General features: G+C 44.0%; 1 protein-coding gene across 2 annotated transcripts; it reads right to left on the bottom strand.

The window, feature by feature from the left end:
* Positions 1 to 3,518: 3,518 nt before the first annotated feature.
* PTGFRN (prostaglandin F2 receptor inhibitor) lies at positions 3,519 to 104,052 on the bottom strand. 2 transcript variants are annotated; one of them, XM_073304627.1, is made up of 9 exons: positions 103,886 to 104,052; positions 61,333 to 61,698; positions 59,799 to 60,218; positions 52,712 to 53,095; positions 47,469 to 47,894; positions 34,632 to 35,051; positions 22,883 to 22,990; positions 14,443 to 14,748; positions 3,519 to 8,521 (listed from the first exon to the last, which is right to left on the bottom strand). In XM_073304627.1, the coding sequence occupies exons 1-9, from the start codon at positions 103,929 to 103,931 to the stop codon at positions 8,355 to 8,357; spliced, it is 2,643 nt and encodes an 880-aa protein (XP_073160728.1). In that variant the 5' UTR covers positions 103,932 to 104,052; the 3' UTR covers positions 3,519 to 8,354. The 2 variants fall into 2 exon arrangements, with proteins under 2 accessions (XP_073160728.1, XP_073160738.1); XM_073304637.1 differs by lacking the exon at positions 22,883 to 22,990.
* Positions 104,053 to 144,179: the final 40,127 nt, after the last annotated feature.

Below are 144,179 nucleotides of genomic sequence, written 5' to 3' on the forward strand. Positions count from 1 at the left end.
CACTCAGAGCTCCCTAGGCAGCTACTTCCTGTAGGAGGAATGGCAGTTTCATTTCCCTTGCTTGGTACCTTCCCCCCGCCACATCAAGTTAGGGGCAGATGGCTTCCCTAAGGCTGGCTGGCTCAGTGGCATTCGCTGCACAAGCCTTTATCCACTGAAATCTGACTTGACTCCATTAAAACAGCAGGAAAGAGCTTAAGCGACTACAGGCCAGCCGCTCTATTGAAGTTAATGGGGAGTTTGGGCCACGCAAGGACTGGAGGATTCAGATCTTTGCGCTCCAGAGTGAGCTTTCAGCACACGAATACATGCACGTGGGAGTGTAGCTGATCTGGCCGGCCTTAGGGCAGTCAGCCAGTCAGCTCGCTCTCTGTAATTAGAACTAACTGGCAGGCTTTGAAGTCTGCGATCAGGGCTGAGAAAACCTGACAGCAGACTTCAAAGTCTGCTGCGCCAGCTCGCCTGATTATCTGAAGGCTGCTGGTGTCCCCCAAGACTCTGAGATAATCATGGTAGCGCTGCATTTTTCCCCTCCTCCCCTCCCAAATTGCTAGGATTTGAACTCAGGATTATATTTCCTCTGCTCCTCTTGGTGTGTGAGAGCTGAATCCTCCCAGAGGAAACATGTGGGTTCTGCTGAAACATTTCAGTGAAAGGCTCGAGGAAGCGGGAAGTCTTGGAGTGAATTCACCACTAATTTTTGCTGCAGGTGCCGAAAGCCAGACAGGCCAACTGCAATCACAGCATGGAGTGCTGGGCCTTATTGTGCTGTGAGTGACTTAGCTGACACCAGTTACTGGGATAAATGTTGACTCAAACCACACATTTTCAAACTTGGCTGCCTAAAAGTGGGCTCTTGCTCTCTACTGCCAGCCTAGTCACCCAAAGCCCTGAGCTTTGTTGTCAAGAGAGCCCGGCTTGTAACCACAAAAGGTGGCTTGTTAGCAGGCACTGGCTGAGCAGCTCTGACACTGGGTGAGGAGCAATCATGCTGCAGGGCTAAGCAACCAGGCTGCAGGGAGACAGCTGCTGGGCCACTGTATTTATAAAGCGCCCTGGCTCCGTGGAGGGATTGGGGTGCTGTACAGACATGCTGAAATGGACTGCAATGAAAACACCCTGCTAAGAACCAAGGGTTCAGCACTGGACTATCAGGGGATTGCACTTCCTCACCCAGAGGTACTGGCAGAGCTCTGGAGAGCTCACAGCTCCTGAACCCCCAGCTGGGTCTGACACTACCCAGTCCTGTAGCGCCTCACTCTTGTCACCATAACACGTACAACATACCCACCAGCAATGTCTTTGGGCATGGCCAGTGACACTCCACTCTAAACAGAAACCGATTCTCTCTCTCCTCCCCCTCCCCCACCCTTGAAATTGTGTATGTCAGACAGGCAGCATCCACAGAAGCTGCTCAGATTTCACAAGGTCCATTAACAGAGTCAAAGTGGGTCCAGCTGAAAGCCTGGAGCTGCAAACTCTAGCTTACCGCAGGCTCCTAAAGCTTCCAACCTGCTTCATAGTGATTTATAGCTCCTCTGAAATGAATATAATCTGCAAACTCGGGATCATGCATGGCTCAGCAGAGCGTGGGGTGGGGGCAGAACCTTTCACTTCCAGTTTAAATACAGCACTGTTTGGCAGTAACTGAAGAGATACCAACTGATGGCTATTCTGCGGGCAGGGCGCAGGTGGTCTCTGCTCACCTGCTAGCAGACAGCTCTTCATATCAATACAATTGCTGCCCTCCCAGCCCTTTGACAGTCTCAGCAAAACAGCCACAGACTAAACAGGCTACTATGTAGGCTGACCTGTTCTCCCCTGAAGAGCTGGTCCCAGGAGATCAGATTGCAGGACAAGGGTAGGTAACACCTGTCCGGCTGCCGCCAATGCTCTGGCGAGAGGCTGCTCCAGCATCTTTCACCGTTACTACATTTACTTGAAAAGAAACCCTCGTTATGCCAAGTCAGACTTTGTTTCTTAAAAGCAGGTGGGGCTAAGTAAAGGGACCTTCTTAGACATGCCGTTTTTGTGACACAGATACATTCGTGCGGGTGCTGGATAAACCATATTCTACCTCGCCTCTCCTGTCGCACAGAGGAAGCAGTCGCCCCTTTGTTATTCCAAGGGGTGCAAATGGTTCTAGAAGAAGAAATGATTTGAAAAGTACCTTGATAAATGAGCCATCAGGACCAGCACTACAACATGGTGAGACCGATCCTACATTGACACAGCACCTTTCATCCAAAGGACCCCAAGCACTACGCCTATTGTACATACCCAAGGGAAACACCTTCCCCTAGGGAAATGCAGCTCCCATTTGAGTGGTGACAGTTTAACAGGACAGGACAGCACTTCTCAACCTCACTGCGCTCAGACACTACTAACATTTATTTCAAAAGAGACCCTGCCCCCAAAGATCTCATAACTTGGAATCTGGGAAATCATGAAAACGCCATACTGATTGTCATGATCTTTTCTTTCAGTCATGGCTGCCAGACCTGAGCTGGGGAGGGAAAGAAACCAAGGCACACACTTCAGTGGGAGCTGCCACACAAGCCACCACTCAGCAGTTCTACATGCTACCGTGAGGTGGCTTTGGTATTGCGATCAAGCAGGATAGCATGAGTGACCTGAAAGACTGACCTTGCCAAAGAACGAGTACAGGAGTTCCCAGAGGCTTTTGCACCAGCAGACTTAAATACCTCCAGGAGGACAAATTACCACCCTTCCCGCATCAGAGCAGGGAGGTGCATTCTTTACCCTGCTGTAGGGGTTGGTGATGTTACCAGCTGTGACAGGAAGAAAAAAAAAATCCCAGTCTGGGGGCACGTCTTCACTGGCAGGGCTTTAACATGGCTTGAGTGGTCGTGGCAGAGCACTGGGAAAGAGCTCTTCCAGCGCTGTAAAAAATCACCTCCACAAGAGGCGTGGCTCTGGGGCACGGTCTACACTGGTGCTTTATAGCGCTGAAACTTGCTGTGCTCAGAAGGGTGTTTTTTCACACCCCTGAGCGAGAAAGTTGCAGGGCTGTAAATTGCCAGTGTGGACAAGCCCTCAGACGCCGGCAGATACAGTAGGCGAAACACACAGATTTTCCGCTCCAGCACCACTGACTTTCCTGATGGCTGTTTGGCAGAGTCAGGAGAGCCAGCCAGTAGGCCTGATGCACTGGTTTCAGAGGATACAATAGGCATTAACTCATGGCCCTTGTGCAACCAACAGACTGGGTCAGGGTGGGCAGGAGGAGAAAGTTGCTGCTATCAAGAGTGCCTGTTGTATAGCGGGCAGAGCCTGGAATCAAAGTTTAGACCTACCTCTGACAAGGATACACCATATAACCATAGTCCAGTCATTTAACCTTTCCATAAAACCAGGAGAATACTTACTGAATTGGAGGGGGGGGGAAGAGAAAAGAGGGCTGGAGGCTCAAATCTGATGTCTGTTTGAGAGGAGCTCTGAGTGCCAAGTCGATGGGAAGTGCCGCCTGCAGTGTGAACATTCTGACCAGAGAACGGTTACCAAAAGACTTGCTCTTTATTTTGAACATAAAAAGAAACATTACATAGCATCATTAGAACCGTTCAATTCCGGCATTCCAGAATTGTGCCAAACACCAATTCCTGTCTATTTCCTAAAGTCATTTTCAAGCAATGCCTGGTTCAGAGTCCAAGTAGAGAGGAATTTCCCAGCTGTAACCGAGTAGAAATCACATGGCAAAGTGAACAGAGTAAGATCAACAGGAGCCCTTAGCATACTTGGCTATTGGTTTCAATCCCAGGAGTTGCAGTTTAGATGGTACTGAACCCTTGCATCGCACCTCATGCAGCTTAATCCTTAATCTCCTCAGATACCAACCACTCCTAACACACACAAGTGGGCACAGGGAGTAAAAAAAAAATCATGGGAAAAGGAGTGACTAAGAGACACAGGTTCTTTAGTTAGAGACGAGATTCCCATTGTATAAAAAGAGGATAATACAAAATTGGCACACTTGGAAGACCTGCTGGGGAACTACTGCCCCAAGAATTTCAGCCTTTGAAAATACAGCAACACCAGGGAGTAAGGGGGAGGGAGCACCATCTCCCAAAGGGCTAGCAGCTGTGCGATGTAGTGGCCATCTCCTTTCATTTGGAACAGGAAGGAGATGTGTTATGGGCTATGATGGAAGAAGTGGTTACTCACCCTCTGCAGTAACTGTGGTTCTTTGAGATTTGTGCCCTTACAGGTGCTCCACCAAGGTGCACGTGTGCCCCAGAGGCCCTTGGAGATTTTCAGGAGCAATGTCCGTTCAGCCCTTGCATGCATCATGGTTATCCTTGTGCCCGGCGCCAAGGCTGTATCAGGCTACATGGGTGAACTGTCCCCCCAGTGCCTTCTGCACCACTGAGTCTCAGAGGAAACTGAAACAGAGGGGAAGGAGCGTGGGTAACGGAGCACCTACAGGGACACACATCTTGAAGAACCACACAGTTACTACACAGGGTAAGTAACCTCTTCTTCTTCAAGTAGTGTCTGTATGGGTACTCCACTCTTGGAGACTCCTGAGCACTATCCCCCCATACGAGCAGGGAGCTTAGGATTGGAGTCCATCACAGAAGACAGAACTGCATTGCCATCAGCCGCATCTGTGCCTAGAGAAGCTATGTATTGAAGATTATGTGACAGCTCTGCAGATTTCTGGAAAGGGAACATTAAGGAGAGCCACAGATGTAGATTGTGATCTAGCTGAGTGCACCAAAACACTGATGGTGGTGGAATGTCAACAGCCTAGTAGCAGGCTATAAAATACCCGGACACGCATTTATAGCGTGTCTCTAGGTAGAAATGGCAGAACTCTGTTTCAGTTGCAGACAGGTCAAAAACGTTCTAGTGGATTTATAAAATGGCTTAGCTCTGTCCAGATGAAAAGAGAATGCCCTCCTGACATCCAGAGCATGGAGAGCAGTCCCCAGGTTAGAAGAATGTGGCTTCGGAAAGAAAACTGGTCGGTATATGCTCTGATTCAGGTGAAATTCGTATGCTACTTTAGGAGAAACCGGAGACGTAGCCGTAAGGGCACCTTATCCTTGTGGAATGTTGTGAAAGGAGGGTCAGCCATTAAGACCCTGATCTCTCTGACTCTGCAGGCTGAGGCAATAGTAATAAAGTCAATAAGGAGCAGGTCGCCATTGGTTCAAAAGGGAGCTTTGTGAGGCTTTTGGGAACTAGGTTCAGGTCCTACACAATGACCTGTAGGAAGGTCTTTGTATGGGAGAAGAGGGTCCCCAGGCCTTTCATGAATCACATGGGTGTGGGGTGAGCAAACAGAAAAGTCTTTGATCTAAGACTGGACTCCACCCTCTATAATAAAAAAAATGCTTTTTCTTTTAAACAAATACTAATCTAACTACTAACAACTAAACTAAACTAGCTAACTAGGAGAAACTCTGTAACTACCGAGGTAGGCAAGAGGCGGACATGCTAACTCCATTGTGCCGATGCAGCCTGATATAGCCTCGGCCGGGGCACAAGGATACCAACGGCGCAAGTGTGGGTTGAACAGACATTGCTAATGAAAATCTCCGATTGAGGGCATGTGGGGCGCACACGCACCCAGAGGGACACTACTCGAAAAATAAGGTTGATGTTAGCTAAGGGCATGGGGACCCTTCACTAATGGGTAAGGAACCCCCACAGCCAAAATATCCCTGAGTTTCTTTCTGCAGGGAGAAAATGCCAGCATGCAGTGTGTGCTTAGGAAGAGCTGCCATTCCATGCTTGTTCATTCCATATTACTGCATTCCAAGCTTGGTTCTGTTTCCCCCAAACGTAACGGACAGCAACAGAGATGAGGGTTAAACCTGCAAGGAAAGCGAGTGACTTGTGCTTTGGATAACTAATCCCCACCCCACCCAACAGAGAGACATGCTAGGAACATTTTTAAAAGAACATCAATGATGTGAGGAAAGCAAATATTAAAGCAGGAAAGAGAAGAGTCGTTTAGCTGTGTGTGGGAAAGAGGACATCAATACAAACTCAGTGCCCCGCAAGACCAGCAAGCGAGTGCCTCAGTGTGGTAAGGCAGCGCAGGAGAGGACAACAAACATTCTGTGCTGGTTCTGGAAGAGGATGACATCCTGCTCTAGCAAATCAACTCCTATGCTTTCCTCTTTTTGGAGAGTATATAGATGCAAGTTCTTTCATTTTAACACAGGGAACTCAGGTGTGCCATGATGGCTATGCATTCCTCCCCCACCAGCTTCTTGCTGTGTCCACATGCAGATTCAGGAAGGGCACTGAAACACGAGGCTCGGCTTCAGAAAAAGCTAGCAATAGGGGGAGGCTGCCGAGAAGACGCAGGTCAAGATTTTCCAGCTGTGACGAGTGATTTTGGGTGCCTCCATTTCTGGATGGCCCACATGAGACACCTTAAAGGGGCCAAAGTACAAAAAATGATGCTGAGCACCCCCTCTGAAAAATCAGGCTGCTTTTGAAATGCACACATCCAAAATAGTCACGCGAAAAATCTTAGCCCCAGTTCCCTTTCAGGGACAAAGTCTTGTGCCAGTGCTGGGGAAAATATCAGGACAAAAGTAACTGAACACTGAGCATCTCAAATAAATGCCGTCTGTAGCGGTTACAATACAATGGCGTTAAAGACTTCACTCAGCTGTGAAATGAAGTCATGTTAATAAAAGGAGGTTAGATCCTGCAGTACCCCGGAGGGTACGTGCGAATGGACTACTAGTCACAGAGAAGGCCTAGAATGTAATGAAAGTCTCGAGACAGTTAACAATACAGCAGGGCCTCTAACTTTTGCAGATGGTCTCATCTGTCATTGGTCCTTTATTCCTAAAGCATAATGGAGAAGGATGGACCATTGGTGGTAACTCAATTTCCTATCTTTGTTGATTTTAGCCAAACCCAACATGCGATATCAGTGTACTTCTTTTGTACACAATGTCTGACTTTTATTGCTTAAAAACACCAGCTGTGCTAGAAGACAGAGCTGCCCGGATAACTGAGAGCAGCTCCTTAGGAGCCATGCCAAGGGAGTGTGGAAGACCAGAGCCGGGCTTTCATACGATAGCACCTATGAATATGCCTCAAACCCCCTGGAGAGATCTGCCCATGTAGTGTCCAGCAATGGAGAGGACCCCTTGAAAAGACAGGGGTCACTGCAGGTACAAAGAGACAGAGACCTGCTTTAAAAAAAAAATATCAAAAATCAAACTCCCTTCTATGATGGCCTGATTTTGCACCCACACAGCCACAATTTGGCTGCTGTTGATTGTGGACACACTGCTGCCAAATTAGAGATTGCAGAGATGTGTGTTAGGTGGCTGCAAGGAAACAAAATGGAAATTACTTTAGAACCTGCTCTGTGTATAGGTAATAGCTGGTTCCCACACCATTTCCAGCCAACGGCCAGTTGACCATATACCTGAAAAGAGCTGGTGGTCTCCATCCTCTTCCTAAAAGGACGGGTGTTCCTCTGACGAACACATCACCACCGCCATGACTGGTAACTGGCGCCTTGCTGGTGGTCTCAGCAGAGAGGCCAGGGAGACACTCTCCACTCAGGAAGAGTAGCACCCCCTGTGGGTCAGGGTAGAGGCACAGTGGGAGGGGCTATGGTGGGAAGGAAGGCCTGCACTGTGAAGTACTTGGTCTGAGCATTCAGCCTCTAGGGTTGCCAAGGTAGCACTTGTCACCAGAACAAAGACCAACTTTAAAAAAAATATATTTAAGAAAATTGTCACAGACACGTCCATACATGCTGTATTGTGGAGTGAACTCCAAACCCCTGAAAATAGGGGAAGAGAGGGCACCCTGACAACCATAAACCCACCTTGACCATTGCATCTTTACCAAACAAGTACTAGAGCACCTCATACGGCTGCTTCCTTCCCAGCACTGGAGATAGGAACAAAACCCGGGGGGGGGGAGGGGAGGTAAAAGAGAGAGAGAACAGGTCAGCTAATTTTATAAAAGGCAAAATGTTTCTCCCAAGCCCTGCCCACCACAATAACCCTCCCTCCCGCCCAACGATGTTCACACACAAAGAGAGATCCTAAAAACAAGACAAAAGGATTTAACAGTGAATCTTGTCTGAAGGCTGCTGAACAGTTTGCGTGTCAGAAGAAAATATCCCCACAGTAAGTGTCCCTGGAAGAAGAGCTCTGTGCTGGTACACATGGCCTGCGCTCTCAGTACTTAGCATGTGGAGAGGAGAAGCTCTAGGTCCTGGCTTAGATCAGAGAGAAAGATACTGTCCATTGGGCATTTGTGTGTCTCGCACACACACACATCTCAGTCTCGGGCCAACTGCCCAAATCTCTCCCAAAACGTGCATAGTCTCATTCCCACACTCAGTCCATCTCCATTGACATTAGCCGGCGTCGCTCCCGTCTGGTTTCTTGTACTTCCTTCTTGCAACACCAGCGGGAACTGCAGTAGCCAATGAGGCAGGATAAGAGTCCGATGATGGTGGCTAGACCAATGCCTATCAACAGTGGATATTTCAAAGCGTTCAGCACTAGGAAGGGGGAGAAAAAAAAAGCAAAAGCAAAATGATTAAATACAGCGTATAGAGAAATGCCAAACTTGCTCACTCTGTCTAAGAAAGGGAAAATACACATCAGCCAGGGACAGATGAAACCATTCAGAAAGAAATTCTAGTTCCCCCTCCCCATTTCGAAGGTTCTGAAAAAATTCAGCTCTCACTCCCCTCTGTTTTGCTTCCATAATTCTCAAGCCCATATAGAAACAAGAAGGACAGGATGCAAAATCTCATAAGAAAATGTCTCATTGTGAGATTCCCAGCTCCAATCTGACAGACTCCAAAGGTTAAGCTAGTCCTGAGGAGCATCCACATTTTGGGTTCTTATCCAAACCAGATTAATCCACCAACAATTTAAACAAAGATGGATGGAAACCCATTCCTTTTACAACACAGCTTCCAAGTGACGAGTCAAGGGCTCTGACTTTTTGAAGGACTGTATACGTAGATTTAGAGCTCGTTAGGAAGCAAATTCATTCTAGCCACCTAGCAGTTTCCAGTCAAGTCCATATTTAGGTGCCCAAAGAAGTGGCCTGCTTTTCAGAAGTGCTGAACATCCTGCAGTTCAGTGAAATGGAGGGTCTGGAATGAGGACCCATTCAGGGGATTAGGTAAATCAACTCAAGAGGCACACTGCTCCAGGAGGCTCATGCAGAGTTTGAATCAACTGCAGCTCTCTCTATGACTGGTATGGACAAGCAATATTAATTGTAGGATTAGCTCCACCAGGGATGGGAGCAGAGCATTAGAAAATTAGGGACATTTCGTCCCTGAGGTAACTCACTAGCTGCACAGAAAGCAGAACAAAGACTTATGTTTCATTTCATCTTCTTTGGGGCTCCCAGTGAGGCCATTCCTTGAATTTCTGGGAAGTACTTTGGTAAGTACTTGGCCTGACATGCCCCCTAGATTATCACTAAATCACAGTTTTAACTATCTGCTGGATGTATACAACTAATGTTAAGTACATGCAGCAGTTATGAAAATTAGTTTCTTATACTGCAGGAGATTTAAGGGTTGCGTGTAACATGCAGAAAGGGCTGAAACATAGGTCAAGAACCATGAGCACAGGGAGCAGTGTATTCATTGTGTTTACAACAGGGGATTAGGAGTCAGACTCCTGGGTTCTGTTATCGATTGAGATACTAATTGCACCACAATTCACCATGCCTCAAGTCCCCTGTCTGAGAAATGCAGCTAAGGCCTGGTCTACACTACGAAGTTAAGACGACTTATGTCAACCTTTGTTGACAGTGATGCCACCTCTCCTAGTGGCGTTGCACCATGGTCTACACACCGAGGTCAGTGCGTGTGCAGACACTGTGACCTGTATCAATCCTAACAATCCTCCAGTAGCTGTCCCACAATGCTAGACAGTGACTCCACTGCTCAGACGCTGGAAGCCACCCACTTCCCTTTAAAACCCACACATACTTTTGGAATGTCTTTTCCCGATTGTTCAGCTTTGACAAGTGCACCCAACAGCTCTTCACTGTTGCGTAAAACTGCCCAACCAACCATGGCAGCTACATACTATAGACATGCTCCTGCCTGGAGCAGACAGGAGGTATTGGATCTCCTGGGCATCTGGGGAGAAGAGGCTGTGCAGACACAGCTATGGACCAGTCATAGAAACATGGACATCTATGAAAAGATTGCACAGGGGATGTGGGTGAAGGGGTATGACAGGGATCAGCAGCAGTGCCGCATGAAAGTGAAGGAACTATGGTAGGCATATCAGGAGGCCAGGGAGGCCAACCATCTACCTGGTGCTGAGCTGCAGACCTGCTACTTTTACAATGAGCTGCAGGCCATACTTGGACCCTGCACATCACCATGGATACCCAGACAGAGACTCTTGCCTGGAGCAATGAGGAGGAGGGATATGCAGCAGGAGGTCAAGCTAGGCCACAAGCCGGGAACTTGGAGACTCCATAACCATCTAGCCAGTTCCGCCAGCCAAGCACAAATGAGCCCGATCCAGTAGAAGGAACCTCAGGGTAAACGTGGGCATGCATTCTCCCTTCACGTGTTTAGATGTGGAGATGGCGCCTGGCCCAACCACAAGTTAGCAGGACACCGGTATCTACGCTTCACTGTTTTACTCAACAAGAAGAGGTAAAGGTACCACACACACACACACAGGTAGTGTTTTCTGCATTTCAGTCTCCTGTAGATTTAGGCAGTGGGGGGCACGCATGATGTGGAGCACTTAGTTTATGTACACAGAGACATCCCTTGTATTGTCCTGAGAGATCTTGATGAAATGCCCATGGAGGTACTCTTCAATCCTCTTCCGAAGGTTTTTAGGAATGGCTGCCTTATTTCTGCTTCCATGGTTGGACACTTTCCCCACGTCACTCCATGATGACTTTGGCAGGCACCGTTGCAGTAAACAGGCTAATGGCATATGGGCCCAGATGGCTTCAGGATGCCAGAAGTCACTGTGTTCTCTGGGCCTTCGTGACCCTCAAGAGCAAGGTATCAGCTAAAATCATTTGTGCCCGTGGTAAATAGTGCCAGTACTCAGTGCCATTGTCCTGTCCTCATGCCCACGGAAATAAGTGCTGAAATTTTATTGTTTTACGCAACCAAACAATTCCCTCCTGATTCCCCACCTTGCCCCTAGTGGCCATAGTGACTGTGGCTGCTGCTGAAGAGCGGTGCTGTGGAGAGGCACTCCAGAGGGTCAACAAGCAGGTCTTGTTTAAAACTTGTAGGGGAATAAGGGAAGGGAATCCTAAGATCTTCTGCTTTCTGTCTTGACTGTAAATAGGATACATCTGTCTGTTTTATCTGTGGCTGCTGCCACTGCAGTCTTGAGGGGTGCCCCCTCCACACCCATCCCCTGATGAGGAAGAGAAAGAGGACATGTTCATCGAGATAATGAAAGTCAGTGGCGCATCAGACCATGAACAGAGGGCCAGGAGGGTGAACACAGCAGACAGCCTGGAGAAGGAAGGAACGGGCAGGAGAAAGACACAGGAGTCCCAGCAGGAAAAGGAGAGGAAGATGCACCAGGACAATGGGGTTTCCCAGGCAGCAAATACAAATGCTGCAGACTCTTGTAGACCTACAGCTCCAACAGTCACGGGCTCACCTCCCCTTACAGTCAACCAAGACTTCCACTTCAGCAGCTTCTTACATCTTGCATCAGGGGCCACATCCCTATCCCCCCACAGCAACGGACAGTGAGAAAAACCACAGCTTCACATACACTGACCTGTGAGAGCCAGCATTGGTGCATGTTTGGCAGAAATGGACTGGCATGGACATGAATGTTTTCCACCATTCTAATTTTAAAGTTCTGTTCTGTTAATTTACAATTAAAATTTTGCACTATCTTGGTTTTTCTTTGCACATTAATGTTTGGCACTGGTTTAGGTATGCAATACATTTTTATTTTTTGGACAAATTCATCTTTATTACTTCATTACATTCTGCGGTATGTCTGTGCTTCGAGTGCCACTAGATTATTCATAAGAGACCAGAGATACAGAATTCATAGGTTGAGTGAAAAACCCAGTGTAATAATTATAAATGTACAATAAGCACTGCACAATTCATTGGTTCATTAAAAGACGAACATAAATGTACACCAAGCACTACACGATTCTTGACAGTCACCCAAAGGTCAGGGCCAGGTAGAGTACAGCCTACCACACCACACTGCTGTGGCTGATGGTTAAAATGATCTTTCAAGGTGTCCCTCAGCTGCACAGCTCCACACTGAGCTCTTCTAATGGTGCTCGTGTCAATGTCAGCCAACAGCTGTTCCACCTCCATCCTACCCCTCAGCAACTTTTCCTTCTTTGCCTCATAGATATTATGCGGTACACAGCAGGAAACTATAACCATTGAGATGTTTTTCTCACAGAGATCTAATCTAGTGAGTAAACACTGCCGAAATCCCTTCCATCTGCCGAAAGCACATTCAGCTGCCATTCTGCACCTGCTGAGCCGGTAATTGAATCTTTCCTTGGAGCTGTCAAAGTGGACAGTGTACAGCTTCATAAACCAGGGGAGCAAAGGATAGGTGTGGTCACCCAAGATCACTTGGCATTTCAGCATTGCCAAATAGTAATCCACCTGTCTAGAACAAGTGTCCCTGATGCAGATTTCTGAACAGCCCTGTGTTCTTAAAGATGGAAGCACAATGTATGTTCCCGGACCAGCCCACATTGATCTCAGTGAAGCATCTCCAGTGATCCACCAACTCTTGCATAACCATAGAAAAGTAGCCCTTTCTGTTCATGTGCCAAGAAGGGCTGGCGCCAAAATAGGGATATGCGTGCCACAGTTCTGGAAACCCACAGCTGAAAATCCATCCATATCGTCCTGCACATTGCCTAGAGTCACAGTCCTGTGTACCAGGATACAGTTAATGGTCCTACACACTCGCATGAAAGCAGCCCCCTACTGTGGATTTTCCAATTCCAAAATTATTTTCCACTAACCGGCAGCAACCTGGCATTGCAAGTTTCCATGGTGCTATCATCACTCACTTCTCAACCATCAATGCAGCTCTCATTCTGGTGTCCCTGCACTGGATTGCGGGTGCCAGCTTGGCACACAGATCCAGGAACGTAGTCTTTCCCACCCAAAAGTTCTGCAGCCACCGCTCATCATCCCAAACCTTCGTTATGATGTGATCCCACTAGTCAGTGCTCAGCTTTCAGGCCCAGAAGGGGCACTCCACCGTCTGCAGCTGCTCTGTGAACACCAACAACCTTGCATTTTTTTAATTTTTATTTTTTTCCCCACTGTGTTCCCTAGTAATCTGTCCTCAAAGAAATCATCATGTCCCCCGTTGTTGCGGTACTTCCTGCAGCTCTGCAAATACCGGAGCACCATTCTCCCTGAGTTTGTAATGTTCATGACAACAGTACACAGCTGTGCAGGCTCCATGCTTCTGTCAGAGATGGCAGACACTAACAAGTGTGGGTTTGTAGGGTTTTTAAAAAAGACACAAAAACGTGATAGGATAGAGATAGCATTATGGGATGAGAAAATTGCCTGGTGGGAACATGACCCCTTGCTCCCCCTTCCCCGTGACTCGTGTGTGTGCAAGCACGTTCCAAAAATTTCCCAAAAGGTATTGCACCAGAGGGCAGCGCATGACGCACTGAGATACCTACCTATGGTGCACCGCATTTTACATTGACACAAGCTCTGCTGGTGTGTACATGCAGCACCAACACAAGCAGTCATGTACGCACAAGTGATGCAGTAACTGCTGTGGCTTTACACCGATAGAACTTACATTTACCAGAGTTTGTAATGTAGACATGGCTTAATACTTCCCTTGTGTGGTCAGCATCAGGGTTACTTTACAATGTATATCATGTGGAGAGTCTTGGTTAAAAGATGCTATAGGTGTGAGAAGTATCAGGCCACTCAACGGGTTGGGAAAGGGGAAAGCTTTGCTTTTGTAAGCACGATACATTGCTGGGCACATTGTATGATCAGGAATTAAAAGTTTAACATGCAAGAGAAAATGCAAAGTTTAACTGCAGATAGAACTAGCACTTTTCATATTTAGAGGCAGTTGCAGAGTACTTAAAAAGCTTTTCTAGTTCTACGACAGCACACATTAGACCCATAGCATTACACGTGTTCTTATCATCAACATGGGGTAAAGTGTCATCACTGGTATTCCTGAGCCTTAGCATCCCCACTGGCAGAATACAGCAGGTGTACAGATGGGCTATGAAGTACCCTGTGCAGTCACCTTCGGAAGAAAGGAGGCAGCTACAATGCAGGGGCCTCTAAAAGTGGGGGTGGGCTGGAGGGAGGGGCGCGTGCAGAATGGGGAATAGTTGGTACCTGAGGGCTCCAACAGGGGTGTGGCAAGTACATTCCCCAGCCTCAACAAGAAAAGTATCTAAAACCCTTACCATCCATTTTCACAGATATGAATATGGGCTTGGATTTGATCTCCGGTTCCCGCTGCCAGACACCCGTGGCTGATCGCACCCAAGGGGTTATTGAGCAGTAATGGTTGCCGAAATCCTGGCCCTCACAGCCATGCACCCGCAGCCGGAACTCCATGGGGCTGATCCTCTCCAGGCTGACATCGCTGCTCCAGTTCCTCCTGGCCTGGGTCACGATCCCTTTCCGATCCAAGGAAGCTAGCAAGACAGGGGCTCTGTCCAGTGCAAAGGAATGCACAGCAAACCAGGAGACGTCGAAGGACATATCATCTGAGTTTGAAGGCAAACAGAATTTGGCAAGGACAGTGAGCTCTGAAGGATATTTACAGTGTCACTTAGTCAGCAAATGGGCAGAGTCTGGTGTCTCGGAACATACAGGAGCATTATAACCAAATGACTGAAAATACAGCATAGATTTAAAAACAAAAAACAAAACAAACCAAAAACACCCTGTTCTTTGACAACTCAGCTTTCCAGCACAAACCAGGTAAATCACAGAAGGATTACAATGCAGGTGGTATCATGAAAATATGAACTCTTAGGCAGTTAACCTCATTTCTGAATTGACCAGACACACAAAGAAGATTATGACTGCAGGAAACTAAGTAGGCTGGATCAGTATTTGGCATTAACCCTTGGAATGCTACCTAATTATGACAGAGATGTTGGGAGTCGTGGGCACTTGCTAAAGCAGAGGAAGCAGAAAGGGAAGAGTCAGGGCTAGGACACTTAGTGGGGTGGTTGGGTCTTTTTTTCAGGGATGGTAGCAAGGGATTTTTAGCACCTGGGAAGGGCTGTCAGTGGGAGCATAGGAAGGGTAGTGAGCAGAGGTGAAAGTAAGCCGGTGCGCCGTACCGGGGTGACCTGGCTTTCGCAGGTGGCAATTTAAAGGGCCTGGGGCTCCCAGCAGCGGCTGGAGCCCCAGGCCCTTTAAATTGCCGCCAGAGCCCCACTGCTGGAGCCCTTGTAGAGGGCAGCACATAAGTGTTTAGCAGCTGAAGAGGAATGGGATTAAGATCTTGTCAAAACACAGGTTTAGCAACTAGGGGACAGTGGGTAAATCGTGCAGGTACTTGTTGGGAGGGTAAGTGTGTCATGAAGTTGGGCTGGGGTACAACAGTAGGAAGGCTATGGATAGTTGGGAGAGGGACAGGGTTTCCTACTGGGGACAGCAGAAGATCTTCTATTGTGTCTTTTTCCTACTATTTTAGACTGAAATCTCAAATTTAATTTCATAGGTGAGTCTTTGCTAAGCAAGCCTAGAAGCTGGGTAAGACTGTTGTAATTCCCACATGATTAAACTAAAGCGCAAGGCATGAGGAGCAGAATGCTAGAAGTTTGCTAGCGGGCAACAGTTTCCAAACAACATCCTTGACCTTGTCTAGTCTCTCATGCTTTCAGAGAAGTCTCTCCTTTAAAAAGACAGCCTCCCAGCTGTAGTTAGCGTGCTGTGTTCTCAACATAAAAAGGCAGGCCCCCAGGTAGTACAGCGATGAACATGCTAGAATTGCTCATAAAACACCACACACATAATGATATCACTAAATATTTGCCTTCACATCCTGCCCATGAAACAGCCTACCTTTCTGCCATAGTTTTTCTTTAATTATGTGTCAGAAGGAACTATGCCTCACACACATTGCACTTGCAAGGAGATAATCTACCAAGTGCCTTTGTAGTGACTTCCACCTCTAACACCAGTTGACAGATAGTCAGAGTCCATCAGTACTACCGTCCCTTTCCGTGCTCATACAAGATCATATTGATCCATTTAGCAGATCTGCACTTTTAACCCTATTAGGCTGGCAGCTGAGGATGCAGTTTAATCACTGCAACATCCTCTGTGTTAATACCCCAATTCACCGCACAGCGGGTTAGAAAACCAACATGGATGCTATTATATATGAGTAATATACAGAAAGCTGCTAAAGAAGTCATTGTTTTTTATGGTCTCTTTAACAAACTTGTCTAAACTCCAGCTGAAGATGGATTCCATCTGAGAGCAATAATGAAATATTCTCATAATCTGTGTGTAGGGATGATAGGGGTGGGATGGACCATTCTCAATCTGACCTATCCACAATGTCAGGAAGCTAAGCAGGAGGGACCTAACACTATCTCCTTGATCACCAGAGCTGGGGACTTTATCCTGAGGTGTGCTAGACTGACCACACTGTAGTCAATGGGCTCTAATAATACACAGCACACATATAATACTGTTCTTAACTAAATAATCAGTGGCCCACACTGTCCAAGGAAAACTGTGTTGAGCTCTTCTTACCACACAAGTGCCTCAGATGTAGTAGGGGCTAGCATGGCTTTGAGTGTAATGAGGACACAGCCTTAGACAATTCTGCTGCTTCTATACATTATCTGCATCTCTGATTCCCCTACACATTAAGCACACAGATGGGCCACAACTGACGCTCACATCCTTATGAATTTTGGATACAGATTGGTGTTGGCGGGGAGTGAGGGGGGAGGGAGGATAGGATACTGAATATGAATTAGTTGAGTTCCCATATCCAAGCCAGCCTCTACAATTTTGGATCCACATCAGATCTAAAACTGGAAAGGGTTTATGTTTTCCAGTTCTGAGTAAGGTCCAACCAAAATAACACTAACATTTTGCAGGATATCAGCACTGCCAGTCCTGAATTGAGCTTCAAACTCAGTAGCTAGCCCTACCCTACACTTGCAGGGGGTATCTCCTCGGCTTATCTGTAGTTAGCAGGTGCCACATCTACGTACGTATGCTGAGCTGTAGCCGTGATGGTTCCAGGAGATTAGAAAGGCAAGGTGGATGCGATAATATCTTTTACTGGACCAAATTCTGCTGATGAGAGAGAGAAGTGATCGAGCTACACAGAGCTCTTCATGTTTCAGGAAGGACCTGAAGAAAAACTCTGTCTAAAATGAAAGATATTACCTCACCTACCTTGTCTCTCTAATAGCTATGTATTGCATTTCAAATTCTGTTACTTATTCCCCTACTGGAGGGGATAATTCTGTTTGTAATATCATTAATTGACCTGGAAGTACCCATAAACAGGATTGAAATACGTAGCAGGAGCAGATAAACGCTATGGGATAAAATGTCCTATTTTCATGTACGTCTTCTGTAATGAAAAGAGGGAAAGACAGCAGATAGGGGCACACTATATAGCAACAGAGACACTGGCATCTCCAAATAGTCCATTCACCCAGAAAGTTCACTATCCTGACTGCAACAATGGCCAGTACCAGAAGATGCCACAGAACCTCCATAAAAGTACCTGGTGTATTTTGCAGTTCTGGAGAAGGGAAACATTACCCAACCCCACCTGGGGATCAGTTAATGCCCTGAAGCACATTTGTTGACAGATAGTCCTTGTAGATCATTCCTACTGCCTGTAACTGCAGAGGCTACTTTTAGTTACTCAGGGTGACATCCTGGCCCCCCTAAAGTCAAGGGAAAAATTCCCATTTGTTTCAACACAGCCAGAATTTCACCCTCTATCTTGCCTGCTCCCTTCACCACCAGTGTCCCTCATTCTGCACCTGGACCAACCACTTCTAGGGGAAGAGTTCCATCTCCATAGCCCAGTCAGTTCTTGACTTCTGTGGAGACTGCTAAAAAGGTGGCCTGTTATGTGGTAGCGGACACCAGTCCACAAGAAGCCAGATTGAAAACCACCCACTCATTTCAAAGATCATTAAGACAGCCATTAGCTTTTTTGTCTCCACCAAGCTGGGTTGAGTTTGAAACCGTGACCCGAGGTAACAGGTCCACACACCCTGGCTACACCCAATCTCTGAAGACATACATTGCCCATAAATTCCTCTTACTTCCGCATATTCTACTTCAGACAAGCTCGATCCAGTTATAGTAAGAACACTTGGACATTCTCCAGGATAAATGACATCAATGATGACACAGCTCTGACCCATTGCCTCCCCCAAATCCCCAGTCACACACAGTTACACTTGCAGAATAAAATTTTAACAAACAAGTCCTTTTAACGTCTCAGGCAAATTCATACCTTTGAAGAATTGTTTTCTGTTTAAAATTATACTGTTAATTTGAGGTTCTCTTTTTCCTTCATACAGCGATAATGAGTTGAAAGTTATAAGATCTTGCTGTCATTTTGAGAATGCCAAATCTATCTTTTGTAATTACACCATGGCATAATAGTATTATGCCAACATATCTTATTAATCAGTATACACAGTGCGCAATTAGTGACTCAGTACCGACACACAGAGAATCAGAGGGAGATTTTGTCTGCCTGAAAGATTTCCTCGTTATTATATCCCTTGAAGGGGCTGTGTGCCAAAGTCATTTGCTTTATTCCTGAGTTTTGTGTGATTTTTCACATTACAAAATATTAGAAATTTAGCAACAGCAGGACATGAATTTGGTGCTCTATAAAGATTAGTAGCAAATACGTCCAGCTGCTCCCAGAATCTGATCAATTAAAAACAGCATATTTAAATATTTGGTTATCCACTGGTATCCCCAAAAGCAAGAAAAAAAAATCTTTCCTCCATCCCCGTTGTTCATACTAAGTATCAATTTTAATTAGGGAACAAAAATAAAGTCTCCATTTTTGGATCACTGGAACAGATCATTGTCACCACAAATTCATTGCTATTCTTCCCTGCCCCTACCATACAGTCTTATATTAGTCAATATCAGGCACCAGGAAAAGAGAGGCTAAATGCTCCCTGGGATATTATGAGGGAGAAATATAACATCCCAGTGACAAATCCAGGGGGTTGCTGATCCCTTTGGGTGATGAAACTCTCAGGTCCTCTCTACATGCAGACTAACGTGGTGGTGTCCTGCTTTCTCCCTCCAGGCTGGCTAGAATCATCAACATGTAAGGCACATCTTTATGCATATTCCAATTTGACACACAGGACTAAGCTGTCTGGGTTTTAGCTACTTTCCTGGCTACTCAGTCCTCAAGATAGTGAATTCTATTCCCAGCCCACCTACTAGACACCATGCACTTCCACTCAACAGAATGGAGCTCTTTTAGCATCTTGTGATTGTGCTGAATCACAATTTTGAAACCCCTTTTTGTTTGCTAAATTGATATGAGGTTGAACAGGGCTTCCTAGAGAGCTGAGAGTACCACTCTTCAAGACAGTGTAAAGAAGCTGGCTTTGTTAATTTTCCAGGGCACTCACTGGGTCTGTCTGGAGCACATAAAACTACTTTTTCAGAGAGAGACACTGTAATACTCTCAAGGACCTGAGAATACAGGCCTATGAAGGGGTCATTTGGGAGACATTGTTATCTGTTCGAAGAAGAATTTTTACAGAACTAATAGAAGAGACTCTGCCCTTGAGGCAATGGAGACACTACCTTACTCAAAGAATTAAAAAAATTTCATTTGAATTCAGCACACTAATCACAGCTGTAAAACTAACAGACTGGCTCTCCCAGATGAAGAATCTATAAGGGACAGATGTTCCAGTGTCCCAACCCTCCATAACGCACACTCCATTCGGGGCTCAGAGCAGCAACGGCACTCCTTTGCATAGTGTTGCGGCCAGAGCAGAGCACTGCGGGAGACATCCAAAAGTGCCTTCAGTGATGGATAAATGTACAGCTAGCTAAGACAAGTTACTTTGCCCCACCTAAGTCTGACCTAGAACCAGTACTATTATAAGTACTCTAAATTGATTCTGGGTGTAACAGAAGGAGGATAAGCTGACTGATAAAGAGAAAGACATTGTCTTCTCTCAAGCACAGCAAATATTTCAAAATCTTCCTATAAGTACTTTGCACAGATGGTTATGAAAATTAAGGAGCGTGTAAACAGATCACCCCAGATGTTTCCCTACCTTACTCCATGAAATATAAACATCTATTAGAATTGCACACTTGTGAAGGAGAGCTGCAAAGCTTAGATGAAAATAGTTCAGCACAAATCTGGGCTTAATGCCCTCAGCAACACGTCTGCGGACTTTAAAATAAAAGATCCTCTCAAATCCACTGGCTCGTCTGTGTTCATGAGAGATAACCTAGAATGAACAATTCTGGAACATCAGAGACCAAAACAGCAAGGATTTAATATGGAGACTTGACTTCTATGATATTCCAGAAGATGCAAGTGGGCCAGGGGTGGTGCTACCTCTCTGTGCAAGTTAAGCAGACAGTTGGCAGAGCAGTGATGTCTGCTCTGCCTTCACTTAACTTCCCACATCCCGGGGGCAGACGGAGACCAGCACTACATTGCTCAGTCAACCCAGAAAGTACATCAACTCTTGCTGTATGTATACAGTTGGTGCAAGCTTTCCCCAGTATTGGGTGTCAGTTCCAATTTGGGGGGAGTTCCCATGGTCTGTTCATTTCCTTGGCGTCTCTGCTAAGTTTGGGTTATTAATTCCAGTTGTGAATTAAGTTTTGCAATATGGAGAGATGTCTCACTAAAAACAGGCCAAGCCACCAACAGGAGAGAAAGATATCAGACTCCCATCCACAGGGGTCCAACAGAGGGCTGGAGACGTGCCAGTTTCTCTGGCATGCCTGAAGGGCCCAGATGCAGCTTCTCCATGAGGACACAGATGGGGCTGGTTTGAATCTCAAATCTTGTTAAACAATGTTTGCACAGACCACTGACTAAGTTACTTGGACACCTGTCACAATTCCACACTTAGTCATTCCCTGCTGCGCACGTCCACTGTACAAGCTGAACACGGGTCTGTTTGCCCAGCTGTTACAGACTTAAGGAACTGTGGGAGCAGAGCTCTGCCAAACACAATGAGACAATTCCCAGAAGCAGAATCGATTACAAAAATCTTCAGTGCTATGATAATGGAAACTCTGCACTGATTGCTCTGGGTGACAAGGACATTTCTAATTCTCAGCAGTATCAATGCTTTCAATAAGCATCTCAACCCCAGTGAGACTGCACTATTCACACCTTGGCCATAGGGATTGGCAGTTTTCTGGAGAGGTCACCGTTCCAGTGTAAAACTCTGTTCTCTATCATCCTTCCACCCCTTGTCTGAATACCTCCAATCTCTTGTTCTCCGCATACCCCCCAGAACAGTCATATAATAAACCTCACTACAATGTACACTGAGTGGCCTCCTTGTTGGAAATCTCAGAGGCATCAAGAGCTGAAAATGGGCCACGGAGACTAAATTGTCTGATGATTTCTAAAGGGCTCTTGTGCAAAGCACACTAAGGGCAGATTGGGGCACAAAGAACACAATTATATTGCTGCAGATCATGCCCATTCTCCAGGGTTATGAATCTTGTCAACATTAAAGATTCCTCAACTTTCTCCCCACCTACCAATTCAAATAAGACACTCAAACCAGGTTTTCACCATTCTTACTACAGTCTTCACTCATATTTTCACAGACAGCACAGAGCAGTAATTTAGCAGACTACTTCCCTACTGCATTTGCCTCTGCAGCACAAACTGCTTGACTAACTCTTGGTATGTCATGTTATACGCTTCTATAATAAAAGATGTAATCTTTTTTGGAGAAGCATCATGCTTACAGAGGTCATAAGTGCCACATGTACTAATTTACATAACAAATAGGGACAAATTAAAGAGAATATAAACCAAACTAAACCTTCATCCAAAACTCATATCAAGCCTAGGGTTTTTTTTGTTTGTTTTTGAGTTCTCAAAGCATAAATATATCATTTAAAGCTATTTCATGGTTTTTTTACCCCAAGTCAGGATCAGCCAAGCTAGTGTCAAGCAGGCATCTGAACTTTTGGTGCGTCTCTGAACCTCATAACCTTTTAAGGTTTGCATTCAGTGTGCATCCTACCATGTTAGCAATGAACAGAATGCAACATTTCTTCTTGGTATTTCATACAAAAGCTCCTGAATCTAGAAACAGGCTCATTACTAAAGAGATCAGCAATGAGAAAGGACTGTTGGCATCTTGGCTAAATTTTAAAATTGTAAAAACAAGATATAAAGTAAGTTTAGTGTTGGACAAACAGTGCTAAGCTGACACGTGGAGATTTAATGACTATCCACAGAAGATACACAGCTTTTCCCCCGCACTGCCCTGACAATGAATCTCATTCCTAACTAAGGGTGACTGGGCCCACAGCGCATTCAATCTTTGGCTCTTTGCTCAGACTGCCAGCAATGGGGACTGTTAGTGTGAACAGTAATGGAGGTTTGTGATGAGAACACCTCTTCACTAGGATATGAAATGAGAACCTACCAGTTTGTTTTATATATACACATATAACCTTTTGGCCTATATTTTCCTATATTCTCCATTGCTTTGACTAGTATTATGGGGCTTTGTGGTGGTTCTTGATTTCTAGACCTATTCAAATAGTGTCCCAGTTGCCCGTGTTGTACAGTACAGTGAAGGTAACGGAGTTATTTCCAAAAAACAAAAAATGAAATAAAGTTCAGTGGAGTACCTGGCTCAAGTACCACTCTGTCGATGGTGACAATGCAGAGCAGATCTGCCAGCTCGCCCTGGTAAACCGTCGGGTTGTCCGAATGCACTGAGACATTAAACACGGGACCTAAAAGATAGCAATTTAATCCCATTATTCATTCAAGGTTCCTTCTTTGTGTTACCCAAAAGCTTTTAACCAGTGCTTAAAACAATCTAGGTTAGTTTGTGAAGCACTTTGATGTCAGATGACTAATATATTGCCTCTGCTCTCAAAGTGAAGATTTATGGAACCACCTGCATATTCTTTAAGACACTAAATTTCATGCTGGTGGAAAGTACCAATCACCAGCTCTGAAGTCCTCTACTGATTCATAGAACAGGCACAGTATGGCAGGAGGAGTTTACCACACACTGTCCTCTGCCAATATGCCATCCACTTGCCCTGGAGGAGGCCCCTATGGGTGTCTTTCACCAGTTCAGTCTTGGGAACCCCCCCACTTTGATTGCGGAGCCACTGATGTGTGTGATGTGGACATTTCTATTAGGAGCTGAACAAAGACCAACTCACCTCTTAGAACATGTAACCTTTATTATATGGCCACAATTCCATATGGTTTTCATATGGGTCCTGGCTCTACCCCATACAACTTCTTCTATGATCCTAGGCAAGTCAAAATATCTGTGTCTGAATTCCTCCACCTATACAATGGTTATAATATGGATATACCCTCACAGGGGTGTGGTGAGGTGCTCAGCTACTATGGTGATGTGCATCACAGAAAAGCCTTTAGATCAAGACACCCACTTTTGACCAGTACCAAATCCATGGTGCAAAATTAATGACAGAGTGATGGTACTTCACATAGGTTTACATGGCTAGAACTGTACCTCTTTTGTAGGCAGAAGACTGAAGGACAGATATCTGAATATCCCATAATCTGAGTCCTCCACTAAAATAAGGATTCACCTACCAGAGAGGTGAGAAACAAGACAGCACTGTTTATGGTTGTCTCCATCATTCTGAGGTCTAGGCCCTACTTTAAATCCAAGAATCTTCATAACTCTTGCAGAGTCCCACCAGGCTTTTGACGGGAAACCTCCAAGGAAAATCCAGGTTTCTGTAGGAAGCTGTACTAGTGACTGAGTAGATTGTACTTTTTCTTCAAGTCACTACTGAACCAATGTTCTGGAATGGAATTAGGGTATTGTGCCACTAGTTGTAACTTACTGGTTGAGATATTGAAGACCGCAGGGGGATGACTATTTGTGGTCCACGGAGATTACAGAGCACTTTTTACAAGAGCCAAAATTCCAATTAAGAGGAAGCAATTACTTTGTGGCTTCCTAAATTCGTATGATGATTTCAAATGGGCATAATTTTCTTTACTTTCTGTTAAACTGTAGTGCAACATTCTTGTTGCAGTTAAATCTTCCATTCCCCCCCCCCCACACTCCCCCATGGCTGCATTTTGGCAGTGATGAAGCAAGGTCTACCTATGTAAGTTTATAAAATCACTGTCACATGAAAGGCATTATATAAAAGTGTAAGATGTCCCTGAAAACATGGAGATAAATGAATACCAAAGATGCCTTAGAAGTTGTATGAACTATTGGTTTAGACTTGAAGAGTCTGCTAGAACATATTTACGGAAATAAGAGACCTAGAATATTATGAAGTTCAGATGCTATGGTGATGGGTGTCTTATAAATGCATTAAAATTGGCACACATTTAAAAGTTGAGCCCTCCCCCTCGGTCCCCTGCAAGCAAAGGGGAAGGAATATTAGCATGACCACTTCCTCAGACTCTGTCCAAGATCTTCCTATGAACATTCAATTTGTTTCCAAAGATAGCCAGCAACCTCACTTTCATTAGAGGTGTTGTTATAAAGTTTATCCTTCAAATAAAACAAATTAAGCTCTTCCTGTGAGTCTTCAGTGAGTTGTGCAGCTAGAAATTAAAGATGCTAACACACTTGTTACAAAGTCAATGTTAACCATCACGTTCAGGCCAGCATCCCTTCATTTGATTTTATTTAGATTTATAAAACATCAGTCTCAATGCATGAGATTGTCATGTTTGCTTGCAGTGCCACTGCCCTCCCAGAGTCTAATGTGTTGCAGTGTAGACTGAATGTGAATGGCACCGTCATCACTGACTCCTGTTTTACATGCACCCCATTTTACCGTAAGTAACTGCAGCGTTTCAGAATCAATGAGTGAACTCTCACATCAGGTGAGGAGAGAATCACTGCATTCCCACAGATCCTGCCACTATACTGGTAGGGAGAAGAGAATCAAGCTTGCGTTCCTGTACATACCTCCCTAGAGGCCATGGACAGACAGAGTGAGAGAAGAATTGTCTGATCCTTGTCAATGTCACTTTGCCCTGCTGAGTGTTTCAGAAGCACAGCCTGGATACTGTGTGTGTGTGGGGGGGGGGGGGGGGGAAGAAGAAGGAGAAGGAGGAGAGGGGAGAGTTATCAATGCAGAACATTGCACACTGTGACCTGTAGTTTCTACAGGTCATGTCTCTATATTAAAGATGAGGTCATCTGTGATTTACTCCATTTTATAGACATTGATTGTAGCCATCAAGGCCCCAGCAAGTTGCCAGTGTAGCTTCTCATCTGGGCAGAATCTGAGCACCCTTTACCATAAAAGACCTTAAAAGCAGAAGTCAATGTGCTTCGGTTATTATCAGATCAAATTTCTTCATCTCTTATAAAAGAGAATTTCTGCTTTCAGACCATCAGCTGCATCTCCCGGCTTGTCATCAGCATGCCCAAGTTTCTAGGGCAATACTGATGCAACAACTAGAGCAGCTGCTTCCCTATGTCCATCATTTAATGATCACACTTCCCCTGGGTAAACCACAGTAACCAGCGGAAAATCATTAGTTCCCTTCCAGAGTACACAACTCCTGCAAATCATCTCCACGCTGGGGAAAAGTGTCCCTGAAGCACAAAGAAAGTTAGAAGGAGAGAAGAATACCATCATCCTACGTCAGAAGTGCTGGACTTCAACAGAAAGCCCTGAAACATTTCCGGGGTCACCATCCTCTCCCTTCATCCAACAGACTAAAAATCTTGGGCTTCCTCTTTTAAACAATGTTTTAAACAAAGCTTTGTTCTAGTAAACGCTGCTAGGCTGACAATCTGGGAAACTCTATCCACACAATTATGGCTTCGAGGAGAGCAGTTTCCCAGTGAGGCACCATTCCACTTCTCACACCAAAGTGCCTCACCCCGGCCTGAAGACACCATCTTCAGAGATAAGCTCATGGCTCATTCAATTCTTTGTCCCTCTGCAGAAGTTGCAAGTACCTGAGGACAATCAATACTCATGGTTATGATTGTTTGTGATGTGGGCACTTAACCAGGAACTGGACTGTATTTCACACACGCCACTGAAACGCAACCAAAAAGTAACAAGTTTTGATCACTTGCCACCTGGGCAGGATTTGTACTAGTGACCTAGCTGTGAAGTGCTCCATAACTCACTAAAAGCCCCTGCAGCCACCAACTCCCCATTCCTTTAAAAAAAAAAAAAAAAGGCAGGTGAAAGTAATCTTTATTTCATTCAGAGTGCTATTTGCCTTGATTTAGATCTCCCTGTTTAAACCAGGTTTCAGAGTAACAGCCGTGTTAGTCTGTATCCGCAAAAAGAAAAGGAGTACTTGTGGCACCTTCGAGACTAACCAATTTATTTGAGCATAAGCTTTCGTGAGCTACAGCTACAGCTCACGAAAGTTTATGCTCAAATAAATTGGTTAGTCTCTAAGGTGCCACAAGTACTCCTTTTCTTTCTGTTTAAACCAGTTGCCCTGACTTCAGCTAAAGCTAATAGGAAGAGATGAGCAGGAATGAGCAGTGAACCATTACCACAGAAAAACAACATTGTGATCTGTCAGCGAAAGCATACATAGCAAAAAACCTGCTAGCTAGGCATTTTATTTCTGAGGGCTCTAAGAAAAGCATCTTGGCAAGCACTGGTATCAGTGCAATAGCATGCAGCTTTCAGGCATGCCTCTTAGCACAGGGCACCCAAATTAAATGAGCAACAGTAAAGACTTCTGGGACATTTATGCAAATCAGGTTGGTTTTCCCTCACGCTCATAGCTCCATCTTAATCCAGGTCCCTGTACTTAATACTTCAAAATATGGACAGTCACTATTATAAACTACAAAAAGAAATTTCAGTTACAGTACTGACAAATCACATGACTTGTTTTACAGATCTCATTGAGACCTAAATCAAGCCAAGTTTGAAAATATTATTCAGTAGGTTTAAAATCTGGAACATTTAAAGCTGAATGACCTCGAGTTTGGCTTAGACCTTGATTTTTTCCAATGTAGCTTTGACTCAAGCTAAGAAATCCAATGAAAAAGCTTGAACATAAACTTTACAGACAAGCATTATTAAAGGAAAACTGATTTCCTAGTTTTGAAATTAAGTTGACATTTTGTAAATCTCATTGAAACTTAAAAATCAAACCAAGATCGAAGTCAGACAGTAAGCTGTCATACGTACACAGGTAATAAGAAATACCTGTTTTTATTCTACTATATTATGCATCCAATGAAGTGAGCTGTAGCTCATGAAAGCTTATGCTCAAATAAACTGGTTAGTCTCTAAGGTGCCACAAGTCCTCCTTTTCTTTCTGCGAACACAGACTAACACGGCTACTACTCTGAAACCTGTATTATGGTTGTAAAGGTTAAAAAGTTGTTATATTAAAAAGCTATAAACATAATAATGGCAAAGGTAAAATAGATCTTTCAACCACAGCTCTTCATCTCTTCATTTTTGAAAGACTGATTACTCAAGTCCAACATTACACCACCTTGATTTTGGGAGTGGGGGGTTAGGGAGGAATGAGGTTAAGCACAATTTTAAAAACAACCAAGAGTAAAAGTTGCTAAATGGGAATTTGTAAATTCCAGAACCAGGATTTACTGGTTTAATTCCTTCTGAATGCAGCTATTGGTTAACTCTCCAGGCCCAAATTCTGGGCCAGAGTTTAGTTCCATCCAAAAAATAGAGTACAACTCAGTGCCTAGCAGTTTGAAGTAACTTAGCTTTAGATTTTAAAAAAAAAAGTTACAGCAATTTCTTCTGTGGATACACTGAAAAAAGCTAATGGTTCAAACAACATCAAGCTTGATTTATTCCTTATACCTCAGACATCTACACAAGAAGCCAGGCTTGAACAAAATTGGCTTGGTTGATAGAGGTTTTGTGCAAGTATAACTCAGAGTTTAAGGATTGTTTTCCTTTTATTTTTAAAGACTCATACAGAGAATTTAAAATAAAAACAGCTGAATTGATAGCAATCAATCTTTCTAGATCACTGGATCAAGACCAAGTAAGGCGCGGAAAATTTCATTCCCAAAATAAACATTTCAGAAAGTTAGAATTAATGGGGAAAAGGATTTATAATGGAAGATGGCAACCTTAACTTCTGGCCTCCATTACTGCATTTTAGACTGTGTTCTCAAAGCACTATACAAAAATCAAATTTTAGTTTCATGTAGACAAGTATTATGCCTATTTTATAGATGGGAAAAGTGGGGGATGGAGAAGTTAAGTAACTTGCCCAAGGTAACAGTGACTCAGAATCAGAAGTACAAACAAGGAATTCTGTCATATACTCTCTTCCTCAACAGCCAGACAGCAATCATTGTAGTGTGCCTTTTCTACTTGAAATCAAGCAGTGCCATAAACCATGTGAGGAAAAATTGATGCAATCTGCAAATTCTCTCTATTCAAAAATATTACTCATAACTGCCCTGGCACCAAGCCATCCACTATTGCACTGAAGAGACCATAATCTGCTCTTCTCCAAGTAATAAACTCCTTCTCTCAACCTCCCCCACCGCCTTTATTCTTTCTATATAGATTTCCCTAACCAGCACCATCCCAAGTTTCATAATAGTTGTTCCTGGAAAGAACCCTCTGTACTTTAATCTGTGGTTTATATTTCCAACTACAAATTGACGAGAGGAAAAAACTATGATGACTAAGCATATTTCTATCCACTAATTAAGGGTAGAAAATACAGGGCTTTCTTGCCAGGGAGTTTCTGCTGTATTGCTCTTCATTCACTTCCCTGATTAAGACAAATATATTTGATCAAGTGAGTGAGTGACGCAGGAAGAGAAGGCAAGGGAGAAATCAGATCTCCAGGTCAGCAGGGGGCACGGTTTTATTTTAATCTGAAGTTTAACAACAAATATTCAGCTCACATTTCAACATTTCTTGGTTTATCTTTGCTCCTTCCAAAACAAGTGATAAAACATTGCTGTGTAATGAGCTCATACACAGATATCATCCAGAGTTGAAGATTACAACCAAGAAGCTTCTTAAATTCCCTTTTGTTTCTGACTTTCACCAGCTTTCAGCCTTTGCTGGGGTTTCTCTGGAGGCAGCCAGCAGAATGAAGCCGAGCTCGATTCTTCTCTCTCATACATCTTATTTTAGAGAAGCACATTATCAGACACGCACGCCCCCCCCCCCCAACCCCCACCAAAGCACTTCTGTGGAACAGAAAAACTGTACTGGATCTCTGTGTAACCATGCTGTGGGAGAAGCCATTCTAAATACTATCTGGGAGGATGATGGCAAAGAATTTAACGCTATGGGATAAGCCATCTGAATTGCAGGCTGACTGTGTGCCTCTGAGTACAAGAGTAGGAGGCTTTTCATGTCAAGGTCACTGGCTCAACTGCGGTCCAGCTGGGAAGAAAATGAACCTATTACTATCTGATGGCTGTACAACGACCTGTGTGAAATGAATGTTTTAGTCCCAGTCTGAGGCCTAGCAGATAGGGATCTGCTTCACAAAAACCATACATGCAGTTAAGTGCTAATTAGACCTTTGTTACCCAGCTCAGCAAGAGGATGAAAAGGACTATGAGAAAGTGAACACTCCTCTCTTTTAATGGTGATCCCGTGTGAGTGCAGTGAAAAGACATATTGTGGAATAAGAAGTTAGCACTGCTCAGAGTCTTAGTAATCGCCAGTCTCCAGGGCGGTTGATTTAGCACCTTTCAGTTGCCAAATAGACCTTTGCCCTCAAAGGACTCGGAGAATTTCTCCAAGTGGGCTAACAACAGGTCCTTTAGGCCAGAGAGAACTGAGGCACTGGTCTAGCAAGAGGCAGCCTGGGTGTTGCACTGTATCAAGGAGCAGCTCTAACATCACCTAAAATGCATGGTTTATACCCTGAGATGGAAAGTATTCAACATGTTACAAGTAGTTCTAATGTTTAAGAAGCCTGGTCTGAAGGAGGGCTAGGAAGAATCATGAGCTTTGGGTTGGAGGAGTATGCTCTATGACAGGGACTACCTTGTGAGGAGTTAAAAGAACTAAACAGATACACAGTTTGGCCAGATTGAGAGGACACATGTACACATATTTGAAGAGTGCACGCACTAAGGAGGGAGAAGAACTGCTTAGGGTTGTGCCAGGAGATGTCACTAGGAGTGGTGGCATGAAATTAAGAGAAGGAGATTTCAGGCTGGATATCAAACATTTGTCAACAGTGAGAACTATTAGACTGCAGAATAATCTCCCAAAGGAAATTTCAGGATACTTTTCAAAGTAGACTAAAAAAGAGCATTGGATAATCACTGGAAATCTTTAAATCAAGACTGGACGTTTTTCTAGAAGACATGCTTTAAATCAATCGCAGCTATCGGACTTGGAGCAGGAATTAAAACAAGTCCTGTGGCAGGTTATGCAGGAGGTTAAATTAGATGATCACAATGGTCCTTTTTGGCCATTAAAAAAAAAAAAAAAAATCTATGAAGCTATCCACTAGGGAACAATCTCCAATCGACTCAGGTTTTGGGAGTACATAGACTATACCTAATAGTTCCCTTCCGCTTCTCCCCCACAAACTTCTAATTTATGGGATTCTGAAATATAGATTGTATCACGTCTTTCAATTAATGAAATTTCAAGTAGGTTTTTCCCTTTAAGTTTCAGACCACGAATTTACTGTAGTAAATTCATTTTTATGCAGCACTGAGCAAAGAAACAAGATTGCCTCTGCCTGCAGCCAGCAAGTCGTGCCACCACTGGACAGAATCTGGAGGGAGACATTTTCCCATAGATATTCATGGAAAAACTTTTCATAACAATGCCACATTTCAAGATCATTATTGGTGGAGTTTGTGTGTGCAGTCTCCAGCTCGTATATAAAAATCTTACAGGCCTCCTTCACATTTCACAAGGTGTATACGTGCAATAAAAAAAAAAGTTTTCCTTGAAACACAGCCAAGCTCAGACAAAACAGATCTGGGAGGAAGCCAGGTTACAGGAAAGGACTTCCAATCCAACAAGTCCCCCAGCTCCAAACAGAAATCAATAAAGACACAGAAGGATAGTCCTACAACCACTAAAAGCTTTCATGTAACACTCATTAAGGACTTCCTTTGCTGAGAGAGTTTCTCTATTTTCTTATTTATTCCCCTCCCCCCACCCCCAAAGCATGGACTCAGGATATGGTCATAGTTTGAGCTTGTCAAATTGGAGAAGATTGGAACACTACAGTTGTTAATTGTTTAGATAAATAACCTGATTGTAAACCACCACCAGCAGTTAAAATGCCTTGCTGGTCAGCAGTGACGGTTCTAAATGGTCAGGAATTCCAGATGGTGAGGCAGCACTATTACCGAACAGAAGATGGAAGCATCCTTCGGAGCGAGTCAGAGTTCACCCCCATCAGGCCTCCACTTAGTTCAGGATTTACTGCAAAGTGGCACTTTCTAGCTTTTTCAATCCTCCATGGACTTCTTCCAACTCATGTCAAGGACCTCATCTCACTACTCCCCACCCATTGGCTTTTGTTCCCTTCACACCGTCTTCATGAGTGCCTTCCTTTCTGCAGAGTCTGCCATGTGGAATAGCCTACCTTACCTTTCTGCCTCTTTGACTTTGACCTCGATCAAGTCAAACTCTGTGCATAGGCGCTGGAACTAGGGATGCTGCCGCACTCCCTGGCGTGAAGTGGTTTCCATTATATAACGGGTTTACAGTTAGTTCAGTGGCTCTCTGCACCCCCACTATACAAATTGTTCCAGCACCCCTGACTCTGTGCCCATTTTCTCATCAGTAAAACAGGCATACCACCTCGTCTGACATGGAGGAGATATAAGGGTAAATTAATTTGCATAAGCACCTTTACCGTTATTGGGCACTGTCTGAGGCCGGTGAGATATCTTCAAATCTGAGTAGAAACATTTCTCCTCGAACTATGCTTTTTAATGTCTCCCTACCTTTGTTATTCATCTATGTAACTATTACTTCAATCCATACTGTATCCTGAATTTAAGTTGTATTTTAACCCATCTTTCACGTAAGCCAACCATAGATATTCATTCCCCCTAGAAAGCTAGGTGTATTGTATCTGCCTGTAATCATTCCTCTAAATTTCACTCGCCTGTCTGAATCCAAGAACAGAACAAAAAGGCACAGGAGATAGGAATGGAGCTAGAGGAAGGCAGGTGTGGTATGCACTCTCATGTGTGCCCCTATTCCTAATGATAAGCAGGACGTCTTTTTGGTTTGGCATGTTTGCCAACGTCCCTTCTAACTGAGCTTGACTAGTTCCTTTTTCTCCACAGATGCTTCAGTCTGGCAACACCAGCATTTCCCATCCAAACTGTATTCAGACAGTTCAAGAAAAGGTCCCAAATAAATAACCTGCAGACAAATAGGATTTTAAAATGTCAGCTAATCACTCAGTCAAAGTGAGGCAACAGGTCGAGATGCAAGAGAGCTTTTAGAAAAGCTACTACTCGGAGGGACTGGGAAGGCCAGTGCAGACGATATTACAATCAGAACCAGATAAGACTGTGAAATTTGTTCATGTGCCATGAAACTTGAATTGCCAATGTGAAAATTTTAAATCAGCCTTTGCTATTTGCCAGATTTATTTTGGGAAACAGCTTTTTCTTCTCTTGGAAGAACTGAAAAGGGAAATAAGATTCTCTTTTGGCCAGGAAAATGCAATGCAACAAACAGACCCATCCCTTACAAGCTCACAGGTTTTCCTCCATACTGTGGAGATTAATGGAGTGCCTTTTTTGTCAAACTGTTTGGCATGAATACAAAGTGACACATATGAACACATTCAAAAGAGTCGTATTAGTGACACCCCCCCCCCTTCTCGGGGGGAGAGGGAGGCTCTGGGTAGGGGAAAAAGGCTCGCCTTTTCAGGCTTCTTGTAGTACTCGTTGTACACTGGCAACACAAGCATTCAGGTAACACGCATCCTGCTGGAGCGATAAGCCACGAGCCGTGGTACTCTGAATGGGACCAGAGCATGGGTAATGTCTGCTTTTAGAATGATTGTTTTATGGTTAGAAGCAAAAAGGGAAGAGGGAGTAAAGAGTAATGCCTAGCAGTGCTAGTTTCTGAGCCCTGCACAGTTGCAGTGGAGGACATCGTTTTATGATGACTGCTTAAGGCTTAGCCTGTGGTCCTTGCCATAAGATGTTTCAGATTTAAATACCGGCTGGTTGAGGATCATTTCATTATTATTTGGACAACTGGAAATGAACAGATCCTAGTTTGTGCAAATGTTTGTCCTCTCACCAAACCCAGAATTCCTCTTCCCCAAAGCTTCAGATACTGTGCACCTAATGTGACTCTGGGCCGTGCGTGGGACCACAGAGAAGGAGTGAGATGGTGCAAGGGGAAGGAACACATGGGGAACAGAGATAAAAACAAAGTTGCTACCTGCATTGATACATTAAAAAAAACCAGGGTCAATTTGCCCACGGAGCCGTTAACTTTGATGGAAATGCTCTTGGGGAATCTGAAATATGTAATCACTAAAAATTCAGTAAATTGCCAGTTAAACCAACATCAACATCTAGAGCAGCCTCAGCTCTTGTATAATCACTCAAAACCCTCCCAGACGGTTCAGCACCATAAAAATGTAACAATGCAACGTATAACAAATCAGAAATGCACCTATCTGATGCCTCAGTCACACTCAAGTGCACACAGACATCATACCCATGGACAGACAACATCCACGGAAATAGTTTAATCTAGCAGCTAAGGTTGTGAGTTTGAGTGTAATTCTGAGGAACAGATGCATGCACTGCAGTTGTGTATTTGCTGAAATTCAAAATACCAAGTCACACTTTGGAGTCCAAGTATGATTGGGTTTTAAGATGTTTGGGTAGTGGTGCATGCAAGCAGAGGCTGCTGCAATGTAAAAGTTGGCTTAACTGGCAATTTCCTGGATTTTTTTGCAATTATATTGATAGGAAATGCACTTGGGCAATTTTATTCCAAACTAATTAAGTTTGCTTTAGAACAGAAATAGGATTCTCCATGGCTTTTTAGCGTTAAAGCTCTCCCAAAGCAATCGTTATATACCAGCAATATAGTGACTGAACTGGCAAGCGTAGTAGTAGCCATTCTCCACTCAGAGATAGGTCATGCCACGGGAGACTTTCAAGCCTGTATTAGCGAAGGAAGGAATGTGGGCCAGGACTCCAAGGTCAGACACAGTTCATTTAAAGTATTCCAAGATATAACTAGGCACAATGAACAGCAGAGAAGTGCCAGGGGAGTGCAGATACGCAACATTCTAGCGACCATACCCATCTCAGCATGGAGATGCTCTCAGATCAAGCTAAGGAATAGCAGCAATGACCCCAGAGATTAGGGACACTGCCACAAGCACCATGCAGCACTCAGCTCCCTCCCAAAGCACATACATGTATACACTGAATTCTGTACTGACCTGAGGTTTGGAAATCTATCTGGATGGGATTGGATAAGCCGTTCACTGCCTCTCGCCACATGCCACTGCCGCCTGGGGACCAGGCGGTCACCACGCAGCGATACAGACCAGCGTCAGACATCTGCGTTTGGTACATCCTATAGCGGAACTCATTCTCCTGAACCTTCTCCAGGACCACACCATCCACTCGGGCCTGGTCTGTCCAGTCTTCCAATCTTACCACCGAATCCTGGTTCAAGGAGATTATGCGAGTGGTTCCATTAGGGTTTGACTGATCAGTCAGTGGCTTTTCTGCTGTAATGAGAACAGAGTAACGCGGTGTCTTGATGTTTTGGGAAGACACTTTGCATATCATCTCAAAGGTGTGTCCTGCCATGAAGAACGGCTTCAGTTTCACAGCCTCCACTGTTAGTGTATAATCTGAAAGAGGGAAGGAAATCAGAAGCAATAAATAGCAGTCTGCATTTATGTAGCACCTTACAACCCAGCAGATTTTCAAAATGCTTCACGAACAAAGTAGACACAGTCCTAGAACACTTTGCCTATTGCTGGTGTAGTGTGCAGCTTGCTATTTATCAACCTACACGGTTACATAAACAGCTTAGGATAGGACACGAAGAACATTATTCCTGACAGACACCGCAGAGAAACTGTGACAGGTGGAACTTAATTACTCAAGTCAGATGTGGCCAGAATATCAAGGATAGTACCCCTACATTTGAATAAATCCCTAAAGGGATCAGGGCCTCAGTTTTATGTTGCTATAGGAAGTGCCATTTCAGATCAAAGTGCTGGGGCATTGGTTCAGCACCAGTGATTCAAAATGAAAATTACAGCCTTTTGGATCAACACCAATTCCTGCAGCACTGTGGGTTTGCCTTGAAGATCCATTCAAGTAGTGTCCTACCCTTGCAAGATCAGCTGGGATCAGAGAATAAGGAGGGTTGGTTACAAAAACAAAAAAGTCCCCCTCACACTTCTACATATAGGAAAAAAATCCAGGATAGATCTTCCTCCACCGCTGGACTTCTCACCTGTACTCTACTTATTTGTCTAAATCAGTCAATAACTAATATTGGAATGTTAGAAGTTGCATATTTGACATAATTAACTACAATAAAAAAAGAGCAGAGGACTTGCCCTACATTTCCCTGCTCCTTCCCAATCTCTGGGAGCCTGAATCCTAAATATCCCTTATTTACAGGATTTTCAAAAGTTCTGCATGTAGGAGGGGAGCAGAGCCCCCAGACATGGAAAATTTGAGCTTAAGAGCAAAGAATCAAAAAAGTTATAGGCAAAAAACAAAAATAAAAACCAACAAAAACCAAAGACCAGAGGTAGATAAAGGTAGCGGAGTTGCAAACTTAAGTATATTGTTCACTACTGGGAAAGATCACACACTTGAGAAGGGTCCTACTTTTTGAGGCACTTAAGACACCAAATGCCATAATATCTATGTCCTGGTCTGCACACAGAAATTGCACTGGTTTCACTAAAGTCAATTTATAAAAGTCAGTTAAATAGTTGTACAGATGCATCAATTTACAACTCTCAGTTTAGCTTCCACCAGCACATTTTACAAACAAGGTGACATTTCCATGTTTAGATAAGAACTTTGCACTAGTTACATTTCATAGAACAAAAGAAGTTATATGAAGGCCTTGTGGCCAATCTATGAGACAAAGAGCAACTAGGGCTCCAATTCATATCCCTTCCATAAGGAATACAGGGTTCTGTTAACTTCCAACAGTGTCCTAGTTTGGCGGAAGTGGGTGGGAAAAGATGACCCCAATATCATCTTTCCAGCTCTCATTGCTGGGATTGATCCTCCATTTATCTCATGAGCTATGGCTCCTTCCAGTGGAGAGAGTACAACATACCCACCCACGCATTATAAGCTGAAAAAGCCTCTGGATTGGCATTGCCCATCCCTTCTAAACAAAGCAAGATAGATCCCTAAAGCATAACCCCCTGAGCCATTTGGGAGACCATATTAACCTGGTCTGCGTGAGCATGCTTTCTGTCTAACCTTTGCCTGCGCCACACAATGCCAGTATATTTAACTTGTCAGTCAACCCACACGAGTCAAGGTATCTATTGGTTATTATGGCAAGAAAACACAGAAGTGCAAACAGTAGACTGGAGTCAGCTCAGTGTTCAGTACTGATTTTGCGACAGTGAATTTTCTTCCAGTAATGAAAATGACTGCATATTAAACACAAACCCAGCCACGCTGTGCAAGGCAAAACTTTACAGGGCAACAGGGAAATAAGCTAGAGTAAGACTGCAACACATACCCCCCACATTGAAATAAATACTTCTGCCTTCCCCAGGAGAGCAACAAGATACTAGTCATGATTACATTTTGCAGTGTTTTGCCTTTAAGCAGCAGTTTGTCCAATGACTAAACAGTGCACGAAATGAGAAACTGGGTATGACAACGTTAAAATCAGCACTGTACAAAGTAGATCACTATGCAATGCTACATAAAGCATCAGCAGGAACAGAAAAGGAATATGGTATTAGCAGTGGTCTGGGTGAGCATGGAATTAGATATTCCATATAACAAAATTTGAGAATATTAGGATTGCAGTTAGGTGCTCAAAAGTCAGGAGATCCCAAAATTGTGGTTGCATGCACAACCAAGTCTCTGCCCCCTTGTGCACATTAAGCAGTAACAGTTTAACAAACAGTCAGAGGGAATATAATGAAATCCAATGGACAGTAATGTAGTTATTAAAATAGTTACCAGTGCAACTGGATTCTGAATGCCTCTAGTAGGCAGCAGTGGGCATGCCACAGTTTAAGTTGGAACCAAGTTTCCATTATAAGACCAATTTTGACAGGTTAAGTCTGAAATGGGTAGAATTATTCTATCAAATTTAAGTAAATCAGACAAGGGGTTGATACATTAGGAGTTGAGGATGAATTAGAATCATTAACTATTTCATCACTCTGTAGCCAGAAAATAGAAAGAAGAGAAAACCTAGTTTGCTGGACTCGCCTAGTTGAGATCTAGTGACCAGGACCTGGTTAAACAACAAGTAATAATGGTAGATGGCATATCAACTCTGCTGTGATAGTGCTCAGCAGAAGTTCAACAGATCAAGCCTGAAAGCAGCAAGAGTCAGGCTAGGGGAAAGAGTAGGATAAGGGTTTGCCCACTTCCTGGCTCTCCTGCAAGTAAGAAGGCAAGCAAGATTGGGCATGGGGACTGTCCCTGAGGTAGGCTGTCCCCCAGGCTCTCCGTGCTTGCCCAGTCCCCTCCTATAAGGCAGTGATACTCACACTGTGGCTCACAAGACACAAGTGGCTCTTTAATGTGTCTCATGGCACACTTTGCAGCACATATTAAAACAATATGTGATTTAATTAATAACCAGTTTAAGTTATTAACCAATCAGGATGCTTTTACCACTGAGGTCTGAGCATCACTACTATAAGGTCTACTGAGGGGGCTTTGGGACATCCGAGGAGGAAGGGGAAGCAGCACAGAAGGGGACTATCACCTCCCTGCTACCACCTGGGCCTCATGCAGGGAGCCTGAATGATCTCTTTCCTTGCCTCCCTTCCTGCTCCAGCCCTCACCTTGTCCTCCTGGTCCCAGTTCTGCTTCCCCCACCCTTCCACAGGGTCCAGAGAACAGAGCGGGGACAGCAGGGAAGAGGTTCTTCATTCCCTGGGACCACAATCTCCACCCTAAAAACCCTTACTGAGCCCATCCAATGAGCCTTCTTAGGCTCCTCAACCACGATGTGCTTCCTGGGGATTGTCAGGTGAGGAGAACAACAGAGAAATGGAAGACAGCCCACCAACTCTGTGGAGGATTAGAAGGCACCATGGAGGATGAGGAAGAAGTTCTTCACATGACCTGCTCCAGAGAAACCAGACAACAGCAAGAGGCAAGGTAGGGGAAAGTTCTCCCACTGGATTCTGATCACCTTTGAGTCTCCTGCAAACTCCATACATCTCCCTTTCCTGCAGACCTTAGGACAGCCCCAGGCCTGTGGACCGTAGGAAGTTGACAGGACTGTGGCTCTCCTCCTAGGCTCTTTAGGAGAGGGGCCCCTGATCCTTAGGGCCTACAGGGGGTTCATAGAAATGGGACTCCTTTTGGCAGGCCACAGGCTTATAGCATCAGGACTCCTTTCCAAAGGATGGTGCATAAGGACTGTGGTTAGCAGATGATTTATGACCAGTTACTGATGGTTTCACATATGCTGGCAATGACCTCCTTTTAAGGACTGCTTGATCAGGGCTCCTCTCTTGTAAAGATTCTAGGAATTACAGAGACAGGGCTCCTGTCTAACGGAACTTGGGGCCTAGAAAATAGAAACTAGCATTCCAAATATCTTTTTACTGAAGATGAGGTGGCCGGTACATATCAGGATTTTGACTGACTGCATACATCAAGAACAGGCGTGACAAAACCACAGAGTCAAGGCTGTCCCAGTGGAGTTGCAACTATTCTGTATTTGCAGGTTAATTTAGTTACAGGGTTGGGAGTTTTTTGGCTTTCAAAACAGTTCATTTCCAGAAATTATGCATTCAACTGAATTTTTTCAGTTAAGAAGTCAGTTAAGAGTGCTGGTAACAACTCACAGCTTGATTTATGGACCAACTGTCCAACTCTTGCTCATGAACATCTTGCCTGGAAGGTTATTTTTAAGTAGTTTTCCATTGATAAATACAAGCACAATAAAGTCTGCGGTCCATGTATGTAATAAACAGAGGAATAGCACCTTCGTCTATTTCCATCTTGATGTATAGCTTTACCCAAGCATTTATGTACTCAAACCACATGCTCTGAAAATGGCTTTAATAATGTAAGGTATCTTCAGATACGTTATATAAAGTGTACCTAATTTAATTAAGTATATGCTATATGTCCCCATTTTAACTCCTAGCTCTTGAGAGAGGAACTGAGCACATTTTTGAATTTAAAATTACTCTTGTTCGCTATGTAGTGAAAAGCAGAATAGATAAACCTAGTAATTTCAATGTCTACAATGCAGAGCATTTTGAAATAAGCCAGTTCCTACTGCAGTATTACAGCTAACTTATTAGCACCTCCTGAGGACTGGTTACAGTAATGGAATGTTCTGTTCCTTTGAGGTTCTTTACCATAGTGGTTCATATGGTTCATTGCCATAGTACCTGAATGCCTCCACCCCTGCCCCTCAACCTCCCCAGTCGGAGTTTTGGCATTTGTTGGCCAAATGGGACAGAATTAAGATTGTGATGGATGTTTTAAGTGGCTGTGGTTAACTCTAGACTTATATTTTTAATTCTGAATTTCTTATTTGTTTAACACTAACATTCTTGAAAGTTTATACATATTTGAAATATTTTTGCCTTCCACCTTACCTATTGCGGGGGAGGGCGGGGCTTGGCCGGAAATTTTTGCTATTTTATATTTACTCTGTAATAGGAGTGGCGTATTACTTCTTGTTCCCAATTTTCATGGCCAACCTGGCATAGCTGGCATACTCCGAAGAGAACAGAGTATTGAAAGCTGGCCCAAATGGGTCTGCAATGTATATAGAAAAAAGCGGTTTCATGTTTTATATTTCATTTGAGAAATACTATCACTTGTGATTATGTAATTAGGGGATTATCATGATGCATACACACAAGGCGGTCGAGTTACTGTTGCATGTGGATACCACTCAGCTCCGTATCTCCTTTTCACTGCCCCCAAATGGTGCTCTCTTGAGTTTCCCAATGCCTGTCTGAGACCACGACCTGAATCAGAGATAACTGGCTGTGGCTCAGTCCAGATAAGACAGGAGTGATGCTGACTGGAGGAGGGAAGCAGTCAGATGGCAGAGGCAATATTGGTTCTCATGAGAGAAGGGATACATCTGCTTTTTATTAATGTTCACAGCCTGCTGATCCTAGTGAACCTTGAGTTACCTCTGGAATTCCAGGAACCAGTAGTATCTGAGCATGCTCTGATCCATCTGCACTTTACAAACACATTGCTACAGCTATCCACACCTTTCTCCCTTTCATATTAGATTACTGCAGCGAGCTATTCTTGGGGCTACACTAGTGTTTCATGCATGGAGCATATTACACTTGTGCTTCACAAACTGTGCTAGCTTTCAAGTTGTTTTGGGGTACAATTCAAGATTTTAGGTTTAAACTACAAAGCCTAGTATGTTTTGGGTCCTAGCTGTTTTATAAATGCTTCCACTGATTTCAGTTCCCAGCATGAAAGACTCAAGTTGACAATCCACAGTTTATGTCTTGAGGGCTTACTGTGGAAAAGCATTTTCAGCAAAAGGCCTTACTCAGATTCACTTCTCCGACTCATCTGATGGAGCTGGAGTGGGCTGACAGACCGGACATGCTGCAAATCCCATATCTTCAATCAGGCTTTTGCACACATGGGATAGAGTGGGAGGAATTGATTTTCAAGGATGGGTGGGAAGCTTTTTGTTTTGCTTTTGGAGAGTCTGACGTGTCAATTCTAGGACCTAATACACAGAGGGATTTTTCATAAACATGCCTAAGATGCCAGTAGGTACAATATATATTTGTAATATAAATCGGAGGGCCATGGTGATTTAACATGCAACCCCACTTTGTCTATGAACAATCCCCTTCATGAGAACATCTGACCCTCCTAGAACAAGACCACTATAAAACCAGTTCTTACAATGATGCTCTGATCCCAGAAGTGACAAGGAAAGGTGTCATACATATAAAGGGAAGGGTAACCACCTTTCTGTATACAGTGCTATAAAATCCATCCTGGCTAGAGGCAAAACCCTTTCACCTGTAAAGGGTTAAGAAGCTAAGATAACCTCGCTGGCACCTGACCCAAAATGACCAATGAGAGGACAAGTTACTTTCAAAGCTGGGGAGGGGGGGGGGGAGGGGTCTGTCTGTCTGTCTGTGTGATGCTTTTGCTGGGACCAGAGCAGGAATACAGGAATCCTGTAAAGGAATACAGGAATCCTGTAAAGAGAGTTAGTAAGCAATCTAGTTAGATATGCATTAGATTCTGTTTTGTTTAAATGGCTGATAAAATAAGCTGTGCTGGAGGGAAGGTATATTCCTGTTTTTGTGTCTTTTTGTAACTTAAGGTTTTGCCTAGAGGGATTCTCTATGTTTTGAATCTGATTACCCTGTAAAGTATTTACCATCCTGATTTTACAGAGGTGATTCTTTTACCTTTTCTTTAATTAAAATTCTTTTTTTAAGAACCTGATTGATTTTTCATTGTTCTTAAGATCCAAGGGTTTGGGTCTGTGTTCACCTGTACAAATTGGTGAGGATTCTTATCCAGCCTTCCCCAGGAAAGGGGGTGTAGTGCTTGGGGGAAGATGTCTCCAAGTGGGCTCTTTCCCTGTTCTTTGTTTAAAACATTTGGTGGTGGCAGCATACGGTTCAACGACAAGGCAAAGTTTGTACCTTGGGAAAGTTTTTAACCTAAGCTAGTAAGAATAAGCTTAGGGGGTCTTTCATGCAGGTCCCCACATCTGTACCCTAGAGTTCAGAGTGGGAAAGGAACCTTGACAAAAGGGTAGAGAACAACCTCTCCAATTGGAATGACCCAGTCATCCCCAGGACTCCAAGAGAGTCATTTCCCCTCCCAGGAAATGTCCTATTTAGATTTCACATTAAGGTAGCACTGTTCTGTTCTATAGGGCATCCCGGCCTGCCTTTATCTACATCCCACTTCATAGCCTTTGTTACCTTGCTGCTGTAGACGGGGGCACGAAGCCAGTATTTTCAATCTAGCCAAGTTTTTCCACCTTCTGATTCATCCAAGCCTAAGGATCAAAAGGGGACTGCTTCAGAAGAAAGAGGAAAAGAAAGCACAGCAAGGATCACCAGGAAACATACATGTGCTTAGACCAGTGGTGGGCAACCTGCGACCCATCAGGGTAATCTGCTGGAAGGCCGCGAGACAGTGTTTACATTGACCATTCACATGCACGGTCACCCACAGCTCCCAGTGGCAGCGGTTCACCATTCCTGCCCAATGGGAGCTGTGGGAAGCAGCAGCCAGCACGTCTGCCAGCAGGTTACTCTGATGGGCCACAGGTTGCCCACCACTGGCTTAGACAGTTATTGCTGAACAAGAGTGAGGAAAAGTCACATAAGGAAAAAGAGTGGGCATTTCTGCATCTCTAATACACAACATCAATATTTTTGGCACTAATTTATGCAACTGTACCTCACACACTACCATAGCTGGGATCATCCATGTAGCAAGGTATGGATTTAGGCTAAAATAGGGCTCAGATGGCCCTATTCTAACTGACAGAAGCTGGATCACTGAAAAACTGCCCCGTTCTGTTCATTCCCTCTGAAGCATCTGGCCCTGGCCACTGTCAGAAGACAGGATACTGGGCTGGATGGACCATTGGTTTGACCCAGCATGGCCGTTCTTATGTCTTTAGTGATCAAAACAGAAAGCTCTCCCCAAAACTACACTCCATCAGTTGCTACTGGTTAAAGAACAGGGGGCCTTCTTAATGTGATCTGTGAAATATGCCTTTTCTCTCTCATTGCACACAGCACACAAGCTACAGAGCAGCACCACCATCATCAACATTTCCCTCTGGACAGGCCAGCCAGTGGTAGTTGTGCAGATAACAGAAAAATCCAAGATTTGATACTTAGAAAGAGAATGCTTCAGAAGTTAAGTAAAGAATGAAATGGGGAAAACGTTTCTTCACATTTCCTAATACTAAGCAACAGTGCAACTTATTAACCTTTAAAGAAAGACTGGCCAGAAAGGTTAAAAAAAGAGGCGCTTTCCTCAAAGAATGTAACCTGAATCCTTCTAGGGTATGCATCTCCTCCCATCTGCAGTAGTCCCACAAAGTCATCTTCGGAGACAGACTCCTGGAACCTCCAATTAATAAAAAGGGTCAAAAGTGCAACAGAAATCCACCCAATACCTACATATACAAAAGGGGACAATGTTGGCAGCAGAAAAAAAACAAAACAGATAAGATCCCGGAAGGAAACCACAAGAATACACCCCCAGCTTACCGTTAGTCTGGGTGTTACTCCAAATAGACCAAGGCCAAAGACAAAAGAAATCCTGGCCAAATTATTCCTTTTGGTCTTGCAGTACTTCCTGACTTGTATGACTGGCTGTTTCAATTCTATAAGTTACAGTATTCCTCTGTTGCTCCTACTATTTAATGTACACTTTTTCAAGGCCTTAGCAATCAGTACAGAATATACTTCTGGGTAATGACTGAAGACAAGTTTTCAAAGAAAATCACCAATTCAAAACGTGGCCATGACAAATCACTGAAAAAAAGAGATGGTTATAACGGAGGAAGAGTTTAGAAACAAATGGGGGGAAATGCACTTTTCCACCAATTCCCACCCTGACAAAACAGAAAAAAGGGAAATTGTGGCTAGAACAGATATTCTGACAGGATCGGCATTTAATACAGTTACCTTAAGTAACACTACCTCAATATCTGCACTATCCCCTGCTGGTAGTGCTGCAAACACCAAGGTACTCTTATTTAAGGCAAATTGGAAGTTTAAGAGTAAGGGAAATCACTATACCAGCATCTCCAATGCAGAGTCTCCAAGTGAAGAGTATCAACTCTTAATTCTCATGAATCTGTCCTACACTAGCAAGGGTCAAGAAGAGTTGTGAAAAAGGGTCACAATTTCTTTTCACTTCTATTTTCAGTTATTTCTGAAGCACAAGAATCATGCAGCTTCTGCGCACAATGTAAACCAGGGTAATCGCTACATGGGACTTCAGGCCAAACGAAACTAAACTAACTTTAGGCCAAATATTTAGATACTGTATAAGAAATGGAGAGTTTTACAAAGCCTGATAGCGTTTGAAAAATGTGTGGATGTCTAAAGAACAATATAATTGAAAGGAGAAGTTTTCTCTTATATGAACATTCCCAGACAGTGCTGCAAACCCAAATGCAACAGCACTGGGTCAGGCATGAGACCCAGACCAGCATGGAATCTCTACGCAAGCAGACAACTTTGTTTTATATGCAAGCATCAGTGATGAAAGTAGTAAATCAGACGGTCAGATTTCTTTGATATTAAATAACCTCAGGTACCATTAGTAGCACTTATTTTTTTTTTTTTTTTTTTTTTACACAAGAGTTATGTTTGGTGTTGAAGTAAAAAAAATAAACAAAAGTGAAGCAAAGTTAGATCTAGCCAAGATGCCTTCAAAAACAAACAGAAGAACTTTACACAGACTACGTCAGAAACCAGTCACGACATATCTTAATGACTAGCTGTATTTGCAAAGCTGAGCAAGCAGAAAAGCCTTTAAGCTATATCGGTCTCCTGAGAACGAACAAAATAGATTAACAATCTCAAATTAATGGACAAACAATACAGTTACCGCATAATACAAGCCAAAAGACGACTCCTCAATCTCTACATGTGGCTTTTACATTTCAAGCAAGAAACTGAACACCTATGTATCCCAACAGATCAATGAATGCAGTACAAAGTCTTCCCTCCTTTCTGTAAAGCATGGTTGGACGCTGGCCTTGCCTAAACTGTGGTTTTTCTCAAATTCTCTCAATGTTGCACTAACACCAGTGTGGCATTGCTAACCGTGAGAGAATCTCAGAAAAAACGCAGTGTAGGCACAAGCTGTATTTAGAACAGGCCAACTTTTGGCTTCGAAGGGGACATGCAAAAGCTTCTCTCCTTAGACAAGCACACAGGAAGCAGGCTGCGTTCTTTTTATTAGGCTTGGGAGCAGCCAGGAACTCAAAATCACCAAAGATTCTTGTTAAACCAATCATCACAAGGAACAGAAAAGCATGTGGCAGCTTAACTCTTTCATGGCTGCTGGCGACAATGTTGGTGCACACCAGGTCCTGGAGCTTTGGGGTAAAGAGGAGGGGAGAACCTTGCCACTTGCAAAACTGACTGGGTGGGGGAGAAGGATAAGAAGGTTTTAGTCAAATTGCTGAAAAATAAGTGGAGATGGAGTAAGTCAGTCCTAATATGTTCACACCAAGTTTCTCATCACAAAGGTGTTTTTTGTGTGTGTGTGTGCGTGTGTGTGTGCGCGTGTGCGCGTGCATGCAGAGTTGCCTTTCATGTCAGCAAGTGCTCCACTTCTTTCCAGTAAATGTCTTTTTCAGAAAACCCTCGGGCACTTGTGCAAGTGTAAATATTGTAGCCCATCAGTGAATACTGTGGAAACAAGCAGAAATTTTGGAAGAGTACCAGAATCAGGAATATTTACACCTGTCACAATTTTTTCCACAGAAATTAACATGGGCAAAGACATCTCATAGCTCCACGTTGCCCCAGCTGAACGGAAGACCGTTATACATGCACACATGCACGCTGCATGTTGTGGCATACAGCAACATCCCTTGTATCACAAAAGCAGATGTTTCCATCTTCATCAGATGTTTCCATTAACATGGTGCTTGGTAATTCTGTTTGCACCTGCTTGTGATCAGAGCAAGTGCCAGCCATATTAGTGATTGGACTGACTGCCATGTGAGGTCTTTCCTATGAATGAGATCACATCACTGCTGGAGAAGCAAACTTCAGAGAAACATAGTAACTCATTTGATCTTGCAGGGATTAAACCTCTCCATTCCCAGGCCAAGTTACAAATCGTGCTTTGAAGTTATGCATGATTCTTACAGATCTTCTCTTTGCTGGAGCTGAATTACTGTAGGGATTCCCTTTGGTCCCTCTCTAGGCTGAGGCTGTGACCTGAGCAGTTTTACACTGGTTCAAGCTAGCTGGGTTTTAGACATGGCTTTGTCAACCAAGGGTGGAGGGGATCAGACTGTTTAAACAAATATATTTTGGAAGATGCACACATTAAACAAAGAGAAAGTTTATAAAGCCTTTTGCCTAAATGCTATGTTCTAGTCTAATCCCCCATTCAGTGACCCTACATCTAAATTGTAACACTGTTAAACTCTGTTTTAAACATATTTTGGAGCGACCCAAAAGTACCCAGCTAGACAGAGTCAGCCTGAATCCATTTTAAACTAGTTTTTAGAATTGGTTGAGGTAATTTTTTTTAGCCCCTGCGTAGATGGGGTGATGAACGGTCGAAGTCTTGCTCTTTCCAGCAAACCAGCTCTAAATGGGATTTCAGCACTGTATGGCTCTCACACTTGGCCATTAATTTTTCAAAAGCCAATTCCTTGCATGCCTGCAAGTTTCTCTGTGGCGCCTTCTTAAAGCCAGCACCTACAGGTAAAGAAAGGATGGGAGGGAGAAGACTATAGCTTCTGGGTTGTAGGCTTGTCCAGGCATGGACTGTCTTCATTTTGGGCCTTACAAAGTACCAAGCACAGGTTACCTGCTTAACAGTAAAGGCATTACAGAGGCAGAGAGAATGTCCCACTTGTTGGCAACGAGATGCATCCTGGAAAAATCCTTACATGGGAGACAGAGATCCTGACCGCTTGGGCTTTGTGTACCATGACATTTTTCTTAATAGAAGGCACAATAACCTCAGCACCCTGGCCTGATTCCAGTTCTGAAAGTTACATTCTGCCTCCCTAAATTCCCACTGCAGTTTGATGGATACACGGTTATTCTTCACTTCCTTTCCAAAACATTGCATGATACTGTTAGTACCATTAAGTAGTTGCTACCTTTCACTTCAGAAGGGGCTACAATTCTGTAGTGGATTAAACAAATCCAATATTTTATATTATATATATATATAGAGAGAGAGAGAGAGAGAGAGAGAGAGAGAGCGAGCGAGCTTCCAAAGCCCACTGGAATGCTTCTGGCTGAGAGGGGCTACGTAAGAGAAAGCTGTGAAATCAGCAGCTATCAGCAGCAAGAGATTTAAACCAGTAAGTGTGAAGTACCTACCTTGGGTAGCCCAGAAAACACTGACCAGTGCGGACGTCACATCCTTGCTCTTTACCCAGCTGTTGTTGTGGTGCTTGCTCCAGGCAGAGACGACACAGTAATAATCCCCTCGGTCTGCTTCAGAGGTCCATTGGATTCGTAAACTGAAAGTACCCATGGCCTGTTTAGAGAAAATTATTTCCCCATTCTGGGTCCTCTGTCTGCTCTTATCCCCAACCAGCAACGTCCAGTCTGCATCCATAGTGGCAAGAAGTTCATCCGTCACAACAGCGTCATTGCGCAGGCGCATTCTGTAATACCAAGAGACGGTAAAACGTACGTTTGCTTCTGTGTTCTGCGCATTCACAATCCTGCACTCCAATTCTGTGGGGTCGTCTGAAAATTTAGGCGTTTTAGAAGCATTCAGAACTATCTGGTAGTCCAGCTCTGCAAGGGAATTGGAAAAGCGGGAAGAAAGCCAAGAGAACATGTTAAAAGTAGCAAGTAAAAAGCAAACACCCAGGTAACAGTGAAAACCAAGTGCCGTCCTGAGATCTGGAGCTATCAAACACGACACAGAAAAAGCATGTGGGCTAAATATAGAAGACTTGTAAAATCAAGGGACTGGGAACCTGGACTCAGGCTCTGCCATAGATTTGTGAGACCATCAGCAAGTCCCAGAGGTCAAAATTTTCATAAGTGGCCTTTTATTTTAGGCATCCAACTTACTCGTTGAGCTTGATTTTCAGCTCTCATGGACTTTAGCGGGAGTTGCCAGAGTCCAGTACTTCAGAAAATCAGGTCCAAAGCCTCTCAAGGTGATGTGGCCTCTGAGAAATAATGTTTCCTTCCCTGGCCTGTTCTCCGACATCCAAGTGTGCAAGTTTCAGTCTCAGATTTTAAATCACCTTTTGTGTTTCCTCAGAGAGTTCAGGATGAATGTATGACTTGGGACTCTTCATTCTCAAGTTGCAAACTGATCAGTTGAGACTCTAGTAAATGACACCCCATCTCCTCTCCCTCTCCAGGATAAAAAGGCCATCCCCAGAAATCACCACTTCCCACTTACAGTCCCATGCCCCACAGATCCCCCATACCATCACCTTGTCAAGGTTAACTCCAGCAAGCATCCTAGAATGTTTAGCTGGTTAACATGACAACCAAGGATGCACGTACCAAAAGCAATTTTGAGTTTGAATTGTGAAGTGGTATGACCTGTATGGAGCTGGAATCTCTCAAGGTTCATAGTTTAAGAGCTGAGCAGCTGAATCGAAGGTGGAATAGCTGGTTGTCCTGACCCAGGAAAGGAGGAGTCAAGGGTGCATGACTTTGTTCTCGACTAGATTACAGAGACAGCAGACTACAGGCTTGTGAACTGAGCTACTATGGTAAGAATCTCTCAACACTGAATTTTAGTTATGGAAATAAGTGCTTTTCTACCAATGATAAGACTTATTTTTCCTGAATTACTTTTTTTAATGTTACTTGAAAAACAACTTCCTACTGTTTTCTGACTAAATATCCCAACATTTTGTTTTTGTTTTCAACAAATTTATTCTTTATTCCTTTATCTTGTGGTTGATGTATTAATCTCAGAAACAGTAATTGTCTATAACTGGGACAAAGAAGGAAATGCAAGTCTAAAATGTAGCCATCTCTCAAATATGGCACTAGAACAGGAGCGAGCAAACTTTTTGGCCTGAGGGCTGCATCAGGTTTTGGAAATTGTATGGAGGGCCGGTTAGGGGAGGCTGTGCCTCCCCAAACAGCCAAGCGTGGCCCGGCTTCCACCCCCTATTCCCCCCCGCCACCTCTTCTCATCCCCGATGGACCCCCCCCGCGGACTCCTGCCCCATCCAAGCCCCCAATTCCCTGACGGCCCACCCCTCTAGGATCCCTGCCCCATTCACCCCCCACCCCCCTGCTCCCTGTCCCCTGACCGCCCCCAGAACCCCCACACTGCCCCCTGCCACCCCATCCAACCCCTCCTCTCCTTCCTGACAACCCCCCCCGGACCCCTACCCCTGACTGCCCCCTGCCGCCCCATCCAACCCTTCCCTCTTCCTGACTGCCCCCATTCTACCCAGCCGTTCCCCACCCTCTGACCGCCCCACCCTCTGTCCATCTCCCCCCCGCCGCATACTCCCTGCCCCCTTACCGTGCTACCTGGAGCGCCGGTGGCTGGCGGAGCTACAGCCGTGCCGCCCGGCTGGAGCCAGCCGCACACTGCGCAGCACAGAGCACTGAGTCAGGCCGGGCTCTGCAGTTGCGCTGCCCAAGGAGCTCGCAGCCCCCAGCCCAGAGCATTGCGCCAGCGGCACAGTGAGCGGAGGCTGCAGGGAAGGGGGAACAGCAAAGGAGGGGCCGGGGGTGAGCCTCCTGGGCCAGGAGCTCAGGGGCCAGGCAGGAGGGTCCAGTGGGCCCGATGTGGCCCGCAGGCCGTAGTTTGCCCACCTCTGCACTAGATTAGCGGAAACGTGAGGAGGTAAGCCCTAGCGCCTTTTCTCTTCGGGTGCATTTGATAGTACAATTCCACTTAATCTGGCTACATCTACACTGGAAAGTTTAAGGGAATCTCCCGTAGTTGCTATCTCTGGTGCAGTTTCATCAGCGCTAGTAACCATGGGAGCACTAGTGTAGACTAGACATCAGTTGTTTTAATCATTGGTTTTTACAGGATTAGATGACCAGGGTAAAAATGAAAGAAGCTAGTTTACACTACTGCTTCCATGGTTGCTAGCACCAGTAACAGTGGGAAATTTCCCTAAAATTCCCAGTATAAACAAGGCCTTAAAAAAAAAATGCACAGAATTCTGGTTCCACTTTCAAACAACAGGGTCTGTGTGGGAGGCCATGAGACTCAACACCGCGATCCTTGAGAGAACTAAATCCCCACAGATCCTAGACAACTATACCACTCCTCACATCCCGTTTACACACAGCAATAATCTTCAAGACTTGAAACTGAAGGACAAGTTACTTAAACCATACTGCAGTAATCTGACCCCTCCAAAGCCAGAGGGGTTATGATTCAAGAGTGGTAGCTACAGAAGGTTGTGTCCTGTGACTGCTTTAGCAGCTTGGTACAAACATGGGAGAGTTTGAAGGCTGAAGTTCTTCTCAGGCCAGGAACAGGATGAGAAAAGAGCTGAAACAAACAGTTTTCAGGTAATCACTTTGATATTAGTATTAATTATTTATTAATAATAATAATTAATAATTATTGAGGAGGAGGAAGGAATGCTAGGGAGAGTTTTGGCTTTGACAGCACCACTCTGGCTAAGCACATCACACTGACAGACACTCTCAGACAGAGGATTTAAAAGGAATAAAAGGCTCCCTGGATAAGCCTCATTCCTCCACTCTGTCAGCTGTCAACGAACAGCCTCACTGACAGTTCAGTGACTTAATACCACATTCGCACTGAACTTCAATCAAGGAGGAAGGGGTTAGTGGTGAGTTTAGGATGCAGTTTAGAACCTCACATGCTGAGAACTCTTCTCCCACTCCCTCCCAGCCCTAGGCAGCAGTATCGTATGAGGAGTAACATTTATACACTCCTGTATCTCAGGCAACCGGTGAGAGATAGGACAGGAAATTTCTACCAGCCTAAGGAATGCTTCAGACCAGAGACAAAGTGACGTGCTGCAGCCAGGTTTTGAAGCCCAGAAACGTAACAGGAAGTTGGGAATGGCCAGATGATAGTTTGAAAGGAAGACGGGGGCCAGCACAGGATAGCAATGGCATCCATCTCCTAAAGCATATTGGGAACATTTTTTAAAATGTTAATGGCTATTTACTGTTTTGGAGATGGAGACAGAAGTGTGTCTATTCTCCCTACAATGCATATGGGAAATAAAGAGTAACCCAAAGGGGTCTCAGTGGGACGGTCAACCTCGTGACTTGGTCATTCGCTTCCAAGTACCTGGGTTCAGACCCGAATTTAGGCTTGTTGGCCTCCATTCTAATCCTCAGACCAGCACCACAGTTTGGCATTACTGCTAGTGTCTGATCAGGAATGGCTCTGAACAGGAATAGTAGGAGGCTTCAAGCCACAACTGAGTGCACTGGCAGAACTGGGGTACCTTGCACACCAGCCTAGGCATTAACTAGGCTCAGTTAACTCAAAGATAATCAGTACTTTCTGGATTTTAGCACAGAGAGTAGGTAGAAATGCCCCCCCACTTCCTCCAGGTTTGAAATGCTGTCAGAAGTAATTTAGATCCTAAATGCAGAAGTCAAATAAAGAAATTGTTTTAATCATTTGTTGAGAGAGGCTGACATGTCATGGCAAACTGAAAAATACAGCTCTTTAGAAATTCTGCTTAGGTTTGGTTTTCTGGATCACTCCAGCGTGACTGTTCGCTTCTCAGGATATTTGCATAAAAACAGGATCTTTGTAGCTTAAGAATTCAAGGATTTTTAACATACCATATGAACTGGAAGACATGACTTACTCCTAAGTGACACATGGCATGACCTTTGACTTGTAAAACAAGTCCCTTGATGTCATATGGTATTAAGGGTCTCTATAATAAAGAAATATAGGGGAGACCACTAAAAAGTAACTATAAGGTCAGTAAATTTACGACTAGATTAGACACTTGTGGTTAGTGAGTGGAGCCACGAGAAGTTACTGTACGAAGATTGCCTGGCTTGGTAGTCCCGTGTACAGCCAAACAGACAATTATTTGTTTATTTGTACGGTTAAATTAGAAAAATTCACTCATTTCTAGAATTTTAAAACTTATTTACAGTGAATAGAAAATTCCGCTAGTCCAGGTCAACTTACATTAATGGTCACCTGCAAACAAATACCATCTGTCTTAATATTGAGGTATTCAGCGAGTGCAGTATAAAAACCTTTACAGAACAGATTACTAAGTCACACTTATGGAACAACCGGTCATAAAAGAATAAAGATAACCGCCCCCATAGGGACTTATCAGGCTACTAAAGGTGTGGAAGCTCCAGAGTTCACCAGTTCCTGTAGGTTGTAGTACAAAGCCCTTAGGCTCCTGGCAAATCTCCTAAAATACATGACAACAGAGGCCAGAAGAGTGGGTGTGAATGGATCTGTATCGCAAGGGGCATGGATAAAAAGACTCTGGCGTAGGAACATTTTTCCATATCTGTGGTCAATAGGATAGAGGGGTGCCCAGAACAGACCCTGTAATGTCTTTGCTCTGCATACTCCATAATGGAATTGAACACAGGAAAAGAATGGCTCATTATCTGTTGAGCCTCAGGATGGAGCCACTCACCTAATGCTGTCACCACCACGCTGACTGGTGAAGAGGTCTTCTCCACCACCTTGTGCCAGCTCCCATTGTGCTGTGGCACCCAGACAGATGCTTGGCAGAAATAGTAGCCAGAGTCTTCCACACCCACATCACGCACCAGCAGGTGATAGGAATTTCTATCCATGTGACTCAGACTGATGAGGGGAGAGTTGCTGACCACAGAATCACGGTCCACACTCAACAAAACCCGGGCATCCAACAAGGTATCATCAAGTGACTCACTGAAGTACCACGTCACCTGAGCTTGGAAGATGCCACTTCGGTCTGTTGTGATGTTGCAGGTTAGGTCCAGGGAATCCCTTTCAGTCACAGACATGTTGCTTGTGGCAATAAGCACATCCAGAGCTTGAATATTAAAAAACAAGACAAGACAAGTATTCAAGTGTTTGTCACAAACTATTTAGTGCCTACTGCTCTGGTACTGCAAGTTCTTAAGTAACTTCAGCTCTCTGCTTTCAGCGCTCGATGACTTGACTACAGGTTTGTACCTATCTATAAAAGTTGCAAACTATGAGTGTGTATAGCAGTTAGGGAGGGAGAAATCAAGACTTGAGTTTTTATTCCCAGCTTTGCTACAGACTTCCGGTGTGTCTTTAGGCAAGGAACAACCTCTGCACTTGCTTTCCCATAAAGAAAAGGCGGATAATATTTCCTTATCTTACTGTGGTGCTGAGACATTTGGGGTCTAATTCACAGAAGGCAGAACTCCTACTGAAGTGCACCCATTTATATCAGAGCTGAATTTGGTCTCTGTCTAAACAATTTTGAGCTCCTGTGATCAAAAGGATGAATGAATAAATAAATAAATAAAAATGAAAAGATAAAAGAAAAGCAGCAGCAACAGCTACAGAAAGTTAAGCGTGACTTAATGTAAGCAGCCATGGCCAAATCTTGAACTCCTGACTCACCTTAAGGGAGTTGCTGAGACCAGAAATGAAAGTGCACAGAGGGCAATGGTAGTTCCATAGACTGCTGCTTCTTCACATACTACAGAGTCCAACATACACTACAGATTTTACAGCAATGCAAATAGCTACTCAGTGTTGTTGTCACTATATCAGTCCCAGGATATTAGAGAGACAAGGTGGGTGAGGGAATATCATTTGTTGGACCAACTTCTGCTGGAGAGAGAGACAAGCTTTCAAGCTACACAGACCCCTTCTTCAGCTCTGGGAAACTTACTCAGAGCATTTAACAGGCTCCTCTCCAGGCCAGTGGTTGTACTCAGTTCACAGAACACATGGTCACAGGCAGCATTCAGAGAGGACCTTTGTGATCAGTAGGCTGCACAGCTGATGACAGCATCAATTTAGTTTAATTTAAATTAGGGGTGTTGATTACTCGCAGTTAACTCACATGATTAACAAAAGAATTAATCGCAATTAATCGCTGTTTTAATTGCACTGTTAAACAATAGAATACCAATTGAAATGTATTTAATATTTTGGATGTTTCTACATATTCAAATATATTCAAATACAGAATACAAAGTGTACAGTACTCATTTTATATTATTTTTGTTATACATAATTGCACTGTAAAAATTATAAACAAAAGAAATCGTATTTTTCAATTCATCTCTTATAAGTACCATAGTGCAAATTACAAAAGGTAGATTTTTTTGGTTATATAACTGCACTCAAAAACAAAAAAAATGTAAAGCTTTAGCACCTACAAGTCCACTCAGTCCAACTTCTTGTTCAGCCAATTACTAAGACAAACAAATTTGTTTACACTTACAGAAGATAATGCTGCCCGCTTCTTATTTACGTCACCAAAAAGTGAGAACATACGTTCACATGGCACTTTTGTAGCCAGCATTGCAAGGTATTTACATGCCAGATATGCTAAACATTCATATGCCCCTTCATGCTTTGGCCACCATTCCAGAGGACATGTCTCCATGCTGATGATGCTCATTAAAAAAATAATGTGTTAATTAAATTTGTGACTGAACTTCTTGGGGGAGAATTGTATATCTCCTACTCTGTGTTTTACCTGCATTCTGCCATATATTTCATGTTATAGCAGTCTTGGATGACGGCCCAGTTTTAAGAACACTTTCATTGCAGATTTGACAAGACGGAAAGAAGGTACCAATGTGAGATTTCTAAAAGATAGCTACTACACTTGACCCAAGATTTAAGTGCTTTCCAAAATCTAAGAGGGATGAGGTGTGGAACATGCTTTCAGAAGTCTTAAAAGAGCAACACTCCAATGCGAAAACTACAGAACTCGAACCACCAAAAAAGAAAAATCAACCTTCTGCTGGTGGCATCTGACTCAGATAATGAAAATGAATATACGTTGGTCTGCACTGCTTTGGATCATTATCGAGCAGAAGCATGTCCTCTGGAATAATGGTTGAAGCATTAAGGGACTTAAGAATCTTTATCACATCTGGCACGTAAATATCTTGCGACACCAGCTACAACAATGCCATGTAAATGCCTGTTTCAGGTGACATTGTAAACAAGAAGCGGGCAGCATTATCTCCTGCAAATGTAAACAAACTTGTTTGTCTGAGCGATTGGCTGAACAAGAAGTAGGACTGAGTGGACTTGTGGTCTCTAAAGTTTTACATTGTTTTGTTTTTGAGTGCAGTTATTTTTTGTACATAATTCTACATTTGTAAGTTCAACTTTCATGATAAAGAGATTGCACTACAGTACTTGTAGTAAGTGAATTGAAAAATACTATTTTTTATTTTTACAGTGAAAATATTTATAATAAAAAAATATAAAGTGAGCACTGTACACTTTGTATTCGGCATTGTAATTGAAATTAATATACTTGAAAATGCGGAAAATATCCAAAAATATTTATATAAATAGTATTCTATTGTTTAACAGCGTGATTAATCATACAATTAATTGCGATTAATCACAATTAATTTTTTTAATCACTTGACAGCCCTATTTTAATAATGAAAAGCATGTATTAGGAGGGACTTCCACACTTTTCATCCCTTATGCTTTGTTAACAAGTGCTGTTTACCTCCTGCTGCAAGACTTTTCAGGTGTCTGTTACCCTGTCCCCTCTCCTTCATTTGTCTATTTGTTTATGCACATGGTCCAAGGACTGTTTGAGCTATTGTTTGTACACTGTCTGGTTGAACTGGCTCTAATCCCTGATTCGCATTCTAAGGGACCTAAGGATCCCAAGGACCCGAATCAAGGATTAAGAGCCCAATTCTACTAGACCCTGTACAAGCAGAGTTGTTACATGTTCCTTAACAGTGACCATGTGCTCACCTCAGAAGGTGGTTGGGCATTTTTATGGTGGGTGAAGTGATTTCTGCTTAGATGCTCATTCCTGTACATATTGCCTATCAGCTTGTAAAGCATTGAGGGATTCTTGGGAATGGTACTATATAAATGCAAGAACCTATGGGCTTATCTACACTACTGGGCAGGATTGATCTAAGATCCAACAACTTCAGCTACGTAAATAGTGTAGCTGAAGTCGACATACTTAGATCTACCCACCGCGGTTTCTCCACTGCAGTAAGTCGACAGGTGACTCTCCCCCGTCAACTCCCACTTGCGCTCCTCGTTCTGGTGGGAGTACCAGAGTCGATGGGAGAGCGCTCAGCAGTTGATTTATCGCGTCTATACGAGATGCGATAAATCAACCCCCACTGGATTGATCGCTGCCTGCCGATCCGGCGGGTAGAGTAGACAAGCCCTATGTGTTTTTTCTCAATTTTCAAAGCCCTTGTCTTTAAAACCAAGAATTACTCCTCTCACAGCTTACCACTGCATCTGACAGCACAGAAAAGTGAGAAGGCTCAAGCTGACACCACAATACAGGAGACTTGCAGTCACCTACATGCCCCAAGTACCTCCTCACAGCCAACTAAGGGGTCATTAGTTTTTCCTGTTAGGATCATCATGATATGAGTAGAGAGGACAGTAAAACCTTCACAGTAATTATTCAGGGTTGTAATAGACTAACATTACAACTCCACTGTAAGGTGAAGGGAGCCTCCAAGAAACTTAAGTATCTTCACACAAGCCAGGGGCACTCAAACACTACATTTATAAACCAAGAGATACTTTCGTAAGAATCTCACCCCACCCCACATTCCTGAGCCTCCTTTGTTCTATCATCACTGAAGTGCCTGAATGCCCCATTCAGGATTATAGGCCCACTATGCTAGATGGTGCACTTAACCATAGGAAGAAGACAAGTCCCTGTGCCCAAGATCTTAGAATCAAATTTAAAACAAGGCAAGCAAATGTGACAAACAATAGAATGGAAGGTAGCAATAGGACAAGGTTAGCAGTAACAAGTTCATGAAGTTACATAGCCTATGTGCACAAATTAACAGTACTATATCAGTTTTGCAGGTTCACACCTCCTTATTTACAGAAGAGATTGTAGTGTCCAGGACGGCCAAAATAGCCTGGAATACACTGCATCCACCTTTGTCTTTAATATGGAGGTACAGTCTACAGAGGCTACAGGACCCAGTACAAAATGCTCTCCAAAGCCAAGCAGTCAGGCCATGTTGCATGATGGTATATACAGCATGTACAGGCCACATCGGACCACCCTCCATTTTATATATAAGGAGGAGGATGTGATCTACTCAACGTTATGCAATTTAGGACAGGCCTCCTGCTCCTGACAAATGGCTAGTGCTGCCATTGACCAGGCTGAATTTAGAAGCCTATAACAAAATAAAAAAATATCAGCAAAAATGCAGTAAAATATCATGCACAGCATTGCTGGTCCCTAGTGCCCCCTCCCCTTTCATTCAATCACTGATTAAACCCCACCTACATAAGCAAGCTTCTCAGAAATTTAAGGACTTGACAAGGCAATGCCAGAATTAGAGCCCTTACTCAGTACTGTACCCCATGGCTCTGGAGAGAGCCTTTGAGAGCTTTCCTGTCTAGCAGACATACCCTAAGAGAAGAGGGAGCAGACTGATCCAGCAGAGCTCACAACTAAGCCCCACCAACCAAAATTAGCTATCTAACCCTAAGTTCCGGGTTCTCTCTCTGGCAAAGGATTTCACATGGCAGATACCTCTACTGCCTGAGCACACAGTCACAGTTCAGGAGAACTTCACCTATATTTCCCCTCAGAAATCCAGCAAGGGCACCCCCTCTCAGGCTTCCAGCTCCCCAGCTGTTGCCTTTCTTGGGTGGAGACAAACACCTCACTTCTTTCTGATCAGGGAATTTCCAGGAGGCCCAGCTCCCTGCCTACACTGTGTTATTCCCAGCACAAGCAGGCTGCCCAACCTCACCTATTTGCTTTCCTTTCAGAGACTGATAACAGAGGTATAAATGACTACACAGTTCTTCCTGTGCAAGCCTATTTTATTCTTAAGATAAAAAGCACTATAGAGAAAACACTAAAGAATCTACATGTGTAGTGGTAAGCTCACCGGAGAATCTCCCAACCCTAACGCCGCCTCTAGCAGAGTAGTCCTTCCACACCCCATCCAGATTTCACAGGTTCATCACAGCTTCAGCTCACAATCAGGACCCTCCTAACACGTTTAGTCCATCTTTTATACAGCTCAGGGGTCTTAGAGCTGGAGTTTCCAGGAGCAGGCTGTTAGTGGACAATGGGTTTTCCTCCCCTGGTTGAATTCTCCCTTTTGAAGCTACAAAGTGGATAATTTGCATTCTCCTCACTCCACCGCTCCCCATGCCCGCCCCCCTGCCCGTATTTTCTAGGAAAACTATTTTACGCACATTGTCTAAAAAAAAAAAAGTCTTTTGAAGTTCCCAATGTTTACATTAGACAAGTCCCTAGAAAAGTTGCATGCAATTCTACAGTAACACGAACAATTGCATTTTCAATACAAGAGACCCCAAAGGCACCAAACCCAATTAAATAAGGTTTAACTTCATTCAATAAAGTTGGTCTTAATTCCATAAGGTGTATTCAGGATATTGTCAGCCTGTCACACACACTTCCTAAAATACTATCACACTCTCATTTCTGAGGGGACATCATGCCTGTTCTTCCACCAACTACATGATAAGATGCATCAGCACTATTACAACTCCCCCAACCCCACACTTTGGCAGGGCTGGCACACTTATGTGCTCAGTGTATCTATTCATGAAGTCTGTGGGAAAGAGATATTTGGATACTCAACCCAGCACCAGGAGTCTTTTTGTTTCCTAAATACATGTAATTTACAGTGCCTAAACATCAGTGCTCAGAAATACTCCTTGCTAAACAGCTGCCAACATTACAGAGCAAGCAGTCCAATGGGCTGGGGGCAGCAAAATGAACACAAGCAGAGCTAAACAGTCATACTTTGAAATTATATTGGTCTTTACCCTGAAAAGCTACATACAGCAAACACTACACACCTGCCACTGAAGCACAGACACCTCTGGGGAGGACTGAGGCAGCTGTTTAACACCAGAGGACAGAAAATAGAGGAAAAGGAGAGAGGAATCCGGGGACAGAAAAATACGAGTACCCAAGTAGAAATGTCACCAAGACACAGTAACAACCCCGCTCTCGGGAGGTGCGACAGGAAATTAAATGACCGTAAGGGGTACGTCTCCAGTGGAATACAAAGACAGCCACGGCTGGCTCGAGTCAGGCTCACAGGGCTCAGCATGCATGGCTAGAAATTGCTATGCAGACATTTGAGCCTGAGGTCTGGGACCCCGAGAGCGGGGAGGCTCCCAGAGCCCAGGTTCCAGCCTAAGCCCAAATGTCCACACAGCAATTTTACAGCCCGGTGAGCCCAAGTCACCTTACCCAGACCAGATGCGAGTTTTTAACTGCTGTGTAGACATACCTTAGTGATTTGAATCTGGATTTTATACCTCATTTAGAAGACAGAGCCCTCAACAGCACATCGCCCCCAGCACTATGCTGAGGCCCTGTCCCAGCACTGACTCAGAAAGAAGAGAGCCACCAGTATCACCTCCTGCAGCAATCTAGGTTCTCCCAGGAGTACTGACCCAGGCTTTCCCTGCTTCACTTCTGCTCTCATAAGTTCTCCTGGCTTAGGTGTGGCATGGTTACAAGTCATAAGGAGACCCATGCACCTGAAACTCACCAGTCTGTTGGATTACCACGCTTGCTACTTCCACATTCTTCTCCTGGATCTTCTGCCAGGAACTATCTGCACCTTTCACCCACTCGCTCACAAGACACCTGTAGAGGCCCTCATCCAGAGGCAGTGCCTGGGATACAGACAGTCGGTAAATGTCATTTGCCACTGTGTCCAAGCGCACATCTCCACTCAGGTAGCGCTCTTCATACTCCGGGCTGGGCTGGAACTTGCCCTCGTGTGTCAGAGAGAGGATTTCCTGCCAGGCTGGGCCATTCTTGAGCTCCCAAGTAACTTGCAGGTGAGTGTGTTCTGAGGAGGTGGTGGAAGCTGAGCAGCGTAATTCAAATGAGTCTCCCTCAGACAGTTTGAGAGGTTTCGAGGACCGAGCTTTGGCTCCACTCACAGTTAAGCCATCGGCAATCACTATTTAAAGAAGAAAACATGATAAAACACACAGAGTAATATATGTGAGTTTATGGAAACGGTAAAGAGAGGGGATGGGAAATGCTGTTGGCTGACTGACCCAACTGTGCAATTATACTGAATTCTCACAGCAGGTCTTGGACAATCACTCATCTCCCCCACAACCTTCCTGCCCCCTCAAAAAACAAAGTCACATTAAACCCCAGGTATTTTATCAGAGCAAGCCACCCACTTTAGGAATCAGGATTGAAGTCCTTAATTTTATCACCACCCCTTTCCCTCTAGTTCTGCTCTCTAGGGCAAGACCAAGGCAACACCATTCCAACCTAATGTACATCCCCAGGGAAGGGCCTAGCCGTTCTTGTGGTATTCGGAGAAGAAACACCAAGTCAAAAAAAGCTCCTTTTCTAACATCAAAGGAGATACGCCAGGATGCTGCTGCTGCTGAAGGAACACAGCATGCTATCTAGAAAAAGGGGAAACTATTCCTACCGCACGGGGAAACCCCTAGATGACGGTACCTCAGCTACAAAACATCATCCTTCTCCCACTCCTCAGTTATTCTCCCTGCCTCCACCAATATTTTACCACGGGTCGCGGTGGATTCTCCGCCGCTGAGCATTTTACAATCAGGATTGGATGTTGCTCTAAAAGCTGTGCTCTAGGAGTTCTTTTGGAGACGTTCTATGGCCCATTTGATACAGGAGGTCAGACTAGATGGCCACAACGGTCCCTTGGAATCTACGAATCGGGAAAAATTGCAAATTTACAGCACCCTGGACTCTAAGAACAAACAATCTTTAGTGTGTTATTGGTTTTTGGCAGCTGGTAATATGAAAAAGTTCGGCACCATTTACAATAATGTTCCTCCTTCACCTCTATCTTACTTCCCTCTGCTGTTGCCACCCTTTGAATAGCATATTTTTGAAGGGTGGCTTTAGGAAAGGACCTGGAGGGAGGGGGAACCACATACAGATAAGAGGAAACAGCAATTTAGACAAAACAGGGCTATGCCTATTCTCAGGACTGTATAGATGCGCAACATGATGAGAACACCCAGCAGTACGTATTTGTCTGGTACTGATTACAAACACCCCTCACCCTGTGGAAATACCTTTCACTTGGACTGTAGCATCGTAATTTCCCTGAACAGTGGCATCTGTGCTGGGGGTGATGCACTTGTATTCTCCTTGGTCAATTGGCTGGATACTTCTGATCAGAAGTTCCACAGCATTATTGCTGCTCCGCCTCAGCACGATTTCCCTGCTGCTAACCCTCTTCTGGTATTGCTGGGAGGTGAATGATGAGTCCCAGGTACTCACTATCCGCACAAAGTCAGTTCCCTGGGAAAATTCCCAGTCAAAGTTCTGCTCACTGGGTCCATCATAGTCAGTAACATTGCAAGGGATCACCGTCTCTGTACCTTCGACTCGAATGAGTGGGCTTTTGGGCACCCTCACAATTCGCCCTTTGCAGAAAGCTGGGTGGGAGAAGAGAAAACAGACAATTAGCACAGGAATTATCATGCTGGGTCAGATGTGATGTCCGGCTAGTCCAGCATTTGGCTTCGGACTGTGCCAAGTATCAGATGCTTCGGGGGGGGTGTGAGAAGCCCAAATAATTATGGAATGGATAATTATGGAATAACCTGACAAGTTTTTCCTTCTAACCTTGGTCAATTACAGGCTGTCATACACATTAGGTGCTTTATCCTCTATCTGCATTTCATGTCTAATGTAACTATGGATCATGAATAGCTACGTCTAATCCTTTGAATCCTGTTAAGCTACCACAAGATATTACTGAAAATAAGTTTCACATGTTAACTATTTCCTCTTTTCAGTTTTAAGTTTGTTGCCTTTCAATTTGCATTTGAATGTCCCCTTAACTTTATGAGAAAGGGTAAACAGGAGTGTCTTATCTACCTTTTCTACTCAGTTGAGTGTACCGGTTATCATATTCACTCCTCTAACAAGCAGTTCTATATGAGCACAGTGTGAAAAGACTGGAAGTCTTCCCATGTCTCTAATCATTTGTCACCCACCAATTTCAATGCCTGATAAAATATTTGAGATGGGTTGGTCATAAGACAACACGGTATTCCAGGTGGGTGTGCATCACTGATTACATAAACACTTTGTAATACTCTGAGCATTATTCCCTATCCCATTCTGTATTCATTCTATTATTGTTTGCTTAGTGACCCACTGTCTATTGAGGGAGTTTCCACCTTCCTCTGGAGTGCCAACTGAGATTCACTCATTAAGATCAGATGAGGGTATCCCACAAAATCCATTTCCTTCAGACTTAGATTTCCGCCTTTCCCCTCTTCCATGTTGCTGGATTAGACACACAAGTGGCTTTACATAGCACAACTAAGAACTGAACCAAGAACTAGACCCTTCTACTTTACCACCCAATCTTATTGCCATAATCCTTTTGCCTCCAGAGAATTTCAACTAAAACACAGCCCTTTGTATGTAGAAGGTAGGGTGACTACACAAGAGAAGCAACTAATTGGCCAGCCATCCAAAAGTGAAAGTCTGCAGTTACTACAGGATCTGAAGCCTGGACACACTGGGCTCCTTTCCCCTTCAGGCTAGTTGCCATGTGACATAATGATCAAAGACCAAAACACTCATGGGCTCCCCCAAAGCCTCTAGAGCAGATGTGTCAAACAAAACCTAGAGGCAGGATCTAGGTGTATAATTTATTTATGCAGTATGTTCAGAATTTGCAGAACTTAAGTTTTCATGCTTTTTAAAAGTGAATTTTAGCCCTTCTGGTTACAAAGAACCTAAAACCTAACCCCACTAATTTAAGCATTACTCTTTTACTGTTTAAATTAGCATTAGAATATGCAGAGAGAAGAAAGGAGAAGAGAGAAGACAGGAAGGAGGATGAGGAAGGAAGAGAAACCCAGGGTGGAAATAGCAGGGGGCAATGCTGAATGCAACAATAAGGTACTAAACAAATAGTTAACAGTTTTGTTTCTACACAAAGGACATTCTAACCTGATCTCTCTGAAAACCTCCATGAAGTCTTACATTTTTATTCTGCCTTGACAACCAAAATTAAAAATGGTATTTAGCCTTCTCCACAGAATGGAGTTCAGAACCTCTGCTCCAAAGGCTAGTGGCTCTAAACACTTCTGTAATCCTATGTATTCCCTCTCCCACAGTTTACTCCCACAATAAAATTAAAACAAAACAAACTTTTCATTTACTTAAAAGATCCCCAACTTCTCTCACTTCTAGGTCACACTTTGAGACCACTTGTTGACTGCACCCTCAATCCTCCTCTAAAATCTTCTGATAGAAACCCTGATATGCCAGGGTTTCTATCCATGATAGGTAAACACTGTAATTGTGGTAAAAGGTCACTAATACAATATGAAAAGTGTGCATCTTGCCACTTGCAAGTCTTTTGTGCACATTCAGTTTCTGTATCCAATCTGTAGAAAATCAGCACCCGTCATCATTTGCTGGCTAAGGGACTATTACCCAAGGAGTCACAGATATTTAAGGTTCCAAAGGGCAAGGTCCTTTCACCCCTTGCACACCACATTTCAAAAAGTCACCTGGGCTCTCCCTCTTTTCTGCCACAGAGCCGTTCAGTAAAGAATGTGGTCTTTCCTTTCCACACCAGAAGAAAGAGCCTGATCAAGATTAAACTATCCAGCCTGAATTGCTGACAAACAAATTCCAAAACAAATAAAAGGAAGTCTAGAGAGTTCAGGAGAAACAGCAGCTTAAAATAAAAGCACAAAACTCAAAACAGAGAGGAAAGACAAACACTCCCCACCAGGCACCCCAAAACCCCAATGGAGACCATGGCACAAAGGCTCAGGGTTGGTAGATCAGGATTCCTGTACCACAAGACTGGATAATATTGCAAATATTTATTGGAAAACCAACCATGCACAGAGCTGTAGAGAAGATCAAGAAAGACATGGTCCCATATAGAATTCCTTAAACCCCACAACCATGCAGGCACAAAGGAAGTGTTAATTCTCTGCAGAAGACTGGAGAAGCAATACATTATACTATGGCCAAATGCAAACTACTTAATTTAGCCAGATGACCTGGCAAAGAAACAGTAGTGAGACTTTTCCAGTGGGTTTGGCTCTGTAGCCAGAGAATAATCTCTGCAGCTGCAGGCTGGCTTTGGCAGGTTAGCTCACTTCCCCAAGAGAGAACGAGAGCTGCCTTGATTCACAACCCCAGCCTTTCCACGAAAGAAAAACACTTTTTCAGCAAAAGACGCAAACTTTTCAGATTCAGTCGCTCAACAAAATCACTTACACAAACCTGTAATCCTGCTCCATCACCCCTAGCTACACATCCATTGCAAGACATATTGGTATAGTGTTTGGGAGTGCCGAGGGGCAGCCAGGATGCTGAAAGGATCTGTCCTCCTGAGACCACCCCAGCTTCTAGGACCACAAAGCAAGGTCAAGTGGATCTAATATCCAGAGTCCTCTGGAGAGCACTCACATGAACTCTGAGCACAGATTTTAAAAAATAAAGTTCAACAACTTTTAACCACTTCACCATCACTAGGGAAACCACCCGTTATAGACATGGAAGAACAACATATTTGTCCAAGAAAAGGTCCATTAAACTCAATGATATCCCTGTTTGCAGATCAATGACACGCACAGGATACAGGGGGACTAATGCGAGATGCTGGCCACATCCAAGTCTAGCTATAGGATTTCCAACAAAAACATCCCATTGGTTAAAAGTCATGCTGTTGTCATATGAATTTGAGCCCAGTAAGAATGCCAGGATTTATCAATAGGAACCTCTCTCTCAGGGAGGGGCCCCATGTCACTCCTCACAGGGTATGCCCTGCCCATCCACACTTCTTTCCCATAACCTGCACCAGTCAGAAATATAAGTACTTACTTCAGTGCAACGTTAGTTGTAACAATTAAAGCCTCCACAATAATTTTAACATAGTTTTGTGCCCAAACATTAAAATAAATTATCTGGTATGATTGTTTATCTTCTGATCACAGGTAGCATGACCTAGCAATTCAACTAAAAGAAGATTAATGAAGCATTGATAGGTGGTCCTCTTCACCCCTGCTCTTAACTCCTATAATGCATTTTCCCACAGAATCACAGCCCACACTCAACCCTTCATTTTGTAGTACATTCATTTCTACTGGGCATATGCATGATATGGCAAAGAGAACATTGTGGTAAGCCTAGCTAATTTCCTAACTTTCATGCTATTAAGTTTCCAACCTTAGTGCTCCATTAAATGTAGGTTTTTTACTTTTAACATCTTTAAGAAAAACAAAGCACTATAATAAACCAAATGAAATAACAGCAGGAAAACATAATTACATGATAGATCAAGTCATTTAGTTTACTAGTAAGGAAACTGGACTTCTCTGCACCACCCAGCTATGTTTCTTCCACTTTCTCCAATTCAGTTTTAATGCAGGAGCCCACCCAGCGAGAGGCAGAATTTACTGTCTGCAGTGTAAGGGTGGAGATGAATATAATAAGCATGAAGATGTGCTCCTACAGGTTGCTGAAGACAGAAGCTAGAGGGACTAGTTTATTGCTTTACAACATGTTTATCTCCTCTCTCTACACACATGCACACCACAAATTAAGTTAAGTTAGTAATACAAACTGACCCAGTGTTAAAGGACTCAAGCCCATTTAAACCCCAGTAAGACTCAACTCATATCCTTCCCTAACCCTCTACTCTTTTCTGAAGGGTGAGTCTCATAAGCAAAGGACGAGCTTTGCCATTTGCCCTGTAGGTCAAAACAGCCTTCGACAGACCAGCGAGTGGAGTGAATTCCAGAGTCCAGGATACTTCACCTACAACACTCGGCCAGGAGCCCCCGGACATTAGAATCTGTAGGCTACCAATCACAACTGTTGAGAAATAACATGAGGAAAAGCAATATCGAAGGCCTTGAATACACTAGAAAAGCTGCGTGGGTTTAACGAAATTGATTTAATTAAGGTAGTGCAAGCTCCCTAACATAGGATGAACTTTAAGTAAGGGTGAAAACTTTTTTTTTTAAACTGGTTCATCTTACATCAGTAAATTATGGAAAAGCTAACCCTATATGGTTATACACGGTAATCCGCTGGTCAGAAAAGAAGGTCCAAGTGCAGCTTCCTGAACAGTCCTATATTCTTAAAGGAGCAAGTGTCATGCACCTTCCCTGAGCAGCTCCATGTTGATATCCATGAAGTGTCCCCAGTGATCCACCAACACTTGCATAACCATAGATTTCTGTGGATGTACTCTGTGGCAAGGTGGGGTGGTACCAAAATAGGATGTACATGCCATCTATCACCCACACAGTTTGGGAATCTCATTGCTGCAAAGCCATCTACTACGCCCAGCGCATGGCCAAGGATCAAAGTCCTGCATAGCAGGAGACAATTAATGGCCCTGCACACCTGCATGACAACATACCCCTGCTTCCCTCTCCCGCCCCGTGGATTTTTCAACTTCAACAGGATTTTCCACTGACTGGTAGCAATGCAACGTTCCAAGTTTCCAGAGTATGATTACCACTCGCTCCTCCAGTGTCACTGCAGCTCTCATTCTGTTGTTCCTGAGCTGAAGGGCTGGGGCAAGCTCAGGACACAGATCCAGGACCGTGACCTTTTGCATCTGAAAGTTCTGCAGCCACTGCTCATCATCCCAAATCTGTATTACAACACAATCCCACCAGTCTGCTCATTCTTGGGACCAGAGCAGTGTTCTGCCTCCCATAGCTGCTCCATGAGTACCACCAACAACCTTGAACTGTTTTTCCACTCTGTCCCTCAGCAAACTGTCCTTGAAGAAATCATGTCCTCAGTTGTTGCGGTAGTTCCTGCGGGTCTGTAAATTCAGGATAATCGTGCGCCCTGTATTTGCAACCTTCATGAAAACAGTACAGAGTTCTTTGGACTCCAGGCTTCTATTAGAGATTGCAGACAAAGTGCAGCATGGGTTTGTGGGATTTTTTTTTTTTTAAAAGGCATGAAAATTATGGGATATGGATGGCATTATGGGATGAAGAAAATTGCCCGCTGGGAAGTTAACCTCTGGCTCTCAGCAATCCCTGGGCAAGTCATTACTATCCCACAAAACATTGCTAAAGTGTCCCAAAAGGCACTGCGCCAGACAGCAGCACTTGTCATACAGGGATACCTACCCATGGTGCACTGCACTTTGTATCGACACAAGCTCTCCTGGCGAGAACGCGCAGCGAACACACAAGCAGATAAGTATGCACATGCCTGAGCAATATACAAACTTTGGTGGTTGTATGCTACCATAACTTGTATGCATCGAAGTTTGTAATGTAGACATGGCCTAAATAAGAAGGTAACCATGTTTTCCACTAGTCTTCAAGTGTAGCCCCACATACAGCGTACTGCACTAACCCAATCTAGAGGTGACAAAGGCATGGCTAATGTGGTGAGGTCGACACATTTGCACTGTGAGTAACAGAGTTAGTTCAGCACCTTATTCTTTCAAGGTCACTACAGATCCCATTAACTTAAACTGAAGGCATGGGCATTTAGCACCTCTGAAAACCAGGTCTGTGGACTCTGTGGTGAATTTGTTGGGCATGCATCCTGAACACCCCTACAGGTAAAGGACAGACTAACCCCTCCTCCTTAGGGCACAGTTTTAGCAACATGGGATTGATCGTTCCATTCTTATGTTGGGGGTGGAAGTGAACTGGAGGAAAGAAATTTTATTTTCTGAAAACACTATTTGCAGCTGCTAATATAAACTGGGTCTCTCTCAGTGCCGAGATTTTACCTCATTCTCTGATCAGCCAACACATAAGAGCACAGCTTCACCTGATAGGGGAATTTGATGTGGCTCAAGTTGTTCAAGATACCCATTACTGGGTGACTCCTGTGACAGATGACATTCCATGATGTTACAGGTGACCTGGAAGGCTGGATATTGACCAACCCCGGGAATTTAGGGTTCTGCTTTTATTCCTGCTGCAGTCAATGCCATCGCTATCCCTAAAAACCAAGTACAGTGCTGCATTCTCTACTGAAGTTAGTGGTGCACATGGCTTCTGCATCTCCTGCTACAGTTATGAACTCTGGTCTTGGCAGAAGGACAACTCCTATTTGTGTTAGCAGATACATGGAGACAATTTATTAATATTTGGTTTTAAAATGCATTGTTTAAAACGCATATTTTCCCCATCCCTAAGAGCAGACAGAGTTCAGCTTTTGTGATATACAAAAGGTTTCCAAACTATTGGTTTATTGGGAGCATTTATCTCCCAAGGCATCTAATTCATTTCAGTGTTAATACAGGGTGGCACGCTCGTAATGAATTCACTGGAATCCCATTTAACTGTAGAAACAGATGGGGGAGAAGACAAGACACTGTATATGTTAGTGACAGAAAAGCAAGAAGGATATTTAAAGTTTAATATTTTATACGATTACAGAGACCACCAATGTTTATTTAGCTTGGACTTAAAGACAACTGTCTTCATATAACAAACAAGAATTAAGACACTGAACCTGGTTGAACAGAAACCCTGCATAAATGCTAACCTCCTTTAAAGACCTACCAGGCCACCAGCTGAAGAACTGGAGTTACTTTAAAAAACAAAAACAAAAGGATCTCTGTAGTGAGGCCAACACATATACAATAGACAAGTGAACATTCCTCAGCCTTGTGATACAAATGACGGACTAGGTAACTTAGGGTATGTCTACACTACGAAATTAGGTCGAATTTATAGAAGTCGGTTTTTTAGAAATCGGTTTTATATATTCGAGCGTGTGTGTCCCCACAGAAAATGCTCTAAGTGCATTAAGTGCATTAACTCGGCGGAGTGCTTCCACAGTACCGAGGCAAGCGTCGGCTTCCGGAGCGTTGCACTGTGGGTAGCTATCCCACAGTTCCCGCAGTCTCCGCTGCCCAATGGAATTCTGGGTTGAGCTCCCAATGCCTGATGGGGCTAAAACATTGTCGCAGGTGGTTCTGGGTACATATCGTCAGGCCCCCGTTCCCTCCCTCCCTCCGTGAAAGCAGCAGCAGACAATCGTTTTGCGCCTTTTTTCTTGAGTTACCTGTGCAGACGCCATACCATGGCAAGCATGGAGCCCGCTCAGGTAACCGTCACCATATGTCTCCTAGGTGCTGGCAGACGTGGTATGCATTGCTACACAGCAGCAGCAACCCCTTGCCTTGTGGCAGCAGACAGTACAATAGGACTGGTAGCCGTCATCGTCATGTCCGAGATGCTCCTGGCCACGTTGGCCAGGAGCGCCTGGGCAGACATGGGTGCAGGGACTACATTAGAAGTGACTTGACCAGGTCATTCTCTTTAGTCCTGCAGTCAGTCCTATTGAACCATCTTATGGTGAGCAGGCAGGCGATACAGATTGCTAGCAGTCCTATTGTACCATCTTCTGCCGAGCAGCCATGAGATGTGGATGGCTTGCAGTCCTTCTGCACCGTCTGCTGCCAGCCAAAGATGTAAAAGATAGATGGAGTGGATCAAAACAAGAAATAGACCAGATTTGTTTTGTACTCATTTGCTTCCCCCCGTCTAGGGGACTCATTCCTCTAGGTCACACTGCAGTCACTCACAGAGAAGGTGCAGCGAGGTAAATCTAGCCATGTATCAATCAGAGGCCAGACCAACCTGCTTGTTCCAATAAGAACAATTACTTAGGTGCACCATTTCTTATTGGAACCCTCCGTGAAGTTCTGCCTGAAATACTCATTGTGTAAAGCCACCCCCTTTGTTGATTTTAATTCCCTGTAAGCCGTGTCGTCAGTCGCCCCTCCCTCTGTCAGAGCAACGGCAGACAATCGTTCCGCGCCTTTTTTCTGTGCGGACGCCATACCAAGGCAAGCATGGAGGCCGCTCAGCTCACTTTGGCAATTAGGAGCACATTAAACACCACACACATTATCCAGCAGTATATGCAGCACCAGAACCTGGCAGAGCGATACCGGGCGAGGAGGCGACGTCAGCGCGGTCACGTGAGTGATCAGGACATGGACACAGATTTCTCTGAAAGCATGGGCCCTGCCAATGCATGCATCATGGTGCTAATGGGGCAGGTTCATGCAGTGGAACGCCAATTCTGGGCTCGGGAAACAAGCACAGACTGGTGGGACCGCATAGTGTTGTGGGTCTGGGACGATTCCCAGTGGCTGAGAAACTTTCACATGCGTAAGGGCACTTTCATGGAACTTTGTGACTTGCTTTCCCCTGCCCTGAAGTGCATGAATACCAAGATGAGAGCAGCCCTCACAGTTCACAAGCAAGTGGCGATAGCCCTGTGGAAGCTTGCAACGCCAGACAGCTACCCGTCAGTTGGGAATCAATTTGGAGTGGGCAAATCTACTTGTGGGGGCTGCTGTGATGCAAGTAGCCCATGCAATCAAAGATCAGCTGATATCAAGGGTAGTGACCCTGGGAAATGTGCAGGTCATAGTGGATGGCTTTGCTGCAATGGGATTCCCTAACTGTAGTGGGGCCATAGACGGAACCCATATCCCTATCTTGGCACCGGAGCACCAAGCCGCCGAGTACATAAACCGCAAGGGGTACTTTTCGATAGTGCTGCAAGCTCTGGTGGATCACAAGGGACGTTTCACCAACATCAACGTGGGATGGCCGGGAAAGGTACATGACTCTCGCATCTTCAGGAACTCTGGTCTGTTTCAAAAGCTGCAGGAAGGGACTTTATTCCCAGACCAGAAAATAACTGTTGGGGATGTTGAAATGCCTATAGTTATCCTTGGGGACCCAGCCTACCCCTTAATGCCATGGCTCATGAAGCCATACACAGGCAGCCTGGACAGTAGTCAGGAGCTGTTCAACTACAGGCTAAGCAAGTGCAGAATGGTGGTAGAATGTGCATTTGGACGTTTAAAGGCGCGCTGGTGCAGGTTACTGTCCCGCTTAGACCTCAGCAAAACCAATATTCCCACTGTTATTACTGCTTGCTGTGAGCTCCACAATATCTGTGAGAGTAAGGGGGAGACGTTTATGGTGGGGTGGGAGGTTGAGGCAAATCGCCTGGCTGCTGGTTACGCGCAGCCAGACACCAGGGCAGTTAGAAGAGCACAGGAGGGCGCGGTACGCCTCAGAGAAGCTTTGAAAAACAGTTTCATGACCGGCCAGGCTATGGTGTGAAAGTTCTGTTTGTTTCTCCTTGATGAAACCCCCCGCCCCTTGGTTCACTCTACTTCCCTGTAAGCTAACCACCCTCCCCTCCTCCCTTCGATCACTGCTTGCAGAGGCAATAAAGTCATTGTTGCTTCACATTCATGCATTCTTTATTCATTCATCACACAAATAGGGGGATGACTACCAAGGTAGCCCAGGAGGGGTGGTGGAGGAGGGAAGGAAAATGCCACACAGCACTTTAAAAGTTTACAACTTTAAAATTTATTGAATGCCAGCCTTCTGGTTTTTGGGCAATCCTCTGTGGTGGAGTGGCTGGTTGGCCGGAGGCCCCCCCACCGTGTTCTTGAGCGTCTGGGTGTGGAGGCTATGGAAGTTGGAGAGGAGGGCAGTTGGTTACACAGGGGCTGTAGTGACAGTCTGGGCTCCAGCTGCCTTTGCTGCAGCTCAACCATACACTGGAGCATACTGGTTTGGTCCTCCAGTAGCCTCAGCATTGAATCCTGCCTCCTCTCATCACGCTGCCGCCACATTTGAGCTTCAGCCCTGTCTTCAGCCCGCCACTTACTCTCTTCAGCCCGCCACGTCTCCTCCCGGTCATTTTGTGCTTTCCTGCACTCTGACATTATTTGCCTCCACGCATTCGTCTGTGCTCTGTCAGTGTGGGAGGACAGCATGAGCTCGGAGAACATTTCATCACGAGTGTGTTTTTTTTTCTTTCTAAGCTTCACTAGCCTCTGGGAAGGAGAAGATCCTGTGATCATTGAAACACATGCAGCTGGTGGAGGAAAAAAAAAGGGACAGCGGTATTTAAAAAGACACATTTTATAAAACAGTGGCTACACTCTTTCAGGGTAAACCTTGCTGTTAACATTACATACATAGCACATGTGCTTTCGTTACAAGGTCGCATTTTGCCTCCCCCCACCGCGTGGCTACCCCCTCAACCCTCCTCCCTCCCCGTGGCTAAAAGCAAGGAACATTTCTGTTCAGCCACAGGCAAACAGCCCAGCAGGAACGGGCACCTCTGAGTGTCCCCTGAAGAAAAGCACCCTATTTCAACCAGGTGACCATGAATGATATCTCACTCTCCTGAGGATAACACAGAGAGATAAAGAACGGATGTTGTTTGAACGCCAGCAAACATACACTGCAATGCTTTGTTGTACAATGATTCCCGAGTGCGTGTTACTGGCCTGGAGTGGTAAAGTGTCCTACCATGGAGGACGCAATAAGGCTGCCGTCCCCAGAAACTTTTTCAAAGGCTTTGGGAGTACATCCAGGAGAGCCGCGAATGCCAGGGCAAATTAATCCTTTCACATGCTTGCTTTTAAACTATGTATAGTATTTTAAAATGTACACTCACCAGAGGTCCCTTCTCTGCCTGCCGGGTCCAGGAGGCAGCCTTGGGTGGGTTCAGGGGGTACTGGCTCCAGGTCCAGGGTGAGAAACAGTTCCTGGCTGTCGGGAAAACCGGTTTCTCCGCTTGCTTGCTGTGAGATACCTACAACCTCATCATCATCACCATCATCCCCAAAACCTGCTTCCGTGTTGCCTCCATCTCCATTGAAGGAGTCAAACAACACGGCTGGGGTAATGGTGGCTGAACCCCCTAAAATGGCATGCAGCTCATCATAGAAGCGGCATGTTTGGGGCTCTGACCCAGAGCGGCCGTTCGCCTCTCTGGTTTTCTGGTAGGCTTGCCTCAGCTCCTTAAGTTTCATGCGGCACTGCTTCGGGTCCCTGTTATGGCCTCTGTCCTTCATGCCCTGGGAGATTTTGACAAAGGTTTTGGCATTTCGAAAACGGGAACGGAGTTCTGATAGCACGGATTCCTCTCTCCATACAGCGATCAGATCCCATACCTCCCGTTCAGTCCATGCTGGAGCTCTTTTGCGATTCTGGGACTCCATCATGGTCACCTCTGCTGATGAGCTCTGCATGGTCACCTGCAGCTTGCCATGCTGGCCAAACAGGAAATGAGATTCAAAAGTTCGCGGTTCTTTTCCCGTCTACCTGGCCAGTGCATCTGAGTTGAGAGTGCTGTCCAGAGCGGTCACAATGGAGCACTCTGGGATAGCTCCCGGAGGCCAATACCATCGAATTGTGTCCACAGTACCCCAAATTCGACCCAGCAAGGCTGATTTAAGCATTAATCCACTTGTCAGTGGTGGAGTAAGGAAATCGATTTTAAGAGCCCTTTAAGTCGAAATGAAGGGCTTCATCGTGTGGACGGGTGCAGGTTTACATCGATTTAACGCTGCTAAATTCGACCTAAAGTCCTAGTGTAGACCAGGGCTTAGTGTCTGCACTCTAGGGGGATTAAGCAAGAACCACCAGAATGTAGGGAAACCAAAGAGCTATGCTAATCATTTATCAGAAACATTTAAATGGAGCACATTTAACTTGCTCACACCTCTTAATATACCCACTGGAATCCACAAGTCGCAGTATACAAATGCTTCATCTTGATCAGAGTGGCAAGCAGCTTGCATCAAGATAGAATGTTGCATACTGGGACCTGTAGTCTCCACAAGCCTCATTGCTGTATTTAAGATGAGGTTAGCTTGAAAGCACTCTGTAGTGGAGGTCACACTTCAACCACCGCTGGACTAGTGCCTATTTCCCCTTTAATCAACAGTTGTGTAGGTCCCATTATTGCCCTCTTCACTGTACCTGCTATACAGTACACACATTCACCTGCCCCCTTGGCTTTTCTCTCAATCACTGGTATGCACTGTTTATGTGTTATCCAATGATTAAATAAACGCCAGAGTAGAGATTGTGGGTGAAGCATTCAGTGTTTTACAAGAAGACTTTTAATAAAAAAATAGAAGTAAATAGAAATAAAGAAATCCCCCCTGTAAAATCAGGATGGTAGATATCTTACAGGGTAATTAGATTCAAAAACATAGAGAACCCCTCTAGGCAAAACCTTAAGTTACAAAAAAGATACACAGACAGAAATAGTTATTCTATTCAGCACAATTCTTTTCTCAGCCATTTAAAGAAATCATAATCTAACACATACCTAGCTAGATTACTTACTAAAAGTTCTAAGACTCCATTCCTGTTCTGTCCCCGGCCAAGACGACTACAGACAGACACACAAAACCTTTTGTTTCTCTCCCTCCTCCCAGCTTTTGAAAGTATCTTGTCTCCTCATTGGTCATTTTGGTCAGGTGCCAGCGAGGTTACCTTTAGCTTCTTAACCCTTTACAGGTGAGAGGAGCTTTCCCCTGGCCAGGAGGGATTTCAAAGGGGTTTACCCTTCCCTTTATATTTATGACAGTGGGTTTGAGGTGAGGAGAGGAAGAAAGATTGATTGGACAGGCTGAAGTTAACCAGACTATCTGCAGAGCAGCTCATGGTTTTTAGATGATGAGGGACAGATGAAGAGAAGTTTAAAAATTATCTCACCTCTAAGTTTTGTATAAATGTATTCTCAATGACAAGGAAATTCCCAACCCAATTATCCCCTCCAGCAATACCAGTTTTCAGCTCTTGCCTCAATCGATATGAGAATACTGCTGATAGGAAGTGACGAGCATCCGATACTAAAATATTTTAGATGCTTCTTGATTGCTCAGGTTTTACATATAGGAGAAGAAAGTAGAGAATCTGTAGAGACACCTACAAGGCCCAAAAACCTGGAATTCTGTCAGCAGCCCTTTTTCTTATGACACAGGCAGAGTGAATTTATTCCTAGAGCACAAGAGACCTGGAGACTACATTGGGAGAGTGCTCTGGTTTGTTAGCATCATAGGACTGCACACTAATGTTAGTTTCCAGAGAAAAATGAAGCTGCTGTAATGTGTTGTATTACTCTGGAGGTGAAATGTGTGTACTAAAGGTAATAAGGGAATCTTCCTTACCACCCTAGCTAGCCTGTTCATGTCTCACTACTGGGACTTGCTAAGCATGCCCCCTGTAGAGTCACAACAGAACAGACCACTGTTTTGGAGACCATTCTCTTGTAAGAAGTTCCTTCTGTGGCCTAGACACATCCACCTAATAAAAGGAGAACATGGTTTCAACAGCTAGGTCAACTCTCCATGTCAGCTGCTCAAATGTAAGTGTGATGTGATAAGCAGTGGAATGCCAATTAAAAAACCATTCAATATCCAAAAAGGGTTGAAAGACGAGCAAACTGGCTGAGAATAAGCACCGTATGTCTATGCTTCAGGCAGGCAACGATAGTTGAAACATCCAGGTGGATTCTTTCAACCAAGGCAACCATATGAAATGATATATGTCTGAGATCCTTCAGGGATGAACACACTAAAGTGCTTTTCAAGCAGATATACAATGGATGCTTGATTTGCCAATGAAATGCAGGCATGTCTGGGGTGAAACAAAGCATCTGTTTAAACAGTGTACAACAATTTATGACAAGAAGAACACGGCAGCCAACTTTGAAAATAAATGAAGGTATTTAGGAAGGGAGAATCATTACCACAGTTGCAATCTGGCCTTTGATTCAGTGCAGTATTGTGTCAAAGGGAAGAGTCCCTTTAGTGTGTCATCAGCTGCAAATATCCAGGAATTGCTTCCACCGGCAGCTAGCTGACATGTCTCCTATTTCTAGCAAAGTGCCAGATCTCCCACTTCCATGCTGCAACTGAAAATGCACTAAACTTGTGGTATCCATTGTAGTTCTACAGAATGGTAACAAGCCCTGTTCCTTACACTCTTTTTGCACTCCCAAGGAAACACCCATGCAAGTGCATCAGAGCAGCTTTCTTTCCACAGGAAGACTGGTCAGACCACTGTCAGAAACCATTCGCCTGCCTGTCATCTGAGGAAAGAAAAGCGACTGAAGAGACAGGAAGTCTACCATTCCTCTGGTAGCTCTCCTCAGCAGCACTACAGTTCTCCTTCCCCAGGGAGTGAAAGACAATTTGGTCCTCATCTCTGATCCCTTCATGCTGGATTGCCATGAGGCAGCTCCAACCAAGAAACAAATGCAGTAAGTGACAGAACCACCACTGGGAAGGGAAGGGGAAAATGAATACACCCATATTGTGTGTCAAAACCCTCTGATAAAATGTATGTAACAGCAATAATATTTTATAATATAACCTCCCTAAAAATGACATGTTTACACCAACATCTTTTAAAAAAAAAATCCATCCAATAATAACCTTTATCTCATACTGCGCTTTGCAGTCTGGCAAGAAGTAGGTTAAGCAGATTGAAAGGAATTTCTCCGGGTGTCAGAAATTCAGCTAGCGACTTTAAATAAATTACATTACTCATCTTAAATCTAATTAAGGGAAATCTCTTTCATTTTCCCTCCATACCCCCACACCATACCCCTCTCCCTAATGCAGACCCAAACAAAGGGACGGGGTTTTGGGGGTTTATACTACATGAAATGATAGGCTCAGCGACAGCATTCAGAGCATCTGACATCTCATAATCAGAGACTACAGGGAGAGCGCTGAGGGCTTCATGAAGAGAGGCCAAATTTGAGACTTTGTGGCCAAGCTGTAATCATCCTACAAGCACTGGAGTATCTGAAGCATGCAGAGCTCTGTACCCTGTCTCCTGACAGTGCTGTTATACCTCTCTTATTGCGGCACCCTCTAGATAGAGCACTGACTTGTAGATTGTTATGGCTCAACAGATCTGCAGCATTATCATCCCAAGACATCAGTAAGGAGTGAATGGGAGAGTGCATGAGAGAGACATTTACATTGTTCTTTCCCAGTTGGTTGGGGTTCTTTTTTTAGATAATGCAGAGTGCTTATCTAAAGGAATTAAGCCAGGGTGTAATTGCTTAAAACCCATTATCTCCATCAGGCTGAAGAAACGCATATTGCATTTTAAGTGAAGCCTCAAACGTGATCAGAGACTAATTCCATTAGATTTTTTAGTAACTCAGATGTCAATGAGATCAGAACAGAGACCTGCAGGTTCCCACTGCTCAGCCCATGCAGAATACCTCCTGGATCCCACTCCATAGCATGCTCCATCCACAAGCTCTCACGTCCTGCTCCACATACAAAGCAACCAAGGTGAAAACCTCACATTTCTTTCTATACACTATTGGCTTGTTATCTCATCCATCTCTCCTTCCCAGGAATGGAGTTTCAACTCACCTGAGCAACCTGTAACCCAGCTTTTCTTAAGTGGGCAATAGGAGACCTGAAGTCCTGAGAAAAAATTCATATGGGGAGGGCTAACTGGGCCCAATATTAATACCTGGAGAAAGGGGTAAACCTTTCCACAGGAAACTGTGTTCCACACTTCCCAGTTAAGCTGCAGTATAGATGGGGTCTTAGGGAGGCTAAACTCCCAAGCCACAGGATTTTGATACATTGCAAAAGTTGCTCTAAGGCAAAGGAGCTCTGCTGGAAGGGCAGAAGCACAGCCAGCCTCCGCATGATGTGTCAGATGAAAATTCAGATCTGTCTCTCCACCTGTCCCATACAAGTGCCCGTATGCTGCCACCATTGAGATATATATGGTGGATGGGCAAGATCAGGACCTGCAGGAACAGCAATAGGAAGGCCCAATGACTATGTCAGGGGTGACCAAAGCAGAGAAATGAGAAAAACTCTGTGCTCATAAGCTAGCAATTTCACAGTGCAAGACTAAAAATAGTTGCTTACCACACGTTTGATCACTGGCCACAAGTCTGCCTTGGAGTAGTTCCTTCTACCTGCCAACGAGGAAGGAAGGATGCCTCCGACTCCTCCTTCCCAAGGCAATCATCAGTTACCCTGATTCTTTTCTCTGCTGAAGAGTTATGGGACAGGAGTTCCAGCCTACCAAGCCACCAATCCCTGGTAGAGAGAAGGTAACCCCTGCCACTTCCATCTTTTAAATGACCCAGCTATACAGTAGTTCCTCATCTCCTAAAAAATTTGACAATCTATTTCTTCTGGCTGTCAGGCTGAACCCTACATTACCCAAGATGCAGAGACTGGTAAACGAAGTGGCAGTTTGTGGAGAAGCAGTGACTAGCAGATGATGTTCCAAAATGGAACACTAAATATGGTGATAGTATTTTATATCACAGCCTGCTTGAGAGTACAGGTCCCAAAGTGCACTGCTGCATCTTGATCACTGCACAAAGCAAATCAGATGAAGATAGTACACCTAGTATTAAAGATTAATTCACAAGGGAGAAGACAACTTGCTGTAAATTGTTAAAGCGGCCCTTGTTCTAAACAGAGCATTGATTGCTAGATGTTTACAACACTAAATGTTGTGTTGTTAGCTTTCTCAGAACATCAAACACAACTCGATTAAGTGCTGGCTCTGTATTTCCTTTCACTGCCACGGATAGTTAAAAGGTAATAATAGGCTGCAGAAAGCAGTGAAGAAATCTATAAAATCCAGGAAGAAACAACTCTGCTCTTCCATGGTCCTATCTGAAAGACCCTCACATAGCAATCTGCATGGAACTCAGTTTACCTACCTCCAAAGGATAATGGGCTGAGTTGCCCATAGAGATTTATACTCTGGTTCCAGGAAGTTAAGTTATTCCAAAATTGATACTTAGACCTCTAAGAAGGGGGGAAATTATCTGCTCTTCTGCCTGAGAAACTGAATTCAAAGAGGAGAGTTTTAATACATTAAATTTTAAGGAAGAATAAGCAGAAAAGTTGTTACAGCAGCTCCAACAAAAGAACAAGTGGAAGAGCTGGCATGGTTGGAAGCAAAGCTGAAAAGGTTTGTGGAAATATTCGTTCCAATTCTCACTCCTAATTCTTGGGAAATACAAATGTCAGAGCAAACTGTAAATATTTGTATAAAATTTTTCTGACATTAAGATGTCTGCCAACTAGAATTTACAGGATTAAAATCAGAGCTGTTCAAGAATATCTAGTTTGTTGTATTTATTATCCCAGTTCTCTCCTAAACAGTTGTGTAACTGAGGCTATGTCTACACTAGCACTTTTGTTGGTAAAACCTTTTGTGAGTCAGTGGTGTGTTTTTTCACACCCCTGACCCACATGTGTTTCATCAACAAAAGCGCCAGTGTGGACAGCGCTAGGGCAGCGGGAGACGCTCTCCTGCCGACGTAGCTACTGCCACTCTATTGGGGGCGGTTTAATTATGCTGGCAGGAGAGCTTTCTCCCAATGGCACAGAGCAGCTACATAGGGGACCTTACAGTGGCACAGCTTTGCCGCTGTAAGGTCTGTAGGTAGACAGAGCCTGAGAGGAGCAGTCCCAATGCATGTAGACATGTATGTGTATCTTTCGGAAGCAAGTGACTATTTTTGTGGATTGTACAGCACAGAGCTTTGGCGCTAAATCTAAGCCATTGTCCTTATTTAACATCAAAGGACAATTTTGAGACTGGAAAAGACCATCTGGGCCAGTGTAAACACTGTAGTTAGGTTTTATCTGTGCGTGTGTAGATAAGGAAATGGTCATTAAGACATTGACTCACACATTTTAACCAACATGATTTTACAAAGGACTTTACACCCAGCATAGACAGGGAAAGTCACTTTTAGAAACACAACAGCTGTCAATCCTTGGCTCCCCCCCATCACCCAATCGATACTAGGTGGAAGGTCTCATACAGTAGAACCTCAGAGTTGTGAACTGACCAGTCAATCACACACCTCATTTGGAACAGAAAGTACGCAATCAGGCAGCAACAGAGACAAAGAAAGCAAATACAGTACTGTGTTAAATGTAAACAACTAAAAAAAAATAAAGGGAAAGCAGCATTTTTCTTCTGCACAGTAAAATTTCAAAGCTGTATTAAGTCAAGGTTCAGCAGTAAACTTTTGAAAGAACCGTAATGTTTGTTCAGAGTTATGAACAACCTCCTTTCCTGAGATGTTCATAATTCTGAGGCACTACTGTAAAGTCATGTTAACTAAAATGTGTCAGCTAACATGTCGGGGGGAAAAAATACTATCATTTTTCCTGGTCTAGACATGCCCATAATTTCACCTTCCCCCTATTCTTCTCCAATAAGTTTTCAATCCTCTTTTGAAAAACCATTCAAAGTCAGTCCCTGGGTAGCCTGATCTTCTGGGAAGTCGCACTTTGGGTGACAAAAACTGGCATTATAACAAAACAGAACCATCCAGCAGAGCCAGAATATGGGTAACAGCAGCCACAACACTGACCAACCCAAAACATGCATATCAGGCTCTAGCCTCTCCACTTTGCCTTGGGTCCTGACTCTCTTGAGCCGTTTCTTCCCCGTTTACATAATCTGCATTGTTGATTGGAGGTAATGAGAGACTGGGCAGTGCAGTTGCTGGAGGTACTGAACAAACAGTGAAACAGACAGTGCAGGACCACCCTGGTACCAAGTTTGAGAGTGCATTTGCAAACTATTTGCCATGAGGCAAAACTGCAGTGACAAACTGGTGATGAACTAGCGTTCAGACTGTAAATTCCTAGAGAAGATTTTATTGTCTAGGGATCCATCTTCATTATATTAGCTCGGGGTCCATTTTCACTGTAAAAACAACCATGCTAAGGACCAAGTTAAGGCACAAACAATGAAAACAGAGCATGGTTTGCATGGCATGATGATAAAATTTCCTGAGCCATCTCCCCACAAGTAGGTCAGGATACACCATTACTGACTGATAGAATATGGGTATTTTGCTATCCAGGGGTATTAACTGACTTGCCCAAGCTCATGCAATAAATCAGTGACAGTCACGAATAGGAACCAGGTTTTCAGCCCAGTGTTTATTCCACCACATCATGCTCTCTCTTCACTGGTCAAGAAAATTGAAAGCCATGCACTCTGGCAAAGAAGCAAGCAAATATGTGATTACTAATTTTAGTTTATTTCCTACAAGATGTTGTTCCTGTAATTTAATAGCCCTTATCGAAGGGCATTTGTTCATCTTCCTGGTGCAAGGCAAACTGCGACCTCATGTATACTGTGACAATCTGGAAAACCAATGAAGACTACTGGTTTCAGGCCCATTCTCTCACAACCAGTGGATCCTAATCAATACTTAAGAGCCAATTTCAGGTCACGCAGAGCAGAGCAGCACTATTTAGTATGCTAATCTCCACAGAGTCTGGATGTCAGGAGCACTGATAACTCTCTTCTCCCGCAACTCCAGGCAAGACAGAGACAGACAGACAGACAGACTCTCTCTCTCTCACACACACACACACACGTGCTCTTCCTTCTTTAATCTAAAGATTTTTATAACCATTCCGTAACTTAAAGTGGGGGCACAAGGTATTTACAGTCATCACTGCTGAGCCTTTCCTATTTGATATAATCTTGATAAAAAGCAACCTTCTCTTGTTGCAGGATAGGCACCTATTCCAGTCTCTGGCAAAATAGATACAATGAAACCTCACTGTTTAGCAAGAGACATTTTTAATTTTAAACACAATGTGAAAGGGGTAGGTGAAGGACAGAAGTGAGCAGGCTCATAAAAACCTTTAAAAAGATACACAGAAACAAGTCAATAGCTTTAAAGAGTCTGTGCTCCAGACCCCACTGCCTCATAGCACATTTCTAAAGTACTACCAGATGTTTTTGCAAACCAGCCTGTTTTAGGCTGACTATGCCCCAATAGTCTTCACTGTGATCAAGGGACTTGGGAGCACAAAATTAACTTGGTGAGGTAAAGCAGAATTCTCGTGTTAGATTACTAAAGATTGAGGGTAAAGCTATTTAAATCAACAGGTATAACCCAAGACAGTATTCTTCCTTACTTCACCATGGGACCAGAAAGTATAAGGGTTCTACCTCTTAATACACTAGTATGTCACATATGCATAATTTATGGAGGCTTAATGAGTCATACTCACATTTTAACTCTAGAAACCTGGGTTTACATGTCAAAAGTTCTCCTTATACCATAAAAGAGAGTTTAGTCCTCAGTGGCTCTCTGTCCACATCACAAAATTCACCATGTAGTTTGGTATAATTAGTCTTCTCTTCTCAAGAGATTGTATGAATAAAGGGAAGTGTGTTGGCATATAAAGGCTTCCAAAGCTTGCAGCCAAGTTAGCTGTATAGTTAACTGCCGCAATCCCTGAATTGCACCTATGGAAGGCTGTGCTGATGGTTAAAAGAAATGCATGCCATGAGCTGCTAACTTAGTAAAACAGATGGAAAGAAGAGTCTTTCAGTTGTGTGGGGAGACATGGAAAATGCAGAAGTCCTGCAAGGGAGTGCTAAACTTTAAATGCATGATCCTTACCTGAAGCACACTCTTGCTCCCTGCTATTTCAGTCTTGGAGAGACAGAAATAACAGTATACACTGAAGCAGAGTTTCAAAAACAACTAGTGATTTAAGGCTACCCAACTTGAGACATCTTGAGGCCTGATTTTCAGAAAGTGCTGACCACTAACTTTCTCAAAAATCAGGGAAAAGAACGAGGAGTACTGGTAGGAGGAAGAGTACTTAGAGACTAACAAATTTATTTGAGCATAAGCTTTCGTGGGCTAAAACCCACTTCATTGGATGCATGCAGTGGAAAATACAGTAGGAAGATATTATATACACGTACGTACGTACACACACACACACACAGAGAACATGAAAAAATGGGTGTTGCCAGACACACTATAATGAGAGTGATCAATTAAGGTGAGCTATTACCAGCAGGAGAAAAAAACCCTTTTGTAGTGATAATCAGGATGGCCCATTTCCAACAGTTGACAAGAAGGTGAGAGTGTGTGTGAGACAAGAGTGTGTGTGTGTGGGGCCGGGGGGGGGGGGATATAAGCACAGGGAAATAGTTTCTATTTCCCCATGCTTATCCCCTCCCCCCCCCGCCCACCCCGGAAATGGGCCATCCTGATTATCACTACAAAAGGTTTTTTTCTCCTGCTGATAATAACTCACCTTAATTGATCACTCTCATTATAGTGTGTATGGCAACACCCATTTTTTCACGTTCTCTGTGTGTGAGTGTGTATCTTCCTATTGTATTTTCCACTGCATGCATCCGATGAGTGGGTTTTAGCCCACAAAAGCTTATGCTCAGATAAATTTGTTAGTCTCTAAGGGTATGTCTACACTATGAAATTAGGTCGAATTTATAGAAGTCGTTTTTTTAGAAATCGGTTTTATATATTTGAGTGTGTGTGTCCCCACAGAAAATGCTCTAAGTGCATTAACTCAGCGGAGTGCTTCCACAGTACCGAGGCAAGCATCGACGTCCGGAGCGTTGCACTATGGGTAGCTATCTCACAGTTTCCGCTGCCCATTGGAATTCTGGGTTGAGATCCCAATGCCTGATGGGGCTAAAACATTGTCGCGGGTGGTTCTGGGTACATATCGTCAGGCCCCCGTTCCCTCCCTCCCTCCGTGAAAGCAAGGGCAGAAAATCGTTTCGCGCCTTTTTTCTGAGTTACCTGTGCAGACACCATACCACGGCAAGCATGGAGCCCGCTCAGCTCACTGTCACCGTATGTCTCCTGGGTGCTGGCAGATGCGGTACTGCATTGCTACACAGCAGCAGCAACCCATTGCCTTGTGGCAGCAGACGGTGCAATAGGACTGGTAGCCGTCATCGTCATGTCCGAGGTGCTCCTGGTCACCTGTGTGAGGTCGATCAGGAGTGCCTGGACAGACATGGGCACAGGGACTAAATTTGGAGTGACTTGATCAAGTCATTCTCTTTAGTCCTGCAGTCAGTCCTATTGAACCATCTTATGGTGAGCAGGTAGGTGATACGGATTGCTAGCAGTCCTATTGCATCATCTTCTGCTGGGCACACAAGAGATGAGGATGGCTAGCAGTCCTATTGTACCATCTTCTGCTGAGCAGCCATGAGATGTGGATGGCATGCAGTCCTTCTGCACCGTCTGCTGCCAGCCAAAGATGTAAAAGATAGATGGAGTGGATCAAAACAAGAAATAGACCAGATTTGTTTTGTACTCATTTGCAAACCCCCCCCCCCGTCTAGGGGACTCATTCCTCTAGGTCACACTGCAGTCACTCACAGAGAAGGCGCAGCGTGGTAAATCTAGCCATGTATCAATCAGAGGCCAGACTAATCTCCTTGTTCCAATAAGAACAATAACTTAGGTGCACCATTTCTTACTGGAACCCTCTGTGAAGTCCTGCCTGAAATACTCCTTGATGTAAAGCCACCCCCTTTGTTGATTTTAACTCCCTGTAAGCCTACCCTGTAAGCCGTGTCATCAGTCGCCCCTCCCTGTGTCAAAGCAACGGCAAACAATCGGGAATCTGAGTTGAGAGTGCTGTCCAGAGCAGTCACAATGGAGCACTCTGGGATAGCTCCTGGAGGCCAATACGGTCGAATTGTGTCCACAGTACCCCAACTTCGACCCGGCAAGGCCGATTTAAACGCTAATCCACTTGTGAGGGGTGGAGTAAGGAAATCGATTTTAAGAGCCCTTTAAGCTGAAATAAAGGGCTTCATCGTGTGGACGGGTGCAGGTTTACATCGATTTAACGCTGCTAAATTCGACCTAAAGTCCTAGTGTAGACCAGGGCTAAGGTGCCACAAGTACTCCTGTTCTTTTTGCTGATACAGACTAACACGGCTACCACTCTGAATGAAACCTGTCAAAAATTAGGCTTCTTTAAAGATGTCAAGTTGAAACACAAAATCACTATTACTTGGTTATATTTGATCTGTACTAAATGTATTATTTCATACAAACAGGATTAATGGGCTGCCAGGCACACACACAGTACTGCAGATATTATACATGTATTGCTATGGTTGTTGAAAAAAAGTATATATTCGAGAAACATTATGTGACCATGTAATTTAAGACTACATCATAAGGCACAGTCACAAAGGGGCTTAGAAGAAGTTGGATGTTCACCCTTAAATTAATAATTTTTCAACGTGCTTAATACCGTGACCAGATGTCCCGATTTTTGTCTCTCTCTTACATAGGCTCCTATTATCCCCCCACCCCTGTCCCAATTTTTCACATTTGCTTTATGGTCACCCTAGAGCTTAAATATGCAACAAACGTTCTGCTTAAAGTTAAAGTTGGATTTCTCTCTGCTGCCTGCCTCTTCTGGGAACACACGGTATGCTCAACATAGATGACAATGAGTGAGGGAGGAAGGAAAGAGAAACTCACATTCAGATGCCCCAATTAATTCATTTAACTGGGTATTTATATGGCCACCAACACTATATAGTGTCTAAGTTTGGGAACCTGGAACAGCAACCTAATGCAGTACACATCAATTAGGATCAACTCATTCGCATTCTCTGGGCCAAGAGGGGAGGGGAGCACTGAGGACACTGCACTTTCAGTGCATGAGTCAGCAGGGAGGGTGAAAAAGGAAGCAAAAGAGAACATGGAATTTTAGAAGAACTCCTTCAAGAACAAAGGGAATAGAGAATCTCAAACAATGTGGGAGACAGACAGGGCGAAGACAGAGATTGAACCAAAGGAGCAGAAAAAAAATGTACAGAATCTCGGACCTTGGGGCCAGCAGAGGAATTGTTTAATATTAGGATGGAGATCGTGTTATTTTGTTTGGCTGCTGATATAGTTGTAGGATTGTTCTAGGTTGTACTAGTTTGTTTGCCATCCTGCAAATGGAAAGAGAATTCTCTTTATTACAAAAAGAAAAGGAGTACTTATGGCACCTTAGAGACTAACAAATTTATTTGAGCATAAGCTTTTGTGAGCTACAGCTCACTTTTCTTTTTGCGAATACAGACTAACACGGCTGCTACTCTGAAACCTTTTTTTATTACAATTAGCAACTCCCATATACCTAACTTTTGCATTATGTAAGTACCTGAAATTGTTTAGTAACTAACACTGAGAATCAGCTTATATGTTTATAGGAATCAAGACAGTAACAAAACAATGCTATTTGTTACAGACAAAAAAATAAACAAAAAAAATAACTTTACTGCGGGGGCGGAGAGAGGAAAAGGAAGGGGAACGACTGGATATGACCCAATATATCTTGTTCATCTGTCACCTAAAGTCTAAGACATCATAATGCCTAGAGCTTTCATGAGCAAAAAGCTCCAGAACCAAGCTTTACCCAACCACAGAGCATGCTACCAACTGTTCAGGAGCCAGAGGGGATGCACCTCATTTGCCTAAAAATTAACAACAAAATCAGCAGCAGCCCCCCTCATCACCAGAATGAAGGTTTGGCCTATGAATACTTCAGATCTTGGCAGCCTTATGCTAATCACTGTATCCATTTCTACAAAGGAATCACTTCACCCATCACTGAAAAGCAGCCACTTCTGACCATAGTGTGGCAGCTGTTTAACAGTGCAGATAGAAAGTGAAGAACACCCCATTTAAAATCAAGGGGAGGGGGGCTGAGTTAGTAATTTTCTGCAGTATTCAAACTGGAATTTGATCAAGACTTCAGGATTAGCACCCCCCTCACACACAAAAACACACCAGGACCGATGAGAGAAGCAGAAAGGGGAACAATTATACCAGGGTCCTGAGCTCAGGGCCCTCCACAAAAGTCTGTAAAAATAAAGTGAAATGGGAGTGGGTGGGTACCCAACGAACATCATGTACTATGGCCCCAAATTTCTCTTAGTATCTTTTATAAGGGTGGGGGACCATTATGAGATTATTAATATATATATTCTGTAAAGCTCTTTGAGACCCTTCTGAATGAAAGATGCTACATAAAAAACTAATATACAGCCATTATAATCAACTCTCCTAGCTGCCCAATCTGATTCTGAGTAGCGCTCAAGTTACAAAGGAGTTGCACAGTTCTATTGGAACCAGATTTTCAGAAAAGTGTTTTTGATTAGATCAGCCGACAAAAGCATACATCTGTGCCATCAAACCCAGGGCTAGTTTCTGATCCTTATCAGAATATCGTAACAATCGTACCAAGCCAAGGACTCCCACTCTGGCCTTTGCGACAAAGAGAACAGGGAGTACTTATGTCTTTCAAAACATGAGGCAAACAACCTCCCACCCCGCAAAAAGAGAAAAACAAAAACAGATTTGCCATAGCATTTACCCAGCACCAACTTAAACCCAAGAGTTGCCTAGCTGCTTCTGATCCTTTGACCTCCCATGCACAAAAAGTTGAAAGCTCTGACCAAAAACATTAGCCAAAAAATAAAGGATGAACAAACAAGAGACACTGAAATCCACACGATGTGAGAAAATGGCCCCCTCACTCATGTCCCATGATAGTATGTATCTGAGGTGTTAACACCCACAAAACCCAGTAAGCAGGAGGAAAGGAGCTATGATTTAATTATCTCTTAGAAACAGCTGCAACAGAAAAACTATCAAGTTATCACAGACTTCTGAACATTTAAAAAAAAAATCTTTATTTTTAAGCAAAACAACAACTTTGCATCTATGCCATGTCTAAAGCCAACAAGATACATGTTGATAGATTTAAAAGCCACAACAAAAAGGCTGACAGGTCCTTCCTATGTAAACCTATTAAAACAGATATTTATTAATTCTTCATTGTTTGCAATTCCTGCTTGGAAGCTTGAAAGTAAGATCCCTGTTCATTTTCTCTGGTAAATGATTTTTTATTCGATTATATCTCAAAGTTATTTGATTTTACCTCTTTGTTTATACTCCGGAATCAGTCATGTTAACAGCACCACTGTTAAAGTTTGTTTAGTTAATTATTAAACAGTAAATCAGTTATTACGCTTATAAAAAGCAATCAAAAAAGTAACTAAGGCACTTATCTTGCCTCTTGAGAACTAACAAAAAGCTACATTTGTGGGGTCCTAATTAACAAGTCAGTTTTTTTTCTTCCCTAATTTCTCAGCAACAAGAACTGAATTTAAAAAAAAAATTAGTGATCTGAACAACACTTCCCAGGAGATAATACCACCATCAGATTAAGACATTTCAAAGTACTCAGATAGAACAGGCTTCATATTGTAAAATATTTTAAGCAAGTGGTACACTTTGTAACCTACTAATTGGTAGGTTTAACTGTAAATCTATACACAAAGTATGTGCTCATTGCACCAAAAGAGTAGAAGTGCTCACGCTTACCCCTGCATTGATAGGCAAAAAGGAAGTATTTTTTTCCAATCATGTTAGCTTGAAAAATTAAAAAAAAAAACCCACCCCTTTTTCCCGTCAAGACATACATCTTGCATTTAACCAGTTTACAAGTACAATTACCTGTAGTTTCAGTTAGGATATTCATCACTTTCTGTCCTGTCCTGATTCATTTCATGTTACTTGTTTTTTCACTCTACTGGTGGATGCATTAATTTATGGCAGATTCATTTCCTTATACAGCATATATAATTTGCAGTCAGTGAAAGCTTCTAAAGTTCTTTGGGATCCCATTGGAAAGCCCCTCTATAAAATGTAATGAATTAACTGTTCGTGATCTATCTGGCAGGTATATCTGTCCCTCTCATTATTATATGTCTTTATAAGTCTCTAATGAAGCTGTTCTCACACTGCATTAGTCAGAGTTAGATTACAAGATCTTCAAAACAGGCTGTGTTTAAGTTTGTGAGAGTTACCATATACACTCTCTACTCAAGTTTATGAGTTCTTTATGGCAAGAACTACATACTTCTATGCACTTGTGCAGTGTCTAGAACACCAGGGCCCTAATCGTGACTGGGCATCTGGCTGCTACTACAGTATTTATAATATAAACAATTTGGAAGAAAAGACTTTTGGCCTTAATGAAACACCTTTACTTATACAGTTTGTTCTCAACTTGAGGTGATAGTCAGAGCCCTGTGTTTATGCAGCTGCAGAATCCACCCTCTGACAGAACCATGCTCCAGAATCTAGTTTTTAAAAAGTTAACATTTAGCTCCTCTGCTTAGTGAGGCTACCCTCCCAAATATAGACTTAATGTAAACCAGTGCAGTCATGAATCTATACATAGCCGGAGACAGCAAGCTCAGTCTCAGTCAGTTCTAGTGGGTCTGAACACTGAAGCTAAAGACAGCAAATGTAGTATCCTCATTAATTATTTCATTGCTAGCTTTAGCAGAAATATCCAACAAATGTGCTTATTTGCTTTTGTTGGATGCAGATTTGAGGGTGGAGTGAAGCTGCTGAAAGGGCTCAAGGATTGTTGGAACAGGGCTCCAGAAAGTTTTGAAAGGGAAACGGAACTCCAGGTCACTTCCACCCCTGCCCAGAAAGAGGAAGGGAAGAGGAGAAGCCTCCCAGTGCCACGAGCTTAGCTGAATCTGGATGGCACTGACACTAGGGTTGCCAACACTGTATTTCAAAAATAAGGGTCTGTTTTCTTTGCACCCCCACCCCACCCCTCCTCCCAATATTATTATTATTAATAAAATAATAAACAAGCAGCACTCCCCTATATTCGCCAAGGGTATTCCTTGTTGCTTTTTGCAGCACTCAGCAACTCCCGATCTTAATGTATAGAAATGAAAAAATAAGGGACTTCCTTTGTAATAAGGGACCATTGGCAACCCTCATGGCAACATGCCATACATTTCCCAATCCCTTCTTGCACGTCAACAGCCCCCACAACCAAAGCCTTCACCTCATCCCCGTCAGCAGCTTCTGAAGTTCATATCAGAAATACAAATTTATGCCACAGATTGAAAACTCAGGGGCATTAAGTTGAGATAGTCTAAAAAAAAATGGAGATTTTGAGCAAACTGCACATCAAAATAAATACAAGGCATACTGTACTATTACCCATTTTCATGGCTAATTAAATTAAAAACCTCTGGTTTTGAGTTTACTTGAAGTTTATGCAGAAACTTCTACATGCTGCCTATTTCAGCATGTATGTGGCAAAAAATATCATAATTGTAATAAATCATAATATAATTATGGCATAATTTAGGTCTAGTGAGACAGGGAGTAATCCTGGTCCTAATCCTCCATCCAGTAAACAGCTTAAATTCAGCACAGGCCCATGGCCGTCTCATGACTTCCCACTTCTCACATTTTAAAGACAGAATATCACTCTGCTGCTGCCCATAGCACTTTCCCCAGGAGAAGCCGCATCCAAGAGAGACCAATAAGAGCCTCATCAGCTTGCAATTCTGACACTGTGAAGAAAGCACTTTGGACAAAAGCAGTAGATTCAACTGGAGGAAGAAAAGGGAAGCAAGAATAGAAGACAGGATTATGTTTTCAAGTGTAGAAACAGAAATTCTAAAAAAGCCAGATGAGATGCCATTTTCCTACAAGTGCCTAATAATAAAGAGAAAACAGATGAAATTTCAGAAAGACAGAATTATGTGCCAGATAAGCAAAATTATCACTCTAAATAGAAAGCTATTCAAGTTTCTCAGCAGGCATTATCAGCTTTTTATAAACTCAAGTTCAGCGCACTCGTGTCATCTTTTTCAGAAATAGTAACGCAATTTCAGTACCACCAGACTGGAATAGATCTGCACTGTATTACATTTATTGCAGAGACTGCTGGGACTCCACAACTACGGAGTGACACAGAGAAACTAGAGATCTCGACAGGTAACATACCACCTTGATACAAGTGACAATTATGCGTAGGAACCCGTAGTCTCCATGGACCACAACAATATATCTGAGCTGCATCTGCTCTGTTTTACACCACTCTGGAGAATTTGTGAAGCTCCTGCAAGTTGCCACTGCAGTCTTCTACCGGGCAGAGTTTGGGCACCTCTCAATATGGGAAATTATTAGGAGCACAAAGGAATTCTCCACACTCGCTATTAATCTCCAATAAAATCATGCACCTTGGAGACCAAGTCTTGAACCTTCCCTTTAAATAGCTTACATGTGCTACCATGGCCAATAGCAGCTTTTAAACAGAGTTAGAGAAGAAAAAAAGTGTAAGGATACAAAACACAGAATGGGCCACCTGGAATGGCTTACTGGAGTCTCTCCCCAGAGTCAAGAACATTGTCAGGCGAGTTTTATATCGTAAGATGATGGTATATGACCAACATCTCAGGGAAGTTCTTGGGTTTGGGAGTCAGTTACCCCACATGCTTGTTAAAGTCACCCTCAGCTGCATTTAATGGAAATAATTGCCAATTCACTAGTCTTTCAAATTACTGTATAAATATATAGAAAATAAAACTGGTGGGAGGAGGGGAAGGTGAAGTGCTAGTAAGAGGTGCTCAACTCAGTCTTGGACACCAAAGTCCTTTATTCACCCACAGGACAGACAGCAGGGACAACAGAAGTGCAAGCTTTTCCCATGCTGTCCTCAACCATAGCCAAGAGGGACTCTCTCTAATAGCCAGGAAAGAAGTACAGTCCCCAGGGACTATTCAGCCCTTGTTTTGAGTTAAAACTTATGTTCTGAAGAAATCCATTAGATCCCTGACTTCCTAGGGAAAGTTTCCTACTCAACACTGGTGAGTAATAGGCAAGGTGACTTCAAGATCTGATGTTTCAGGCTCCCTTCCTAGTACTGCATTAAAGCAGTAAAGCTTGAACATGCTCTCTCTCATCTTTTGCAAGGACTGTTCCTTGGTGAAGGTTTTCTTACCTCATTCTTCACTTGCAGACAGAACTCCCCTTTCTTTCTGACCTTTGCCCGCTCCCCTTCCCCCCCCACCCCCCGCCCGCCCCATCTTGTTTCTGAAGCAGCCTATCACCTCGCTACACCTTTTGTTCCTCCCAGCATTCCCAAACACACATTTGTCAGTAGCTGTGTACTGTTGACAGACACCTATCAATACAGCTTCCTGTGCCCAGCACTTGGTCAATAGCCCAGACAGTGACTATTCAGCCCCCCATTAGTGCTAGGTCTCCCAAAGATATAAGGCAACCAAAACTCCCTCACCCCCAAACAAGCACTGTTTCTAAACTACCAAAATAAATTGTCAGGCTTGCTTGCTTGTTTTTTTAAAGCCGAAAAGGAGGATCTGCTCAAGAAATGTCACTGGTCAGAGCTTTGTCACCTGAACAGTTGGTCACCAAAGGAGCAAACACACACATGGACGAAATCTCCTCATTGGCCTTAAGCAAGCTAAAGTTAAGGTCCCACACGCCTTGGGCCAAATCTAAACCTGGAGTTTGAGGCAAGTCGCCTAGTTTCTGCAGCAGACTGGAAACTCTGCAGCACATTCAAGTAAATATGATTTTTTTAAAACTGAATTAAACAAGAAATGCACAATATTAGCAGTGCAGCACTCTATGCTACTTTGACACTAAGGTCCATTTCTTTTATGCTGACCCCAAATATTCATTGTGGCATAGGGATATAGCACTAAAAATACAACTCTTGTCTTGGAGAAAAGCTAGAGGTTTTGACGTCTGGGTTGGGGACATTCATGGTTTTTTGGTGCCTAGGAGGCAGAAGAAGATTTTGCCAATGGGGAGGGAGACGCATCATCTCTTTCCACCCTCCATTCCTCATGTTATGGGTAGGGTTAGAGCAGACAGGAAGAAACCTTGAACACCTCAGTCCATCCCAGCAGTTCTCATTAGTAAAGGGCTCTCTCAGTGACCCACCCCTCAATACCAGTCACTGTATTCAACCACAGTGGATAAGTACGTTAGCTGGATATATTGCTATTCTAATGATCAGCAGTGATATAGTTAGTGTTGGGATTTAAATGGTCATCATTAAGCTTCAGAGTTAACACCCAAATGAGATGAAGAAACAAGGCACTTCTCTCTAAACAACTTAGGGTTGTCTGAAAATCCAGGAAGAGTGCTGGATTAGTTCAAGTTTGCTACATATCTGGCAGATATTCTTTGCCCACATATGGGCCAGGAACATTTTTAAAACAAGAGTTTAGATTCTGCTGAACAATTCCTTTTTAGACTAAGAAAAATGCCATAGCTAGAGGATACACTGGTTATCATGAAGGGTAACGTGTCAGTACAAACTACTGAACAGGCCAGTAATGACAGACATTTACTGTCATTAAAGATTGTCTGACCCCCCCCCTTCATAATTTCCTATAACTATGAACATTTAAATTGATGGAAAGCTAAAGAAATGCTTGAACTGTAGCTATTAGCCATCAAAATTATGAAAAACTGAAAAATCAAATTCTGCCAAGCTTCATTATAAACAACTAAAACATAGAATCATAGGGATAGAAGAGACCACAAGGGTCATCTCGTCCAGTGGCTCTCAACCTTTCCAGACTACTGTATTTCTGATTTGTCTTGCATACCCCCAAGTTTCACCTCACTTAAAAACTACTTGCTTACAAAATCAAACAAAAAATACAAAAGTGTCACAGCACACTCTTACTGAAAAAATTGTGCACTCTCTCATTTTTACCATATAATTATAAAATAAATGAATTGGAATATAAATATTGTACTTACATTTCAGTGTACAGTACATAGAGCAGTGTAAACAAGTCATTGTATGAAATTTTAGTTTGTACTGACTTCGTTAATGCTTTTTATGTAGCCTGTTGTAAAACTAAGCAAATATCTAGATGATTTGATGTACCCCCTCCTGGAAGAACTCTGTGCACCCCTGGTTGAGAACCATTGATCTAGTCTAATCCCCTACCAAGATGCAGCAATTGTTGTGTCCAAACCGTCCAAGAGAGATGGCTATCCAGCCTCCTTTTGAAAACCTCCAGCAAAGGAGCTTCCACAACCTCTGGAGGCAAACTGTTCCAAACAGTCTTATACTGGAAAGTGTTAGGCAACCTGAAGTATAGGCATTGCTAGCTGCTCTGCATATCAACAGCTGTGTAGTTTGTCCCTTTGATAGTCATAGAGTGCCTTAGAATTCAATCTAAGTAGTTCCTCAGCTGCTTTTCCTGGTACTGAACTTCACCGGTCAATTAATTCCAAAAAACATCTTTAGATCCATTTTAAAAGTAGATTACAATATTGGCCAACTTTCAGTCTTCTACTTTAGTAGTTATTTTTGTTAGTAGCTCAGTTAATTCTTCAGTTCTTTTAGAAGACCCACATAAATATCATCAAGTCCAGTGAAATTTTGACTTGTTTCATCACTTCTTGATACTTCTCTCTGACAGTATTTCACCTTCACTACCTGAAAATAAGAAACTCCCCGGTAGTTATTTTCTCATCATCCTCTTTGGTAAAGCGTGATGCAGTCTCCTTATAATCTCAGATTATACCCTGGGGATATTATGAACCCATTGAACCTCCCACAAATTTCCCATTTCAAACGAAACTGAAAAGGTTATATTTGGCTTTGCTTTTTCAAATTTCCTCTTGCTACTTATACAGCCCTGTATTCCCCTCCAAGGGCAGAATTACCAACAATTTCAATGGCACTTTTCCCTGGGCAAGTGCTTTGGATCAGGTTCTTAATCACCAGTTAACTGTCAACAATTATTCTGGGGGGGCAAGGTGGGAGAGGTAACGTCTTCTATGGGACCAGCCTCTACTGCTGAAAGAGAGAAGCTTTCAAACTTACACAATTCATCTTAAGCTTGAAAGCTTCTCTCTCTCTCTCTCATCAACAGAAGTTGGTCTTGTAAAAAAATACCACGTCACCAGCTAGTCTCTCTAATATTGTGGGACCAACTCGGTTACAACAACACTGCATAGAACAATTATTCTGTTCTATTAGCATTGCTTAGGCTGGATCTCCATCTGTTAAAGGACTTTTTTAGGGCCTCGATAAACTCCTATTCATTAATACAACCATGCTAGGATTCTTCCTCCATTTGTTTCCTTTTTATGTTCTGGAATAGAAAAGTCTTCCATGATGCTCTACAGCAGGGGTCGGCAACCTTTCAGAGGTGGTGTGCCGAGTCTTCGTTTAGTCACTCTAATTTAAGGTTTTGCGTGCCAGTAATACATTTTAACGTTTTTAGAAGGTCTCTTTCTATAAGTCTACATACAACAATAGTTTAGTTATATATTATAAAGTAAATAAGGTTTTTAAAATGTTTTAGAAGCTTCATTTAAAATTAAATTAAAATGCAGAGCCCCCCCGGACCGGTGGCCAGGACCCAGGCAGTGAGAGTGCCACTGAAAATCAGCTCGCGTGCCGCCTTTGGCGCACGTGCCATAGGTTGCCTACCCCTGCTCTACAGTATGTCTTAAGCAGCCTCCATGACACTGTACTGTATTTGATTCTAATTTACTAACTTCCCCTTTCAGGCTCTGACTACTTTAAAAAAAAAATCCCCTTCTTGAAGTTTAGTGACATTGCCCCACCTCTTACTCAAATCTCCTTTAAGGACATTAAACTTAATTATAGCACCACAGTAGTGACTCCATAGTTAAGGTTGTGAGACAATTTCCATTATAAGCCCACCTTTTGAAACCTCATCTAACGCTGAAAAAACTCTATCCTGTTTGCTTTGTCCTGCTTACTCAGACCAGAGCAGATCTTTTAAAAAAAATTAATAAAAAAAATAAAAAAATTGAAGTCCAAGTTGAATTAGATAAGCCAGTTTTGAGATACGGAATTTCTAAAATTTAGTAGTTTTTCACTTTCCAAATGTCTTAAGTTTTATCTATTAAGATTTAGAAAAGAAAGTTACGTATCCAAGGCTCTAGGTGCCCTCACACTGTTATCTAGAAAATCCTATCTCAAAAGCATTTTGGTCTAGAAACTAAGTTTGTTTTATTCTTTTGACCTCAATGTAATCTGATTCATCAGGACTTTACAGTTACCTGGTTACTTTTAGAGTTCTTCTCTGCAAATATATGAACTTCAGAAGGTGTCTGAAAACTTGGAACTTTTGGACTGAATTAACTTGTTAGTGAACACCAATATGGTTGGGAAAGCAGATTTTTTTTTTTTTTTTTTGCTCTTCAGAGCACAAGTTAAGATGTACACCTATCAATATCCTGACCAACTCGCTTATACATAACATCCCTTTTCCCAAAACTTTTGTCAGTCTCTTTTTATAAGTTTCAGAGTAGCAGCCATGTTAGTCTGTATCTGCAAAAAGAAAAAGGAGGACTTGTGGCACCTTAGAGACTAACAAATTTATTTGAGCATAAGCTTTCGTGAGCTGTATACAGGTCACTTCATCGGATCCGATGAAGTGAGCTGTAGCTCACGAAAGCTTATGCTCAAATAAATTTGTTAGTCTCTAAGGTGTCACAAGTCCTCCTTTTTCTTTTTATAAGGGAGACAAGATGGAAGAGGTAATAAAGGTGGACAGATAAGGAGTTAACATGTTGCAAGAGACCATTCAAGGTGAAGCAGTCAGTTAACGCCTCTACAGTCAGAGGACAAAGTGAGAGTTAGTGGGTTACAGATTGTTGTAATGAGCTATAAATCCACTGCCTTTATTAAGACCATGATTTTTGGTGTCTAGTAGAGTTATGAATTTAAGATCCTAGGCTCATCTTTTGAGGGCATTGTACAGGTTTCCTTTCACGCTGAGGACTGAGAGGTCAGATATGGAGTGATCATTTTGTGAAAAGCGTTTGCCCACAGGAAAGAGGGTGCTTTTGTCTTATTTTTCTGTGAGAGTTCATTTGAAAGCATAGTGATTGTCTCATTTTACCCACATAGTTGTTACTGGGGTATTTAGTGCACTGGATGAGGTACGCCACATACTGTGATAAGCATGTGTAGGACCTATGGATCTCGAAAGGTGTATTGTGGGTGGTACTGATCATGATAGCAGTAGAGAGATGTCTGCAGATTCTGCATCTGTTCTTGTGGCAGGGCCTGCAGCTGCTTGAATTGGTGGGTCCTGGTCTGTGGGGAGCTTGCTTCAGATGATGAGCTTGGTGAGGTTGAGGGACTATTTGAAGGCCAGAAAAGAGGGTTTGGGACAGATTTCTTACTGGATGTGCTCCCCATTGAGTCTGAGTTGTAACTGTTTAATGATACCCCGCATAGGTTCCAGGATGGGGCAGTAGGTGACAAGTAGGGGTATGCAGTGGGAGGGGATTTTATTTCTGTATAGAAGCAGGTTCTCTCAGGGTATTTGGGTGACCCGTTCCATGATGTGATCTACTTCTCCCATGGAGCATCCTTTTTTGGTGAGGCGGTTTTAAGTGTGAATCCCAGACTTTCTCTTTGGAATATATTCTGTGGTATCCGAGTGCCTAGCCGTAGATCAGTGGTTCTCAACCAGGGGTACGTGTACCCCTGAGGGTATGCAAAGTTCTTCCAGGGGCTACATCAACTCATCAAGATATCTGCATAGTTTTACAACAGGCTACATAAAAAGCACTAGCAAAGTCAGTACAAACTAAAATTTCAGAGCAATATAAACAAGTCATTGTCTGCATATATACACTATATGCTGAAATGTAAGTACAATATTTATATTCCAATTATTTTATAATTATATGGTAAAAATGAGAAAGTAAGCAATTTCTCAGTAACAGTGTGCTGTGACACTTTTGTATTTTGATATCTGATTTTGTAAGTAAGTAGTTTTTAATTGAAGTGAAACTTGGGGGTACGCAACACAAATCAGACTCCTGAAAGGGATACAAGTAGTCTGGAAAGGCTGAGAACCACTGCCATAGATAACATTTGTTACTGTGTCTGGAGTGGTTACTAAACCTGTGAAAGTAAGTGTGGTGATCTGTGGGTTTCTTATATATAGTTATCTGTAGAGCTCCATTGTTGAAGCTAATCATGATGTCCAAGAAGTTGATTTTGGGGTGTCTTTTTATAACTTTTCTTCAGAACTGTGTCACATGTATTGGCAAAAGGCCTGGTACTCTTGGAGTGCTAATGCAGTTTAGATGACAACCTTCACTAAACCACCCCAGCCACCAAAAACGCTCAAGAAATACAATTTACCAAAATGAAACATTCAGCATCCATAAGCATTTTTGTCTTACAAAGTGTGCCGACAATCAACTCCATGCCTTCTCCTGTGGACCCCTCCTGGTTCTTATAAGTTTGGGTATAATTGCAACAGCCCTCTTTTTTTTTTTTTACTCTTAAATTACTGATACATATTTTTAATCTTAACTCCATTTTAATGTAGGGGTTTTTTGTCCATTTGTTTTGGTTTGGGGGAATTATTGAGCTAGAAAGTAGCAACTGTTAAGATTATGAAATACTCCATTATAAGCCTGATTCTGACCCAACGAGCTTAATATATATAAATTATTTCTGACTGGAATTTCTAATGATTGGTCTAGACAGATCAGAATAATCTGTACCCTTCCCCCCAATATGCAACTTTACCAAAAGCACTAAAAGACTTCTCAAATATTGAAAAGACAATTAAATTTTCCACTTTCTAAAAATGAGGTCTTGTAACTGCATCTCTGTAAAGAAAACTTCCAAAATCTGTTTCACACATTTGTGGTTAACAAGAACTATGGACCAGGACTATTTTATTTGATTTGGGTGGAAAATTTTTAGAGTTATTAGAGGTGAAACCTGGAACCTGTGGGAACTCTATGAATGCCTACGAACATTAAGGAGGTACTGCAGAAAATATAGCCCTTCAACAGCATCTACAGAGTTCTGTAAAGTCCATGAAACAAATCATAGAAAAATTGACTTTTACATGCACATGTACCATTTTTAAAGGGGTTTATTTCTGTAGAGCATGGCTGCAATTTTTTTAAAATTGACCCTCACTTTTTATCCTACCTCTTGCTCAGGCAGGCTTATATACATCATCAACAGCAGGGCACTGGGTCAAACACAGCAGTAGCTGCCTGAAGACAACAAACTGCTGCTTCAAAGAGCAGCAATCAAGAGTGGCATGGGAGGGAGGGGGGAATTCTAGAAAACAAACACCTGTGCTACCTACTTTCATGCTGAAGTTTTGAATAGACTTCTGAGAAACATCACACCAAGGATGGGAAAGGGCTGGAGAAAGGATGAGGATAAGCTACTATTTGCCAGCCTGTCAGGTGGGGTGGGAGGGTATAAGCAGATATGGGAGAAAGCAGCACTCCCCCCCCGGCCCCAGTGAAAGTCAGCCTGGAGTACAGAGGAAGAAACATCTTACAACCCTGTTGGGGCAGATTGTGGAAGGGGGATGAAGAAAAACAGCTGTGCCTCCCATCTCTTCCTTCCACCCCTGCTTCCCTAACTCCACCCTCCAAGAACATAAATCAGACTGACAAGATTATATGGAAAATACTTCCCCTTCCTAAAGATGGCAAAAGACTGGGCTGGATACTCCCCTCCTGGTGGGACTTTCATCCACCTCTGGGGGGAAAAGGAAAGGACCTGGACTGATGTCTCCCACCCCTCCAAACACCAGTGAGGGAACAGCCCTTTCCCGCTCTCTTACTCCATGTGGTAGAATAAAAAGCCTGCCAACAGAAGCATGCCAGTGATGGGGAGGAGGATTAGGGAACTCAGTGCTGGTTTCACTGTACTATGTTTGGTAAGCTTCCTCCCCGCCCTGTATCCCTCTTACCTCTGCCATCCCATCCCCTAGAACCTCAAGATTCTACCATTTTCTGTTTTTTCTAATGCTATCCGTAGTGTAACTGCAGCTGCCGAAAATGACTAGAAAAGGCTTGAGGTTGACAACAACAATATACAGGCAACTAATTATTGGAAGCCTTTAATTGCCAAGTTTGAATTAAACCTTGATTCAAAAAATATTAATTGTTTAGCACCTGAGAAACCAAACAATTTCAGAGGAAAGTCATAACAAATAACCCGAGAAGTCCATACCAGAAGGTTTCTGGCAAGGATCTGTAATGCTGGACAGATCTCTGGAATTACAGAGGAGAGAAGCTGTTGCAAGGGCTTCTGTGCCAATGAAGAACGTTGTACATTTGGAGGCAGAGCAGATGTGCCAGTAATGGGACCTGACTATTGTCTCTGTCTGCTTCTCCCAAGTTCCTTCTCACTCATATAAGAGCAAGCTTTGTTTTTTAAATTAAGTTTAAATACTTATGATACTTTTAAATAATAAGGAAGAAAAAGAAGGCAGTTATTCGGGTTGCTGATTAAATACACACCATATGCCAGCAATAATAAAATAATCACTAGATCATTATTTTTAAAAACAGAGTCCTATCCTGGATGTTTTTTTTCTGAGTGATTTTCATACTGACCAAATGTGTTCACCTGACAGCCCTGCAGATTGAAGACATTGGCAACAGCAGAGCAAGTTTCCCCTCCCACTGTCCCAGAGAGATCTAAGCCAGGAGAGAGGAGAGTTCAGACCTCACAGCCTCTCTGCTGAGACTGGCACTAATAGGCCACTCCATGGCAGCTGTGATGGTGGTTGTTTTCATTAAATAGCTATTGGCTCTGCTAAGAATATAAGAGTTATTCCTAATCTGACACACAAGTGCTTCAGCCACACACATCTTGAGCTGCACTACCCCAGTGAGCACAGTACAAACCCCTATGAAGGGCACATCAGAAAAGTTGTTCACTGCTTAACTCCAAAATCCTTTCCCCATCCCCCTTACACAAAAGCTCTCACTGAACAAACTGAATGTCAGAAAAACAGTTTTTAAAAGACAGTTGTTTGGCGCAGGGGAAAGTTACCTGGATTTGTTACACATTTAACTGCTTGAAAATGCACAACTGGTTAAAGAAAGCAGACTCTGTTCATCCCAGTATGAAGAGATGCACTTCCCCAAGTGAAGCCCAGCTTCCCCCCTGCTCTAAGTTACCTCAGCTCTGAGTAGTTTATACCAGAAGAAAACCAAGCCTAAACACTTATACCTTCTCACCAGGCAATGTTGGCAGGCTCAGGAGCTTCTGGGTAACAGCAGCATTTGTAGCTTTAATAGAACAATCCCCAACATAAGGGAAAAATCAACAAGCAGCTATAACCACCCAGAGTACTCAAGCAAACCATGCTACGAACACAGCCTTCTAGTCTGCTGGCTGGCCATTAGGTGGGCAAACTCCGGCCCGCAGAACCGTCCTGCCCAGCTTGAGCTCCTGGCTGGGGAGGCTAGCCCCCAGCCCCTCCCCCGCAGCCACACGGGCAGCACTCTGGGCAGCGGGGCTGTGCGCTCATGCAGGGCAGCGCACCTGGCTCCAGCAGAGTGGAGCAGCGCGGCTCCGGACATGCTGCTCTGAGCTGCATGGTAAGGGGCTCAGGGCTGGGGGGGTTGGATGTGGGGTAGGAGGTCCCGGGGCAGTTGGATAGGGCAGAGGTTCGGGGGGGGGGGGGGAGAGAGGATCAGGGGTGGGGTCCCGGAGGGCAGTCAGGGGACAAGGAGCAGGGGGGGGTTGGATGGGTGGGGGGTTCTGAGGGGAGCAGTCAGGGGGTGGATAAGGGGCGGGGGCCAGGGCCAAGCTGTTTGGGGACACGCAGCCTTCCCTACCAGGCCCTCCATACAGTTTCACAGCCCGATGTGGCCCTTGGACCAAAAAGTTTGCCCACCCCTACTTTAAGGAGATGTTTCATTCACGTTTTATCTCCTACAAGGGTAACACTACCCTTCGAAAGCCTTTGGGGCTTATCTTAACCTAAGATTTAGTTCCTAAAGCACCATGTAAATTCAGTGTTACACTCAGGGATTTATTTATTTTTGGTAAACCCAGACTCCATCTCTTTGGGTAGAGAGTCCCTCTGAGGCCCGGAAACAATAGCCTGTTGAGAAGCCCAGCCGACACCACAGCTGCTTGTAATGCGGAGCATACTCTGTCCGCAGCCTCAGGAAGGCAAAACTAAGAGCTTACATTCAGGAGGTTAACTCAGCAGCCATGAAGGCTAGAAAATTTGTTTTGTTTAAACGAAATGTTAAATTCTGTAAAAATTGATGCCTTAGCACCCATTTGCTACTAGCAATTAATGAAATAGACTATTCACACCCTGCCTATAACAACAATGCAGCAACACCTCTAGTACTGCTATCCAATTAAATGGATATAATGCAGCATCATTTAAATAGTGTGTGTAATTCTGTTCTTACTTGAGCAATCTTTGGTCTCTATTTAAATATACCCCTACTCCAATACTATTGTCAGCTGCAAAACACATATTTAATCTGCAGAAAAATACTTTTAGATTGTATGATCTTCAAGGCAGGAATCATCTTCATTTTAGCCCACTGTTAGTGATAGACTGTGAAAGAAAAGAAAAAATAGTGCTACAAAATGTAAGTTAACGAACCTCCCAGGGAGCTCATATGTTGTTACAGATGAACAGAGGAACATAACATTTGATGTATCAGACAAAATCATTGGACTATCGAGTCCAGCATTCTGGCTCTGGTAGTAGCCAATATCCAGCTTTTCAGAGGAAGCTTGAAACACTCCTATAATGCATCTTGCCAACGGCGCTTGTACACGAGAAAAATCTCTTCCTGACTCTGAAGTATAAGATTTCATTACCCTTATCTTGAACAGATAATACCAATTCTACTAGGCTATAGAAAAGTATTACTAGAATGTCAACATTATCCCACTTCCTTATGAATTCAGCTACACTCTCTATCCCTGACCTCCTATGAAAATGAATTCCACAGGCTGACTATCCACTGTGTGAAGTGGTATTTCAGTCTCTTTTTAAAGAGGAGGAAAAAGCAGTACTTTGCCTGTCTCAGTTATTTTATTGAAGCTGTAAGAGTCATAGGGAGCATTTTATCTCGTCTTTAAAATGCCAATACAGCTAGAGATTACTGACCCCAATTAACTGCTCTGGGGTTATTTGCTCACACACACCTTATTTGACAATTAAAAAGGTGTCATTAAATCTACAGAGAAAACACAGCACAGCATTTAGAGACCAGGGCACAAGCACAGATTACACCTCCTGTCTTGTCTAGAAGCACTGTCACCCATACCTAGCATAGCTACTCAGGAGATTTATACTTTAATAAGTAATTACAGATGTGTCAAGAGTTAATCAGTTTGGTACATTCAGAATGGTAGCTAACAAGGCTAAAATTAGTGCCAGAGAGCCTTTGAATGCCAGGGTGGGAGCTGGATTCCCTCCTGAGCTATGCCAGCCCTTTCTACTGTTACCTTGGCTGGTTCCAGTAGAAGGATTCTGCATTTCTGTTAGCCTAGCTGTCATAGCAAAGTGGAGTAAAAACAACTGCTGGAGACATTGCCATGGCAGAGTCAATAACCAAACAATGAGAGAAAGGAACCTGGCAGAGGTTATGGAGGGCTGAATCATAGCCATGTGCACAGGGCATGAACGCACTGAAGCAACAGCTTTACTTTCAGCCACAATACTGAGACTAACAAGAGACTGCGAAATTCAGGGACTTCCTAACCCCCACCCCTTCCAAGAAACACAGACGCACCTTTGGGAAGCAGGGTAAACGATTACAGGCCAAGCCGTGCCAAGCTCCCTAGCCCAAAGGGAGGGGCTCAAGGTGAGCGTCCCTCAGGCCCTGCCAACATGCAAGGCGGGAGAGGAAACCAGACGCCCTCTCAGCAACATGAATCGATACAAACCGGGGGGGTGGGGGGGTTAACTTCTCGGGGCTGTGCGCTTTTCTGGGAAAGGGAGGGGGTCAGCTCCAGCTGCAGAGCAAATCCAGGCTAAGTGCCTCGGCGCTGCAAATGTGCTGCCTCGCACAGCTGAGCCCACGGCGGAGGGGGACACTCCGCGCTGCTGTGGCCACCGCAAGGAGCCGGGACTCCCCAGAGGGCACCTCGCCCGAAGCCCCCCTGGCTGGGGCACCTCCTCCCCCGCAGCTACACGGCGGGGGGGGGTGCAATATCCCCATGGGGAGCCAGCGCTCCCGCCCCAATAACCCCCTCCCTCAGCCCCTACATTGCTCCAATAACCCCGCCCCACTGCCCGCTCCCCCCGCGCCGGGGCTCACCCAGCAGCAGCAGGAGAAGGGGCGCGCTCCCCACGCGGTGCCCCATGCTGGCCGGGCTGCGTGCGGGGCGGAAGATGCGGCTCGGAGCCCCCCGCCCGGCCCCAGCGCTGGGGAGCTGCTGGACCCGCCGCCGACCCGAGAGCGCCGCGCACCAGCCGCTCGCTCGCTCGCTCGCTCGCTGCCCTGGCTGGGAGCGCCCGGGAGCCGCCCGGCCGCGCGGCGCAGCCAACCACAGAGACAAACTTTGCCAGCCCCCGCCCCCGCTCCCCCTCCCGCAGGTATCGGGGGGAGGCGCTGGGGTCCGGCCCGGCCCCCGCCCCCTTAAAGGGGAGGAGAGAGCCGGCCCCCGGCCCGCCCTGGAGCCCCCGCTCGCAACACATCCCCGCCCACCCCGGAGGGGGCTGCCCTGCTCCGGCAGAGGAGATTCCCCGCCCGCCGGGGTAACCTCTGCCCGGGGGGAGGCCTGGTCACATGAGGGGAAGGGAAATCCTGCTCCACTGAGAGATTCCTCCTCCTCCTCTCCTCCCCACGTCCCTGGACATGATGGGGGAGCTCCCATGTAAGGGACAGCAACAGGGGAGTCGGATCCCTTGGTCCCAGACATGTACCCTGGTCAGTGGGAAGTGCTCCTCCTCCTGCCTACACACACATCCTCCCCCTGCCTGAATACACACTCATCCCGTCCCACCCACACACACACAGAGGAATTTCCCTGATCTCAAAGAACTTTCCCTCCTCCTCCACACACACACACCCTGAGTGACACCCCCTAGTCGCAGAGGGGTCCCCATCCTCCCTCCTCTCACCAAACATGTCCACGTCTGAAACAGTGCATTGGTCCGTTCCATAATATTTGAGCCACAGAAGTGTCACCGTGACAGACCCTCCGCTCCCTGTGACAGCTGTCAGGAATCTTCCCCCGCAGGACAGGACTTCACCATGTGTTTGCGGGTTATTCCCCAACACCGTACACCAGCGGTTTTCAAACTGTGGGCCGGGACCCAAAGTGGGCCATGACCCTGTTTAATGGGGGCGCCGGGGCTGGCGTTAGTCTTGCCAAAACCCGAGCCGCACTGCTTGGGGCTGAAACTGAAGCCTGAGGGCGTTAGCCTGGGTAGCGGGGCTTAGGTTACAGGCCCCCTGCCTGGGGCTGAAGTCCTAGGACTTTGACCCCTCCCCCGCCTGGGGCCACGGGGCGCGGGCAGGCTCAGGCTTCGGTTTCCCCTTCTGAGATCGTGTACTCATTTTTGTTGTCAAAAGGGGGTTGTAGTGCAATGAAGTTTGAGAACCCCTGCCATACACCAAGCATCTCCTCATGAGCTTCTACAGTCTTTTGGGAGTTCAATCAGTACTTTGACGGTTCCCTGCAGATTCAGTGACAGACTTCTGCACAGCCTAGTGCTATCTCTGCTGTCTCTCTCCTTTTTCCCTGGGTTAGTTAATTTTTTTTTAAATTTTGGTTTGGTTTGTTTGTAATGGAAAGCCTTTGATCATTTCGGATTATTGAGGAAACCTGATTGAGGAAATATTTCTTGGACTCTAGTATTTTGGACACTATCTTCTGTTTCAGTTCTTCTGCCACATTACAAGTTGTTTCTCATCTCTCTTCCAATTATGCTTTATGCCTCCTGATCCCCACCTGGGTTACTGATTATCAATTGTTTGGTAAAAGGAGCCTGCCTCAGGTTTGCAAGTTTGACTGTGCAAGGATCTTCAGCAGTCTGGCTTGTTGGGTTTGTTTTTTATTTCCCAGTGCTTTGTACAATCAATTGGTGTTTTAGGTTTTGAGTATTCTTTGGTTTGGTGCCAAAGGGTTTGCTTCTCTGCTCAGGACATTGTTGAGAGCTGGGCGTGATTATAGGAATGGATTTTGTTTTAGTTTGGTTTAGTTTTTAATCCTTTAGTGCTTTGCAGTGGAAGGAGCATTTGCTGTCTTGGCCGACATGGATTCTTCTTGTAAATTGATTAGGAAGGTGAATTATGCTGTTTCTGCCCTGCCACCAGTATACCTTGGGTTCCTCCGCACATGTAGAATGTGTTTGCAGAACTGTACGTGTCCAATTTCTGTTGGGTTTTTAGTCCCATTTAGTGAATTTGGTTGGCAAAGTTGGGCTCCAGACTTTGCTTCTGGGTAAGAGAATTTTTCAGTTCAATTGAACAATGATTTGTTGACATGACAAACTAACCCAGTGCTTCCAAAGTGTAAATAAGACAGAAGCCACAAAAATCTGTCTGAAGAAGGGCTATCCAGGATGGGACTTCACAGTATGTTTAAGATATTATCCCATGTTCATCTGTCATTACTGCCTACTCCTGATTAGCTCTGCTGTAGCTTTCCTTTCTCTTGGGGTTATGCTGTTTTTCCCCCCTAATCAATTACTTTAATCTGATAATTTGCGGATTCCTGTACTTTGGAAAACAGACTAGAAAATCTCTCTCTACCTCCACTGTCCTCTGTCACATTGGTTTAACAGTCGTTCCTCTCTCAAGCACTGGTCCAGCAAGTACTTACCCATGTGCTTAACTTTACTTGAATGTGCAGTCCCACTGATTTCAATGAGATTAGCCATGTACATAAAATTACGCTCATGTGTGCCAGTATTTGCAGGATCGGGATCTCAGTTTTCACTGTGCTTTGTGTCTCTATTTCCATCTCTAGCTGATGAACACTGATTCATAGCCTGAATTCTACTGTTGAATAGTTTTAGCAGCAGTTTTATCAGAGTTGTGGTTTCATTATGTCATAGGAGGCCTGAATAGTTTTTCCATGTGATACTTTAATAGCCAGTTTGAAACTTCCAAAGGCATCTATTATAAGGCCCAGCTGCAAAGGCCCAATTCAGAATTGCCCTATCCCTTGTGTAGTCATTTACACCAGTGCACAGGAAGTGAAAAACACTGCCATTCTGATTTGTTAGTACATTACATTCATTTTGCAGAGGTGTAAATGACTGCACAAGGTGAAAGGCATTGAAGATGCAGATCCTTTAACTTTGCATTTCGTGGAAACCCTGAATTTGGGAACTCTGTCCATGAGATTGATAGTTTATTGATGTATAAGTTGCAAAGAGCATGGCTGAGTTTGTTTCCCAGGTTTACTTTTCTTTTTTGCTTGAAAGATTGTTTGCTTGTTTATTTTTATCTCACCTTTGATGGATTGTTACTTGGATTTAAATATGTCAAATTTTCTCACCGATTTTATTTTGTAGCATCTTAAGGTTCAGTCTTGAGAGCCAGATTGAATCAAAAGCTTTTTAAATGTCTATAAAGCATACAAATATCTTCCCATATTTGGCTGGTTGGTTGGTTTGTTTCTACATATTTATTTATGACATGCGGAGTAAATATGTGGTCAGTGGTTTGTTTCTCAGGAAGGAATCCAATTTGACTTTCATGCGTTACGTTGTTGGTTAGATACTGTATTATTCTTTCACTGATGCTGTTGCAGAATAGTTTACTGACATTTCTTCAAACACCGAGTGCTCTGTAATTATTGGGCTGAAGGCATCTCTTATTTTATCCAACCATATCTTAGGGAAGTGTCCAGATTTGAGGGTTAGGTTATAGTATACAGACAGACAGACAGGTTTCAGAGTAACAGCCGTGTTAGTCTGTATTCGCAAAAAGAAAAGGAGTACTTGTGGCACCTTAGAGACTAACCAATTTATTTGAGCATAAGCTTTCGTGAGCTACAGCTCACTTCATCGGATGCATACTGTGGAAACTGCAGCAGACTTTATATATACACAGAGAATATGAAACAATACCTCCTCCCACCTCACTGTCCTGCTGGTAATAGCTTATCTAAAGTGATCATCAGGTGGGCCATTTCCAGCACAAATCCAGGTTTTCTCACCCTCCACCCCCCCACACAAATTCACTCTCCTGCTGGTGATAGCCCATCCAAAGTGACAACTCTTTACACAATGTGCATGACAATCAAGTTGGGCTATTTCCTGCACAAATCCAGGTTTTCTCACATCCCCCCCCACCCCCATACACACACAAACTCACTCTCCTGCTGGTAATAGCTCATCCAAACTGACCACTCTCCAAGTTTAAATCCAAGTTAAACCAGAACATCTGGGGGGGGGGGGTAGGAAAAAACAAGAGGACACAGGCTACCTTGCATAATGACTTAGCCACTCCCAGTCTCTATTTAAGCCTAAATTAATAGTATCCAATTTGCAAATGATAGACAGACAGACAGACAGGCACACACACACACTCACATCCAGTGATCCTGAAACACCACACACACGCACACACTCACATCCAGTGATCCTGAAGCACCATGCACACATGCAGAGCAGATGCAGCAAGACAAAGGGCTCCACATTCACACCACTCCACAATTGCCAAGTTTGGTAAAGCCCCATGCATAACATTTTGCATGGACAAGAGTCAGTTATTCTCACCACCTAAGTAATAGAGGGCAGGGACAGTGTAGATTAGTGTTGGCCAACCTGCGAAACACGGACTGCCCATGGCCCATCAGGGTAATCCGCTGGGGGGCCACGAAACAGTTTGTTTACATTTGCACGACCACCCGCAGCTCCCAGTGGCCACGGTTCGCTGTTCCTGGCCAATGGGAGCTGCGAAAGCGGCGCGGGCCACAGATACGTGCTGGCCACCGCTTCCCGCAGCTCCTATTGGCCAGGAACAGCAAACTGCAGCCACTGGGAGCTGCGGGCGGCCATGCCTGCAGACAGTCAATGTAAACAAATTGTCTCATGGCCCACCAGTGGATTACCCTGATGGGCCACATGCAGCCTGCAGGCTGCCCACCACTGGTGTAGATACATACAAACTCACCTAGAGCATTGGGAGCAAGTGTGAGTGGAAGCTCAACACTCCCTAGAAGCAGGTGGCAGAAGGGCCCATGCACATAAGCATCCAGCAAACCTAGCTTGGGGGGGTAAGGGAGGGGAAGTTCACAGTAGTGGTGGGAATGCAGGAGAAGGTGGTGGAGAGCCTTGGGTAGGGGAATCCCTCGCCTGGCCCTTTGTCTTGCTGCATCTGCTCTGCTCAGCTTGCTTCTGGCAGCTGCTCTGTGGTGGCTACCAACTCTGAGGGGGAACAGGGACCACAGAGACAGAGAGATGCTTAGCCACCTGTTCAGCAGGCACCACAGTGCCTACCAATAGCAGGAAGGAGCAGCTTCTGGAGAATACCTGTTGCCTCCCAGCTGGATGCGTGAGAATCCCAGGGGAGGGGCCCCTGTCAGTGTGAGTGTCCTCTGAGATGTCTAACACTTGGCAGCCTCGCCCCCAAGCCCTAAGCAATCCCTCAAAAGCCTCGATGCACATTCTCTGGAGCCTGAAACAAACTCACTGTCTCTGCCCACTCAAACATGCGACACTGAACTTTTTTGCAAAAAGAAAAGGAGTACTTGTGGCACCTTAGAGACTAACCAATTTACTTGTGCATAAGCTTTCATGAGCTACAGCTCACTTCATCGGATGCATACTGTGGAAAGTACAGAAGACTTTTTATACACACAAACCATGAAAAAATGGGTGATTATCACTACAAAAGGTTTTTTCTCCCCCACCCACCCCACTCTCCTGCTGGTAATAGCTTATGTAAAGTGATCACTCTCCTTACAATGTGTATGATAATCAAGGTGGGCCATTTCCAGCACAAATCCAGGGTTTAACAAGAACGTCTGAGGAACGGGGAGGGGCGAGGGTAGGAAAAAACAAGGGGAAATAGGCTTGAATAGAGACTGGGAGTGGCTAAGTCATTATGCAAGGTAACCTAAGTTAATTGTATCCAATTTGAAAATGAATTCCAATTCAGCAGTCTCTCGCTGGAGTCTGGATTTGAAGTTTTTCTGTTGTAATATCGCAACTTTTATGTCTGTAATCGCGTGACCAGAGAGATTGAAGTGTTCTCTGACTGGTTTATGAATGTTATAATTCTTGACATCTGATTTGTGTCCATTTATTCTTTTACGTAGAGACTGTCTAGTTTGACCAATGTACATGGCAGAGGGGCATTGCTGGCACATGATGGCACATATCACATTGGTGGATGTGCAGGTGAATGAGCCTCCGATAATGTGGCTGATGTGATTAGGCCCTGTGATGGTGTCCCCTGAATAGATATGTGGGCACAGTTGGCAACGGGCTTTATTGCAAGGATAGGTTCCTGGGTTAGTGGTTCTGTTGTGTGGTATGTGGTTGCTGGTGAGTATTTGCTTCAGGTTGGGGGGCTGTCTGTAGGCAAGGACTGGCCTGTCTCCCAAGATTTGTGAGAGTGTTGGGTCATCCTTCAGGATAGGTTGTAGATCCTTGATTGGAGGGGTTTTAGTTGGGGGCTGAAGGTGACGGCTAGTGGCGTTCTGTTATTTTCTTTGTTAGGCCTGTCCTGTCGTAGGTGACTTCTGGGAACTCTTCTGGCTCTATCAATCTGTTTCTTCACTTCCGCAGGTGGGTATTGTAGTTGTAAGAATGCTTGATAGAGATCTTGTAGGTGTTTGTCTCTGTCTGAGGGGTTGGAGCAAATGCGATTGTATCGTAGAGCTTGGCTGTAGACAATGGATCGTGTGGTGTGGTCAGGGTGAAAGCTGGAGGCATGTAGGTAGGAATAGTGGTCAGTAGGTTTCCGGTTTGGAGTGGTGTTTATGTGACCATCGTTTATTAGCACTGTAGTGTCCAGAAAGTGGATCTCTTGTGTAGACTGGACCAGGCTGAGGTTGATGGTGGGATGGAAATTGTTGAAATCATGGTGGAATTCCTCAAGGGCTTCTTTTCCATGGGTCCAGATGATGAAGATGTCATCAATATAGCGCAAGTAGAGTAGGGGTTTAGGGGACGAGAGCTGAGGAAGCGTTGTTCTAAGTCAGCCATAAAAATGTTGGCATACTGTGGGACCAGGATAGTGTTATCAGGAAGATCACCGATGGATTGTAGTTTCCTCAGTACAAGCCATTACCCTCTGATCCCACTGTGAGTTACCAAAAGAAACTACAGCATTTGCTCAAGAAACTCCCTGAAAAAGCACAAGATCAAATCCGCACAGACACACCCCTGGAACCTCTACCTGGGATATTCTATCTACTACCCAAGATCCATAAACCTGGAAATCCTGGGCGCCCCATCATCTCAGGCATTGGCACCCTGACAGCAGGATTGTCTGGCTATGTAGACTCCCTCCTCAGGCCCTACACTACCAGCACTCCCAGCTACCTTCGAGACACCACTGACTTCCTGAGGAAACTACAATCCATCGGTGATCTTCCTGATAACACCATCCTGGCCACTATGGATGTAGAAGCCCTCTACACCAACATTCCACACAAAGATGGACTACAAGCCATCAAGAACACTATCCCCGATAATGTCACGGCTTACCTGGTGGCTGAACTTTGTGACTTTGTCCTTACCCATAACTATTTTACATTTGGGGACAATGTATACCTTCAAATCAGCAGCACTGCTATGGGTACCCGCATGGCCCCACAGTATGCCAACATTTTATGGCTAACTTAGAACAACGCTTCCTCAGCTCTTGTCCCCTAACTGGGGTCTGACTCATGATGTTTGAATGCATGGGCTTCACAGTATTGCATATACACACCTTAAACCAGGGAGCGGCAACCTTTGGCCTGCGGCCCACCAGGGTAAGCCCCCTAGCACGCCAGGCCAGTTTGTTTACCTGCCATATCCGCAGGTTCAGACGATCGCAGCTCCCACTGGCCGTAGTTCGCCAGTTCACCTCTCCAGGCCAATGGGGGCTGCAGGAAGTGGTGGCCAGCACATCCCTCAGCCCGCACCGCTTCCCGCAGCTCCCATTGGCCTGGGACAGCGAACCATGGCCAGTGGGAGCCGCGATCGGCCAAACCTGCAGATGCAGCAGATAAACAAACCGGCCCAGCCTTCAGGGGGGTAACCCTGGCGGGCCACGGGCCAAAGGTTGCTGATCCCTGCCTTAAACCAAGCCCCATTTATTCCCACACAGCAAAAACAGCACTCATTCATCTTCAGTGAAACAAGAACCCCCACATACACATTCAAACAACTCACTCTCCGTTCCCCAGCAAATCCCTTTCTGTAGTAGTTCATGGAGGGCACATAGGGAAAAAATAGTTGAAGAGGCTATAGCTCTCACTAAGTGTCCCTCTAGTTTGTTACCTCAGCACAAATCTTATAGAGCTGGTCACATTTTTTTTTTATCAAAATGATTTTACAACAAAAAATGCTCTTGTTGAAAAACCAAAATTTTCTGCATGAAAGTTTCAGTTTTGCCAAAAAATTCGATTTTCCATCAGAAAACTCCAAATGACAGCTCACCAGCTGCTTGTTTGGGAAGCTCCTGTCAATTTCACTTTCTGCCAGTGAAACTGACAAAAGCGTTCCTGGAGGATGCCTCCCTGGCTCTTACCTGCGCCCCACAGTCTGGGCCTGCAGAAGCCTCCCTGGCTCTTACCCCCACATCCCGGGTCTGGGGCTGCAGAAGCAGAGAGCCCATGAAACTGACAAGAGCCTTCCAGCCAGACAGCTCAAAAATTCTGTTTAAGTTCTTCCAAAACTCAATTTTTCTTGAAAACTGTTCATGTGAAAAATTTCTCTTTTTTGTTGTTGTTGATTTTGTGGCTTTTTTTTACATTTTGCTCTTGTTCTGGGCAAAGTCTTTATTTTCAAAGACCTCTGCACCAAATCCACGGTGCTGTAGGAAGTGGAGATGGCAATTCATTAGTTGCCACTCTTCGCACTGACTCCATACTGAACCAGGGCCCTACCATTGTACAGGAAGATACATTACAGGTAGAAGTGCTGTCTTGGTTTTGACCATGTGTCAAGGTTCCTTCCCCACTCTGAACTCTAGGGTACAGATGTGGGGACCTGCCTGAAAGACCCCCTAAGCTTATTCTTACCAGCTTAGGTTAAAAGCTGCCACCACCAAAGTGTTACACAAAGAATAACAGGGGAAGTGCCCACTTGGAAACGTCTCCCCCCCAAAATATCCCCCCAACCACTACATCCCCTTTCCTGGGGAAGGCTTGATAAAAATCCTCACCAATTTGCATAGGTGAACACAGACCCAAACCCTTGGATCTTAAGAACAATGAAAAAGCAATCAGGTTCTTAAAAGAGAATTTTGATTAAAGAAAAAGTAAAAGAAAAACCTCTGTAAAATCAGGAAGGGAAATACCTTACAGGGTAATCAGATTCAAAACATAGAGAATCCCTCTAGGCAAAACCTTAAGTTACAAAAAGACACAAAAACAGGAATATACATTCAGCACAACTTATTTTATCAGCCATTTAAACAAAACAGTATCTAACGCATATCTAACTAGATTGCTTATTAACCCTTTACAGGAGTTCTGACTGCATTCCTGCTCTGGCCCCGGCAAAAGCATCACACAGACAGACAGACCCTTTGTTCCCCCTCTCCCCACCTCCAGCTTTAAAAGTAACTTGTCTCCTCATTGGTTATTTTGGGTCAGGTGCCAGTGAGGTTATCTTAGCTTCTTAACCCTTTACAGGTGAAAGGGTTTTGCCTTTGGCCAGGAGGGATTTTATAGTTCTGTATACAGAAAGGTGGTTACCCTTCCCTTTATATTTATGACACCATGCCTGATCATTAAACATCCTTTGGCATTTTTCTCAAGAGCTGGAGGGATGACCTCCACTGTACTGACCAAATTCCATTTTAGTTGATTGCATTCTTCCTCTAGTTCCCCTTGTAGTTTCAGTTGAGTACAGTAGTCTTCACTTCTTGTCCTAAACTGCTGTAGTGTTGCCACGCAATATTAAACAGCTTCCATCTTCAACCCCAGAGGTTGCTGCATTTCAGTAGTGGGTGACATGATTCCTACATATAGTACATTCTACAATCAGTTTTGTAAAATGCTTGGTATCCATTTGGATGAAAAATGCATACCCCTGTTGACATTCTGATCTCAGTAGCTGAACAGAAAGATGGGGAACAGCAGACAGTTCACAAAAAATTGTGAAAAGCTCAGTTTTCCCACTATATAATACACATTAAAACTTGTCTCTATTGAGCTGTCCATGATAAAGTCATCTTGGCATTTGATAAAGAGAACAGGGATTTCCTTGATTTGTCCTGGCTAGAGCTGGCCAGATAGTGTATAAAAAAAATATTTGGAATAGGTTATTGCTGACTGATGGGAAAATGTGTGAGTAATTTGTTTAATAAATATTGTTCAACCATCTGTAGTTAGCCAAATCATGAAGAAAAATATTTGTGAATGATTTATTTGAAAATTTACAGAAGAAAGTGGTCAAATAAACAATTTGACAATATTATTCAAACAGCACTAGACTTGGCCAACATTCCCCTTCTCAGTAAAATAAGCTCCGGTACATACTGTACTTAAATGCTTTCCTGAATTGGGGCCTAAGTGCTGTTTATTACTAACCATAGAATAGATTCTATATTTGGAAAAAATGCCCAATGTAATAAAATAATACTTGTAATAATTTGGAATACCTTTTACTTCTCTAGCGCCTTCCAGTTGAGGCTCTCAAAGCACTTTACAGACTTAATGAATTTAGTGTCCCAGCTGCTCTGCAAGGCAGGAATGTATTATGAATTCAGAAGAAGTCTGGGTCCTTGGCAGGGCCGGCTCTAGGCACCAGCTAAGGAAGCTGGTGCCTGGGGTGGCAAATCAGAAGGGGCGACGCTTCGGCTGTTTTTGGGGTGGCACTCCAGCGTTTTGTTTTTTTTATTTTTTCCTTCGTCGGTGGCACTTCGGTGCCAGCTTTTTTATTTTTTCTTCTTCTTCTTCTTTTTTTTTGCTTCACTGCTTGGGGCGGCAGAAAAGGTAGAGCCGGCCCTGGTCCTTGGAAAGCAGGCAGACGTTTTCTGCAGGAATAATTACTTCATAAACTCTTTCTCAGACTTCATGACCAACGACATGCTAGACTCCTTACAAGATTCCTTGACACAGCGTGTAGACTAAATTTTCAAATCTGGGTGCCTAAAGTTAGCCCTGGTCTACACTAGGAGTTGAGGTCGAATTTAGCAGCGTTAAATCAATTTAACCCTGCACCCATCCACACGACAAAACCCTTTTTTTTGACTTAAAGGGCTCTTAAAATCGATTTCTTTACGCCACCCCGACAAGGGGATTAGCACTGAAATCGGCCTTGCCTGGTCGAATTTGGCATAGTGTGGACGCAATTCGACGGTATTGGCCTCTGGGAGCTATCCCAGAGTGCTCCATTGTACACCGCTCTGGACAGTACTCTAAACTCAGATGCACTGGTCAGGTAGACAGGAAAAAGCCGCAAACTTTTGAATTTCAATTTCCTGTTTGGCCAGCATGGCAAGCTGCAGGTGAGTGCAGAGCTCATCAGCAGAGGTGACCATGAAGGAGTCCCAGAATCGCAAAAGAGCTCCAGCATGGACCGAACGGGAGGTACGGGATCTGATCGCTGTATGGGGAGAGGAATCCGTGCTATCAGAACTCCGTTCCAGTTTTCGAAATGCCAAAACATTTGTCAAAATCTCCCAGGGCATGAAGGACAGAGGCCATAACAAGGACCAGAAGCAGTGCCACGTGAAACTTCAGGAGCTGAGGCAAGACTACCAGAAAACCAGAGAGGCAAACGGGTCAGAGCCGGGTCAGAGCCCCAAACATACCACTTCTATGATGAGCTACATGCCATTTTAGGGTGTTCAGCCACCACTACCCAACTGTGTGCTTTGACTCCATCAATGGAGAGGGAGGCAACACGGAAGCAGGTTTTGGGGACGAGGAAGATGATGAGGAGGAGGTTGTAGATAGCTCACAGCAAGCAAGCGGAGAAACCGGTTTTCCCGACAGCCAGAAACTGTTTCTCACCCTGGACCTGGAACCAGTACACCCCCAAACCCACCCAAGGCTGCCTCCTGGACCTGCCAGACGGAGAAGGGACCTTTGGTTAGTGTACCTTTTTAAATAGTATACATGGTGTAAAAGCAAGTGGGTTTAATGATTAATTTGCCCTGGCATTCATGGCCAGTACAGCTACTGGAAAAGTCTGTTAACGTGTCTGAGGATGGAGCAGAAATCCTCCAGGGACATCTCCATAAAGCTCTCCTGGATGTACTCCCAAAGCCTTTCTGGAAAGGGCAGCCTTATTCCATCCACCATGGTAGGACACTTTACCACGCCAGGCCAGTAGAACGTAGTCAGGAATCATTGCAAAACAAAGCATTGCAGCATATGTTTGCTGGCATTCAAATAACATCCATTCTTTATCTCTCTGTGTTATCCTCAGGAGAATGACATCATTCATGGTCACCTGGTTGAAATAGGGTGCTTTTCTTAAGGGGACATTCAGAGGTGCCCGTTCCTGCTGGGCCGTTTGCCTGTGGCTGAACAGAAATGTTCCTCGCTGTTAGTCACGCAGTGGGGGGGAGGGGTTAGCCCCGCGGTGCGGGGAGGCAAAATATGACCTTGTAACGAAAGCACATGTGCTATGTATGTAATGTTAACAGCAAGGTTTACCCTGAAAGAGTGTAGCCACTGTTTTATAAAATGTGTCTTTTTAAATACCGCTGTCCCTTTTTTTTTCCTCCTCCACCAGCTGCATGTGTTTCAAGGATCACAGAGTCTTCTCCTTCCCAGAGGCTAGCGAAGATTAGCAGGTGAAAAAAACACACTTGCGATGAAATGTTCTCTGACCTCATGCTGTCCTCCCACACTGACAGAGCACAGACGAGGAGGTGGAGGTAGACAATGTCAGAGTGCAGGAAAACACAAAATGAACGCGAGGAGAAGTGGCGGGCTGAAGAGAGTAAGTAGCGGGGTGAAGACGATAGGTGGCAGCAGCGTGATGAGAAAAGGCAGGATTCAATGCTGAGGCTGCTGGAGGATCAAACTAATATGCTCCAGCATATGGTTGACCTGCAGCAAAGGCAGCTGGAGCACAGACTGCCACTACAGCCCCTGTGTAACCAACCGCCCTCCTCCCCAAGTTCCATAGCCTCCACACCCAGACGCCCAAGAACGCGGTGGGGGGGCCTCGGCCACTCCACCCCAAAGGATTGCCCAAGCAACAGAAGGCTTGCATTCAATAAGTTTTAAAGTGCTGTGTGGCCTTGTCCTTCCCTCCTCCACCACCCCTACCGGGCTACCTTGGCAGTTATCCCCCTATTTGTGTGATGAATTAATAAAGAAGGCATGAATGTGAAGCAACAATGACTTTATTGCCTCTGCAAGCGGTGATCAAAGGGGGGGAGGGGAAGGGAGGGTAGTTAGCTTACAGGGAAGTAGAGTGAACTGGGGGGGTGTTCATCGGGGAGAAACAAACAGAAATTTCACACCATAGCCTGGCCAGTCGTGAAACTGGTTTTCAAAGCTTCTCTGATGCGCACCGTGCCCTCTTGTGCTCTTCTAACCGCCCTGGTGTCTGGCTGCGCGTTACCAATGGTCAGGCAATTTCCCTCAACCTCCCACCCCGCCATAAAAATCTCACCCTTACTCTCACAGAGATTGTGGAGCGCACAGCAAGCAGCAATAACAATGTGTCCAATAATTTGTGTCCATGTCCTGATCACTCATGTGACCGTGCTGACATCGCCTCCTCTCCCGGTATTGTTCTGCCAGGTTCTGGTGCTGCATATACTGCTGGATAATGCGCGTGGTGTTTAATGTGCTCCTAATTGCCAAAGTGATCTGAGCGGGCTCCATGCTTGCCTTGGTATGGCGTCTGCATGGAAAAAAGGCGCGGAACGATTGTCTGCCGTTGCTCTGATGGAGGGAGGGGTGACTGATGACATAGCTTATCGGAATGGCCTACAGGGGATTAAAATCAACAAAGGGGGTGGCTTTACATAAAGGAGAAACAAAAACAACTGTCACACAGAATGGCCCCCTCAAGGACTGAACTCAAAACCCTAGGTTTAGCAGGCCAATGCTCAACCCACTGAGCTGTCCCTCCCCCTGGTATTCCAGACAGGACTGAATCTCCATTAAACTTTTCAAGGTGCCACTGATAGACCTCACCAAAACAATTGTCAGCCATTGATTTCACGGAGGGAGGGAAGGAGGGATGGAGGAGCAAATGAATACAAAACAAATCTGGTCTATTTCTTGTTTTGATCTTTTACATCTTTGGCTGGCAGCAGACAGTGCAGTAGGACTGTTAGCCATCCTCATCTCCTGGCTGCTCGGCAGAAGACGGTGCAACAGGACTACTAGCCAGCCTCATCTCCTGGCTGCTCACCAGAAGATGGTGCAATAGGACTGCTAGCAGGACTAAAGAGAATGACCTGGTCGAGTCACTCCTATTACAGTCCCTGCACCCAGGTCTGCACAGGCGCTCCTGACCGACCTTACCAAGGCGGCCAAGAGCACCAAGGACATGATGACGATGGTTATCAGGCCTATTGCACCGTCTGCTGCCACAAGGCAATGAGCTATTGCTGTGTAGCAATGCAATACCGCGTCTGCCAGCACCCAGGAGACGTAGGGTGACAGTGAGCTGAGCAGGCTCCATCCTTGCCATGGTATGGCATCTGCACAGGTAACCCAGGAAAAAAGGCATGAAACGATTGTCTGCTGTTGCTTTCACGGAGGGAGGGCCTGATGACATGTACCCAGAACCACCCGCGACAATGTTTTTTGCCCCATTAGGCATTGGGATCTCAACCCAGAATTCCAATGGGCGGTGGAGACTGCGGGAACTGTGGGATAGCTACCCACAGTGCAACGCTCCAGAAGTCGACGCTTGCCTCGGTACTGTGGAAGCGCTCCGCCGAGTTAATGCACTTAGAGCATTTTAGAGCACACAATCGACTATATAAAAACGATTTCTAAAAAACCGACTTCTATAAATTCGACCTAATTTTGTCGTGTAGACATACCCATTCTTAAATCTAGATGTAGACAGCTCAATATAAATTGCCTGATATTCAAACATGCAAACTTAAATGGGATGTGTTAGTGTTCAGCATTTCTGAAAACTCAAGCCACCTAAATTTAAGTGTCTACACATGGATTTAGCAGTGTAAATTTTAAAACCTAGGTGTCTAAAATTACACTGCTAAATCCATATGTAGACTCTTAAATAAATTGTAGCCATAATAGCTCAAGACATGCAGGTTACAGACACAAATGTCAGGATGCTGGCTGGCCCCAAAGCATGCCAGGAACCTAAAAGGCATCTTGTCTGACCCTGCAGTGTGGGTAGGGGGAGGTGAGGACCACTGGTCATCTTCTGCCTCAAAAGAAAATGGAGTGGAGCTCAGGGTCATTACGAACCCTGCACCCTGCAGAGCAGAGATCCTGTTACAAAGGCTGCTCCAGAGACCAGAATTGTGGGGATCTTCCCTCTGTGCTGAGACCAGAGGAGGGGATGCCAAGGAGAGCTTTCTGGTTTCAGATGAAAACTAAGGAAAACTTGGCAGCTTTGGTGGAGTTTTGATATGTACTTTTAGGTTCATTTTAACTTGAAACTTCAAGTACATAAAACAGAGGATGCAAATGCATGCAAAATAAAAACAAAGATTCACAGACAACATGGCAAAATGAAACCTCCATTTTTCACACAGTTCCAGCAGCAACCCAGAGAGTGTGATGCTTAAATAACAACAGTATACAAGACAACCTGTGTATGCATTTCCCTTCAATTCTTTCTAGGTGCCTCTTCATGCGTCGGCATCTCTTGCTCATTGTGATTTGGTGCCTCTCTCTCGATTTTGCTTCCCTATTGGGTGACCAATTATCTAGTTATCAAGCCAGCAGGAAAATGGGTCAGGAATTGCAGATGTCTCAGTCTTCACTGCCAGGGGGCATTTGATAACAGCTATTGCAGGCTGCCCTGCAAATCTATTGGTTGGCATGTCATTCTTGAGTGTTTGCATAAGGACTCATTGATTCCAGAGTCTGGCATTTTGCTCTTGACCCTGCAGCTGTTTTGGGTATCTACGATGCAGCAGCCTTGTCAGCTCATCCAACATTTCTGGCGTGAGTCTTGGAGAATTTTCAGAAAGGCAGCTTGCACGATCACTTCTCACTGTAGCCATATCCGTTACCAATCCTTCCAATTAGCCTTTTGCTGGGGAATTCTGCAGAACTTTATGATACTGGCCAGTGCAGCTGTGCCTTTTTGTAAATCTTGTATTCCACTTCAACAACTGGTTTCGAATGTGGCCATTTGGCAGAACATTAAGCATGTCTGGTGACTGAGAGAGTCCAAAAGGCCAAATTATTAGGTATAAAAAGGACGGTGCATTATCATAAGATAAAATATACTGTGAGTGAGCTTGGCAGAGGAGTAAGTGCCCACGCTATGATCTGCACCAGTTGCCAGTAAGAAAAGAGATTCATTTCAAGGTCTTGCTCTTGGCACATTAAGGCCTTAATACTGTATGCCCAAGTTAGTTGAGCAACCAACTCTGCCTGTGGCCTTCTTACACCATGGCAGAATTTAGCTCTAAGAGAGACTATACTGCGATAGGAAAAGCCTCAAAGGGATGCACATATCACAGGCATCAAAATTAATATCATTGTGGAATGGTTAGCACACACCAATCCAAGATGTGGGTTACTTGTTTTAGGAGAGAAGGTGATTGGTCTGTAGAATCCAAATAAATAAATAATGTTAACATTGTTTTAAACAATCCCCTTTGAACAGTTTGGAGTGTATCACAAAAGCTGTAAAGTTCAGGTCTGCACACAGAAGCTACAGGCAAGGAATCATTATTCCTTTACATTGTTTTTGGAGCTCCATTCAAGTTAAATGAAGTTACAATGTACAAATGGACAGAAGAATCAGGCCCAAGCTTTCTCTCAATCATTGGAACATATAGGAACCTTTTGCTATCCCATATTCTCTTGCAATTCATACCTCCAGGAAGGCTCTCAGGCCATGGGATCTTTAGATTGGCTGTTGTTCCTCTATCCTGTACAAAAGTGAGGTTCTGAAATATTGACTCTAGCTGAGAAGGGGAAGGGGGAACAGTGTGTTTGCCACAGGGATGGGGTGGGGAGTAGAAGGGTTGACCCCTTGGAAGGGGGCTGGAAACTTGTCAAATCATGAGATGGAAGGGATTGACACCTTAGAACATCCAGAGCTTGTCATGGGGGATCAGGCCAGCTGGGCAGCCACTGAGACAAGGGATGTAGGTTTGTTATGGGGGTTTGGTTACTATGAGAGAGCATCAGGCCCTATTTTTGGAGGAGTTATGTGAGTCTGAGATCATTACTGGCATGTGTGAAAGCCTTCAGGAAACTGGCTCTTTCTAGTTAGACTCTACACAGAGTCATGTGACAAGTCCAGATGATCAGCAACAGAAAGTCTCTCCATTCTTGGAATAAAGTTTGATGAGGAATAGTCATTGTAGAGAGGAAGGTGCAGGCCTTTTCTTTCAGCAGTGATTTCCCAGACAGCAATTGTAGGGGCTTCTAGCTCTCTCTTAACAGCCAGTAAGCAGGTGCTGTGCTTGCTGGGGTGAAATAAGTCAGGAGGAGGCTCTGTCTGGGAAGATTTGCTTTAGGGCATGCTCAGATGGTGACCATCCCAGGCTGTAAACCTGCACAGAACGAGCAGGGAGTTGCTGCAAGGACATGTTTGGATCTGGAAGTGCGAACATAGAGGTGATGACTGTTTCCCTGGCCATAATAATAATTCTCACAACTAAAATAGACGCTTGGCCATTGGAAGAGTTGCTCCTAATGCCGAGAATAAAGGTCTGGAAATGTTGGCATTTCACAAATGAGCTCACTGAATGGAGGAGTCTAGTTCCAAAGGTTAAAACTCCTTCCTCCACTTTTGGCTACAGACCTCTTTTCACACCCCCTCTCCCCCGCCCCGCTTCAGTTGGAACAGCCTCCCACTTCCCAGCACCCTGTCTTACAAATCCTTCCTCAAAACCAGCTTATTTTGAAAGGCTTTCCTACGTTCATCTCCTCTGTGATTACGTCTGCACCTTTTCAGACCTGAACAGCTGTTCCCTGGCTATGACTGGTCTGAGCTAGACTGTCATTTGGGGCAGTGACTCTCCCATTTATATTTTCTGTAAACCACTACATCCCCTTTGAATAACTATAGCTCAAGTGAGCTAAGAGGGCACAGGAGAGGAAGAATTCTAGTGTCATTTATTTGGTTCTACAGACATTCTACCCATCATAAATCCAGAAGCAGGTTATCAAGTTACATCCATGGATCCTCAGAACAATTTGTCACTGGGGTCTCAGAAATGAAAGGGCTCAAAGAAAAAATGGCAGAAAAGAAAGGCGCAGGCTGGGCAAAACAAGGTCTCACAAACATCTTAGATATCAGGGAGCTCCTGTTTAATTAGTTAATGTATCTAATCTTTTTAGATTACGCCCATCATACTTATTAAAGCCAACACAAGCAAATCTTTGAATCTTACTGTGTTATTTGGGGATGGAGATTCTATTGTTGATTTTATTTTTATTGCTGTAAAATAATAGAAAGCTTCATGAATGAAAGCTGACAAAATACAGTAAGAGTGTTATTTTCCGTACAGTAATATAAATGGCAACATAACACTTAAGCAGATAATGAATGAAACCAGAAAAAAATGAAACAAAAGAAAGAGAAAATAAAGGAAAGGAATAAGTTCATCAACTTTTCTCTTGAGGGAACATTCTAGTTTACAGTCTTATTTTGTTTTTGTTAAAATAATTTGGCACAAGCATGCCACATGTGCACAAATATGTACGCCTTCTCAGATTATAACTGTGCTGATCTGCACAGAATCACAAGGTTCCAGGCCTGTTGGACACATTCCAATACGGAGGAAGAGTCAGAATTTTTCCATTGCTTACAAATGAGCACCAGTAGCAGAAGCTGTTATCCCCAAGTTCTCGCCGTCACATTCCTTAGAGTTTAAATACCCTAATATACAAGATTCCGGAGTTTTGGGCACCAAAAAGCCAGTGATTTCTTTCCATGTAACACAAACCAAGCGACTTGCCAACTTGTCCATTTTCACTTATATCTGGCTGAAACAGAGCAAAGGTGTATGAAAAGCGCTCTGGCATCCTACATCTCTGGCTTGACAGGATAATGGGAGGGGGGGGTCTTTTTTGTTATCTAAAGAAAAGTCTTATTTTGGCAAGGTTATCAAGGGAAAGTTATATTGAAGAAATGCATTTAGTTCTGAACACACTGAGGTTTGTGGATGTCAAGCTGTGTAGAGTAGCTCATGACCATGAGTGCCAACCTCAGGGTACACTGTCAAAGGAACAGGGCACAAACCACAGACTAGTGGTATGTTCTCTAATGGATTTCACCAACCAAGTAACAAGTGTGAACTCCTAAAGCACATTAACAGCTTTAACATGGAGTCACAGACCATCCCCTTTGGCACTCCAGACATCTATCATGCCCCCTAGGTGAGCCTGCCTTTGTGATAGGTGGTCCTTTACACCAAAAATCCACAACAATATTCACGTTACTCCCAGTCCCAAAGGACCAGTCAGTTACCCCAGGTCAATTGTACCTTAGATCTCTCACCAAAGACAACGCTTGTAGCCAGTCCAGTAAGAAACATACTAAAGATATATTAACTAGGAAAAAGAAATGAGAGTGGTTTACAAGGATATAGCAGGTAAACCTAGGACTGTCCGAGGTTTCAAAAAGTAACAGAAGTTGCTTTAATGCGCAAGCTCTATATGTCCTTTGGGGCTAACCCAACCTAAACTGGCTTATGCTCAGAAATATTGCCCTCTCCAAATTCCAAGCAGCATAGCGATACATTTTCTTTACAGGGATTTTTATCCCTTTCCCCCAGAGCTCAGTCTGATGTAACAAGGATTTCTCCTCTTCATGTGTGGTGGTGGTGGGAGAAATCATGAAAGCCTTTTATGCACTGATGTCGAACAATAGTTTGTCTGGTGTCTGTAGGTCTTCTTCTGTTGAGCAGGAGGGGATACCTCGTGTGGCAAACTTCTACCTCCATACTTGGTAATGCTTCTCTCCTGACAGTGGAGATCTACAGTTTTAGAGCAAACACTTTTATAGTTACAAAAACTTAACTATTATCTTATAACATACAATACAGATATTATAAGTGAGATTAATGCATGCGGCAATATACAAGCATTTCATAAAGTCTAAACATGCAACACATTCTTTTCACTTAACATCTATTTTAACAATGCTAACACAGATGAGTCAAACTCATTCCCAGCTATGCATTTGTCATTGTTCAGTGAGGCTTCAGAGCCTTGACGTTAGCTGGCACGTGGTCTGCCAGCATCACAGCGGTTGTCACAGGGTGATGATCCTTTAAGAGATTGGGCTCAGCTTTACCCATGCCTTGTCATCCAGTCATAGGTGATGCAGCTGGAAACTGGTCATGGACTCAATAATTACATGATGGTAACCCAGGGTAGGGCTTCCTAGAAGGGGGAGCCTACTCCATAGGAGAGCGAGAGAGATCAAAGATTAGGAAGAGTTTGCGGGAGGGCTTTCCAGAAAACTGTCAAGTGGGCCTGAGTTCCCCTGTTCAGAAGAATCTGGGATGCAAACAGCAAGCAAGCTGGGGGTGAAGCCCTAATACAAGGGTAACCGAGGAGAGAGACTTATGGAACGCTAGCGCAGAGGTTCCAGAAGGGGCCCAAGGTCAAAGAGAGCTGGAGAAGGGACTCACCATACCAGCAAGGTGAAAAAACCCAGCTAAAGCTACCTGAAGTGATGGACTGGAGCAGAAACCTGAAGCAGAGAGTCTTTAGGAAATCCCATGTAGCAGAACCTGAGCGTTTGGAAAGAACTGTTCAGCCCAGCAAAGGGCTGAAGATATTGTGGAGCAGGGGAAGACTTGTTTTGGTTTAAGTTTGCATATGAATGGTTATAATAAATTGGATCCTAAGAAGTGGGAAAATGAATTCTGCTTCTGGAAGTTAGGTCCACAGCCAGTTGCGGAGAAGTTCTGTCTCCCATCCATGTAAAACTCACTCTTGAGGTTGACAGTTCCAAGCTGCCATGGGGACATCATGCTCTCTGAAAATACTGCCAACTTCTCCTCCTCTGGCCTGTACAACAGGAAGATTCTTCATAAGCGCTCTCATTGCAGTCAGGCCTGGCATCTCTCTCAGCCAGGGCCCTGAGTAGCGGTAGAGACATTCCTGTTTGGTAGTAATCATAATGAAGGGTCAAAGGTGAATGAGAATAATAGAATAGCATGCGAGAGACGATTCTGTGCTTTTCCAAAGAAGTCTCCCCCTCCAACTTTCCAACGGGATATCAGCTGACACCACACAACTAATAAAATACCAAGTAGAAGTATTCCTTCATCAGAACTGAATGTCATTGGCTAATCCATCCTAAAGGTAAGACTTTTAGACTATTCTGAATTCTGACTCTCCAAACTGACCCTTCCATTGGTGTTACCTGTACCACCATTCCCGCATACTCCAAGGTGGAAAGCAGCATGGTTTAGCAGGGAATTTTCAGTAAATTAAATAGGCCCCTTAAAGTAACAAATTATTTCCCCCCTTATAACATGAAAAACTGGTTTCTGAGTCTTCTATAACCTTCTGGGTTTATTCTTCTCCCTATTACATACTTTTAGATGAGCATATTGTCCGAATATAATGTAGAAGAAAGAAGGTAGTCCCTGCCTCCAAAGAGCTTGATTCTGTCAAGTCACATTTGAAGAGCAACTAGGAACTTCTCAGTGAATCTTTCTGGAATATTTCCTAAGCAGCTGCTGATTCTTTCAGACAAAAAAACAGAAGAGAACTCAGAGGAGAAACTGCAGCTGCTGCTACAACAGAGAGAGCTTATTATGAAATATTGAACTCTTGGTTTTCCCCCCCTTCATTTGTTTCTTTGTGTTTCTGCCTGAGTGATGAATTACTAAGGAGAAGCCACACTAGTAAATTGATATGTAGCCCACCAAGGGGCCAGTTGCCCTACTACTGCAGAGAACGTAGAGACAGGTTTTATTTAGTAACAAATTAAAATGCCGTTTTCTGTGTGTGTTGGGTTTTTTCCACCACCGCTGCACTGTAGCAGGACAGGAAGGACTGGTTAAGTCACTGGGCTGAGACTCAGGTGACCGAGTTCATTTCCTGATCCTTTCCTGTGTGACCTTTCCCAGATCACTTAATCTCTCTGCACCTCAGTTCCCCATAAATGGAGATGACACGCCTTCCTTTCTCCTCATCTGCCTTGCCAATTTACAACAGTGATACTCAGACCTCAGTGGTTCAGGAGCCAAACTGGTGATTAGCATTACCCCAAAGAGCCACAATAGTGTGAATTCCTTGTTTCATTTACTATTTTTGTATTTATATATAATTCTCACAGCAGAATGACTGACCAAGTATTCTACAATTGATTAATAACATAGTAAAAGCATCCTGATTGGTTAATAATTAAACCACACAGTGTTTTAATATTATGTCCTGCAAAGAGCCGCAGGAGACATATTAAAGAGCCACTTGCAGCTCCTGAGCCTCAGTCTGAGTATCACTGACTTAGATAGTAAGCTCTTCAAGGCAGGGACTGTCTCCATGTGTATGTACAGGGCCTAGCACAATGGGACCCCATCCTCGGTTGGGCCTCTTAGGGCAATGGTTCTCAACCTTTCCAGACTACTGTACCCCTTTCAGGAGTTTGATTTGTCTTGTGTATCCCCAAGTTTCACCTCACTTAAACTATTTGCTTACAAAATCAGTCCTAAAAATACAAGTGTCACAGCAACTATTACTGAAAAATTGCTCACTTTCTCATTTTTACCACAGTTATAAAATAAATCAATTGAAACAAATATTGTACTTACATTTCAGTGTATTGTATATAGAGTAGAATAAACAAGTCATTATTTATATGAAATTTTAGTTTGTACTGATTTCACTAGTACTTTTTATGTAGCTTGTTGTAAAACTAGGCAAATATCTAGATGAGTTGATGTACCCCCTCGAAGACCCCTACGTACCCTGAGGGGTACACGTACCCCTGGTTGAGAACAACTGTTTTAGGGTATGTCTCCACAGCAAAGAAAAACTCACTGCCTGCTTCTTATTTACAATATCACCTGAAAGTGAGAACAGGCGTTCACATGGCACTTTCGTAGCCGGCATTGGTATTTACATGTCAGATATGCTAAACGTTCATGCTTCAGCCACCGTTCCGGAGGACATGCTTCCATGCTGATGATGTTCGTTAAAAATATAGTGTGCTAATTACATTTGTGACTGTACCCCTTGTGGGAGAATTGTACGTCTCCTTCTCCGTTTTACCCACATTCTGCCATAGATTTCATGTTATAGCAGTCTCGGGTGATGACCCAGCCCATATTGTTTGACTTACGAACACTGTCACTGCAGATTTGGCAAAACATAAAGAAGGTACCAATGTGAGATTTCTAAAAGTAGCTCCAGCACTTGACCCAACATTTAAGAATCTGAAGTGCCTTCCAAAATCTGAAAGGGATGAGGTATGGAGCATGCTTTCAGAAGACTTAAAAGAGTAACACTCCGATGCAGAAACTAGAGAACCCAAACCACCAAAAAAAAAAAAATCAACCTTCTGCTGGTGGCATCTTACTCAGATGATGAAAATGAACATGCATCAGTCCGCTCTGCTTTGGATGGTTATCGAGCAGAACCCATCATCAGAATGGACGCATGTCCTCTGGAATGGTGGTTTAAGCATGAAGGGACATAGGAATCTTTAGCGCATCTAGCATGTACATATCTTGCAATGCTGGATACAAGAGTACCATGTGAATGCCTGTTCTTACTTCCATTGTAAACGAGAAGTGGGCACCATTATCTCCTGCAAATGTAATCGAATTTGTTTGTCTGAGCGATTGGCTGAAGTAGGACTGAGTGGACTTGTAGGCTCTAAAGTTTTATATTGTTTTATTTTTGAATGCAGTTATTTTTTGTATATAATTCAACATTTGTAAGTTCAACTTTCATGATAAAAAGATTGCACTACAGTACTTGTATTAGGTAAATTGAAAAATACTATTTCTTTTGTTTTTTACAGTGCAAATATTTGTATTAAAAATAAATAGAAAGTGAGCACTGTACACTTTTTACTCTGAGCTGTAATTGAAATCAATATATTTGAAAATGTAGAAAACATCCAAAAATATTTATATAAACGGTATTCTATTATTGTTTAACAGTGGGATTAAATTTTGTAATTGCTTGACAGTCCTGCTCACAATGCTGCTGTCTAAATGACCTCAGCAAATCAAAAATCCAAAAGAGCTGAAATCCAGGCAACTGCCTTCTGCATCTCCAAAAAGGAAGCCTGACGTGACAAAGATTGGAAGCACAGGAGTGTATCCAGTAACTCTGAGCCAGGTTAAATAGACATCAGTTTGCCCTTCCTCCTGCTCTGGTGTCAAACACGCACAAAAAACATCTGTAAAGGTTATGTCCTCTCTGATTCAGTGGAGCCACTTCAGCTCAAAAGTTAAGTAGAATTTGGATTTAAAGTTATCAAATACTTTATAACAAATGGGGAACTTGATGTGGATAAAATAATCCGTCTTCCAAATTCTCTCCTTTCTATCTTCCCCCAAACTTAAACCAAGCCCAATCTGACCTTTTTTCAGAGGCTTGACAATATTATACTTGATTTAGCATTGCTGGGGTCTAGCCAGGACCAACAGAGAAAGTAGTAGGATACCATGAAACAGGTTGTTCACTTGCCATTTCTAGTCCAGTTTTGCACACGCAGCAGATTCAGATACCCCAAAAGTTAAGTTTATTTATTTGAACTGACGCTTCAAATATTTTGAGTTTCACCCATCACTGCTTCGTGTTCAGATTATGGATCCAGGTGAACTCTGAGGCCTAGAACCTAAAGGAGGAAGAAATCCTCACATTGTGAGCCAGGGGGACCTTAATTTTGTTAACTTCGGATAGTCATCCAAGGCCCTGCATGCAGCTGAAGAAACTATCGACTAATCAGCAAACTTGTGGGAACTAAATCTTCAACCCCTCTTTCACCACTACTATATACCTGCAGTAGCCAACTAGTATTGAGAAGGTTGTGTTATTTGCCCAGCAGACAGCTTGCTGCTGTTTTCTAGATTGTACCCTCTTCTTCAGATAACATGCTATGTGCTCCAAAGAGGTCAGCTGAGAAAGTTGACTTAGGCATTTGTCAAAAAATGGGGTTGCTTAGCAAATCTGTAAATGCTGAAGTGTGATAGAAATATACCTCCATTCATGGGTTTCTACTTGGATTAAGTGCACTATCAACCCACTTTCTGCTCACACACAGTCACTGTGCATGATACATTTTGGGAACAAAGAGGAAGGAAGCACTGGACAATGGGAGGTTACAACCATTTTTAATCTATATTTTTCAACATATCTAAGCAATTTGTCAAATTATGGACTAATCACTTACTATATTATAGATTTTAAATCTAAAATCTTAGACAAATGCCACACACAAAAAGCACCTTAGGCTGTTTTGTTTATTTTTAACAGTTCTTACTTCTTAAAAAATGATAATTTCTTACATACTCAAATCCCTAAAGTGTTCCCAGATTCAAGTGTGGTTACAGCCAGCAAAGTGACTTTGCAAAATAATGGCCCTTCCTTATTTGGCATTTCTGTTAATTGTGAGTCTTGGAATCACAACAGCTCAGTGACATAAGATAAGTTTCATAATGACTCAATATGTTTTAAATTCCTTGTGGCTCCACACAGCCGGCACAGTTCACGTTCACACACACACACAAAACTGGAGTCTCTTCAGGTTTGTGCAACAATATTGTCAGCTCAATTCCAAGAGCAGAATCTCTATTTCATTCAGTCTGTAATAGATAGAAAGATCCCAGCTAGATTAAAATTTGCAGCTTTGCCAGTTACAAAAATTAGCTTGGATTGTTGTTTTTCCTGAACACAAAGAGCAAAAGACAAGGGGCCAGCTCCTTAGCTAGTTTCAATCGTTGGTGTCCAGGGAACTATGCAAACTAATAATGATTGACAATCTGGCCCATATTTTCAGATTAAAGAAACAGCAACCAAAAAGAACAAATATGAAGTCTCCAAAGAAGAAAGTGAGCGATTAACAATTCGGTATCTTCTGAACTGAACACCAATGGCAGCTGCCCTTGCAGGCAGACGGATGCCTTAGAAACACGAAGGTGCAGTAGGTAGGTAAGTCATATAGCTATATGTATACCACACATTCGATCTGCAAATTAAGTAAAACAATGTAAACCAGGAACTTCAGGGTGCGATTTTGACAGAGCTCTTTTCCTGCTACTCACTGCATTTGGGGCTTGATTCTGCTCCCACCAACATCAGGGCCAAGTCTCCCAATACTTAACAGGGAACAGCATCTGCCCTTTCATGCAACTCCATAGGGGATTCCGGTGATTCATACTTTTTTGTAGGTTATGGCGCCTGAGCCAATGCCCACTAAAGTCAACAGGAGTCTTTTAATGGATTTGAAAGGGCGTTGGCTGTTGGCTCAAGCCCTAACTTATCATCAGATCTTTTTGAATGTAATTACAGCCATGCTGTGTGTAAATGGAGGTGGACGCTTCCTCAGCTAATGCATTTTTCTATCATTGGTAGCTGAGTAAGACCAAGGATGATATCAGTAACAGAAACATCCACTTTCTCTATGCTGTAAGTCGGCCAGGTATTATGTGGTTTGAAGAAAAGTGCATTTTCCTCAGGCCACTTTTATAAAAATTCCAAGTGAAATGATATTTGTAATCTCTTCTCCGGTGTCTGCTCTCCTAAAAACAGCCCCTCACTCACTCAGTCTGTTGTCAGATTGTTTCTTTTCTGCTCGAATTCTAGATGATAAACTCAAGTGCACTTTACAACGTTTTTAATTCCAATTGATGGCAGTGCTGCACTTAGTCTAGAAGCAGCCCTCTTGCTGGAAACTGATGTTATTTGAGATGCTGACAGCAGGCAAGCCCTGTGAAAGAGACTGGGGACCAGAGTTCCCATGTGCTTTGAGAGACTGGTTTAACAGTCACAAGAAAGGGTTTCATAAAAGGGGAACATGGTCAAATAGTCAGTGCACAGGGAGCTGGAGCCAGGAACTCCTAAGCTCTAATTGCAGCACTCACTGACGCCTATGGCCTTGGCCAAGTCATTGAGGCAAAAAAAAAACCCAACAACTCAAGAGCAGCCACTGATTTTAGCCTCTCACTTTCTGGGTGCCTTATTTGAGACACGTAGTGCCTGATTTCCAATGGTGCTGAACACTTGCAGCTCCCGTTCAATTCAGCGAGAGCTGGAAGCGCTTGGAACTTTTGAAAATGATGCCCAAGGTAGTTGGAGTGCTCAACTTGAGATGAGACACCCAAAATCACAGACCACTTTTCAAGTGTGTATGTGGGGGGGGGGGGTGAAGAGTAGATTGAGACAGTGAGCCTGGGGGTGGAGGGGAAGGGGAAGGGAAACAGAGATTGGGAGTTGTGGCGAGAGAAGAGATTGGGACTGGCTGGGCAAAGAGTCTGGGACTGAGAACCATTAGGGTGGGAGAAGAGGAGACAGATCTGCCAGGGTTCAGAGGGAGAACTGGCACTGGCTGGGCAAAAAAGACTGAGACAAGGAACTAAGGAGGTGGGGAACTGAGATTGGAGGAGGATCTTGGGGAGGAAAAGTGAGACTGGGAGCCAGCCAGGACAGGAAGTGTGGGCAGGGGAAAGAAGCAACTGAAGGCCAGGCTGGGGGAGAGAGACCAATCAGATGGGGAGTCATGGGAGGGAACAGAGACTGGCTGGGCAAGGAAACTGGGTCTAGGATGAGAAGCCTGAGAAATGGAGAGTAGGACTGGAGAGGTGAGGAGAATGGTACTGGGACAAGGACAGATTAGAGGAGGCAGAGCAGAAGGGGTCATACTTGGAGGAAATGGGCAGAAGATTCAGTCCCCACTACAGCACACTAGAGTCTGAAATGTAACCCTTGGTTCCTGAGTTTTAGCATTCCTCTGATGTCAGCAAATATCTGTGGAACCCAAACTGCCCCATCCTCCCCTAGTGCTGGTCCACAGAGAAGATGACAACCTACTACTGCTATCAGTTACTCTATTAGCTCAAATGCAGAGGTCCGTGCAACGGACCTAGAGGTTCCAACCCTGGTGATGATCTATGTAGGTGGCAATATGATGCCACATGACTTGGATTTATTTTCTCAGCTTCCTTTATTTAAAAAAAAATACACTAGAAAATTCCACACACACCAGCCTACAATAAAAGAATATTATTAAGATTGCAAAGTCAAGCAGTCAAAAGTTAGGACATTCCAGAATTGATTGCCTGTGCAACGTTAATTCAGCCCTCTTGTGCATATGCATTATGATACTGTCTTTAATTACCTGATCATACACTATATTTTCCATAAGACTCCTGCCTCCTTCAGTGCACAGAATGGACCGTGCTCATCTAACAATCAACTATTCAATAGTTCGTTTAATCCTCATTGTTCAATATATGGTCCCAGGCCTTGTTTACTGCACACTATTTCTGCTCTGGAAACAGCATTATTAATTTCCACATGGGCTTTTCTATGGTGCTCATCACTATAAATATCTGAGTGCTTCTTAGACTTGAATTACTTTCCATCATTCCCCTGTGAGATATTATCCCCATTTTACAGTTGGGTAACTGAGGAACAGAGGACATAAAGCCAAAAGCATGCACTAACTTTGGATGCCCAATTTGAGACACTTAAGACCTCATTTTTCAGTGTATTTAGGATTATATGGGTTCAAAACTTAGCTCCCATTGATTTCAGTTGCACTATGAATGCTCAGCACTTCTACAAATCAGACCCCAGTGTCTCAAATTGAGCACCCAGAAAACGAGGGACACACAATTAGTGACCATCCAGGAGAAGTCTGGTTTAAGTGATTTGTCCAGCATCACACAGGAGCTCTGTGGCAGAGGAAGGGATAGAATCTAGTTCTCCAGGGCAGCATTCACCTGCCTTAGCCATGAGACCATCCTTTCTCTTCCTGCAATGCCCTGCCTCATTCACACATCCCATTCCTGGCCCCACAAAGTTGCGAGACCGCCTCATCAACCTCCTCCTTCTGGTGCTGGACAAGACAGACATTCATCACACCAGGAGGAAGAAGCTGGATGGTGAGGTTGCTCTGCAATTGTGGGACCTATTTCTGTTCCCTAGTTCAATCGCCTCTGCTGGCGGATTCCTCTGGGTGGCATCCACTGATTCCTCAGATGCTTCTAAGGAGCAGTGGGCACTGTCAGGGGTTCTCTGCTCTGTGTCCCTTTAGACCCTATGACCTTCACTCCCATCCCTGTTTTATTTGTTGTCCTCAGTATCCACTGGTCCCTCCCCCTCAGTTGAGGGGAGGATGGGCTTTAGCTATGGACAGGTTTAGGCCCACTGTCTCCCAGCAACCACAACAGGTGCACACCTTCCAAATTCTGCAAGAAACAAAGTAGGGGTCTTCCAGACAGCCTCCTCCTTCACCACACAACTCTGAGTCATGCCCAGAGCAGGCCAATCCTATGCACTGAACAAAGCAGGGGTCCTGTAGAGGAAAAACATGTAATCATGTAATTTAAAGACTATCATAATGCATACACACAAGGGGGCTGAACTGAGGTTGCATGGGCAACCTCAATTCTGGCATTTTCCCAATGTCGGAGTGCTTGACTTTCCAACTCTAACAATGTCCTTTTAATGTAGTTGTGTGTATAACATTTTTACTAAGTTGAGCATCTTTATTAAGGAATTACAAATGGGTGCTCTAGAGAGGAAGGATGGTCCAATGGTTACGGACTAACATTGGAGTTGGGAGACCTGGGTTCAAGTCCCTGCTCTGCCACAGACTTCCTGTGTGACCTTGAGAAAATCACGGAGTCTCTCTGTGCCTTTGTTCCCCAACTGTAAAAGGGGGATAATAGCACTTCCCTATGTCACACGGGCCCTGGGATTGGGGAGGATAAATACATTAAATGAGAGGTGCTCAGAGACCATAGAAGGATGATAGATAGCATTGTAAAGCACCTAATTTAATATTTAAAAATCAATTTTAAAACTTCTAATTCTTCTTGAAAACATCTAACTTAGCCTCAAACTGGTTGCAGACTGATTTACAGTTGGAGCTCTACTGCTGCCGACGTCACAACTGGGCTCACCTTCTATCCAGTTGGGTCACCCTAGCACTACGCGGAGACATGTCAATTGGAATCTTAACCTTAAATGCAGAGTTATAGATTTCACACTCTGTTGGCAGTGCCTTGTACATTTTACTCAGCGAACGTGTTCAAACTGCTGTGCTGAACAAAATGGGGGCAATTTTCCTATCTACGAGCCAGCTATTCAGATCTCTAATAGCAATGCTGCTGAAGAGCAGCTTTTACATGCTCTTCCTTTTTGGGCTCATTATGTTTCTGGATCAGAAATTGCGATGCAAGGAAACTAAGGGTCGAGGCCTGTGTTTTCCTAACACTTGGAAAGACATTACCATCTGCAGCATGATTCAGATCAATGGTTTAGTGAAATCCCATTGGCAGGGAGACATTCTCTAGATTAATTTTTTAGAAGTTCTGATCTTTCTAAAAGGATGTTTTGTCTTCCATCTGCCTCTTTTGCTTTTTTCTTATGTTCCTGTGGGATGGGCTTGTCAGATCACACAAATGCCACCTTAGCATGCCTGGACAGGTTAAGAAATACAGTCTCTGTCGGCAAGAAACATGACACACAACCGAGATCCTTCCCCGCTGTCTCTCTGAGTGAGAGCAGCAAGCTGCTGAACTGCCTGCAAAGTGCACATCACAAATACACTGTAAGCATCCTGTACAATGATACTGCGAGAAAGCCAGCCTTAAACTGCCCTCAGTGTAGCACTGGGGAAAGGAAATGCCATTTTAATGATGCCCAAACTTTGTCCAGCCAAAAAATAAACAAAACAAAGCAAAACCCACCATACTTTGGCAGCGTTCCAACAGCCTGTGAGATGCAGCTAATTTGCATACATTGGAACAAACTGCAGCCACCATTAATTTTAATACAATCTGTGGCTTACAGAGACTACAGGTCTCAGCATGTCATCTCTCCCTTTTCAAGTTGCAAGCAGCCAAGATATTGTCATTATTCTTTTGTACTGAGATCGCGCTCAGAGCCCCAGCCAGCACCGGAGCACTGTTGCGCTAGGTGCTGCACAAACGTGTAAGATGTGGTCCCTGCGCCAAAGAGCTTGCAATCTAATGCCACATTCAAAACATGCTCTATTAAAAATCAGAGAATTTAAAGATGGTAAAGATCTGTTAGGTCCTCCCTGCCAACTGTTCCTTGCTGTAAGATATTCTTATATAATGGCAAAGAATATTTTAACAGAACTCATACCTCAGTATGGTGCTGGGAGGTGCCTTCTTACTAACCATCTGGTTAAAATGGAAGCCTTATTATCTGTGGTCACTAAAACATCCGGAGCACTTTCTGTTAGGGGGTTATTGTCCTGGGTATGGCGTGCTCAGGTGTTCCCCCTGTAAAACAGAAGAGATATTTGTAATGGGAATTAGTGGTTAGAATAAGTGTCATCACCACCACCACCCACCTTGACAAGTCACCACTGCCATAATATAGGAGCATTGGAAACCATTGAGATTTACTGAAAAGTGTCTGACATGTCATTTAAAAAAAAAAAACATTAACAGTGATATTGGAATCCACCGTCGTGGCAGTCTGATGATGTAGAGTTGCACTCCATGTATGAGGCTCAGCAAGATACAGGCATGAAAGAGGCAGAAGACTCTCACGATGAAGTGAGCTGTAGCTCACGAAAGCTCATGCTCAAATAAATTGGTTAGTCTCTAAGGTGCCACAAGTACTCCTTTTCTTTTTGCGAATACAGACTAACACGGCTGTTCCTCTGAAACCTGGTAAAATAGAGTATTTTTAACATCCGCATTTTGTTCCTATTTGGATTAATTTAACAGTGTGTTTGGTCATTTTATGAGTAGTAAATTAAACAGAGCAATTAAAAAGAATGTAGAAAACCTTCCTTTCCAACAGCTTGGAACGTCTCCTGTTTTTGTAGTGCATTTACATAGAAGCTGGTTTTCCCATGTCCTGCTCTACATCATACTGGAGCTCCTGTTAGAAAGTTTCAGAGAGGACCAGCAGCATTCACTGACTAGAGACAATGAAATAGCAAAATGTTTCTAAAAATCAGAGCATATTGAATGTTTTTAGGTGTCTGGTGAATAATCATAGCAGTTTTCCCATGAAGAAAGTGTTGTGAATATCAAGCAGAGTGATCTAAGGATTCACTGATACACTAGGGCTGCATCAATTAGCTTTTAGTTGTAAAAGACATCAGGTTTTGCTTGTCTTTTTAAACATAAGCCCTCTCAACCAAGAGCTATTACCATCTTCTGGCTGTCTGGTGGGTCATTGAGTGGCACGAATTGGTGGGGAAGAGGATGGATGATCTCAATCCCATTCCTAGTGGACATGATTCACAACACAGAACCAGCGATCACAGCTGACCACTTCTGGGTGGTCACAGCCCAGAGGCCAAAGACTGAATAGGCCGTGGAGACCACAGTTCCTCCTTCCATTGTAAGTACTCCCTCTGGATCAGGGTTGCAGTACATCATCAGACATTTATATTGTTGGTAGCACCTCAAAGCCTCAACCATGTTGTGCCAGGCTCTGTATCAACACACAATAAATGACAACCCCTGCCTCAGAGAGCTTACAGTCTAAAAGGTGAGATTTACCAGGTTGGTGGAGACAAACAGGTGGGCCAGATTGGGCGAGAAGGGGAAACAAATAATAGGATTCATGTAATTGATGGGTTTGTACAGGGCAGGCTGTACTTCCCATGCCCTTAAAGATTGTGTTCTGTGGAAACACAAAGCTTTAAAAAAGATGTCTAGAAACAGACGGGGCAACAGGGAAACTCAGTGTTATTTTTCACTAGCTGCAGTCCCAACTACCACACTACCACCTTTCCTTCCCCTAAACCTCCTTTTTCCCATGGAGGAGTACTGGGCAGAGCTCCCATCGTAGCCATTAAATGGCAAAGTTGAGTTTTTATGGTTATAAAATATTTATTTAGGACTATAAATATACACAGAAATGTGCAGTCGCCAATAAGCCACATTCCCTGCCCCAAAAGGCTTACAGTCTCTGAATAAGGTAAGAACTCAAGAGAAGGGAAGTGCGGGGGGATAACTGATGAGAAAAAGAGAGGAGGGATTGCTTGAAGAGGTGAGTTCTGAGGAGGACTTTGAAGGACGAGAAAGAGGGCCCTTCGTGGATGAGGGCAGGGAGAATGTTTCAGGCACAGGTAACAGAAGGCAACCAGGCAAGAGTGGGAGGAATAAGGAGGGAGTATTGGGGGGGAGAGCGAGAACAGGAAGAGGAATTGAGAACAGAGATAGTGACCCTGATTATGTAAGGCTATGAAATGAGGAGGAACTTGAATCCAGTGCAGTAAGAATCAGGAAGGTCGTGGAGGGATTTAAAGAGGGTGAGAACATGGTCGGAGCAGGGGGGAGAAAATGTCAGCAGCAGCACTTGGACAGATTTGCGGGGGAGATGTGAGAAGCTCCAGGCAGGAGAAGGCTAACATAGTCAAGGTGAGAGAAGGCCAGCGTGATGAAAGGGATTTCAGCAATTCATCGAGGACAGGGAGAAGAGAGAATGGATTTTTAAGATACTAGAGAGAATAAAATGACTGAACTGGGACCCTGAGATGGGTGGGACAGGGGAGGGAAACATACATCAAAGGATCTCTCCCAACATAGGTCTACCCTTGAAACTATTTCCTCACTGGTCCCAGATCTAATCCAGGAGTATACAGGGTTTGAAGCATGTCTATGTCTCTCCCCTGTTTCACCTGGCAGTGTAGGGTTACTGCAAGATCACCAAGCCAGTTCCATCCTACAGAGGAGTACTGAGCTAAGCCTTTTACTGCCCCTTTAACTCCCTTCATTCTGTGTAACACATGATCTCATGCAGCAGATGAGCCACTGCAGTATTCAGATAAAGCAGCATAAGTTCTTTTCTTTCAGCAGAAACCTAAACCCAAACTTCTGGCCACTAGTGGAAAGTGCCAGAGACTTTTAGTAACTCCAAGCACTGGGGCGTTAGCTCTGGTCTTCTGGCTAAACTCCAAAATGAGGTAATTAGGATCTGCCTCCAAAAATTCCCCACACAGTTTCATTGGAGACTTTAGGCTAGATTCTCAATCTGCAGCAGAAAGTGGCCTTAAACTAGCGAGAGATACCGGGAGAAAAATCCTCCCCGTGCAGCAGAGCTGCTGCTTGCTGCAAGTGGTTCTACTGTCTCCTACACCAGCTACCTCTCCTTTCCCACAGCTAAGAAGTTGAAAGGGGCATGTTAGGGGCATTCCAGGGGACTGGAGGGGGCATGGCAGGGCAGAACTCTGCCACACCCAATCCTCTGCTCGTGTAAAATTAGAGCTGCCCTTGTCTTAACTTGCAACAGGGCCACACAGCTCTGGATTAGGGAGACACAACCGGCTCTCCGCTCCCACCCATTTGTGCAAAGGGAGCGGAGAATAAGGGGCATTATTTTCACTTCTTTTCAAAACTGTCCTGTAGTGTAGATGTACAGAGTAGCTAGCTCATTCCACCCTAGAGGAACCAGCATTTCACTTCTGGGCAGACCATCCTCATATATACAATCTATAAAGCCCTTCAAGATTCTTCAGGATACAAAGCACCTATAAAAGGATTTATTATTATAGAGTGTAGGAAGCAGAGGGAATCTTCTCGCAGAATCTCACCTGGCTTTTGTCACTTGTGACATGACCTTAAGTAAGTGGTGTTTAAAAATACAGCACTTTGCATTAAGTCCGTTTGTTTTCGTTAACAAGGGTATAATCCTTGCATACTTCAGCACGCACGTGCACACACACCCACACCCACACACACACAGCGCTTTGTCACTGCCCATCAAAGCAGCTAAGCGTATATATTTCAGATTTATATTCTAATTACTCAGCTCTCAACAAATGCTGCCTTTAAAAATTGGCTGTACACTCAAGCCAGTCAAACTTTCCATGTAGTCATAACCTCAGAGATTCCCTGACCAAGAAGGAAACATTGGCCTAGTCTGGATACATTTAAGTAGGGAAGAAAAAAAACAAGCATCAATTTTGTCTTGTTAAATGGTGCTGACTTGAAATTCTACCTTCTAGTTTCGTTAAACTTTCCTATGCTAGTTGACATCCTAAATCTTAAAGCATAGATACGTTATATTTATAGAAGCAAATATGGAAATACTAAATGCGAATAACTACATTACAACAGCATTCAAGTTACAAACATAGGCCCTGATCCTGCAGTGAGCTCTATGCAGAGCCCCTGCGCAGAGCCAAATTAAAGTCAGTGGGGTTCTGCCTGGGCACTGGGGTGCGTTCATGTGGTGGCTGTTGCAGGATAGGGGACTTATGTGTGCAAAACTCAGAAATGCAAAAGCTAAAAGGCCAGATCACTGCCCCCAGTACAATTCTGTAGTGCAACTCCGGTAGCACCAGGGGGCTGTAAAGCTGCCCTGACTAAGCAGAAGAGGATTCCCCAGGCAGAGTAGAGACAGCTGGTTCTACACCAGCCCCCCCCGAACCAGTCTGTGCTGGGGGCATGTATCGCTCCAGTGATCCTTTGCTAGTGTAGCTGACCTTTGAAGGCCATTAGCCACCAATGTAAGTTACAGCAGCCTTGGGGCATGGGGAGAAGGAGGAAGCAGACAGGAGGGACTGGTGTAGAGCTAGCTATGATGACTTTGCCACCTGGGGGTTCCTCCATGCCACAGGACTCCTCACAGCTTTACAGCTCATTTGTGCTGCTGGAGGGGCCATACTGGAGGAAAGAGCCAGAGTTCATTTTTGGTCATGCTAAATTTAAGTTTAAGGAGCAGCTGTCAAAGAGAAATGCAGAGAGGTGAGACTGCGGTCAGCAACGGAGAAGGAGAATTGTGAGTCATCCATGTATGGACGGGAACTGAGACCAAGTCAGGGTTGAGCACTCAGCAGCAGAGAGTAAAGAGAGAGTAGGCCCAGAGCAGAGTCTTGGCAGGATCCCAATGGCCAGTGGGGGAAGGAAGCAAGATGTCTCATCAACAGAGATACTGAAAGAACAAGCAGAGAGGTAGGAGGAGATTCGAGAGTGCATGGAGTCACAAAAGCCAGCAGAGGACAAGACACTGAGAAGGAAAGTATGATGGAGAGCATGAAGAGCAACCAAGAGGTCAAGGAGGGTGAGATCCTAGGAGTATCAGTGCAATATCAGACTTGTGTCACCACTTCAGATAATTTTTACTATGGTATCCACACTGGGTTTGTTCTTGCAAACTCTCCGCCCTGCCTTTCAGAGGAACAAAGATTTTTAGAAGTCTTATTTGAACAAGCTGCCCCAACCATAACAGTGTTAGAGTAAAGCTATTCCATCATAGGGCAGCAACAGAACTGGCCACTTGAACCACTGAGAAGCATTATTACCCCTTTTCTCCTCCAAAGGATACCTCCCTGAACAGAGCCCAGAATAGCAATAGCCATTCAAACTGCTGCATCACATTGCATTGACAGTTCATGACTGGTTCGTAATCCACCGTCACCCCAAATCCTTCACTGCCTCTCTCCTCTCTAATCTCCATTCATGTTTGTGCTGGGAATTTACTTCAAGTGTTTTACTGTACATGTATGTAAATTAAATCCCATGTCTCAAATGACAAACTCCAGATAATTCTGTAAATTAACTCTACCTCCATTGAGTCTGCGATAAATCCTAGCTTGATATGACCAGCAAATATGATCAGTGTTCCACTTATCTTCCAGATGGTTGATGAAGTTGTTATAGTCTCAGTTCCCATACTGCCCCTGTAATAGCCCTACTTTTTACCTCCCCCAAAGCAGTGTTTGTAGCATTTATGATTTTTCTTTGTTTACAGCCAGCTGGCACATTTTGTCTCCACGGTACAGTATTCTTAACCAGACATGGTGTCTTAATCTCTCTATTTAGTTTTTCCACACAGGACTGTATCGAAAACCTCACTAAAGACAAATCAGTGCCCAGGGGATTTACATAGGCAATGCCCATTAGCGTTAATGGGAGTTGCATACATAAATCCTTCGGGCACTGATGGAGAACAGATCTCAGGATATACAAGCACAGCAGCACAGTTCCACCAGATAGAAAGAGGACACTGTCATACCCATTTTAGTTTTTCCTTGGCCATGCAGAAGAATCCTATCACATAGGGCAGCCTATCACATAGGGTGGTGAGACATGTTCAAGCCTGTCACTGAACAAATTCCAGGGTAGTCAGATGCCCATTCCATGACGGCAGAGTTCAGCCCAGGATTTAGGAAGACGCTGTGCACTGATGCTAGGCAGCGGAGACTGTTAGTCTGGGATCTAGGAAGAGCTACAGGGCTGTCTGGCTCTACCAGCCTCCATGGAGCATCACCTTTGTATTCAGTACAGTGAAGTCTTGTATCTCCTCTACTATGTGGGACAGATACAAACAGTATCCCTCAGCACTACAGCAGAGATGCCTAAACTTTGCAAAGGGTTGCATAGAGTCTGAATGTACCTCACTATACCCATGGAACCAATTGGAGTTCTCCTCAGCCTTAATGATGATCTGTGGTCCAGAGACTACAGGCCCCAGCATAGAATCAAAGAATATCAGGGTTGGAAGGGACCTCAGGAGGTCATCTAGTCCAACCCCCTGCTCAAAGCAGGACCAATCCCCAATTTTTTTCCCCCCAGATCCCTAAATGGCCCTCTCAAAGATTGAACTCACAACCCTGGGTTTAGCAGGCCAATGCTCAAACCACTGAGCTATCCCTCCCCTCTGAGGTTCTCCATCTCTATTAGAGCAGCCAGGCTGCTTTGCATGCTGGACCCAGTAGTCTTTCGGGACCGCACCTCAGTATTAAGAATGAGAGTCACCTTGTTGAACTTTGAACAGATTGCATTTAGCTCATGAGCTGCACTTTGTCCATCTTTGTGCTGATCATAATGGGAGAGGCTGGCATAAATCCTTCTTGCCCCCAACTCACCAATGCCATGAGAGGAGAAGACAGGCTCTTAGGAAGGACTTTATTTCTCAAGTGGTATAGAATTCCTTTTCCCTACAAGAACTGAGCAGCAAATGGGGGCATTGTGGCCATGAGAAGAGAGCGAGGGGAGGGAGGAAGGGTCTGATTAGCATTGCTGGTTTCATTGCTGCCGTGAGAGAGGCTGCAGAGTACAAAGCCATACTGGGAATAAAGTGTCCACCCCTCCCATTATCCATCAAAGCAATGACGTTATTGCATGGTGGGTTTACAGCTCCCTTGCAGTAGTAACAGCTTTCCAAGTAGGGCTGTTTTTAAAACAAGGCCCGAGTTAGTGCACGGCTGCTCCGGCATGGACAGACAGGGCCCTTTTTCTATGCATAGACATTTCCTGGCCACTAGCAGCAACTCCAAAATTCATTTCACCCTTTAATTTGATTTCATGGAGCAGTATGAGGAGGTGGGGGGTAGGAGGGGGAAGGAGAAGAGGCTGGGGGATGGGATATGGGGGTATCAGACATCCTTCAGCAAAATGCAGTAATGCTCTTGATCAGGGAAGGGTGGGACAGTGGTTGCTATGGTAATGTATTCACACACACATACATGCTCTGTAATGCATCTTTTCTAGCAAGGAAAGAATCTAGTGCCCTATTTTTGGTATCAAATTTCAGCAAACACAAGTCATTTTCATTTCATCACACTCAAACTGCTGTGTTTAAACTAGGTCACATTTTCTAACCGTATCGGAGGCTAAGACTTGTCTTGCTTGAATGGCTTAACCACCCTAGAAGAATTTCACTAAGCAATGCCATATACGCCAGTGTTAACAATGGATTCCTTTCCCCCTGCTCTGGCAGAGTGAAGACGACCAGGGAAAGTACTCCAAAGCTGTTTCACAGCTAAATCAAAACTGCTTAAGATCATAGACAGGTGACAGATTCCCTGGCAGTGCAGAGCTCAGTGTAACAGAACAAAATATTTGGAAACCACTTCCTTCTACACTAACCTGCATGGGCCGGGGCCCATTTACCCTACAACCATTTACAGCAGCACAGGAAAATACTTTGCAATTGAAAGTTATCAACTGGTTCCCGATAAACACAAAGCTCTGAGCTCAGCTCCTGACAGATAAACAAAAATATGAAAATATTCTGATGTAAAATCTAATTTGCTTTTATATTTTTGGAGGGAGAAAAAAAAAAAACAAAGACACACACCACACACCACCTTATGCCCGAGTTATTCTTTGAAGAGAACAAGAAGCTAGAACCCAGAGGTCTGGCCTTGTAAGCAAAGCAAGTGATTACTCAAGGCCTCACTTATTTGAAAGCCACACCGTTGTGTGTGCTTATGGGAATTGCCATACCAGATCAAACCAGTTGTCCAGTATCCTGTCTCTGATAGTGGCGAGTAACAGCTGCTTCAGAGGAAGGTGAAGTAAACCCCAAAGTGGACAATTATGGAATAACCTGCCCTCACCTATCAATCAGAGGTTGACTTAGATGCTAAAACATGGCAATATATAACCTTTATTGTATCTAATTAATGATAGATTATCCACGTAATTATCCACGTAATATTCAACCCTTTATTGAATCCTGCTAAATTCTTGGTAGCAATATTTTGTGGCAATAAGTTCCATAGGTGGATTATGCATTGTGTAAGAGAGCTTTCCTTTTATCAGCATTAAAGGTGTTGCCATTCAATGAAATTGAAGCCTGGTCTACACTACACAGTTAGGTCAACACAAGGCAGCTTACGTCGACCTAACTATGTAAGTGTCTACATTAAAATTTCGCTCCCACCAGTGTGACTGCTATACGGACTTAACTCAACCTCCATGAGAAGCATAGAGTCAAAGTCGATGTAGTTAGGTTGACACAGTGTCAGTGTAGACACTGCGTCGCTTACTTAGACTGTTACTGGCTTTCGGAAGCCATCCCACAATGCCCCACACTGACAGTACAATCAATACAAGAGGATGTGCACCGCCAACACAAGAAGTGTAGCTGGACACGCAAAAGTGATTTAATTACTGCGGCGGCTGTATGCCGACGTAATTAAGTCAACATAATTTTGTAGTGTAGACTTGCCTTGAATGTCTCCTCGCTCTTGTATTATTAGAGGGTAAATAGGATTCACCTTCAGTCATTATTTTGAATACCTCTGTCATGTCCCTTCTTATTCATCTGTAAATGAAACAAACCAAATCTTTTCAGTCTTTCCTCATTCTGAAGTCGATGCCTGTGATCATTTTCATTCCTTGTCTCTGGACACCTTGTATTTCTGCTCTTTGTTTTTTGAGATAGGGAGATCAGTGCTGCCCACTGCCCTCC

Source organism: Lepidochelys kempii, chromosome 1 (genome assembly GCF_965140265.1).
Source record: "Lepidochelys kempii isolate rLepKem1 chromosome 1, rLepKem1.hap2, whole genome shotgun sequence".
NCBI lineage: Eukaryota > Metazoa > Chordata > Testudines > Cheloniidae > Lepidochelys > Lepidochelys kempii.

Bases quoted from the DNA above. Each gene is read 5' to 3' on its own strand.
- PTGFRN (XM_073304627.1), bottom strand. From the start codon at position 103,931: ATGGGGCACCGCGTGGGGAGCGCGCCCCTTCTCCTGCTGCTGCTGG. The intron at 47,895-52,711 runs GTGAGTGGCTCC...ATTCCCTTGCAG, and splicing joins CGTGGTGGTGACAGCATTAG to AGCTGGACTACCAGATAGTT. The intron at 22,991-34,631 runs GTCAGTACAGAA...GCTATCTTTTAG, and splicing joins GATAGATTTCCAAACCTCAG to GTCCCGTGTTTAATGTCTCA.